This window comes from Chiloscyllium plagiosum, unplaced genomic scaffold (assembly GCF_037043375.1).
Source record: "Chiloscyllium plagiosum isolate Xiang-an unplaced genomic scaffold, Cpla_swu_hap1 HiC_scaffold_3, whole genome shotgun sequence".
NCBI lineage: Eukaryota > Metazoa > Chordata > Chondrichthyes > Orectolobiformes > Hemiscylliidae > Chiloscyllium > Chiloscyllium plagiosum.
In genome coordinates, this window is record NW_028270141.1 from 126,295,765 (window position 1) to 126,439,943 (window position 144,179).

Below are 144,179 nucleotides of genomic sequence, written 5' to 3' on the forward strand. Positions count from 1 at the left end.
TGGTCACAGCATGATACAGATGTGGGGAGAGTGAGATCAGCTAGCCCAGTGGAAATAAGGTTGAACCCAAGAGCTATTCTGCCTAGGAGACCGCAGTATCCTTTAAAAACTGAGTGTTGCAGACTGGCACATTCCATGGTCCAGGACTACGTGTTGAGGGACGCGCTGAAGCTTGGGGCAGCTGCCGCCAAGGCACGGTGGGGAAAGACCACTGTGTAAAGTCTGCCTGCCTAACGAAGAACAGGGGGGCCATGCAGTCATTTGGGCTCTGCTGACGCCTCAGCTAATTATATGGGCATATGATCATAAAAATGTACAGACCTGTATAAAAATGATAAGTTTTGATCTCTGTATGTACATGTTTACATATGTGTGGCATGACCAACTGTACAGACCATCAAATTATTTTATGAATAAAGTATATTTTTGAAATAAAAAAAATCCTTTAAAACCAGAGGCAATAGAGGGAATAGCAGCAACAATACAAGGATTGCTGAAGGCAGGGATACTTAAAGAAACTTGTAGACCCTGCAACACTCCATGTTACCAGTTTTAAAGGCAGGCGGGTCAAAATGGAGACTTGTACATGATTTAAGAGCTATAAATGAGGTAGTGGAGGATTGGCCAGCAGTTGTTCCTAATCGGCACAGACTGCTAACTAATGTGCCCCCACAGGCAGTTTGCTTCTCGGTGGTAGGTTTATGTTCTGCTTTTTTTTAGCATTCCCCTAGCAGAACACTACCGGTATCTGTTTGCTTTTATGTACAAAGGTCAGCAATACACTTAGACAAGAATGCCCCAGGGGTTTAAGCATTCACTGTATGTATTCAACCAGGTGTTAAAATCAGAACTGGAGGGTCTGACTTTAGAAAGTACTCTGATACAGTATGTTGATGATTGTCTGTTCAGATAGTCAGAAACTGTGTGAGCAAGATACCCTTTTCTTCTTTTACAAATAGCAGATTGACTATTTGGGTAGGCTGGTTGCTAAGGGCCTAGATTAGAGTGGTGCTGGAAAAGCACAGCAGGTCAGGCAGCATCCGAGGAGCAGGAAAATTGACATGTTGGGCAAAAGACCTTCATTGGTGCCCAAAACGTTGATTTTCCTGCTCCTCGGATACTGCCTGACCTGCTGTGCTTTTCCAGCACCATTCTAATCTAGACTCTGATCTCTAGCATCTGCGGTCCTCACTTTTGCCTGGTTGCTAAGGGCACGAAGGCAATTGCACCAAGTCAGACTGAAGCAATTGTTAAAATTCCTAGGCCAGAGACAGTAGGGCAAATGATGACATTCTTGGGCATGACAGGATTTAGTGCAGATTAGATTGAGGAGTATGCTGAGATTACGGCATCCTTAAGGAAGGATGAAGGATGTCGGACATTCATGTTTAAGGGGCGCTTTTCAATGGAATGAAGAGGCTATTACAGCTTTCAATACCCTTAAATGAGCCTTGCTGTCAGCCTCAGCATTGGCCTTGCCTGATTACGACAATTTTTTTCACCTTTATGTGTCAAACAGGCGGACAGGCTATACTGTTGCAGTACTAATGCAGGAGGCGAGTGTAGGGAGACGCATGCAGCCAATTGCTTACTATAGCACCCCACTAGATGAAGTAGCTCAGGGCTATCCACCATGCGATCAGGGATTGGTGGCTGCCTATTTTGCATATGAAAAAGCATCCTCAGTAACAATGGGTTACCCCGTCATCCTATACATTTATCATAAGGTGGCAGAGTTATTGGAGAAAGGGAAATTTGTACTGACGCCAGCTAGAATACTAGCATATGGGATGCTGCTGACATTTCCCACCATAACCATACATAAGTGTACGACAAGGAACATAGTGGACTATGTGCCACTTGTGTATGAGGGAGAGCCCCCAAGGGAAGTGACTGCATTTGCCAAACTGAGGGCTGATTTACAGCCCAAGCCACTGCTTGATGCAGATAAGGAGGTTCTATTTGTGGATGGTTCTTGATAGAGGGATTATGATGGGAATCATGATGGGTACTCGGTTGTAAGACAGGACCAGTCCCAATATAGGACAATCAAACTGGAAACTTGCCCACAGTTGTGTTCAGCTCAGTTGGCTGAACTTAAGGCATTGATGGCAGCCTGTGAAATGATGGAGGGTAAAGAAGCTGACATTTATACTTATTCGGCTTATGCACATGGGGTATGCCACCTGCTTGGGGCAGTGTGGAAACAAAGAAGCTTTAAGAAGAGTAATGAGGATCCCATATAACACTGCCAGCAGATTGGAGAGTTGATGACTACAATGATGAAGCCAAAGGCACTAGCTATCATTAAGTGCCAAACACACAGAAAAGGCAGCGATATGGTGATAATGGGTAATCAGGCAGTGGACGCAGCTAAGATGGCTTCGGGTTGTTCTTCATCTGTTATTGCGCCTCAGGTGCGGATAAATCCAGAACCGATGATAGAGGACCTTATTGATATATAGGGGAGGGCTACCCTGGCTGAGCAAACACTATGGAAGCTGAGGGGTGCTGGGCAGAATCAAGAAGGCTTATGGACCACAGAGGAAGGTTTATGGGTAGCACCCACCCCACTGTTGACATTTCTTATTTCAGTGGTGCATGGATTGGATCACTGTGCGCGAGGGGAAGTGCTGAGGAAGATAAAGCGGGATGGTTTCTGGTCACCATATCTGCAGGCTTCAGTGGACTATTTATTGTCACAATGTGAGGTGTGTGCACAGTACAATATTAGGAAGGGGATAACAACCCCTTTAGGACACATACCAGTGCCGGAAGGGCCATTCAAGCATTTAGTAATTGACTATGTGGACATGATAAAAAAGGTGAGAGGGAAAAGGTACATGTGAGTGGGGATTGATAGGTTTAGCCAATGGGTAGAAACTGTCCCTTCCAAAGATGCAGGAGCTGGAACAGTCGTGAAATTTCTGATGAACTAAGTTATCGCAAGGTTTGGTATACCGTCGGAAATCAGTTCAGACAATGGGTGTGCCTTCATTCAGAAAGTAAAGTTGGTGCTGCAGTCTTTCAGAATCTAACAAAGGGTTGGGTGCGTGTATCCAACGAATCTCATCCACATCCCGCACCTCCGCCCTCAGACCCCACCCCTCCACCCGTAACAAGGACAGAACGCCCCTGGTGCTCACCTTCCACCCTACCAACCTTCGCATAAACCAAATCATCCGCCGACATTTCTGCCACCTCCAAACAGACCCCACCACCAGGAATATATTTCCCTCCCCACCCCTTTCCGCCTTCCGCAAAGACCGTTCCCTCCGTGACTACCTGGTCAGGTCCACGCCCCCCTACAACCCACCCTCCCATCCTGGCACTTGCCCCTGCCACCACAGGAACTGTAAAACCTGTGCCCACACCTCCTCCCTCACCTCTATCCAAGGCCCTAAAGGAGCCTTCCACATCCATCAAAGTTTTACTTGCACATCCACTAATATCATTTATTGTATCCGTTGCTCCCGATGCGGTCTCCTCTACATTGGGGAGACTGGACGCTTCCTAGCAGAGCACTTTAGGGAACATCTCCGGGACACCCGCACCAACCAACCACACCGCCCCGTGGCCCAACATTTCAACTCCCCCTCCCACTCTGCCGAGGACATGGAGGTCCTGGGCCTCCTTCACCGCCGCTCCCTAACCACTAGACGCCTGGAGGAAGAACGCCTCATCTTCTGCCTCGGAACACCTCAACCCCAGGGCATCAATGTGGACTTCAGGTTCCTCATTTCCCCTTCCCCTACCTCACCCTAGTTCCAAACTTCCAGCTCAGCACTATTCCCATGACTTGTCCTACCTGCCGATCTCCTTTTCCACCTATCCTCTCCTCCCTGACCTATCACCTTCATCCCCTATCCCACTCACCCATTGTACTCTATACTACTTTCTCCCCACCCCCACCCTTCTCTAGCTTATCTCTCCATGCTTCAGGCTCACTGCCTTTATTCCTGATGAAGGGCTTTTGCCCGAAACGTCAATTTCGAATTTCCTTGGATGCTGCCTGAACTGCTGTGCTCTTCCAGCACCACTAATCCAGAATCTGGTTTCCAGCATCTGCAGTCATTGTTTTTACCTACGTGTATCATCCCCAGTCACAGGGTATAATGGAAAAGATTAATGGGACATTGAAAGCCAAATTAAGCAAGATCTGTGCAAGCACCAACCTTAATTAGGTTGATGAGCTGGCGCTAGCGCTAGCGCTAATGAGTTATCGCATGCAGAATAATTGCATGACCAATCTAACACCACATGAGATGCTTACAGGTTGACCTATGCCAGTGCCTATGAAGGGTCGAGCTTGGAGCAATTAAGCTTAGAATTTAAGCAATATATGCAGCAGCTAACTATGATACATGAGACTATCCACCTGCAGGAAACACAAAGGGATCCGACACCTGTCAACAAGGAAGGACCTATTAAGCCCGGGGATAGGGTGTACGTGCAGGTTTTTCGAAGACCCTGGAATGAGACGAGGAGAGAGGGGCCTTTTGCAGTGACTGAGGCATCACCTACTGCCATCCAAATGGAAGGACGATACATATGGTACCACCTTAATCATTGTACTAAAGCTCTCCTACCAGCACAAACTAATTCTAACACTGAGGTAAGTGGAGCTGAGGCTGAGGAACTTGGACACGGGCAGGGTACACAGGAGGCTAGTACCCCTCAGCAGGGTTCCGAACAAGGTACAGGTGAAGTTCTTGGGGACGCCGATCATCCCAGAAATGATAGTGATGGAGATGTGGAGCATAGCTCTTCTCCTGGCAGGGGGATGGGGAAAAACATGGGGGACACCCCGATACCCCCTTCTCTGATGCCAGGCCTGCATACTCAGATTTGGAGACCATTAACCTGGCAGACCTGGACTGGTAATGCCGGGGTCACGCAGGCTGGGAGACTCTTATCCCAATGATAGGGGTTAGCAAGAATGCTGAATGGATTAATTACATTTATTACAACCAGCAGAGATTTATCAATTATACTGATGATGCCCTTGTGGCCTTGGGAGAACAATTGGATGTTACAACCAAAATGACATGGCAAACAGACAGGCCTTATACTGGATACTAACAGAAAAAGGCAGGGTTTGTGTAACGTCTGGGGAGCATTGCTGTACCTTTATACCTAACAACACTAGCCCTGGGGATCTTTTATTAAAGCAATAGAAAAACTGAAGGATCTAAGACAGGGGCGAAAAGACAATGAGGGATTTGGTCATCAGGCTTTTGATTGGTTGAATGACATATTAGAGTCTTGGGGAGGATGGTTTGTCAAGATTGGTCTTATTATAGATGCGGTTTTACTTGTAGTTGCCTTCGTCTTTTGTTGCGCTTTACCTTTTATTCAGTCTTTTTTAGTTTGCGTCACCACACGGCAACTTATGGTCATTTCAGCTACCCCTGGAAGTGCTTCCTATTCTGACAGAGCCCCAGCGCTTTACTATTATAATCTGACAACCACTACAGTGCAAGGAATATGTCCACATGAGGATATCGATGTTACTTCTGAAGAACGCGCGGGTCCTAGATTGCGAGGGATAATAGACAATAAACAATAGGTGCAGGAGTAGGCCATTTTGCCCTTCGAGCCTGCACCACCATTCAATATGATCATGGCTGATCATCCTTAATCAGTATCCTGTTCCTGTCTTATCTCCATAACCCTTGATTCCACTATCCTTGAGAGCTCTATCCAACTCTTTCTTAAATGAATCCAGAGACTGGGACTCCACTGCCCTCTGGGGCAGAGCATTCCACACAGCCACCACTCTCTGGGTGAAGAAGTTTCTCCTCATCTCTGTCCTAAATGGTCTACCCCATATTTTTAAGCTGTGTCCTCTGGTTCGGCGCTCACCCATCAGCAGAAACATGTTTCCTGCCTCCAGAGTATCCAATCCTTTAATAATCTTATATGTCTCAATCAGATCCCCTCTCAGTCTTATAAACTCAAGGGTATACAAACCCAGTCGCTCCAGTCTTTCAATGTAAGGTAATCCTGCCATTCTAGGAATTGACCTCGTGAACCTACGCTGCACTCCCTCAATAGCCAGAATGTCTTTCCTCAAATTTGGAGACCAGAACTGCACACAGTACTCCAGGTGTGGTCTCACCAGGGCTCTGTACAGCTGCAGAAGAACCTCTTTGCTTCTATACTCAATCCCTCTTGTTATGAAGGCCAGCATGCTATTAGCCTTCTTCACTACCTGCTGTACCTGCATGCTTACCTTCATTGACTGGTGTACAAGAACACCAATATCTCTCTGTACTGCCCCTTTACCTAAACTGATTCCATTTAGGTAGTAATCTGCCTTCCTGTTCTTGCCACCAAAGTAGATAACCATACATTTATCCACATTAAACTGCATCCGCCATGCATCTGACCACTCACCTAACTTGTCCAGGTCACCCTGTAATCTCCCAACATCCTCATAACATTTCACCCTGCCACCCAGCTTAGTATCATCAGCAAATTTGCTAATGTTATTGCTAATACCACCTTCTATATCATTAACATGTAGTGTAAAAAGCTGCGGTCACAGTACTGATCCTTGCGGTACCCCACTGGTCACTGCCTGCCATTCAGAAATGGAGCTGTTTATCACTACTCTTTGTTTCCTATCAGCCAATCAACTTTCAATCCAAGTTAGTACTTTGCCCCCAATACCATGCGTCCTAATTTTGCTCGCTAACCTCCTATGTGGGACTTTGTCAAAAGCTTTCTGTAAGTCCAGGTACACTACATCTACTGGATCTCCCTCGTTCATCTACAGAGTTACATCCTCAAAAAATTCCAGAAGATTAGCCAAGCATGATTTCCCCTTCATAAATCCATGCTGACTCTGACCTATCCTGTTACTACTATCTAGATATGTCGTAATTTCATCCTTTACAATAGACTTCAGCATCTTTCCCACACTGAGGTCAGACTAACTGGTCTATAATTTCCTGTTTTCTCTCTCCCACCTTTCTTAAAAAGTGGTACATTAGCCACCCTCCAATCCGCAGGAACTGATCCCGAATCTATCGAACTTTGGAAAATAATCACCAGGGCATCCACGATTTCTCGAGCCACCTCCTTCAGTACCCTGGGATGTAGACCATTAGGCCCCGGGGACTTATCAACCTTCAGACCTAACAATCTCTCCAACACTAATTCCTGGCAAATATAAATTCCCTTAAGTTCAGGTCCTCCAGCCACTGATACCTCAGGGAGATTGCTTGTGTCTTCCCCAGTGAGCATAGATCTGAGGTAGCAATTCAATTCTTCTGCCATTTCTTTGTTCCCCGTAATATTAGATTAGATTAGATTAGATTACTTACAGTGTGGAAACAGGCCCTTCGGCCCAACAAGTCCACACCGACCCGCCGAAGCGCAACCCACCCATACCCCTACATTTACCCCTTATTACCTAACACTAAGGGCAATTTAGCATGGCCAATTCACCTAACCTGCACATCTTTGGACTGTGGGAGGAAACCGGAGCACCCGGAGGAAACCCACGCAGACACAGGGAGAACGTGCAAACTCCACACAGTCAGTCGCCTGAGTCGGGAATTGAACCCGGGTCTCTGGCGCTGTGAGGCAGCAGTGCTAACCACTGTGCCACCGTGCCGCCCACAATATATTCCCCTGTTTCTGTCTTCAAGGGTCCAATTTTAGTCTTAACCATTTTTTTTCCCTTTCACATACCTAAAAAAACTTTTACTATCCTCCTTTATATTATTGGCCAGTTTACCTTCATACCTCAGTTTTTCTCTGTGTATTTCCTTCTTAGTAATCCTCTGTTGTTCTTTAAAAGCTTCCCAGTCCTCCGTTTTCCCACTTATCTTTGCTATGTTATACTTTTTCTTTTTTAACTTTATATGTTTCTTAACTTCCCTCGTCAGCCACGGCCACCCATGCCTCCTCCTAGAATCTTTCTTCCTTTTTGGAATGAACTGATCCTGCAACTTCTGTAGTATGTTCCTCCTCTTCTTCCCGACATCATTTGTGACGACATGTACCACCACCTCTGGCTCTTCACCTTCGTCCTTGAGGATTTCCTGCACTCTGTCTGTGATGTCTTTAACCCTAGCACCAGGAAGGCAACAGACCATCCTTAAGTCCCGCCTGCTGCCACAAAAACCCCAGTCAGTTCCTCTCACTATGGAGACCCCTATTACCACGGCTCTGTGCGATGTATGACTCTTCCGCTCTGCCTCTGCGCCAACTTTTGATTGACAGACCTGGCCGCCTCACGGACTGGCAGTGTCATCTGTCTCTACTGTTTCCAAAAGATTCAACTTGTTCCTGACAGGTACTTCGCCCGGGGTCTCTTGCACCTGTCTCCTCTCTGCCTTCCTCATCGTCTGCTTGCTTCTGGTACGATTGGTGTAATAACCTCGCTGAAGGTCTTGTCCAGAAAGATCTCGTTCTCTCGGATGAGCCTAAGGTCCTCGAGTTCTTTCATCAGTGCTGCGATATGCTCTGTCAGTAGCTGAATGTGCACACACTTTCCACACATATTCGAGCTAGACACACCAGAGTCGTTGACCTCCCACATCAAGCAGTAGCACACTGAACCATCTTGGCAGTCATGTCTTCACCCTCTTTAACTGTGGCGTAATCACTTCACTCAACCTTCTTGTCAAAGACTCCTGAGCTAAAGCCTCACTCTTCAATCCACAGGAACTTCCTTGGACCCTCTTTTTGGGGCAAGTCTGTGGAATTTTAATTTAGGTTAGAGGAGGCAGGAGGGAGGAAGGCCCTACTTTGTAGGACCTGGGGTCTAGAACACACTCACTCTAATAGCAATCACTTACCTTCCCGACCGGCTTTGTGCTTTTGGGACTTTTTTTCCTGTTCTGGTTATTGGAGGACAGGTTTTTGGTCCAAGGGACCCCAGGAATGGAGGAAGAATCCTTTAAACCTCAGACTAAGAAACGTATTTAGTCCGTGTTGGGCATCAGAGGGTCTGAGCTTATTGTCGTCTTTCTCTAGGTAAGACCAGTAGGTCTCAAAGAGGGGAATATGGAAGACAAAGATCATGAAAGCAAGGGAAGGATTAAAACATGGAGACCACTGCCAATCTGTTGCAGGGGTGTGTGGAATGCAGAATGGGATAAGAATATTGAAATGCTCTTACACCAATTACAGAGTAAGGTTGAGGGTGAAAGGTCACTGTGGCGAGTTGAGATAACATAGTTTGTAAAGTTAGCCTCCCTGCTAAATATCATCATGGCAGGATTGGCTCCATACATCGGTGTGGCATAACATTAAATATCTAATTAGTAGTTAGTAGAGTCAGCTTGAGACAGGAATCTATTATAATAGATGGAATAGCTAAATATCTAATCATGAAAGGTTAGTCTGGAATGGAACACCACTGTAGTAGACTTGATAATAAATATCTAACCATGACATTAGGAAAATATTTAGTAGGGTCTGGAATGAAAAATCATTGTTGCAGAAGCTGACACTAAACATCGAACCGTGCCATTAGAATAATATTAAGTCGAATGTAGGAAAAACTATATAAGCACAACTGAAGAGTTAATGGGACTAACATCACTGGTTTATTGTGTAGCTAGAGTGAGGTACTTTTGATGAGTATAGTTGGACATGCTGATAAGCTAACAGAAACATGATAAAAAAAATTAAAAACCACGCACCCTGAGGTTCGTGGGCATTCGAGAATCTGCTTTCTGAGTGTCACTGTTTTTCGTTTGCAAATAAAAGACCTACTTCTTGAAGAACTCTCTGCATCTCCTGGTGATTCTCTACATTTTCTCCACGACAACTACATTTTAAAAAAAACTCAATCTACTCAACCGAGCTAAGTAACCAAGCCATCCGACAACGGAGGAATTGTCGTATGAGGAAGAGGTTGATGGGTTGGGCTGAAAGGTGGCAGGTGGGTGAGGGAGGGGGAATCAGGGTCTGTTGGGTCTGTAAGGGAGTAAGGGTGAGGTGTTTGGCTATCAAGTAAGGACAAGAAAGCTGAGCTTAGTGTCTGACTGGGAGGGGGTGTCAGGTCTGCCAGGGTCGGCTGAGGATAGGTGTCAGTGGTGGGGAATCTGCCATCTCCATGGAATGGTGGGAGTTGAGGGAATTTCAGGTCCAGCTGAGTCATGGATGTCAGGTTGAGGGAGTTTGTCCACTCTGACACATCATGTTGGGGTGTTGTCAGGTCAGGGGGAGTGGTGGAAGTTGAGTTGGTGGCAACAACTGACTCCCGGTCGGAATTTTGGGGCGAACATCGTTGAATAATTTTACATGAAGAATGTAAAAATTATGTCATCCGGCATTTGATTGTCTGGCATTTGATTAACGGAGCAAAATATTCCCTGCTCGTGTCCTTCAGGTAATTGAGATTCTTCAGTAAATGCTGTTTTGTTGGTTGGAGATAAAATGATAGACTGCCAATAGAGGTCAGTGTTTATAAATAGGATCCCAGGATTTCTGAGAATGGATGTTGGTGAAATTGATCAAATTCCCAATGTGGGGACATGTACATACTCTACTCAGAGAAAGTGCAGATGCTGGAGATCAGAGTCAAAAGTGTGGTGCTGGAGAAGCACAGCAGGTCAGGCAGCATCCGAAGAGCAGGACAGTCGATGTTTCTTGCATAAACTTTTCATCAGGAATGGGGGCCCTCAAGGGGGTCTGAGAAAGAAACAGGAGTGGGTAGAGCTGGAGAGAAGATAGCTAGGAATGCAATTGGAGGATGAAGGTGGAGGGTGATGGTGATAGGTCAGAGTGGAAGATGGAGCGGACAGGTGGAAAGGAAGATGGACAGGTAGGACAGTTCAAGAGGGTGGTGCTAAGTTGGAGGATTGGACCTGGGATAAGATGGGAGGGGAGATGAGGAAACTGGTAAAATTGACACTGATCCCGTGTGGTTGGAGGGTCCCAAGGTGGAAGATGAGGTGTTCTCCCTCCAGTTGTCAGATGGCTTGGATTTGTGATGGAGGAGGCCCAGGACTTTCATGTCCTTGGTGAAGTATTAGGGTGAATTGAAGTGATCGGCCACAGGGAGGTGGGGTTGTTTAGTGTGTGTGTGTCCCAGAGATATTCTCAGAAACGTTCTGCAAGTTGGCGTCCTGTCTCCGCAGTGTAGAGGAGACCACATCGAGAGCAACGGACATAGTAGATGAGGTGTTTGCAGGTGCAGGAAAATCTCTGCCAGATGTGGGGCCTTGGATGGAAGTGAGGAGGGAGGTATGGGCACAGGTTTTACGCCCTTGCAGTGGCAAGGGAAGGTGCCGGGAATGGAGGGTGGGTTGGTGGGGGCCGTGGACCTAACGAGGGAGTTGTGGAGGGAATGGTTTCCTCAGAGTGCTGAAAGGAGTGGGGAGGTGGTGGGATCTGACTGTAGGTGGCAGAAGTGGTGGACGATGATGCATTGCATCCGGAGGTTGGTAGGTTGGAACGTGAAGACAGGGGTAGTTCTGTCCTTGTTGCGATTGGGGAGGTGGGGTTGAATGGTGGAAATGCAGGAAGTGCTGCTCCCAGGAGGACCAATTCCACTCCAGAAAATCCCAGATGACCTCCTACTACAAGGACCGCAATTTCTCCTCCAACGTGGTCAACAATGCCCTTCAACTCATCTCCTCCACTTCCCGCACCTCCGCCCTGGGATTCACTGCCTGCACACTTGGTCAATGTTGTCAGGTTTATATAGTGCAGGCAAGGATGCCTTGAGGCATGGTCCACTGAAGAGACCAAGCAGGCACTACAACAATGAAAGAATGGACAACATGCAACAATCGCCAGATATGGCTGTTCCCTCCCAGTCGGGGGACACTTCAGCGGTCAAGGACACTTAGCCTCATATCTTTGGGTGACCATCCTCCAAGGCGGACTTTGGGATATGCAACAATGCCAAGCAGAGGCTGATAGCCAAGTTTGGTACCCATGAGAATGGCATCAACCGGGACCTTGGGTTCATGTCACACTACAGGTGACATCAGGACTGAAGAAGGGTTACTCCTGAAACGTTGACTTCTCCACCTGCTGCTGCCTGACTGACAACTCTGACGAGTGCTATTGTCACCTTTACAATACTTATTCACAATATGAGGTTAAGAGTTTAAGTGTTTGAGGTTTCTACAATTAAAGCGGTGATGGATTTTGATGATTGCCACTATTTTTGCCCTGTTGTAGGAAGAGGTTTATTTTAACGGAGTGGAATGTTATGAATGAATACACTTGTTAAGAAATAATTTTTCACAAAACCTGCTGTCAATGTGTGGTTCATTGCTTCTGTACAGTGTACAGTGGGTAAATAGGCAGTGGTGCTCCCTAGCATTGGGAACTTGAGGGACTACAGAGTTTGTTTGAGGGACATACATTGACCTGGGCATACGAGAAACTGTAGGGGTTGTTTGTGGTTTGCACGGGAGGTCGGAGGAGATTGGATGGGATGGGGGAATGGGTTTGGGGTAAAGACTGTAGGGTTTTTCTGTTTTTATTGGAACTGGGATGAAAAGGCTGCCTCCAAACTTTTTCCCAGGTTCATGGCCTGGCAGCAGCCCACAGCTGACATTCTGAGTGTCTTCCTTGTCATTTTCTCCCAGCGCAAGGGAGACAACTCTCACTTTCCATTTTCAGATGAAAATCCAGGCCAGCATTTCCAGATTCTCCAGCCAAGACAGACAGTTTCTCAGAATTCACTCTCCCAAGTGTCAACAGCAACTTGGATGTTGCAATGGGATCACCTTCTTTTCTTCTAATATCTGGGTCCTCAGCACTGATGAAACGTCGATTTTGCTGCTCCTCAGATGCTGCCTGAACTGCTGTGCTCTTCCAGCACCACTAATCCAAAATCTGGTTTCCAGCATCTGCAGTCATTGTTTTTATCTCAGCACTTATATCCAGAGCATCCAGAGCATACTTGTCAACATGAAAATGTGACTTTCATTTCTACTTCCTACTTTTTCTTCAGTAACCAATTCTTCATCGTTCCTGAAGAAGAGCTTATGCCCGAAACATCGATTCTCCTGTTCCTTTGATGCTGCCTGACCTGCTGCGCTTTTCCAGCAACAGATTTTTAAGCTCTGTTCTCCAGCATCTGCAGTCCTCACTTTCTCCTAATTCTTCATCCATGCCAATATTTTACCTCCAACTTTCAAATTAGTCCTTTGAGAACAACTTTATCAAAAGACTTTGGAAGTTTAAGTGTTCTAAAGATACTGATTCCCTTTAACCTAACCCACTAATTATAATCTTAAAATCAGCGAAATAGTTTCTCAAGGATCTTTAAACAGTATTGACTTTGAACAGATGATGCGCTCCTAACTTTATTATTCAGCTTTCCTGAATTATCATTTTCAGTTTTCATCCAATAACATAGAACATTACAGCACAGTACAGGCCCTTCAGCCCTTGATGTTGCACCGACCTGTCATACCAATCTGAAGTCCATCTTAACTTACAATATTCCATGTACGTCCATACGCTTGTCCAATGACGACTTAAATGTACTTAAAGTTGGCGAATCTACTACCGTTGCAGGCAAAGCATTCCATACCCTTACTACTCTCTGAGTAAAGAAACTACCTCTGACATCTGTCCTATATCTATGACCCCTCAATTTAAAGCTATGCTCACCCCCCCCACCCCGTGCTCGCCGTCACCATACTTGGAAAAAAGCTCTCCCTGTCCACCCTATCTAACCCTCTGATTATCTTACATGTCTCTATTAAGTCACCTCTCAACCTTCTTCTCTCAAACGAAAACAGCATCAAGTCCCTCAGCCTTTCCTCGTAAAACCTTCCCTCCATACCAGGCAACATCCTCGTAAATCTCCTCTGCACCCTTTCGAAAGCTTCCACATCCTTTTATAATGTGGTGACCAGATCTGTACACAGTACTCCAAGTGCGGCCGCACCAGAGTTTTGTCCAGCTGCAGCATAACGTCATGGTTCCGGAACTCAATCCCTCTATTAATAAAAGCTAAAACACTGTATGCCTTCTAACCTGTAGTTCCTTGGTTTATCTTTTTTTTCTTGAAAACCAATCTTACATTTGCTCATTTCTGTTTTCCTAAAATTTGTGTGACAGTTGACAGTGAAGAAGGTTACCAAAGTTTACAAAGGGATCTTGATCAATTTAGGCCAGTGGGCTGAGGGATGGCAGATGGATTTAAATTTAGACAAAGGTGAGGTATTGCGTTTTAGTAAAGTGAACCAGGGCAGGAGTTATACAGTTATTGGTCGGGCTTTGGGTGATGTTGTTGAACAGAGAAATCTTGGGGTCCAGGTACATAGTTTTTGAAAGTCACAGGTAGACAGGGTGCATCAGAAAGCATTTAGCATGGACACCTTCATTCATTGTTTTGACCATTGACTACAGGAGTTGGGACATCATGTTGATGTGGTACAGGGTGATGGTGAGGCTACTTCTGGAGTAATGTGGACAGTTCTGGTTGTCCTGCGATAGGAAGGATATTATTAAATTGGAAAAGGTTGAGAAAAGATTTACCATGATGTTGCTGGGAGTGGGAAAAGATCTGCCACCCTGCCTACCCATAATAGGCGCACACAGAACACAGGAAAGCATACTTGGCCAAACTATACCAGAAACACCCAGAATGCCTCAGCAATGTCCAAACAGGTTGACAAGTGAAATCAGACAGCACTTGCAGACAAGGGAATACACTTCCCAAAACACACTAACAATACCCAGTCAACACAGCTGTCCCAAAGCCCCGAGGGCAGTCTCATAACACAGCAATACCAAAGCCACACAAAGAACAGGTCAGACGGAGAAGCGCTACCAAGGGCTTCACTCCCAGGACAGGACAATGGAAGCACCTTACTGTTTCAAAAGAGACATTCTCACCTACCTGCAAAGAGAACTGGAATCTCCTGATCCCATTGATGCTGTCAGGATGTTGCATTGTATCGACAATCAGGACATTCCTCCGATAACTGTTTTTCAATTATCACCATTGTAAATGAATTACTCCATTTCCAAATACATTGTATCTCGCCCCATTTTAATTAACCTTATTATACAAGATTCCTATAAAACCTAGCTTCATCCTCAGCTCGAGGAAGAGAATTCTCGGCTACCTGGACAGACTGTCTGTGCTGTTCCAGCTTAGTCAATTTCTATTCCGCGATATCACTGTAGTAATAACCTGTTTGTCGATTTCACTTTGAACTGTGCTTTGTGATCTCTAATTTATTAGGCTAATTTCTCCGACACTGGATCTGGAGGCTTTGAGCTATAAAGTGAGGCAGGATAGGCTTAGAATGTTTTCACTGGTGTGGAAGAGGTTGAGGGGTGACCATGTGGAGTTTTATTAAAATAATGAGGGGCATAGATAATTTGACTTCAAAACTAGGGGATATATTTTTAAAGTGAGAGGAGAAATATTTAAAAGTAACCTGAGGGACAACTTTTTCACACAGAGGGTGGTTCATATGTGGAATAAGCTGCAGGAGGAAGACACATTGAAGACTGAAGCAAAATATTTTTTCACCTATCCCTTGAAGTTTCCTCACTGCAGAAGTTTCATCAATCGGAAATTATAGGGGTAATGTATATTTTAGCTCATCTTTATATTTCTAGAAAAGTTAATTCACTGTCCTTTTTTTCATTTTTCATCAGAATTGTTTCTGGGGTACCCTCAACTCTCAAGTTGTCAGTTACAACTTTAAAAACCCATTCTTTCATTTTAATTCTATCATTAACATCGGTAACAAATCATTGATGAATCTTTTTTTGCTGAATTTTTATTTCTTGAGTCTGTTTTTAACTATCTTTTTAAATGTTTAACAATTTAGTACTTTTTAGTTTATTTAACAAATTTATTTGAGTCAACTCTCCACTCACACCAATGTAATTGTCTTTGATTTCATTCAAGATTCTTGTTTGAAGTTAATATGGAATTCAATTGCATGATGATGTTTGTTCACTAAAGATTGTGAAATTTTGAATTGAACGTGCCTGATTGCTCAATAGATCTGAAACAGTTTTATCTCTCGGTGCTTCCACAATATAATTCCAGGAAGTTATCATATTGTCTTTTATAGACTTACCTCTCTGTCCACATGGTCAATTTATTTTGTCCAATCTCTGTGAAGACAACAGTTGTCCCTCACAATTATTATATATCTTTGTTGCAAGTCCAATTATTATTGGGGTGGTACGGTGACTCAGTGGTTAGCAATACTGCCTTACAGCGCCCAGGACCCAGGTTTGATTCCAGCCTTGGGAGACTGTCTGTGTGGAGTTTGCACGTTCTCTTCCTGACTGCATGGGTTTCCTTTGAGTGCTCTGGTTTCCTCCCACATCCAAAAATGTGCAGGTCAGGTGAATTGGTCATTCTAAATTCCCCTAGGGTTAGGTGCATTAGTCAGAGGGAAATGGGTCTGGGTGGGTTAGTCTTCAGAGGGTTAGTGTGGACCTGTTGGGCCGAAGGGCCTGTTTCCACACTGTAGGGAATCTAGTCTAATCAATTTTGCACCAAACTGTAAGGTTATGATTAAAAGTACATGAGTATACAAAGTAAAGGTATGTAAAGTATTTCCACTAGCATTTGTTCTTCCTAATCTCCATCTATACTGATGGAAATTCTGAACCAGGTTTCTTCCTCATCACTGCTGCTTGTCATCCCTTAATTTCAGGGATGACAAGCCTGCCCCTCCTCCTTTACTATTCTGTTGACCTTTTTGAAACCTTTGAGGAGAAAGTGAGGTCTGCAGATGCTGGAGATCAGAGCTGAAAATGTGTTGCTGGAAAAGCGCAGCAGGTCAGGGAGCATCCAGGGAACAGGAGAATCGACGTTTCGGGCATAATCCCTTCTTTCTGAAGAAGGGCTTATGCCCGAAACGTCGATTCTCCTGTTCCTGGATGCTGCCTGACCTGCTGCGCTTTTCCAGCAACACATTTTCAGCTTTTTGAAACCTTGTAAACCCTAGAATCTTTATTTCCAACATTGGAGACTTTGTGAGAATACCTCTGGATACTAAATCTATTTTCCTTTTCTTTTTTTATGTCATTATTTCATCTAACGTATTACAAATGTTCTGTACATTCAACTAAAGAGTCTTCAATTTATTTACTGATAATCTTTACATTGACCTTACTCTCCGATACACTATTCCCATGAAACTCTCTGTCTCTTCCTATGTCACTTGGCTTACCTTTTCCCGGGTCACCCCTCTGCCCTATTGCCTTGACTTTTGTCCCTGATATTAGAAAACCTTACTTTATCCCATGTAGCTCTGGGCTGGATAAGTTCGCCATGTCCAAAGACAAATCAGAGATCATGATTGGAATGAGAAAGTGAGCTTGGTATATGCACTGATAATCATCTGAGTGAAGATGGAGATTCCACAACAGGTTTATCACTGTTTTTCAGTGCTGTCCCTATCTCCCTTGATATTATTTAGAAATCTATTGCTTAATGTCTTCAACATAATCAATGGCCAAGCTCCCAGGGGTAAGGTTTTCCAAACTTCACTGCCCTCTTAGTGAAGAGATTCTCCTCATCTCAGTCCGAAATGGCTGATTCCCTTATTCTGAGACTGTGTTCTCCAATTCCCGAGACTCCAAGCCAACAGAAACACCCTTTCTACATCTACCTTAGCTGGCCCGTTAAGAGTTTTGAAAGTGTCAATGAGATCATCTCAGTCTTATAAATCTCCTGGTCCTGACCAGGTATATCTAGAACATTGCAAGAGACTGGAGAGGAAATTCAGGGGTCCCGGCTGATATTTTGCATCATCATTAGCAACAGATGAGGTCCCGAAAGGCTGGAAGGTTGCGAATCTTGTGCCCTTTTTCAAAAGGAAAAAGCTGCAAAGAAAAACTTGGGAACTATAGACCAGCAAGCCTAACATCTGTGGTAGGTCAATCACTTGAGAAGACTCTGAGAGATTAGATACATATGCATTTTGAAAGACAGGCATCGTTTGTACATGGGTGATCATGCCTCACAAATTTGTTAGAGTTCTTTGATGAAGTGACTAGAAAGGTTGATGAGAACAGGGCAGTAAATGTATGGATTGTAGTAAGGATTTTGATAAGGTTCCACATGGTAGGCTGCTCTGGAAGGTTATATCGCATGGAATCCTGGGACAGCTGGCAAATTGGAGAAACAATTGGCTTGATGGTAGGAAGCAGAGGGTAATATTGGAAAGATGCTTGTCGGGCTGGAGGCCTGTGACTAGTGGAGTGCCTCAGGAGTCGACGCTGGGCCCATTACTGTTTGTTATCTATATCAATGATTTAAATGAGAATGTACAAGGTATGATTCATAAGTTTGCAGATAACACTAAAATAGGCGGTATGGACAATGAGGAAGGTTATCCGAAATACAGCAAGACCGTGATCAACTGGGAAAGTGGGCCGAGAAATGGCAAATGGAGTTTAATATAGATAAGTAAGAGGCCTTGCATTTTGGAACGTCAAAGGAGTTTCTTTGTGAATGGTAGGGCCTTAAGGAGTGTAGTGGAACAGAGGGACCTTGGAATTCAGGTGCAAAGTCACAGGTAGACAGAACAGTGAACAAGGTGAAAGTGAGGACTGCAGATGCTGGAGATCAGAGACAAGATTAGAGCGGTGCTGGAAAAGCACAGCAGGTCAAGCAGCATTGAAACTTTATTGCTGGAACAGCACAGCAGGTCAGGCAGCATCCAGGGAACAGGAGATTCGACGTTTCGGGCACAGGCCCTTCTTCAGGAAACAGGGCCTGTGCCCGAAACGTCGAATCTCCTGTTCCCTGGATGCTGCCTGACCTGCTGTGCTGTTCCAGCAATAAAGTTTCAACTTTGATCTCCAGCATCTGCAGACCTCACTTTCTCCAGGTCAAGCAGCATCCAAGGAACAGGAAAATTGACGTTCGGGCAAAGGTTCTTCATCAGCAATGATGAGAGCAGTGAAGACTGCTTTTGGCACACTGGCCTTCATCAGTAAGGGTACTGAGTATAGAAGCTGGGAAGTGACATTGCAGTTGTACAAGATGTTGGTGAGGCTGCACTTGGAGTATTGTGTTTTGATCACCTCCCAATAGGAAGGATGTCATTAAACTGGAAAGAGTGCAGAAGAAGGTTACAAGGATGTTGCCAGGACTCAACAAAAATTATAGGCAGAGGTTGGACAAGCTAGGATTTTTTTCTTTAGAGCGTAGGAGACTGAGGGAGGATCTTACAGAAGGATATAAGATCATCAGAGGCATGGATAGGCTGAATGCACTCAGTTTTTTTTCCAAGGGTTAGAGAATCGAGGAGTAGAGGACATTTATTTAAGGTTAGAGGGGAAGAATAAAAGGGAACCTGAGGGGCAAAGTTTTTACACAGAGGGTGGTATGCGTATGAAATGAACTGCCAGCAGAAGCAGTTGAGGTGGGTACATTAACAACATTTAAAAGGCATTTGGACAAATGCATAGGTAGGAAAGGTTTAGAAGGATAATAGCCAAGTGTGGAGAAATGGGGTGAGCATGCCTTTACACTTCCCTCCCCCCCCCCCTCATCCTGACGTGAAGACACCCTCATCACATGACCACCACCCCATCATCCAAGCCAACTAGCCCCAACCCTATGATTAACCTCACCCCAACACCACTTCAGTAACTCTTGATCGCCTAACTGCTAATCCTTAATGTCCTTCAAGCGAGCCACCACCTGCCACTTTACCTGTGTTTGTCACATTTGTACTCGTTCTATAGCTTTTTGCAAAGGCTTTGGGATAACTCTTCACCTTATTGGGATGTTGGTGCTTGTGCTGTAAAGGTGGGCACTGCTTCTACAAAGACTCTCTGTGCTGCTTTCTGATTCTTATACTGGGTGAGTTCTGCAGGATCCTCCATCTGAAGACTGGTTGAAAAATTGGGGTGTTCAGTAACTATAGCCAAATTCTTTGGGGGTTTGGAGCAATATGAGCAATGGTAAGATGTGTGGCTGAATCAGGAGAGAAGTCTGGTAAGATTCTTTTCAATGTTGGGATCATCTCATTGCAGCTTTACAGTTTTCACAAGCAGCGTGACAAATTCTCGCTGGGCAATGGTGAGTCCCAGTCGATGGCGATTATTGTTTGGTTATGTCCTGGTTAACGGTTTAATTCATCTCACTAATATTCCAGTTGTGCTCGTATCAAACTTAGCAAACAAATAGCCATTAGGAAAACCATCCGGAATAGTCCTGGACATCTTTGCTAATTTTGAATCTGCTGGAACCATACTAGGATCTAGGGGCATTTGGAAAATTATAGCTTTTTGCAGCATTGTTCAGAAACTAAATGCTAGCCATAGGGTTCGTAGCATTATTTCATTTTGTCTCCTTAAATTCTTCAATGCTTGTCTCTACAGATCTTAATTTCTTGAAGTATTAACACAAATTAATGGGATTTAATGGCAGTTAGATTTAAAGTTCAAAACAACATGTAAATTGCCTTGAAACTTTTCCAGGTGATCACGAATCAGAGAGAATTGCAGATAAATTTAAAATACCATCCGATAAAATCCATGAGTAGTAAAATACCTGGATTTGTTTTCTACAAATGATCAGGGAAAGATGAACTGACTTTACATTTTGTGTAAGAGCACTTGAACAATTTACAGATTTAAAAATGGGAGCTACCTATTTCTCTGCATCTCTCATGAGTTCAACATCAAAAGCTGTAAAATACCATGTAAATATTACTGAGAAGCCGAGAGATGGGTTGTGGGTGTCTCAGTGCAAAGTCGTCAAGTGAACTCCCTCAAATCCAGAATCATGGTCAATGCCCCTGAAATCTGGACCACGAAAAACTCACTGAAGGAAAGCCAGCACCCAGAGGCAAATCTGAAGCCAAATTCTATTTTTCCGTCTTGACATATAAGGGCCTACATTTCAGAGAAATAGGTAGCTCCCATTTTTAAATCTGTAAATTGTTCAAGTGCTCTTCAGTCCCCCAACAAACAATCTTCATTGTGCATTGCGTTCATGTTGTTTATTTCTTCCTGGGAAATGAAAATTAGTGACAGACTGACATTTATTTGCCATTTTTTCCTTCCCTTTAGACAATGGTGGCAAGTTGTAATATTGAACCACTGCGGTCTGTGATATGAGTATTTGTAGCGAGACAGGAGGGTGACCTCTTCTGGATAAGACCATTTGTTAGACCGCAGCAAGATGATTGGGTACAGTCAGTGGGTGGCATATTATCAGAGAAGTATTGGACAGGGTGCAGAAGTAATTTACAAGAATGGTTTCAGGAATGAGACACTTCACTTATGAGGTTAGATTGAAGAATTTAGGACTGTTTGCTTTGGAGAGAAGAAGGCTGTGAGGAGATGTGATGGATTTTTCAAAATCATGATCGAGCTGGATAGAGTAGGTCGGGTGAAGTTGTTCCTGATGATAAAAGGAACAGAAATAAGAAGGCAGAGATTTAGAGTCAGTGGCAATCACCTGCTGATACATATGATTGTCCACTTTGGACATTCCATGTCACTGGTCAGGTTTGTGTGAGTCCTTGTGAGGCTGATGAGGCTGATCCTAGACACGTATCTCCAACCACTTTGGGCAGATGTTTCTGGGAGGAGGTGGAAGTGGTCCTTGGCCTTGAGATCATTGGCATTCCTTTCTCTGGTACCTTTTCTCTGCTTCCTCTTGCCGACAAGCCTTCTCAAAGAATTGTGTGTTTTCATACAGGAGTCTCCTCCAAGTCAGTTTCTTCTGAACACAGGTCTCCCATGTATTGATGTTTATGTTATATTTCTTGAGGGAAGTGTCAGGGAGTCTTTGAAATGCTGCCTTTGTCTTTCTCTTCTTCACCCAGCTGAAGGAAGGCACTTGGAAAAGATTTGCTTTGACAGTCGGAACACAGACATCCAAAACACGTGGTTAGCCCAGGAGAGGTGGTTATGGATGGTCATGGCCTCGATGTTGCTGATATTAGCTACTTCAAGGATGCTGATGTTAATATGTCTGTCCTCCCAGATAATGTGGACAATCTGTCTCAAACAGTGTTAATCATATTTCTCAAGGATGTTGAGGTGCCATCTATATGTAGTCCAGGTTTCAGAGCTTGGAAAAGGTGTCAGAAGGATGACTGCCTTGTACTTAAGGGTCTTAGTATCACTGATATCAAAATCATCAACGGCTTTCATCCCAAGGTGACAAAGATGATTCTCTCAGATTGGATGTGATATTGAATCTCTGCATTGATATCAGCCTAAAAGTGGTGGTTTCCCAGGTAAGGGAAATGTTCCAAGTTTGGGAGGATTTCTCTATTGATCTTAACAGAGGGATGAGCAGGAACCTGATCTGGGGATGGCCTGGTAAAAGATTTGAATTTTCTTGAAATTGAACTAATTCTTCGGAATGTTTCTGCAAAGACATCCAGCGGGGCATGGAGATTCTCTTCCAAGAAAGCAGATTGTCATCAGCATACTGTGGGTGCCATTTTCTTCTTGGGATTTCAACCAGTTGAGGTTGAAAGGTTTTCTGTCCATCCTGTGGACAATGTCCACAGCAATGGGAAGCTGTGAAGTATTCACTCCATCAACGGCTGATGTGTTCTCTGTCTCTCTAAAGATTTCCGTCCTTACTGCACATGAGTTTGAGTCCATATGTTGTCTTGGTGGCACTAGATACACCTGAGTTTTCTGTTTGTCAACAATGAGTTATAGCTCTTTAGCTTTCTCAGCCTACCACTGATTTTTGGTCTCTCTCTTTCTTCTTTATAACTCCGCCTTTGCTGTTGATGAGTTCCCCTCCGTGTCTTGCTGGTGGTATTGTTTTGCCAGGTATAGAACATAGAACATTACAGCATAGTACAGGCCCTTCAGCCCTCGATGCTGTACCGAGCTGTCATACCAATCTAAAGCCCATCTAACCTACACTATTCCATGTACGTCCACATTCTTGTCCAATGACGACTTAAATGTACTTAACGTTGGCGAATCTGCTACCGTTGCAGGCAAAGCATTCCATACCCTTACTACTCTCTGAGTAAAGAACCTACCTCTGACATCTGTCCTATATCTATCACCCCTCAATTTAAAGCTATGCCCCCCCTTGCTCACCGTCACCATACTTGGAAAAAGGCTCTCCCTGTCCACCCAATCTAACCCTCTGATTATCTTATATGTCTCTATTAAGTCACCTCTTAACCTTCTTCTCTCCAACGAAAACATCAAGTCCCTCAGCCTTTCCTCATAAGGCCTTCCCTCCACACCAGGCAACATCCTAATAAATCTCCTCTGCACCCTTTCCAAAGCTTTTCAATCCTTCTTATAATCCTCCTATCTGGCTCGTTGGTCTCGGGGTATGATTCTCACTTAGGGTCTTCTACTACGCAGACTTGTGAGAGGGCCCGTGTTCAATTCCTGGCTGAGCCCGGATAGTATAGTGGTTAGTATTCCTGCTTGTCATGCGGGAGACTGGGGTTCAATTCCCTGCTGGGAAAAACTGATGTATTTTGAGAAAAAGGATTCTGTGTAAACCAAGATGGAGGATGGGAAAATTTTCTGGCTGGAAGAGCTGCTCCTTTTTTTTTGAGATATTTTAGGTGTTGGAGGCGATTTCCTCGAATTCCAGGAGCAGCAATTACTGTTTTATATGCTGTTGCATTGTTTTGGAACTTTGGAAAAAAAAAGTCAAAACAACAGCAGTTTAAAAGGGAGAAGAGCAGACAAAGGAAGCACATGGTGAGGACAGTACAGGAGAGAGAGAGAGAGAGAGAACCTGCACAGTTACTGCCTTTGCTGTTTGAATTTGTGTATTGCTGGACATCGGAGTGCATCTGGGAAAATTAATAAACAGTGAAATTCACAACTAATCTTGGAGGAACTGTTGGGTGAAGTTCACAGCACAGAATCAGATAAGTTAATTGTTGCTTTAAGTTTGTCCAAGAGAAAGGCTGCAGTAGTGAGTATAGTGGATTCTTTCTTGATGAAATGTTTTTAGAGATAAGTCTCTTGATTAAACTTAAAATATAAGCCATAGCTATTAATTTAACCTGGGGCAGTGTTTGTAGATGAAGAAGACGGTGTTAATTTCCGGGTCTGTAGATTGTGAAGGAGCAAAAATGGCCTTTGCAGTGATATGTACTTCTGGGAAGATGTGGGAGTTTAAAGAGAGTCTAAGGGTTACTGTGGATTATATCTGCCATAAATGCTGTTGGATGTGAATCTTATCAGATCGAGTGGATTGGTTGGAGAGACAGATAGAAGCGATGAGGAATTTGCAACAGCAATAGTATGTGATGGATGGCAGTTATAGGAAGGGGGTTAAGTCTCAGACACAGTCCCATAGATGGGTTAACTCCAGGAAGGGTAAGAGAGGTAGGCACCTAGGACAGGAATCTTTTGTGGATATACCCATTTCAAACAAGTATGCTGTTTTGGAAAATGTAGGGGGTAATTAATTCTCAGGGGAACATAGCACGAACAGCCAAGTTTCTGGTATTGAGACTGGCTCGAATTTTTAAAGTGTGTACAAGACAATTTTCTGATTTAGTATGTGGATGTACCTACTAGAGAAGATGCAAAACTTGACCTACTCTTGGGAAATAAGGCAAGGGAGCTGACTGAGGTGTCCGTCGGGGAGCACTTTGGGGCTAGCAACCATAATTCTATTTGTTTTAAAATAGTGATGGAAAAGGATAGACCAGATTTAAAAGTCGAAGTTCTAAATTGGAGAAAGGCAAGAACTTTTGAAAGCTGATTGGAGGCAGATGTTCGCAGGTAAAGGGACGTCTGGAAAATGGTAAGCCTTCAGAAATAACGAGAATCCAGAGAAAGTGTATTCCAGTCAGGGTGAAGGGGAAGGCTGGTAGGTATAGAGAATGCTGGATGACTAAAGAAATTGAGGGTTTGGTTAAGAAAAAGAAGGAAGCATATGTCAAGTATAGACAGGATAGATCGAGTGAATCCTTAGAAGAGTATAAAGAAAGTAGGAATATACTTAAGAGGGAAATCAGGAGGGCAAAACGGGGACATGAGATAGCTTTGGCAAATAGAATTAAGGAGAATCCAAAGGGTTTTTACAAATATATTAAGGTCAAAAGGGTAACTAGGGAGAGAATAGGGCCCTTCAAAGATCAGCAAGGCGGCCTTTGTGTGGAGCCACAGAAAATGGGGGGGATACTAAATGAATATTTTGCATCAGTATTTACTGTGGAAAAGGATATGGAAGATATAGACTGTAGGGAAATCGATGGTGACATCTTGCAAAATGTCCATATTACAGAGGAGGAAATGCTGGATGTCTTGTAAAAGTTAAAGGTGGATAAATCCCCAGGACCTGATCAGGTGTACCTGAGAACTCTGTGGAAAGCTAGACAAGTGATTGCTGGGCCTCTTGCTGAGATATTTGCATCATCGATAGTCACAGGTGAGGTGCCGGAAGACTGGAGATTGGAAAACGTGGTCCAACTGTTTAAGAAGGGTTGTAAGGACAAGCCAGGGAACTATAGACCGGTGAGCCTGACCTCCGTGGTGGGCAAGTTGTTGGAGGGAATCCTGAGGGACAAGATGTACATTTATTTGGAAATTCAAGGACTGATTAGGGATAATCAACATGGTTTTGTGCATAGGAAATCATGTCTCACAAACTTGGTATGCTTTCCTTTATTGGTCAGAGTATTGAGTACAGGAGTTGGGAGGTCATGTTGCGGCTGTACAGGACATTGGTTAGGCCACTGTTGGAATATTGCGTGCAATTCTGGTCTCCTTCCTAACGGAATGATGTTGTGAAACTTGAAAGGGTTCAGAAAAGATTTACAAAGATGTTGCCAGGGTTGGAGGATCTGAGCTACAGGGAGAGGCTGAACAGGCTGGAGTTGTTTTCCCTGGAGTGTCAGAGGCTGAGGGGTGATCTTATAGAGGTTTACAAAATTATGAAGGGCATGGATAGGATAAATAGACAAAGTTTTTTCCCTGGTGTCGGGGAGTCCTGAACTAGAGGGCATAGGTTTAGGGTGAGAGGGGAATGATATAAAAGAGACCTAAGGGGCAACTTTTTCACGCAAAGGGTGGTACATGTATGGAATGAGCTGCCAGAGATGTAGTGGAGGCTGGTACAATTGCAACATTTAAGAGGCATTTGGATGGGTATATGAATAGGAAGGGTTTGGAGGGATATGGGCCGGCTGCTGGCAGGTGGGACTAGATTGGGTTGGGATATCTGGTCGGCATGGACGGGTTGGACCGAAGGATCTGTTTCCATGTTGTACATCTCTATGACTCTATAACTCTATGACTAATGCGGTAACTAGAAATGTACAGAATACTCCAAGTGCAGCCGCACCAGAGTTTTGTACAGCTGTAGCATAACCTCATGGTTCTGGAACTCGATCCCTCTATTAATAAAAGCTAAAACACTGCAACCCTGTCAACCTGGGTATATGTGGACACCGAGATCACTCTGCTCATCTACACTACCAAGAATCTTACCATTAGCCCAGTACTTTGCATTCTGGTTACTCCGACCAAAGTGAATCACCTCACACTTGTCCTCATTAAACTCCATTTGCCACCTCTCAGCTCTGCAGCTTACCTTTTACATTACATTACATTAGATTACATTACATTACATTACAGTGTGGAAACAGGCCCTTCGGCCCAACAAGTCCACACCGACCCGCCGAAGCGCAACCCACCCATACCCCTACATTTACTCCTGACCTAACACTATGGGCAACTTAGCATGGCCAGTTCACCTGAACTGCACATCTTTGGACTGTGGGATGAAACCGGAGCACCCGGAGGAAACCCACGCAGACACGGGGAGAACGTGCAAACTCCACACAGTCAGTCGCCTGAGGCGGGAATTGAACCCGGGTCTCAGGCGCTGTGAGGCAGCAGTGCTAACCACTGTGCCACCGTGCCGCCCACAATGTCTCTCTGTCTCTCTGTCTATGTCTCTCTGTAACCTACAACATCCTTTGTCACTATCCACAACTCCACCGACCTTCATGTCATCTGAAAATTTACTAACCCACCCTTGTACGCACTCATCCAGGTCATTTATAAAAATGATGAACAGCAATGGACCCAACACCGACCCTTGCGGTACACCACTAGTAACTGGATTCCAGGATGAACATTTCCCATCAACCACCACCCTCTGTCTTCTTTCAGCAAGCCAAACTGCTATATCTCCCACAATCCCATTCCTCCGCATTTTGTACAATAGCCTACTGTGGGGAACCTTATCAAATGCCTTGCTGAAATCCATATACACCACATCAACTGGTTTACTCTCATCTACCTGTTTGGTCACCTTCTCAAAGAACTCAATAAGGTTTTTGTTGTTGAGGGGGTTGTTAGGGCCGACTGCCTGGTGGTAGAAACTGAATAAAGATTCATACACCTTGTGTCTCTCTCCTGCACACACACAACATTGGTGCTGGGGAAAAAATAAGCACTACTGTGGTTAGGCGGTAATGTGGGGGTTGATTTTTAAAAAAAAAGGAAAAAAAAAGGAATGTTGCTTATTTTCCCCACCATCCATGGTGTGGTAATAAGAAAATAAAAATAAAATAAATAAACAGGAGTGTCAGAGGTTCTGTTCACTCTGAGAGCTGCCACTGAGGTGCAAAAAAAAAACAGGTGTGTCATAAACAGGTCCAGGCAGCGGGTTGTGGAGGGGGTCGTTCGGGCCGACTGCCTGTCCCTCTTCCGCGGTTACGTTAGAGCCCGGGTGTCTCTGGAGAAGGAGTACGTGGTGTCCAACACCCTGGAGTTGTTCAGGGGGAGGTGGGCGCCGTAGGGAGTGGAGTGCATTATTTCCCCCTCCAACTCTATTTTGATTTAATCCCTGCCCACCCCTTCACTGTTTGATCACACAGCATTGCCCTTTGCTGTGAAGGGCACTGCTTGTCACGGGCTACTTGGGTGTTTCTTTGCTTCCTGGTGGTGGAAACCGAGTAAAGATTCGTGCACCTTATGTCTTTCACTGTGTCTCACACCTGCACACACACAACATGGGTGCTGGGGAAAAAATAAGCACTACCGCAGTTAGGCGGTAGTGTGGGGGTAAAGAAAACAAAAAGAAAAAAATATATCAGTTGTCCTGTTCATGCTGAGAGTTGGCTGTGAGGAACCTGGATCAGTGTCAAGGACACTCTATATATAAATAAAGATTGACTAAATGACAGGATATCGGCCTCTGTGGAATTCAGTGGCAATGAGAGAAAAGCTTCTCCTTAAGAAATTTGTTTGCCACAGTTATCTTTCTGTCTCCAATGACAGAGCTGCCCTGTGGTCTAGTAAGACTATGACTATCACCTTTACATCACCAACACACTGTTCCATCAAAAAGACAAGTTCAAGACTTTCTGGAAGTATGTACCTGTCAGCAGGGAGGAAGCTGTAGAGCACGGGAGCGGTGTTTTAAGAAGGAAGTGGAATGTCTGATCAAGAGGAAGAAGAAGGCTTATGTTAGGATGAGATGTGAAGGCTCAGTTAGGGCGTTTGAGGATTACAAGGTAGCCAGGAAAGACCTATAGAGAGTTCAGAAGAGCCAGGAGGAGACATGAGAAGTTGTTGGCAGGTAGGATCAGGGTAAACCCTAAGGCTTTCTTTTTTTTTTTCCTTTTTCTTTTTTATTCCCTATTTATATTTTTTTTTCCTTTAACCCCCACACTACCACCTAACTGCGGTAGTGCTTATTATTTTTTTTCCCCAGCACCCATGGTGTGTGTGTGCAGGTGTGAGACACAGTGGAAGACACAAAGTGCACCAATCTTTATTTTTTTTTTTTTTTTTTTTTTTCTTTTTTTTTCTTTTCTTTTTTTTTATTTTTTTTTATTTTTTTTTTTCCTTTTTTTTTTTCTTTTTTTTTCTTTTTTTTTTTTTTCTTCTTTTCTTTTTAAAATTTAACCCCCACACTACCGCCTAACTGCGGTAGTGCTTATTTTATCCCCAGCACCCATGGTGTGTGTGTGCAGGTGTAAGACACTGTGAAAGACACAAAGTGCACGAATCTTTATTCAGTTTCCACCACCAGGAAGATAGGAAAACACCCGGGTGGCCAGTGACCAACACTGCCCTTCACATCAAAGGGCAATGCTGTGTGATCAAAACAGTGAGGGGGAGGGTAGGGACTAAATCAAAATAGAATTGGAGGGAGAAATGATGCACTCCACTCCCTACGGCGCCCACCTCTCCCTGAACAACTCCAGGGTGTTGGTCGACACCGCGTGCTCCTTCTCCAAGGACACCCGGGCTCTAACATAACCGCGGAAGAGGAGCAGGCAGTCGGCTCTAACGACCCCCTCCACGGCCCACTGCCTGGACCTGTTTATGGCCAGTTTGACCAGGCCTAGGAGCAGACCCACGAGGAGGTCTTCAGACCTGCCCTCCCTCCTCCGTACCGGGTGCCTGAAGATCAGGAGCGTAGGACTGAAGTGCAACCAAAAGCAGACCAATATACACGTGGTCCACGGACTCCACAGCGCCACAGAACAAGCAGTTGGGCTGGGAGTCCATGAACCACCGCAATCTGCAGTTGCAGGGGACTGCTGCTTGCAGCACCCTCCACCACAGATCCCCGAGAGAAAGGGGGAGGACTCCTGCGTAGAGAGCCCTCCATTGGGGATCCCCACCTCCCGGTGGCAAATAGGCACACCAAGGCCTGTCCAAATGGTGGATGAGGGAGAAGAGGTGGACGGTGTGCAGCAGCAGCCGATACAGGGCCCGCCTTTTTACATCCTTAAAAAGGGACAAAATTAAAATTCCGGAGGCTGCTCAGGTTGTGGGGCACAGGGTCACATGGAAAGTACTGGACCTTGGGGCCAATGTGAAATTCCGTCCGGGCTGGGGTGAGCGCGGACGGGATCCCACCGCATACCTGAGCATCCTCCAGATGGTGCACTACGTCGGGTCCGAGCACCGTCATTTTAAGGCGCGGATGGCGGTGGCCACGTACAGGACGTCTACCGCTGCCCTGCTCGCTATGTCCTGCGGCAGCGTCCAGCCCAGGCCCCCAGCACGTCCCCGACCCTGGGCACCCTCGCTTCCACACCCTCCCCTCCGACAGCAACTTGAACCTGCGAGTATGGAGGTGCGGATTCCTGAGCAACGGCTCCCTGACGACAGCCACTACTCCTGCCGGAAGGTAGGCGCGACGCAATTCGACCATGTTCAAGACAGTGATCAGGTCCTGGTAAAAGACAGGCAGCGTCTTGAGGGTGACCTAAAAACCGTCACGGTTGACGAATAAGAGCGGTGTGTCGTAGTTGAGGTAACACACCTGGCAGAAAAAATACGTCGTCAGGGCACACCACCTAGGAGGAGGCTCGACGTAAAGGTATCGCTGCAAGGTCTGAAAGCGGAACATTGCAATCTGGGTGTGGACGCACACCAGCGACTGACCGCCCTCCTCAATAGGGAGACTCAGAACCTGCGCGGCGACCCAGTGCATCTTTTTGTCCCAGAAGAAGTCGACCAACGTTCTCTGGATGTCAGCAACAAAGCCAGAAGGAGGGACCAAAGTGACCAGCCGCTACCACAGCATGGCGGCTACCAGCTGGTTTATGACCAGCACTCGACTCCTGTAACTTAGCACTCGGAGCAGTACTGTCCAACGGCCGAGGCGAGCCGAGACTTTGGCCTCTAGCTCCTGCCAGTTGGCCGGCCAGGATTCCTCAGCCGGGCTGTCACTCCTGTTTATTTATTTTAAATTTTTAAAATTTTATTAAACAAATTACAGAACAGTTTACAAAAAACATTTATTGCTGTACACAAGAGACAGCAATTTTACAAGGGAGAGGAGCAGCAAAGCTCGGCCCCCAAACCTACCGTTCAACCATTTTACAGGGAGATGAGGACAAACCTCAAATCCCAGTTCCACATATGACAAGACAGTGACAATGACATTGTACATTAGACAATACTATTACATACAAAAGTGCACACAATACAGACCCAGCAAGCCCCCATCCCTCCCACCTTCTGACCACTAAGGCAGCCCCGCCCCTACCCACCTTCCGGTTCTCAGTCCACCCCATGCTCCTTCCAGTTCTCGTCCGCCTTGACACACCTTTCGACCACCTCTACGATAGCCTGCACTGGTGCCTGCCCAGAGTGACAGCGATCAGGATGGCCTACCCACCTTCCGGCTTCACTAACCACCCTCAGCACCCCACCTCTAGAGCAGCCCATCCCGATTACCCCTTCTCAGGACAACACAGTGCTCAGAACAGCCTACCCACCATCTGGCTGTCGGGGCGACTGGCATCAGGGTGGCCTACCCACCCTCCAGCTTTGGGGTGACAGCTTTCAGGACGACCCATGAGCCTCCCGGCTCACAGTAAGGCCTGGCAGACCCAGGGACACGCAAGACAGTGCGGGTGATAGACCCAGGAAACACCACAATACAGTTAGTTACCCAAAAAAACAACTCCTTTCTGGTACACAGACCAAATCTATACAGTCTTCAAGATATGGAATCCATTTCCAGGAAGAGTGTACTCCAGTATACAATGTGCAATGTCAGAATTAGAGGCCGCTCCAAACTGCAGAGTCCATTGTTAAAAACAGTCCACAACCAAGGGCAGAGTCCACTCCTGGAGGCAGCAAATGCACACCCCATAGCACCCAGATATTCAGTCTCAATGGAGTCCTGGTCCAGCCTTGGAGAGCCAGGCCCACTCACAGGAACACAGTACATAGTACAGTTGCAGTTAACTCACAGGGATTTGGTCCACTCCTGAAGGAAAGGTCTTCACCCAAACTCCAGGATACAGCAACTGCTCACCTCCCAGCACACACACCGGTGTTCAATCTTCAGAGGCCCAGTCCCAGGGCTAGGCGTCCCCACAGGAACAGCTCCTCTGGTAAAATGTATGTCTTCCACAGGGGCTCAGTCCAAACACCAATAAAAAGTGAAGACACATACAAAAAACAAAGAAAACTACAGTCCAAGGGCTAAGCCCTACCATAAAATTAACATTGTCCCTTTCTCAAAAGTAAAAAGGAGAGAAAAGAGTAACACACAGGCTGTAACCAGCCAGTGAAACAACAATCCCCTAATGAGAACTGAGTTACACCTGAAACACATTATGTGTATCAGGAGTTTAACAATCAGTCCTCACGAAAAGGAATGCCAGTTAACAAACTGGCTAAATAATTCAGTCAGTTCAGAAATCATGTTTTTTCCCCCTCCCAAAAAAGAAAGCAGAAACTAACAGTAACATACTGACTATAACACCAGCTAGCTAGCTTGCACAGAGTTAGTCCCCTGACACAAATGGAGTGTTCTTGAGACTTATCCAGCTCTCTCAGAGTAAGCAGAACCTCTGGCATACCTGTTTTTTTTTCTTTTTTTTTCTTTCCCCCACACTACCACCTAAGTGTGGTTGTGCTTATTTTTTCCCCAGCACCCATGGTGTGTGTGTGTGTGTGCGTGCAGGTGTGAGACACAGTGAAAGACACAAAGTGCACGAATCTTTATTCAAATTCCACCACCAGGAAGATAGGAAAACACCCGGGTGGCCAGTGACAAACACTGCCCTTCACATCAAAGGGCAGTGCTGTGTGATCAAAACAGTGAAGGGGAGGGTATGGACTAAATCAAAATAGAGTTGGAGGGAGAAATAATGCACTCCACTCCCTGCGGCGCCACACCTGTTTTTTGTCTCTTCCCCTTCACAAAGCCAGGCTGACACTGCCTGATTATATGATGTCATGCTCATAACATGTTTGTTACCTCCTTTCTAACAGATGCTAATATTTTCCCAATAACACATGTTAATCAAGCTGTTCTACAGTTACCAGTTTTATCTCTCCTTCCCTTTATTAATAAAGGCGTTGTACTGGCAATTTTCTAACTGGGACTTATCCAGATTCTAAGGATTCTTGGAAAATTACAACCAGTGTGTTCCTATCTCTGTGGTTACATCCTTTAATGTTTGAGGGTTATCCCATCAGGTCCAGGTGACTTATTGGTCTTTTGCACCATTATTTTCTCTTGCACTATTTCTTCATTGATGGTTATTGTATGTATTTCCTCTCCTCCTTTTGCCCCTTGATTTGAGGTAATTTTGAAATGCTATTCACTTGTATTACTATGAAGACTGATGCAAAGTATTTGTCCATCTCCTCTGCTATTTCCTGGTTTCCCATTATTTCCCTCTGCCTCCTTCTCCAAGGTGCCTGTGTTGACTTTGGGATCTCCCTTTTTAAATATTTTAAGAAGCACTTGCTGTTCATCTTGATATTACTTGCAAGATTATCCTCAAAGGTTATCTTTTTCTTTAATATTTTTACTTGTATTTTGTTGGATTTTAATCTTACCCAATCCTCTGGCTCAACAGTCATCATTGCCAAATTGTATGTTTTTCTTTTGATTTGATACTGTCCCAACTTATCTGGTTAACCATGGGCAGTTTATCCCATTCCTAGGATCTTTCTTCCTCACATAACAATGCCCATTGTAATTGCAGAATAACCTGCATACTTCTGTCTGTAATTCTCCTCACAATAAACTGTATCACATTCCATTAACTTTCATAGTATTCTTGCTGTATCTGCATTCTAAATCTTTGGCATCCATGCACTAGCACACCTAGTTCTCCCTGGACCTCAGAGCTCTGTAATCTCTCATCATTTAGGCAATATATTCTTTTTTATTTTTCCTACTAAAATAGACAATGTCATATTTTCTCACATCCCAGGCCTTGTTCAGATTTTGCTCACTCACAGAATCAATGGCGGTGGAGTAGGACGCTTCAGCCAGAGCTCGCCATTCCATCCGTCCCAATTATTTTTCTTTCCTTTTTCCTTCTTTTATATTTTTTCTTCCTCTTCTCTCTTCCCCACCTCCCAACTCCCAGCCTCAGAACTTCCAGTCTCCAATATCCCGACCTCAGAACGCATAGCCTCCAACCTCCTGACCTCTGACCTGGCTGCCTCAGAACTCTCGGCCTTGGAACTCCTAGCCTCAGTACAGACCCGATGAAGCGGTCTCTTGGCCCAGGGTGGTGATGTCCCAGCGGTCCAGCATGGTGGTCTTCCGACGGTACTGGCAGTTTCTCAGCCTGGCACAGTCTCAGTGTGGACTTCCGGTCTCGTGGAGATACCAGAGCGATCTCCCGACCTTGTGAGTCCTGAGGTGACGCCAGACACGGTCTGGATCAAGGCCCAGTGCAGACTGGAAGTTAGGTGTCAACACGGACTGGGTCGGAGGACTTTCTCTGTACTTTTTTTTTCTCCATTTTGTAATTTATTCCAAAATCCACAATGTTGATTAGATCACTCTTGATTAGAGTGGTGCTGGAAAAGCAGGATTTTCCTGCTTCTCGGATGCTGCCTGAACTGCTCTGCTTTTCCAGCACCACTCTAATCTAGACTCTGGTTTCCAGCATCTGCAGTCATTGTTTTTACCTCGTTCTTACTTCTCTGTTTTTCCATGAGCTCTATCTGAAATAGCTGAACCTAGGGACCTTTGTATCTAAGATTGTGCCATAAGTGACAACTTGTTCACTTTTCACTCTATTCATTTGAATACATGGGACATGCTCATTCATTCATTCATGTCCTCTTCACAACTTACTTTTTCACTTGCCTTGGTGTCATCAGCAAATCTAATCACCAGACCTTTGGTTCCTCATTTATGCCATTTGTAAAAGTTGTAAAATGTTAATGCCCTGCATTGATGCCTTTGGCACACAAACGTTTACTTTTCACCAACGTGAGAAAGGACCATTTATGCCTAGTCCATTTCCTGTCACTTAGTCAACCTTTCATACATGCTAGCACATGTCCATGCAAGAATATGGATCCACTCTCCCTTCAGCCACATCTGTTATAATCTTTGAATGAAGCTGAACAGGTCCTGGGAAGTCACTGGCTTTTATTTAATAAGTTAAAAATCACACAACACCAGGTTATAGTCCAACAGGTTTAATTGGAAGCACTAGCTTTCGGAGAGCTGCTCCTTCATCAGTACGCAATTGTCAGACACAGAATTTATCGCAAATGTTTACAGTGTGATGTAACTGAAATTATTGAAAAATACCTTGATTGTTAAGTCTCTCATCTGTTAGAATGACCATGTTGGTTTCACTGCTTTCATATGTAAATTTAATGAGGTTCTCTTGTAATGTTTGTTACTTATGTTAATTATTTGAAGTTCCACACTTTCATGGTCACGCTGTTTGTCCTGTGCCCCATCCCAATGATTTGTCTCAACTGGGCAGTCCTGTGGCATCCCCGAAGTCTTCATACTCTCTGTGCCTTTAAATATGTTGGAAAAACAAAACGGTGAATGTGGTTCCCTATTATTTTCGATCTGCTTTTTGTGCCTTTACTGTGAGGTCTCTCGCGTTCCCCCTTTATAATTCTCCAGTCTTTGCTGCCAAAGGATCAGGAGGTTACTTTTACAGGTTAAATAACATGTGTTAGCCTTGATGTATGTATGTTGTGACTTTGTGTCTACTTTACATTAAGAAGCATCTGAGTCATCACTTGGCCTCTCTTCTGAGTAAAATTTACATGATGCTTTTCATCTTTGCTGAATGTTGTCACAAGATCTAAAGTGACTTCATCGACACCTGGATAAACCAAAATTGGGAGATTTTGTGATATCATACTCAAAACGTACCTACAATTCACTGATACTATTGTCTGCACCAGTTACAAGGGACTGCATTTTACCAGAAATCATTCAAGTCTCAAATTGCATAGGTTTCTGTCCTTATGCCCCAAAAGAGTTCTCTCACAATATTTTCCACAACTTGCCCTATTAGTTATGCCTTGCAATACCTTCCCTTTTGTCAGAGGTCGAATTTTATGTCAGGACCTCCGAGAATTTCCAGCACTGGGGTCATGTTGCAGGAAAGAATTATGATCTGGAAGTGCTGGTGTTGGACTGGAGTGTACAAAGTTAAAAATCACACAATACCAGGATGTAGTCCAATAGGTTTAATTGGAAGAACTAGCTTTCAGAGCGCTGCTCCTTCATCAGTTGATTGTGGAGAATAAGATCATGAGACAAAGAAAATATAGCAAAACTTTATAGTATGATGTAACTGAAATTATATATTGAAAAAGACCTGGATTGTTTGTTAAGTTTCCCATCTTTTCGAATGATCATGTTGGTTTCAGTTCTTTCATATGTAAATTGCAAAAGTTTTTTTAAAAGTTACATTCTCAAGTGAACTTTAACAATTGGTGCCATGTCGGCCCAGACAAAGCATTGAAGGTGTGAGCTGCCCTGTGTGATACTGTCTGTGCCACAATGGTCAGACTGATTCTCATCTAAAAAACAGTATACAGAATCTTACATGGATTCATGCAGCTTTTGAGCAAAGTAAAATGTAATTCTTCAAGTACAAATTCACCCCACAAACTTATATGTGTGTGGATGCATGTGTTTGTGTGTGTGTGGGGTAGGTTATGAGTGTCTGTGAGAGTGTGAGTGTAAAGGGGTATAAGTCTGTAAAAGAGTATATGTGAGAGTGTATGTGTGAGCGTATGAGAGAGGGTCTGCATGAGTGTGTGTGTGTGTACGTACGCGCGCGTGCACATGTGAGTATAGTGCAATGGGGTCACCAGTAGTGTGACCTGAACCCAAGGTCCCAGTTAAGGCCACCCTCATAGGTACCGAACTTTGCTATCAGCCTCTGCTCGGTTACGCTGCGTTGTTGCCTGTCCCGAAGTCCGCCTTGGAGGACAGTCACCCGAAGGTCCGAGGTGAATGTCCCAGACCAATGAAATGTTCTCCGACTAAGAGGGAACACTCCTGTCTGTTGATTGTTGTGCGGTGTCCATTCATCCGTTGCCGTAGGCTCTGCTTGGTCTTGCCAATGTACCATGCCTAAGAGCATCCTTACCTGCAGCATATGAGATAGACAATGTTGGCTGAGTCACATGAGTACCTGCCACGGACATGGTGGGAGGTGTCCCCACGTGTAATGGTGGTGTCCGTGTCGACATTCTGACACGTCTTGCAGCGCCTACCGTGACAAGGTTATATGGTGTTGTCCTGAAAGCCGGGCACGAACAATGATGTGTTACAGGTTTGGTGGTTGTTTAAAGGTGAGAAATGGAGGTGTGGGGAAGGTCTTGGCGAGCTGCTCATCCTCATTGATAATGCGTTGCAGGCTGCAAAGAACATGGCGTAGTTTTTCGGTTGCTGGGAAGTACTGGACAACGAAGGGTACCCTGTTAGTTGCAGTTCATGTCTGTCTCCTGAGGAGGACATTGCGGTTTATCGCTGTAGCATGTCGTAACTGGCGGTTGATGAGTTGAGCATCAAACCCTGCTCTTATGAGGGGATCCCAAGTGCTTCCAAGTGCCCGTCACGTTCCTTCTCATTTGAACAGATCCTGTGTATGCGTAGGGCTTGTCAATAGGGGATGGCTGTTTTAATGTTTTTCAGGTCGAAGCTGGAGAAATGTAGCATCGTGAGGTTATCTGTGGGTTTGCAGTAGAGTGAGGTGCTGAGGTGTCCATCTTGATGGAGGTGCATGTGTCCAAGAATGAGACAGATACTAAACAGTAGTCCATGGTGAGTTTGACGGTGGGATGATATCACTGTGTAGTTGTTTCAGTGACTCTTCGCCATGAGTCCAGAGGAAGTGAATGTCGTCAATGTACCTGATGTACAGTATTGGTTCGAGGTCCTGCGTAGAGAAGATGTCTTGTTTGAACCTGTGCATGAAAATGTTGGCATAAATTGTGGTGCAGATTTGGTCCCCATGGCTGTTCCGTGTCTGGATGTAGACTGGTTGTCAAAGGCGAAGACGTTGTGATTGAGGATAAAGTGGATAAATTGTAGGATGGTGCTTGGAGATTGGCAGTTGTTGGTGTTGAGTACTGAGGCTGTTGCCACGATGCCGTCAATGTGGGGGATGCTGGTATGGAGTGCGGAAACGTCCATTGTACGAGGAATGTTCCCAGTTTGACTGGTCCGTGGGTGCTGAGCTTCTGTCAGGAATCTGTGGTGTTGTGACAGAAGCTGGGAGTCCCCTGTAGAATAGGTCTTTTTCAATATATAATATCAGTAATGTCACACTGTAAACTTTTGCTATAAATTCTGTGTCTTCTGATCTTACACTCCACAACTACCTGATTAAGGAGCAGTGATCCGAAAGCTAGTGCTTCCAAATAAACCTGTTGGACTATAACCTGGTGTTGTGTGATTTTTAACGAGGAAGGAATTACACAGTGTAAACACAAGACATTCCTGCTTGACACTTGAGCAAATTATTATGAATGCAAATCCTGTGCATGTCCCCAGATGGACAACTGGAGCTTGGCTTCAGATTTGCTTTTGGAGTCTGGCTTTACTTCAGTGAGCTCTCGGTATTCCAGAATACATGGACATTTACAATGACAAAGGAGTTGTCTGAGATACTGACGTAAATTGACTACAGCACAATAAGAAACACGTGCAGTACTAATTTTCTCTCTTCTCAGTAATGTTTACATGACACTTTATATCTTTTCATGTTGTACTCATGAGAGATGAAGAAAAACATTATCACAAGACCTAAAGTGACTTCATTATTCCTTTACATAATCCAAATGCATGCATTTTATTAATTGAAATTTTTATATGTACCCAAATTGTATCCAAAATTCTCACTGACTCTTTATTCCCTGGAATATTAACACAATGAATATCTTGAAAAATAATTACTACCAAATCCTATTAATTTAAAGTTCAGTTAAATAATAGCAGAGAAAATGTACTGGGGAAATGTAAGTGACTGGAAAGGAACAAATGTTCTAGACCTAGTGGTCTTCATCTTCGGGGTTTAACCAAAACAGCTACTGAGGATGTGGAAGGACATGTTATGATTTTCCAAAATTCCTTAAATTCTACATTGGCCCTCGTGAAGTTGAAGTTTGCAGATTTGACACCACTATTCAAGAAAGGAGGGAGGAAGGAAGCAGATCAATTGGCTTGACATCAGCAATCAAGAAAATAATGGTATCATTTCTAAAAGACATATGAATGCAAAAAGAGAAATCCTGGAGTTATAGAGTCGTACAGCATGGTCCAACCCGTCCATGCCGACCATAATCCCAAATTTAACTGGTCCCACCTCCCCACGCTTGGGCCATATCCTTCCAAACCTTTCCTATTCATGTACTTATGCAAATATCTTTTTAGCATTGCAACTGTACGTGCACCCACCACTTTGTCTGGCAGTTCATTGCACACACGGACCACTTTCTGTGTAAAAACATTGTCCATCATTTCCTTTCTGAATCTTTCTCCTCTCACCTTAAAAATATATCCCCTAGTCTTGAAATCCCCCGTCCGAGGGAAAAGACATGGCCTTTCACCACATCTATGTCCCACATGATTTAAAAACTTCTATAAAGTCATTCCTGAACCTCAGCTTCACCCAATAACTCACACCCTCCATTCCCAACAACATCCTGGTAAAGCTCTTCGGAACCCTCTCCAGCTGGATAATATCGTTCCAATAACAGGGTGATCAGAAGTGGACACAATACTCCAGAGGAGGCTTCACCAATGTCCTATACAACTTCAACATGATGTCCCAACTCCTATACTCAAAGGATCTGAATAGTGAAGGCAAGCATACCTTCATAATCACTCTCTACTTAGAACCATAGAGTCATAGAGATGTACAGCACGGAAACAAACCCTTCAGTCGAACCCGTCCATGCCGACCAGATATCCCAATCTAGTCCCACCTGCCAGCACCCGGCCCATATCCCTCCAAACCCTTCCTATTCATATACCCATCCAAATGCCTCATAAATGTTGCAATTGTACCAGCTTCCACCACTTCCTCTGGCAGCTCATTCCATACACGTACCACTCTCTATGTGAAAAAGTTGCCCCATCGGTTTCTTTTATATCTTTCTCCTCTCACCCTAAACCTATGCCCTCTAGTTCTGGACTCACTGACCTCAGGGAAAAGACTTTGCGTATTTACATTATCCATGCCCCTCATAATTTTGTAAACCTCTATAAGGTCACCCTTCAGTCTCCTACGCTCCAGGGAAAACAGCCCCAGCCTGTTCAGCCTCTCCCGATAGCTCAAATCCTCCAACCCTGGCAACATCTTTGTAGATTTTTGCTGAACCCTTTCAAGTTTCACAACATCTTTCCGATAGGAAGGAGACCAGAACTGCACGCAATATTCCAACAGTGGCCTAACCAATGTCCTGTACAGCCGCAACATGACCTCCCGACTCCTGTACTCAATACTCTGGCCAATAAAAGAAAGCATACCAAACACCTTCTTCACTATCCTATCTATCAGCAACTCCACTTTCAAGGAGCTATGAACCTGCACTCCAAGGTCTCTTTGTTCAGCAACACTCCCTAGGACCATTAAGTGTATAAGTCCTGCTAAGATTTGCTTTCCCAAAATGCAACACCTTGCATTTATTTGAATTAAACTCCATCTGCCACTTCTCACCCCATTGGACAATCTGGTCAAGATCTGTAATCTGAGGTAACCCTCTTCGCTGTCCACTGCACCTCCTTACTAACTATACCTCTTATGCTCACATCCAAATCATTTATGTAAATGAAAAAAAGTAGAGGACCAGCACTGATCCTTATGGCACTCCACTGGTCACAGGCCTCCAGTCTGAAAAACAACCCTCCACCACCACCCACTGTCTTCTCCCTTTGAGCCAGTTCTGTATCCAAATGGCTAGTTCTCCCTGTATTCCATGAGATCTAACCTTGCTAATCAGTCTCCCATGGGGATCCTTGTTGAACGCCTTACTGAAGTCCATATAGATCACATTTACCTCTCTGCCCTCATTAATCCTCTTTGTTACTTCTTCAAAAAACTCAATCAGGTTTGTGAGACATGACTTCCCCACACAAAGCCATGTTGACTATCCCTAATCAGTCCTTGCCTTTCTAATACATGCACATCCTGTCCCTCAGGATTCCCTCCAACAACTTGCCCACCACCGACATCAGGCTCGCTGGTCTATAGTTCCCTGACTTGTCCTTACCACCCTTCTTAAACAGTGGCACCACGTTAGCCAACCTCCAGCCTTCCGGCAGCTCACCTGTGACTATTGATGATACAAATATCTCAGCAAGAGGCCCACCAATCACTTCTCTAGCTTCCCACAGAGTTCTCGGATACGCCTGATCAGGTCCTGGGGATTTATGCACCTTTATCTGTTTCAAGACATCCAGCATTGCTTCCTCTGTAATATGGACATTTTGCAAGGTATCATCATCTATTTCCCTACAGTCTATATTTTCCATATCCTTTTCCACAGTAAATACTGATGCAAAATACTCATTTAATATATCCCCCATTTTCTGCGGCTCCACACAAAGGCCACATTGCTGAGGGGTCCTATTCTCTCCCGAGTTACCCTTTTGTTGTTAATATATTTGTAAAAGCTCTTTGGAGCAAATTCAAGGAATTACATAACTGAAACCTCAAATCTCTGTACTATAACACCACCAAAGGTCCTACTTTTAATTGTAGAAGTCCTGCTAGTGTTTTTTAACCAAAATGTAATAACTTGCATTTATCTAAATTAAACTCCATCTGCACTCCTCAGCCCATTGACCCAATCGATCAAGATCTCTTTGTAATCTTACATAACCTTCTTCACTGTCCATTATGCCACCAATTTTGGTGGCATCCACAAACTTACGAACCATACCTGCTATATTTTCATCGAAACCATTCATATAAATGACAAACAAAAGTGGACCTAGCACCAAACCCTGCGGAGCACCACTGGTTACAAGTTTCCAATCTGAAAAACAACCCTCCATCACCACTTTCTATCTCCTGCCATTGAGCCAATTTTGTAACCAATTGGCAAGTTCACCCTGACTCCCATGTGGTCTCACTTTACTGATTAGTTTACCATGCAAAGCCTTGTCAACTGCTTTACTAAAGTCCTAGTAAACAACAAATTCCGTTCTGCCCTCATCAACCTTAGACAGTCATAGAGTCATAGAACCTTAAAGCATGGAGACAGGCCTTCGGCCCAAACTGGTCCATGCTGACCAGAATATCCATCCATTTCCCTGCACTTGGCCCATATCCTTCTCAACCTTTTCTATCCATGTGTTTGTCCAAAAGACTTTTGAATGTCGCCTCAACCACTTCCGCTGACAGCTCATTCCATATGCGTTCCACCCTCTGTGTAAAAACGTTCCTCGGGTTCCATTTATTCTTTCCCCCCCTAACCTTAAACTGATGTCCTCTCGTCCTCAATTCCACAACCTTGGAAAATAAGACTGAATGCATTCCCCCTATCCATGCCTCTCATGATCTTATACATTTCTGTAAGATCCCTCCTCAGTCTCCTAAGCTCCAAAGAAAAAAGTCCTAGCTTGTCCAGCCTCTTCCTACAACTCAGTCCCTTAAGTCTTGGCAACATTCTTGTAAATTTCTTCTACACTCTTTCCAGTTTAATAATATCCTTCCGATAGCAAGGTGACCAAAACTGAACACAATACTCCAAGTGTGGCCTCACCAACGTCCTGTACAACTGCAATATAACTTCCCAACATCTATACTCAATGCCCAGACTGATTAAGGCCAATGTGACTGATGGACCAATATTCTTGGTTACTCCTTCAAAAAAATTCAATCAAGTCCATGAGACACTATTTCCCTTGTACAAAACCATGCTGATTATCCCTCATCATTCTTTGTCTCTCCATGCACATATAAATCCTATCTTTCACAATCACTCCCAACAATTTACCCCCCACCAAAGTCAGAATCACAGGGCGATAGTTTCTCCTTACATCTCTTTTTAAACAGAAACACAACATTAGGCACTCTCTAGTCATCTAACACCTTACATGTCATTATAAATGATACAAATAGTTCTGAAATTTCCACCCTAACTTCCCACAATATCCTGGGATATACTAGATTGGATCCCAGAGATTTATCCACCTTTATATTTTCTCGGACTTCCAGCACTTCCTCTCATGTAATGTGAACTGATTACAAAACAGCAACATTTATTTCCCTGAATTCTCTAGCCACATTTCTTTCTCCACAGTAAAACCTGATGTGACACATTCATTTAATATCTCGCCCATCTCATGGGGTTCAACACAATTTTTATAATAAATGAGACCATTTAAGACACAGCTGAAGTGAAATCATTTTCCACAGAGGACCATGAGGCTTTGTAACCATCTTCTTCAAAAGCTGATGAAAACAGGGTCTGAGAATATTACTAAGGCTAAGGTAGGTCGATTCTTGGTGAGCAAAGGAGGATAAAATGTTATCAGGGATAGGCAGAAATATGCAGTTGAGTTTACAATAAAATCTACCGGGATCTTACAAAATGACGGAGCATGCTCGAGGAAGTGTCTGCTCCCCATGATTTTGTTGAATTCATACTTAATTTTATAAAAACATACAATGTGCCAAAGTTTAGTGGTAAGCCAACGGTTTGGGAGAGTTTGAAAAATCAACAAGAGAAAACCAAAAAAAAGGAGGAAATATACCTTCGGGATAAACTTGCATCTAATATCAAGACGTACAGCAAGAGCTTCTTAACACATTGTAAAAAGGAAGAGAAAATCCAAAATGAATATAAATGTCTCAGAGAATGAAGCTGAGGAAATGATGATGGGGATCCAAGGATTGGCAGAGGAGCTGAAGAAATCATTTGCATTCAACTTTACCACAGAAGAAAATACTGGCATTCCAGAAATATTAAACAGTCAAGGGGAAATGGTTGAAGGAGAATTGGAAATAAATAGAACTACTATGATAAGAGAAAAAGAGCTAATATATTTCAATGACTTGGATGGGAAATGTTCAAGTACGACAGCCAAGTAAATGGATGACATTAAAACAGCTGGGAAGTCAAGTGGTGAAGCTAATCCGAAGGGTCCGCACAGGGATACAGAAAGTCGAATCGAATGTGTAAAATTCTTGTTCGAAGCAATCTTATGTGGAAATGTCTGATTTTGTTTTGTCTTTGCCAACAAGAATAAAGGAGTTGAATATTATTTGAATGGAGAAAAACTGCAGAAAACTACAAAATAGAGGATTGAAGAGTCCTGAACCATGAATCACAAAAACGAAGCATCCAAGCTCAGTAGTTAACAGGGAAGAGAAACATAATGTTAGTCTTTCTGTCAAAGGGAATGGGGTTTAAAAGTGGCGATCATTAGACTGTCACGATTGTAATGATGTCAGCCAGGTGGACCTCATAGAATATGATTTCCCTCATTAGACCAGATTAACAGCCCCAGTCAGGGAATCCTGGCTGACAGATATAAACACGAGTGTCAGGCATCCTGTTCACTCTGAGAACTGGCTCTGAGGGAGCTGAATTAATGTATGGACTCTCCACACATAAATAAAGGGTGACTTAGAGACAGGATACTGGCATCTATGAAGTTATTTTAGTGGTGAGAATAGAAAAGCACTCCTGAAGATATTCATTAACAATAGTTATCTAGTTTTGAGAAGATTTGTAGCTCAGGTTGAGGTTCTGGGTGTAAGTTTGCTCGCTGAGTTGGAAGGTTCGCTTTCTGACATTGTGTCACCATAGTAGGTAACATCTTCAATGAGTGTCCGAATGAAGCATTTGTGTTATGGCCCACTTTCTATTTGTGTGTTTAGGTTTCCTTGTGTTGGTGTTGTCATTTCCGGTGGTGATGTCATTTCCTGTTTTTTTCTCAGGGGATGTTAAATGAGATCCAAGTGTTTGTTGATAGAGTTCCAGTTGGAATGCCATGTATCTCGGAGTTCTCCTGCGTGTCTCTGTTTGGCTTGTCCTCGGATGGATGTGTTGTCCCAGTCGAAGTGGTATCCTTCCTCATCTGTATGTAAGAATACCAGTGAGAGTAGGTCATGTCTTTTTGTGCCTAGTTGATGTTCATGCACCTGGTGGCTAGTTTTCTGCCTGTTTGTCCATTGTAGTGTTTGTTACAGTTCTTGCAAGGTATTTTGAAAATGACATTAGCTTTGCTTATTATCTGTATAGGGTCTTTCAAATTCATGAGCTGTTGTTTTACTGTGTTGATGGATATGTGGAGTCCCATGATGCCAAGAGGACTGAGTAGTTTGGTAGTCATTTCCGAGATGTCTTTGATCTCGGGGGAGTGGCTCGGGATTCTGGACATGTTTTATCTGCTTGTTTGAGTTTGTTGCTGAGAAACAGCCGATGAACAAAATCCGCCAATTTGATGTTGCAAAATCTCCCAATTTTGGTTTATCCAGGTGCAGATGAAGGCACTTTAGATCTTGTGACAACATTCAGCAAAGATGAAAAGCATCATGTAAATTTTACTCAGAAGAGAGGCCAAGTGATGACTCAGATGCTTCTTAATGTAAAGTAGACACAAAGTCACAATATACATACATCAAGGCTAACACATGTTATTTAACCTGTAAAAGTAACCTGCTGATCCTTTGGCAGCAAAGACTGGAGAATTATAAAAGGGGGAACGCGAGAGACCTCACAGTAAAGGCACAAAAAGCAGATCGAAAATAATAGGGAACCACATTCACTGTTTTGTTTTTCCAACATATTTAAAGGCACAGAGAGTATGAAGACTTTGGGGATGTCACAGGACTGCCCAGTTGAGACAAATCATTAGGATGGGGCACAGAACAAGCAGGGTAACCATGAAAGTGTGGAACTTCAAATAGTGAACATAAGTAACAAACATTATGTGAGAATCTTAGTAAACAAAAAACAATGACTTCCCAGGACCTGTTCAGCTTCATTCAAAGATTATAACAGATGTGGCTGAAGGGATAGTGGAACCGTATTCTTGCATGGACACGTACTAGCATGTATGAAAGGTTGACTAAGTGACAGGAAATGGACTAGGCATAAATGGCCCATTTTAATTTGGTGAAAAGTAAAGGTTTGTGTGCCAAAGACATCAATGCAGGGGCTTTAACATTTTACAACTTTTACAAATGGCATAAATGAGGAACCAAAGGTTTGGTAATTAGATTTGCTGATGACACCAAGGCAAGTGGAAAAGTAAGTTGTGAAGAGGACATGAATGAATGAATGAGCATGTCCCATGTACTCAAATGAATACAGTGAAAAGTGAACAAGTTGCCATTTATGGCACAATCTTAGGTACAAAGGTCCCTCGGTTCAGCTATTTCAGATAGAGCTCATGGAAAAACAGAGAAGTAAGAACATCCAACATTGGGATTTTGGAATAAATTACAAAATGGAGAAAAACATGTCCAGAGAAACAGTCTTCCGACCCAGTCTGTGGTGACACCTAACCTCCAGTCTGCACTGGGCCTTGATCCAGACCGTGCCTGGCGTCACCTCAGGGCTCACAAGATTGGGAGATCGCTCTGGTATCACCGCGAGACTGGAAGTTCACATCGAGACTGTGTCAGGTTGAAAAAGTGCCATGGACAGCAAGTGCTTCTTTAAATATTTAAAAAGGGAGATGTCAAAGTCAACACAGGCACCTTGGAGAAGGAGGCTGAGGGAAATAATGGGAAACCAGGAAATAGCAGAGGAGAAGAACAAATACTTTGCATCAGTCTTCATAGTAATACAAGTGAATAGCATTTCAAAATTACCTCAAATCAAGGGGCAAAAGGAGGAGAGGAAATACATACAATAACCATCACTGAAGAAATAGTGCAAGAGAAAATAATGGTGCGAAAGACCAATAAGTCACCTGGACCTAATGTGATGAACCCTTGAACATTAAAGGAAGTAACTCCAGAGATAGGAACACACTGGTTGTAATTTTCCAAGAATCCTTAGATTCTGAAGAAGTCCCAGACAGTTAGAAAATTGCCAGTACAACGCTTTTATTTATAAAGGGAAGGAGAGATAAAACTGGTAACTGTAGAAGAGATTGTTTCACATCTGTTATTGGGAAAATATTAGAATGGATGTAACAAACATGTTATGAGCATGACATCATATAATCAGGCAGTGTCAGCCTGGCTTTGTGAAGGGGAAGAGACAAAAAAACTGCAGATGCTGGAATAGACAGGCAGGAGGCTGGAAGAACACAGCAGGCCAGGCAGCATCAGGAGGTGGAGAGGTTGACGTTTCGGGTGTAACCCTTCTTCAGGACCATTTGATACAGCCAACAAAGAGGCAGGCAGAGCTGGAGCCCGTCCGGGTGCCCATGGCCACTCGCTTGATTTGGAGGAAATGGGACGAGTTGAAGGAAAAGTTGTTGAGGGTGAGGACCAGTTCAGCCAGGCGGAGGAGGGTATTGGTGGAGTGGGATTGAATGGGTCTGTTCGAGAGGAAGGAGCGGAGGGTCGAGAGACCATCTTTGTGGGGTACGGACATGTATAAGGACTGCACACCCATCATGAAGATAAAGCTCTGGGGGCTGGGGAACTGGAAGTTGCTGAAGAGTAGGAAGTGCCTGAACTAAGGGACAGAGGATGGAGTCAAGGTAGGACGAGATGAGTTCAGTGGGGCAGGAAAATGCTGAGACGATGGGTCAGCCGGGGTAGTTGGGTTTGTGGATCTTGTGGAGCAGGTAGAACCGGGAAGTGTGGGTCTGGGGGACTATGAGTTTGGAGGCAGTGGAGAGGTGATCACCACAGACAATGAGGTCACAGACAGTGTGTTTGATTTTGGCATGATGGGTCGTGGGCAACGGGGAGATAGGAAGTGGTGTCGGAGAGTCGGCGTTTGGTCTCTGTGCCATAGAGGTCCTTTCTCCAGAGGACTACCTTTGTCAGCAGGTTTGATGGTGAACCAGGGGTTGGTGAGAGGCGAATGGAGTGCTGCACATTCGGAGGGGGTGAGGTTGGAGTAGGTGAGGCGAGTGGAGAAATTGAGGCAGTCCTGAAGAAGGGTTACACCCAAAATGTCGACTTCTCCACCTCCTGATGCTGCCTGGCCTGCTGTATTTTTCCAGCCTCCTGCCTGTCTATTTTGTGAAGGGGAAACCATTTTAAAAATTTAATTAGAGTTCGTTGAGAAGGTAACAAACAGATGAGATAAAAGTGAAGCTGTGAATATAACGTATCTGGTGTTACAGAAAATGTCTGATCAATGAACACACATTAGGCTCCCTGATAAGAAAGGAGTCTGTTGTGTTGGAGGAGAGTATATGAACATTCAAAGTTTGCGAGAAGATTTGTAGCTCGGGTGCTCGTTGTTGTGGTTCTGTTCGCCGAGCTGGGAATTTGTGTTGCAGACGTTTCGTCCCCTGTCTAGGTGACATCCTCAGTGCTTAAGAGCCTCCTGTGAAGCACTTCTGTGATCTTTCCTCCGGCATTTGTCGTGGTTTGAATTTGCCGCTTCCGGTTGTCAGTTCCAGCTAGCCACACCAACTAGCCACGAAACAACACGACCAGCTATCCTTAGTAGCCACACACGCAGATGACAAGCAACATGAATTCGACTGGGACAACACTACTATTATAGGACAAGCCAAACAGAGAACAGCCAGGGAATTCCTAGAGGCATGGCACTCATCCACAGATTCAATCAATAAGCACATCGACCTGGACCCAATATACCGACCACTGCAACGGAAAGCTGGAACTGACAACCGGAAGCGGCAGATTCAAACCACTACAAATGCCGGAGGAAAGATCACAGAAGCACTTCACAGGAGGCTCCCAAGCACTGAGGATATCACATAGACAGGGGACAAAACGTCTGCAACACAAATTCCCAGCTCGGCGAACAGAACCACAACAGTATACAAACATGGATAGAGTTATATGTCACCAATTGAAGACAGAGAGAAGGGATAATGGGAACATTTTCAGGATGGCAACCTGTCACTAATTGACTGCCACGGGGGTAATCAGTGTTCCGGCCACAATTATTGACAATGTGCATCAATGACTTGGATGAGGAGAATGAATATACTGTCGCCAAGTTTGCGGATCACAGAAAAACAGGTGGGGAAGCAAGTGGTGAGGTAACACAACCAGTCTGCAGAGGGATATAGATAGGTTAAGCGAATGGGCAAAGCCTGGCAGATAAAATATAATTTAATAAAACATTGAGACTATGCACTTTAACAGGAAGAATCGAGGATCTGAATATTATTTAAATGGAGAAGGACAGCAGGATGCAACAGAACAGAGGGATTAAGTATTCATCATCTGCGAATCAGAAAATGCTCGCATCTAAGTTCAACAGGTAATAGGGGAGGCAAAAGGAAATTTGACACCGACATTTTTTATAGACCCATCAACTCCCACAGCTACCTGGATTACACCTCTTCCCACCCTACCTCCTGCAAAAATGCCATCCCGTATTCCCAATTCCTCCACCGTATCTGCTCCCAGGAGGACCAGTTCCACCACAGAACACACCAGATGGCCTCCTTCTTTTGAGACCACAATTTCCCTTCCCACGTGGTTAAAGATGCCCTTCAATGCATCTCGTCCACATCCCACACCTTCGCCTTCAGACCCCACCCCTCCAACCGTAACAAGCACAGAACGCCCCTGGTGCTCACCTTCCACCCTCCCAACCTCCGCATAAACCAAATCATCTGCCGACATTTCCGCCACCTCCAAACGGACCCCACCACCAGGGATATATTTCCCTCCCCACCCCTTTCTGCCTTCCGCAAAGACCGTTCCCTCCGTGACTACCTGGTCAGGTCCACGCCCCCCCTACAACCCACCCTCCCATCCTGGCACTTTCCCCTGCCACCGCAGGAATTGCAAAACCTGCGCCCACACCTCCTCCCTCACCTCCATCCAAGGCCCTAAAGGAGCCTTCCACATCCATCAAAGTTTTACCTGCATATCCACCAATATCATTTATTGTATCTGTTGCTCCCGATGCGGTCTCCTTTACATTGGGGAGACTGGATGCCTCCCCGCAGAGCGCTTTAGGGAACATTTCTGGGACACCAATCAACCACACCGCCATGTGGGCCAACATTTCAACTCCCCCTCCCACTCTGCCGAGGACATGGAGGTCCTGGGCCTCCTTCACTGCCGCTCCCTCACCACCCGACGCCTGGAGGAAGAACACCTCATCTTCCAACTCGGAAGACTTCAACCCCAGGGCATCAATGTGGACTTCACTAGTTTCCTCATTTCCCCTTCCCCCACCTCAGTTCCAAACCTCTAGCTCAGCACCGTCCCCATGACCTGTCCTACCGGCCTATCTTCTTTTCCACCTATCCACTCCACCCTCCTCTCTGACCTATCATCTTCATCCCATCCACATCCATCATTATATTTTTTGTTACCTTCCCCCACCCTCCTCTCTGACCTATCACCTCCATCCCCTCCCCCATTCACCTATTATACTCTATGCTACTTTCTCCCCAACCCCACCCTCCTCTCATTTATCTCTCCACCCGTCAGGCACTCTGCCTGTATTCCTGATGAAGGGCTTTTCCCTGAAACGTCGGATTTTCCTGCTCCTTGGATGCTGCCTGAGCTGCTGTGCTTTTCCAGCGCCTCCCTACTCCAGAATCTGGTTTCCAGCATCTGCAGTCATTGTTTTTACATAGTCTGAGAAGCAAGCCTCTGCCACCAATCTCTGTCTCCTGCCATTAAGCCAATTATGTATCCAATTGGCAAGTTCACCCTGAATCACTTGGGATCTTTTTTATTAATTAGTCTACCATGTGAAACCTTGTTGAAGGCTTTGCTGAAGTCTAAGAAAACAATGTCTACTGCTCTGGATACTTCGTCAAGAAACTCAATCAAGTTTGTGAGATGTGATTCCCCTTACACAAAACCATGCTGATTAACCCTAATGATTCCTTGCCTCTCGAAATGCATATAAATCCTATGTATGAGAATGACCTCCAGCAACTTACCCGCCACTGAAGTCAGACTCACAGCTCTACAGCTGCCAGGCCTCTCTTTACATCTCTTTAAACAAAGGCACCACACAAGCCACTCTCCAGTCATCTGGCACTTCACCTGGACTTATAGATTAAACAAATATTTCTGAAAAGGGTCCAGAATTTCCTCCCTAACTTCCCACAACATCTTGGGATACACTCAAATGAATACCAGTGATTTATCCACCTTCGTATTTTCTAGGACCTCCAGCACAGCCTCTCATGTAATGTGAACTGTTTTCAAACCTCAATATTTATTTCCCTGAATCCTCTCGCCTCATTTCTTCTCCACAGTAAAAGGTGACCTGACATTGTCATTTAATATCTCTCCCATCTCATGAGGTTCAACACAAAGATGACCTCTTTGATGTTTCTTAAATAAGCCCATTTTAGACACAGCTGAAGTGGAATTATTTTCCACTGAGGGTCATGAGGCATTGTAAACGTCTTTGTCAAAAGTTGATGAAAGCAGTGACTTAGAAAATCATTAACGCCGAGGTAGATTGATTCTTGGAGAGCAAGGAAGGATAAGATGTTATCAGGGATAGGCTGAAATGTGCAGTTGAGGTTACAATGAAATCTGCCGAGATCTTACTAAATAATGGAGCACGCCCGAGGGGCTAAGAATCCTAGAGGATAAAGTACTTATTGGATGGCCTTGCAGTTCGGATTGGGTGAGGTCAAACCATGAAGCATGCATCAGGGAGTGACTATTCCCCAAGTTTCCGTTTCATTAATAATTAATTATTTTCAAAAATTATAATATCGCAAAGATTAATGGTAAGCCAGAAGATTGTGATAATTTTAAAAACCAACAAGAGGAAATGGAAAAAAAATAAAGAGGGAGGAAAATAAACACTGAGCCCCTCAGATGCTGCCTGCCCTGCTGTGCTTTTCCAGCACCACACTCCCGACTCAGAGGGTAAGTTGCATGTCATATCATGATGGACTGCAAAAGCTTCTTTAAGTGCATAAGAAATGGCCAGACAGTCCAAAGTGAATATAAATCCCTGAGAGGATGTGGCTGAGGAAACAATAATCGGCAACAAAGAATTGGCCAAGGTGGTTGGATAAACCATTTGCTTGATTCTTTACCATATAAAGCAATCATGGCATTGCAAATATGAAATCATTAAGGCAAAATGGGAGAGGGTGAATTGGAAATAAATACAACTATTACGAGAGAAAAAGAGCTGGTATATTTCATTGACTTTGATGAGGAAGGTGAAAGTGTTATAGCCAAGTAATTGGATGACACAAAGATGGATGGGAAGGCAAGTGGTGAGGCTGACCCAAAGTGTCTGCAGGGGGTTATAGACGAAGCAAGTGGGTAAAACACTTGGTCAGTGGAATCTGATGTGGAAAAATCTGACTTTATGCTCTTTGGCAAAAAGAATACACAAGTTGAATATTAGTTAAATGGAGAAAGACTGCAGAAAGGATGTGGCCAGGGTTGGAGGATCTGAGCTACAGGGAGAGGCTGAACAGGCTGGGCCTTTTTCCCTGGAGCGTCAGAGGCTGAGGGGTGACCTTATAGAGGTTATTAAAATCGTTAGGGGTGTGGATAGGATAAATAGATAGTCTTTTCCCTGGGTGGGGGAGTCCAGAACCAGAGGGCATAGGTTTAGGGTGAGAGGGGAAAGATATAAAAGAGACCTAAGGGGCAGCTTTTTCATGCAGAGGGTGGTACGTGTATGGAATGAGCTGCCAGAGGAAGTGGTGGATGCTGGTACAATTGCAACATTTAAGAGGCATTTGGGTGGGTATATGAATAGGAAGGGTTGGGAGGGATATGGGCCGGGTGCTGGCAGGTGGGACTAGATTGCGTTGGGATATCTGGTCGGCATGGACGGGTCGGATCGAAGGGTCTGTTTTCATGCTGTACATCTCCATGACTATTTCAAAAGTTGCCTTCTCATGAAAATAATGAGAATGATAACAATAAAGTTTGAATGATCATAGATATATTGTGTTGGTTCAAGTTCTGATGAATATTTTCAAACTAGCTTATTGAATATGGATTTGGAAGTTGAAGAATTTTTTAAAATGCTGGCAATTCTACTAAAGACAACATGAGGAAAACGTCCTTATTCAATGAATAATTAGAATTAGAATTTCTCCACTGATAGATAAAAAATACAGATCCAACGCAAAGTTCAGAAGCAAATTAGGTAAGTTATTGAAAGAGAAAAACATTGTGGGGTTAAGAGAATGAGCAGGGAAATAGAACTGTCAAGGCTGGATGTCCTCACTCTGTGTTGCACTGTTTCATTATTCTCATGAGGCTTGTTAAGAAATATGATGTGCATACCTGCAATGAAAGCATTTGTAAAATGTAAAAATGTAAATAATATATTTTTATAAATTGAAAAAGACCTAGTTCAAAGGCTTATCAATACTAAAGACATATAGAGTACAGGAGTTGGGAGGTCATGTTGTGGCTATATAGGACTTTGGTTAGGCCACTGTTGGAATATTGCACGCAATTCTGGTCTCCTTCCTATCAGAAAGATGTTGTGAAAGTTGAAAGGAATCAGGAAGGATTTACAAGGATGTTACCAGGTTTGGAGGATTTAAGCTATAGGGAGAGGCTGAATAGGCTGAGGCTGTTTTCCCGGGAGTGTTGGAGGCTGAGGGGTGACCTTATAGAGGTTTATAAAATCATGAAGGACATGGATAGGATAAATAGACAAAGTCTTTCCCCTGGGGTCGGGGAATCCAGAACTACAGGGTTTAGCTCTAGGGTGAGAGGGGAAAGATATAAAAGAGACCTAAGGGGCAACTTTTTCACGCAGAGGGTGGTACGTGTATGGAATGAGCTGCCAGAGGAAGTGGTGGAGGCTAGTACAATTGCGACATTTAAGAGGCATTTGGATGGGTACATGAATAGGAAGGGTTTGGAGGGATATGGGTTGGGTGCTGGCAGGTGGGAGTAGATTGGGTTGGGATATCTGGTCGGCATGGACAGGTTAGACCGAAAAGGCTGTTTCCATGCTGTATATCTCTATGACTCTATTTCAAAACTACTAAAGAAAGGGATTTAAGAGTCCTGAATCATGAAACACAAAAAATTGGCATCCAAGCTCTGTGGGCACGAGGGAAGAGAATTATCCTTGTGACCAAAAGTAATGGAATATAAAAGTAGGGAGCATTAGAATGTTATGATTGTAAAGCTATCAGCCAGGTGGACTTAATTGAATATGAGCTCTCTCTAATTAGGGCTGTTAGCATGGTCCAATCTGGGAGTCCTGGCTGACAGACATAAACGGGTATGCCAGAGGTTCTGCTCACTCTGAGAGAGCTGGATGAGTCTCAAGAACACTCCATTTGTGTCAGGGGACTAACTCTGTGCTAGCTAGCAAGCTGGTGTTATAGTCAGTATGTTACTGTTAGTTTCTGCTTCTCTTTTTTTGGAGGGGGAAACCTGATTCCTAAACTGGCTGAATTATTTAGCCAGTTTGTTAACTGGCATTCCTTTTAGTGAGGACTGATTGTTAAACTCCTGATGCACATAATGTGTTCTCATTAGGGGATTCACTGACTGGTTACAGCCTGTGTGTTACTCTTTTCTCTTTTACTTTTTGAGAAAAGGACAATGTTAATTTTGTGGTAGGGCTTAGCCCTTGGACTCTAGGTTCCTTAGTTTTTTTTGTATGTGTCTTCACTTTTTATTGGTGTTTGGACTGAACCCTTGTGAAAGACATACATTTTACCAGAGGAGCTGTTCCTGTGGGGAGGCCTAGCCCTGGGACTGGGCCTCTGAAGATTGAACATGTGTGTGTGCTGGGAGGTGAGCACTTGCTGTATCCTGGAGTTTGGGTGAAGACCTTTCCTTTAGGAGTGGACCAAACCCCTGTGAGTTAACTGCACCTGTACAATGTACTATGTTCCTGTGAGTGGGCCTGGTTTTCCAAGGCTGGGCCAGGACTCGTGGAGACTGAACACCTGTGTGCTGTGGGGTGTGCATTTGCTGCCTTCAGGAGTGGACTCTGCCCTTGGTTGTGGACTCTGTTTTTTAGCAATGGACTCTGCAGTTTGGAGTGGACTCTATTTCTGACAATGCACATTGTATACTGGAGTGGAGTCTTCCTGGAAATGGATTCTATATCTTGAAGAGTGTGTATAGATTTGGATTGTGCACCAGTAAGGACTGTTTTTTAGTAATTATCTGTCTTGCGTGTCCCTGGGTTTGGCAGGCCTTACTGTGAGCTGGGAGGCTCATGGGTCATCTTGAAAGCTGTCACCCCGAGAGCTGGAGGGTGGGTAGGTCATCCTGAAGGTTGGTAGGCTGTCCTGAAAGCCAGAGGTTGGGTAGGCCACCCTGATGCCAGTCGCCCCGAGAGCCAGATGGTGGGGAGGCCGTTCTGAGCACTGTCGTCCCGAGAAGGGGTAATCGGGACAGGCTGCCCTAGAGGTGGTCGAAAGGTGTGTCAGAGCAGCTGAGCCACCAAAAGGTGCGTAGGGGCGGGCTGAGATCCGGAAGGCTTGTGGGCTACCCTGCACGCTGTCGTCCCAGGGAAGGGGACGGGCTGTCCTAGAGGTGGCCAGAAGGTGTGCCAGGATAGCCCACTGGCCGGATGGTGCATCGGGGTGGGTGAGAGCCCAGTGGTACGTAGGGGCAGACAGAGAGTCGGAAGGCGGGTACCCGTCCTCAGTGCTGTCACCCCGGGCAGGTAGCGGCAGGCTGCCCCAGAGATGGTGGTTAGTGAAGGTGGTTAGTGAGGGTGGTTAGTGAAGCCGGAAGGTGGGTAGGCCGTCCTGACCGCTGTCACCCCGGGCGGGTACTGGGGCGGGCTGTCCTAGAGGTGGTCGAATGGTGTGTCAGGGCGGACCGAGAACTGGAAGAGGCATGGAATGGACCGAGAGCCAGAAGGTACGTAGGGGCGGGCTGCCTTTAGAGTGGTCGGAAGGTGGGAGGGGCGGGGGCGTGCTGGGTCTGTATTGTATGCACTGTTTATGTAACGGGATTAGCTTTTAATATACAAATGTCATTGTTGCTGTCTTGTCATATGAGAAACTGGGATTTGAGGTTTGTCCATCACATCTCCTCACAGCCGCCTTCTCTCCAAAACAAACCATCCTAACCTCTTTAATCTAGCCTCATAAGTGAAGTGTCTCATTCCTGGAACCATTTTTGTAAATCACTTCTGCACCCTGTTCAGCACTTCTCTGATAATGTGCCGCTCACCAACTAGAACATAGAACATGGAAAATGCTTCCGCACTGCAAATTTGATCACTTTGCTGGGATCACTTCCCAATACCAAGTCCAGGAATTATCATTTTCCCTCTTGAGTGCCTCAACTGAATCAGACGTTGCATTCCAGATCCTAACTATTTGCCATGTGGAAACATTTTTTCTCATATTCCATTTACTTTCTTTGCAAACACTTTCAAATCTGTGCCTCTCATTCGGAATCCTTTCATGAGTGGGAACTACAACCCTACTGTGTCCAGACCCCTCAGGATTCTTGTGGAAGCCATTTTCTTGATCGTGGCTTCCCTGCCGGTTAAGGAACCATTTTGCTGAAGTGTCCCTCATCCCGTAGAGCATTCGTCCTTGGCATGTAGCTGTGAGAGGCTTTCTCGCCTTCGCTTCATTCCTCCCTCACCAGGAGGTAATACTAAAGTGTAGCTTCTCTGTACAAAGTATCACAGTTTGCCTGCTCAGTGTTTCCCTACTGTGATGTATTGCTAGAGCATGTAGCTTAGTTGCTCAAGCGTGCTGAGCCCCATCAATTGGTTTATGATATATTGCCAACATGTGTTGTTCCTCTGAATAAGGACACCTGTCCAACATTTGTTCTGCATTTCTGTAAACAGCACGTTGGGTAATGACTTTCAATCCTGTCCACTTGCGGAATGAGTAGCATCAATTGGGGTTGACCCCGAGAGCTGACCCCTGCTTCAGTATCTCCTCGAACCATCCTGACACCTTGTAATTAAAGGTTAGCCTGTGTCTCAGCCCTGTATAACCTTGTACCTTTCTGCCATACTTCGGAGTTCTACCGAGCCACTGTCAGGACAATCTTCTCCACATGATGCACCGTGTCATAAACTAGTCAATGCTCAAGGTCTGCCGCCAGAGATTTTTCTTCAGCAATTCTAAAACCTCCTGTCAAATCATACAGAAATACGAAATAGGAACAAAAGTCGATCGTTTGGCCCCTTGATCCTCCTCTAGTAAGATCATGGCTAAACTATCTGTATTTCAAATTCCATATTCTCATCATTCCTGATAATCTTTCATTCCTTTGACTAAATGTATAAATATTCAATGACCCGCACCTCCACCTTCTCAGGCAGTGAGTTCCAAAGTCATACAACCCTCTGACAGGAAAATATTCCAATCGGGTGACCCAATTTTACAGTAATGACGTCCTACTTCTGGACTGAACCACAAAAAGAAACATGTTTTCCATGTTCACCTTGTCAAGACCCTTCAGGAGTCTTGTACACTTAATCCAATTACCCCTCACTCTTCTAAACTCTAGTGGAGACAAGCCTATCCCGTCCAGTGTATCCCACATGACTCAGCTTTTAATCTAGTAATCTTTCTGTAAACCACCTCCAGTACATTGACAATCTTCCTTAAATAAGGAAATAGAAACTGCACCCAGTATTTGACATGTAGGCACATGAATGCTCAGTGCATCCTTACTTTCATGTTCAATTCCTCTTGTAATAAATTGTGTCAGAAACAACTGTACACAAGCATCTTGCTGGGGTCTAACAAATGGGCTTATTCAGAAGAGGTCACTCTCCTGTCTCGCTACAAATACTCATATCACAGACCGCAGTGGCTCAACATTACAACTTGCCACCATTGTCTAAACAAAAGGAAGGAATAGGTAATAAATGTCAGTCTGTCACGAATGATCATGTCCCAGGAGGAAATAAACAACATGAAGACAATGCGCAATGATCCAGTCAGTTATGATTCTGCTGAAGATTGTTCGTTGGGAGACTGAACAGCACGTGAACAATTTACAGATTTAAAAAGGGGAACCAAATATTTCTCTGAAATGCAGGCACTTAAATGTCAAGAAGGAAAAATAGAATTTGGCTTCAGATTTGCCTCTGGATGCTGGCTTTACTTCAGTGAACTTTTTGTGGTCCAGATTTCAGGGACATTGACCATGATCCTGGATTTGAGGGAGCTACAGAGTTGAGTTGTGTACTTTGCGGTCAGACACCCACAACCCAGCTCTCGGCCTCTCAGTAATATTTACATAGTATTTTACATCTTTTGATGTTGAACTCATGAGAGATGCAGAAAAACAGTCACAAAATGCAAAGTCAGTTCATCTGACCGATTTGTATAAAACATGTCCATGTATTTTACTACTTGAAGATTTTATCAAATGATATTTAAAATTTACCTGCAATTCTTTCTGATTGGTTATCACCTGGAAAATTTTCAAAGCAATTTACATCTTGTTTTCAACTTTAAATCTAACTGCCACTAAATCCCAATAACTTGTTTTAATACTTTAAAAAATTAAGATCTGTAGAGACAAGCATTGAAGAATTTAAGGAGACAAAATGAAACAATGCTACAAACCCTATGGCTAGTGTTGCAAAGTGCTGTAATTTTCCAATTGCCCCTAGATCTTGGTATGGTACCAGCAGGTTCAAAATTAGCAAAGATGTCCTGATGGCTATTTGTTTGTCAAGTTTGGTAAGAGCACAGCTGGAATATTAGTGAGATGTGTTAAACCGTCAACCAGGACATTACCAAACAATAATCGCCATCAATTGGGACTCACCATTGCCCAGTGAGAATTTGCCACGCTGCTTGTGAAATGTGTAAATGGTGAAATGAGATGATCAAAACATTGAAGTAAATCTCACCAGACTTCTCTCCCGATTCAGCCACACATCTTACCATTGCCCACATTGCTCCAACCCCCCAAAGAATCCGGCTATAGTTACTGAACACTCCAATAATTCAACCAGTCTTCAGATGGAGGATCCTGCAGAACTCACCCAGTATAAGACTCCCCACAGAAAGCAGCACTGAGAATCTTTGTAGAAGCAGTACCCACCTTTTACAGCACAAGCACCAACATCGCAATAAGGTGAAGAGTTATCCCAAAGCCTTTGTGAAAACCTAGAGAGAGAGGAAAAATGTAACAAACATGGGTAAAGTGGCAGGTGGTGGAGGTGTCAGTGTGGCAGATGGGTAAGGGAGTAGAGTGGCAGGTGGGGGAGTGAGCAGGGTGGTAGATAGGTCTGGGGGTAGAGTGGCAGACGGGTGGCTTAAAGGATAGTAAAGATTAGCAGATGAGGAGTTACTGGAATGGTGTGAGGGTGAGGTTGATCTTAGGTTTGGGACTAGTTGGTTTGGGTGATGGTGTCGTGGTCGTGTGATGAGGGTGTCTTCACATCAGGATAGGTCGGTGGGGGATAAAGGCAGTTGCATAAGGTCACGGAGGGCCGAGGTGGGAGAGAGGTTAGGTCAGACCATTGGTGGTGGGGTCAGTGATTAGATTTGGTTGCATGAGCCGGTGAGGGAGGTGAATCATAGAGTCATAGAGTTCGAACAATCCAGAGACAGGCCTTTTGGTCCAAATTGGTTGATGCCATACAAAATGTCTAACCACGCTAATCCCATTTCCCTACACTTGGCCCATATATTTCCAAATTTTTCCTCTCCATGTATTTGTCCAAATGCCTTTTAAATATTGTTATTGTACCCACAGCAACCATTTCTGCTGGCAGCTCATGCCATATGCATACCACCCTCTGTGTAAAAAGGTTGCCCCTCAGGTTCCTTTTTATTCTTTCCCCTCTAACCTTAAACTGATGCCCTCGAGTGCTCGATTCCCCAACCCTTGGGACAAAAAACTGAGTGCATTCACCTTATCCATGCCTCCGATGATCTTATACCCTTCTGTGAGATCCTCCCTCAGTCTCCTATGTTCGAAATAAAAAAGTCCTAGCTTGTCCAACCTCTGCCTATAACTTTTGTTGTGTCCTGGTAACATTCTTGGATATTTCTTCTGCACTCTTTCCCGTTTAATAACATCCTTCCTATTGCAAGGTGACCAAAACTGAACACAGTGCTCCAAGTGTGGCCTCACCAACATCCTGTACAACTGCAACATCATTTCCCAATTTCTATACTCAGTGCCCTGACTAATTAAGGCCAACGAGGTAAAAACAATGACTGCAGATGCTGGAAACCAGATTCTGGATCAGTGGTGCTGGAAGAGCACAGCAATTCAGGCAGCATCCGAGGACAGGCAAAATCGACGTTTCGGGCAAAAGCCCTTCATCAGGAATAAAGGCAGAGAGCCTGAAGCATGGAGAGATAAGCTAGAGGAGAGTGGGGGTGGGAGAGAGTGGCATAGAGTACAATAGGTCAGTGGGGAAGGAGATGAAGGTGATAGGTCAGGGAGGAGAGGGTGGAGTGGATAGGTGGAAAAGGAGCTGGGCAGGTCGGACAAGTCCGGACAGGTCAGGGGATCGAGTTTCTGGAGGTTAGAAGCTAGGATGAGGTGGGGGAAGGGGAAATGAGGAAACTGTTAAAATCCACATTGATGCCCTGGGGTTGAAGTGTTCCGAGGCGGAAGATGAGGCGTTCTTCCTCCAGGCGTCTGGTGGTGAGGGAGCGGCGGTGGAGGAGGCCCAGCACCTCCATATCCTCGGCAGAGTGGGAGGGGGAGTTGAAATGTTGAGCCACTGGGCGATGTGGTTGATTGGTGCGGGTGTCTCGGAGATGTTCCCTAAAGCGCTCTGCTAGGAGGCGTCCAGTCTCCCCAATGTAGAGGAGACCGCATCGGGAGCAACGGATACAATAGATGATATTAGTGGATGTGCAGGTAAAACTTTGATGGATGTGGAAAGCTCCTTTGGGGCCTTGGATGGAGGTGAGGGAGGAGGTGTGGGCGCAGGTTTTACAGTTCCTGCGTTTTTTCCTCTCCAGACGTTCCCAACAGTACCCCTCCACTGACACTCTCATTCGTTTGGCCGAACTGGTCCTCACCCTTAACAATTTCTCCTTTGAATCCTCCCACTTCCTCCAGACCAAAGGGGTAGCCATGGGCACACGTATGGGCCCCAGCTATGCCTGTCTCTTTGTTGGCTACGTAGAGCAGTTGATCTTCCGTAATTACACCGGCACCACTCCCCACCTCTTCCTCCGCTACATTGATGACTGCATTGGTGCTACCTCGTGCTCCCGCGAGGAGGTTGAGCAATTCATCAACTTCACCAACACATTCCACCCTGACCTTAAATTTACCTGGACCATCTCTGACACCTCCCTCCCCTTCCTGGACCTCTCCATCTCCATCAGTGACGACCGACTTGACACTGACATCTTCTACAAACCCACCGACTCCCACAGCTACCTGGATTACACCTCTTCCCACCCTACCTCTTGCAAAAATGCCATCCCGTATTCCCAATTCCTCCGCCTCCGCCGTATCTGCTCCCAGGAGGAGCGGTTCCACCATAGAACACACCAGATGGCCTCCTTCTTTAGAGACCGCAATTTCCCTTCCCACGTGGTTAAAGATGCCCTCCAACGCATCTCATCCACATCCCGCACCTCCGCCCTCAGACCCAACCCCTCCAACCGCAACAAGGACAGAACGCCCCTGGTGCTCACCTTCCACCCTACCAACCTTCGCATAAACCAAATCATCCGCCGACATTTCCGCCACCTCCAAACAGACCCCACCACCAGGGATATATTTCCCTCCCCACCCCTCTCCGCCTTCCGCAAAGACCGTTCCCTCCGTGACTACCTGGTCAGGTCCACGCCCCCCTACGACCCACCCTCCCATCCTGGCACTTTCCCCTGCCACCGCAGGAACTGTAAAACCTGCGCCCACACCTCCTCCCTCACCTCCATCCAAGGCCCCAAAGGAGCTTTCCACATCCATCAAAGTTTTACCTGCACATCCACTAATATCATCTATTGTATCCGTTGCTCCCGATGCGGTCTCCTCTACATTGGGGAGACTGGACGCCTCCTAGCAGAGCGCTTTAGGGAACATCTCCGAGACACCCGCACCAATCAACCACATCGCCCAGTGGCTCAACATTTCAACTCCCCCTCCCACTCTGCCGAGGATATGGAGGTGCTGGGCCTCCTCCACCGCCGCTCCCTCACCACCAGACGCCTGGAGGAAGAACGCCTCATCTTCCGCCTCGGAACACTTCAACCCCAGGGCATCAATGTGGATTTTAACAGTTTCCTCATTTCCCCTTCCCCCACCTCATCCTAGCTTCTAACCTCCAGAAACTCGATCCCCTGACCTGTCCGGACTTGTCCGACCTGCCCAGCTCCTTTTCCACCTATCCACTCCACCCTCTCCTCCCTGACCTATCACCTTCATCTCCTTCCCCACTGACCTATTGTACTCTATGCCACTCTCTCCCACCCCCACCATAATTAAGGCCAGTGTGCCAAAAGCCTTCTTCACTCCCCCATCTACTTGGGGTGTAGGTCTCCACGTTCAGGGAACTGTGCACCAGAACTCCAAGGTCTCTCTGTTCCACTACACTCCTTAAGGCCCTACCATTCACCAAGAAACTCCTGCTTTGATTTGTCGTTCCAAAATGCAAGACCTCACGCTTGTTATATTAAACTCCATTTGCTATTTCTCGGCCCACTTCCCCAGCTGATCAAAGTCCTGCTGCATTTTCTGAAAGCCTTCCTCTCTGTCCATAATACCACCTACTTCAATGTTATCTGCAAACTTACTAATCATGCCTTGCCCATTCTCATCCAAATCATCGCTCTCAATAACAAACAGTAATGGGCCCAACACCGACCCCTGAGGGACTCCACCAGTCACAGGCCTCCTGCATAACAAGCATCCTTCCACTCTTACCCTCTGCTTCCTACCATCAAGCCAATTGAGTATCCAATTTGCCAGCTCTCTCTGGATTCCATGCGATCTAACCTTCTAGAGCAGCCTACCATGTGGAACCGTATCAAAGGCCTTATTGAAGTCCATGTGGACTACATTTACCACTCTGTCCTTGTCAACTCTCCTGGTCACTTCATCAAAGAACTCTAACAAGAACTGAAACATGATCTCCCATGCACAAAGCCATGCTGACTACACTTAATCAAACTCTGTCTTTCCAAAAGCATGTATAACTTCTCTCTTAGAATTTTTTCAAGTAACTTACCTCCCACAGAGGTTAGGCTTACTGGTCAATAGTTTCCATGTTTTTCTTTGCTGTCTTTTTTGAATAAGGGCACACCATTTGCTACCTTCCAGCCTTCCCGAACCTCACCCGTGGCTAACAATGATGTAAAAATATCAGCCGGGGTCCCTGCAATTTCTTCTCTCCTCTGTGGTAGCGTTCTTGGGTATATCTGGCCAGGACCAGAGATTTATCCACCTTCATATATTCTAATACATCCAGCAATCCTCGACTCTGATATGGATTGTCTTCAAGGTATCACATTAACTTCCCCAAGTTCTCACGTCACCATGTCTTTCTCCACAGTAAACACTGAGGAGAAATATTCATTGAGGACCTCGCCTATCTCCTGCAGTTCTACACATATGTGAGTGGTTGGTTCAGTCTGGGGAAAGTCAGATCAGGATGGGGTGTAGTCACATGGTGGGTTGTTCATTGGATCAGAAGGGCTAGTCTGGTGATGACAGGGTTAATCACCTGGTCAATGGTATAATTGGGTGATGCTGGACAACCAGATCCACACAGAATGGTTGAATAGTGGGTTGTAGTACTGTTGTGTAGCCAGGGAATTTGGTGACATCGAAGGTGGGGGCACTGTGGGAATCAAGTGGGTGAACTGTATAGTTAACCTGGAATTAGAAATGTTTTTATTATCCATGAATTATTTCTTGGGCAAACTCAGTGAGTCGGCACAGTGGTTAGCACTGCAGCCTCACAGAGTCAGGGATGCGGGTTTGATTCCTGCCTCGGGCGACTGTCTGTGTGGAGTTTGCACATTCACACCGTGTCTGCGTGGGTTTCCTCTAGGTGCTCTGGTTTCCTCTCACAATCCAAAGGCGTGCAGGTTCAGTAAATTGGCCATGCTCAATTGCCCATAGTGTTAGGTGCATTTGTCAGGAGTAAATATAGTCAAGGTTAGAGTGGTGCTGGAAAAGCACAACAGGTCAGGCAGCATCTGAGGAACAGGAAAATCAATGTTTCAGATAAAAGCCCTTCATCTGGAATCATTCCTGAAGGGCTTTTGCCCAAAACGTTGATTTTCCTGCTCCTCAGATGCTGCCTGACCTGTTGTGCTTTTCCAGCACCACTCTAATCTTGACTCTGATCTCCAGCATCTACAGTCCTCTCTTTTGCTGAGGGGTAAATATAGAGTGGGGGAATGGATTTGGGTGAGTTAATCTTCTGAGGGTCAATGTGGACTTGTGGAGCTGAAGGGCCTGTTTTCATACTGTAGGAATCTAATCAGATCTCTCCAATTCTCCACATCGAATTCAGGGTGAGAGACCCACCCGAAGACTTTAGGACACAAGATTGGATCAGGATTTCTGAGGGACACTGATTCATATCTTTTGGTGTATCCAGCCTCTGACTATCCACAGAAAGGACGAACTGGACCCATGATCCATCACAAGGTTGTAATAAAATAATATTTCCATATTTAGTCAGCTGTAGTGTTTCTGTATCTGTTTCCTTATCATGTGACATTCATGCCTGCAGCCAAGCCATATTCAAAACCATCACCCCAAAACAGTATAAAGCGATCCATAGTCTCTACTCAAACATCAGATCGACCTGAAGGTGCTGAGAGTCAGTCAGTGCGTTCAAGACCGATTTGAGCAGACACCAAGATGCTGAGACTCTTCTTAACTGTGTCTGTCCTCTTCGGGTATCTGGTTGCTGCGCAGGACGACGTACAAGAAGTGGACAATTTCTGTGAAGAATTGGACTGTCCTGAACCACAGGCTGCCATCTTGGAGAATGTAAGTACGATTCAAAGTTTATTGCATTCTGTCATTTTTGTACCAGTATAAATTATTTAATGACTGTTTTCAGATCGAAAGCCTGTAACCAATCGCCCACAACCACTCTACCCCTCAACTCTGAAAATTGACTGCACTGATATTCATCCTTAGGACAACAGATTGGGCACATAATCTCCAGAGTTTTCAAGACTGCGAGGTCTACTCATTGACATTTTAAAAACACTTAAATGACCAGCTAAGGTAGATGTAGAAAGGGTGTTTCTGTTGGCTTGGAGTCTCGGGAATTGGAGAACACAGTCTCAGAATAAGGGATCCAGCCATTTCGGACTGAGATGAGAATCGCTTGACGAAGAGGGCAGTGAAGTTTGGAAACCTTTACCCCTGGGAGCTTGGCCATTGATTATGTTTAAGACATCAATCAATAGATTTCTAAATAATATCAAGGGAGATAGGGATAGCATTGGAAAGCAGCGATGAGCCTGTTGTGGAATCTCCAGCTTCACTCAGATGATCATCAATCTTTAGACTATTTAGTTGTCGATGATCAACTGGTGAGAATATTCAAGGCTGGGGTAGATAAATCTTTGGGCTCAAAACACATCAGGAGGTATCATAACAAGGTGAGAAACTGGAAGATCAAGTGTAGTCAAAGATCAGCCAAAATCTTACTGCCTTGTTCCTGTTTCTAATATCAGACATTCTTTTGAAATTGGTTATTTTTTGTCTAAATTTCTCAACCAGAAACGAGGACCAAATTCAAGGCCATTGACATTTTCTTGATCTTGTGTACATCTGCAGTAACTGAGTGTGGAAGATTTTCAATAACATTCCATACATTTTATACCAAAGACCCAAGGGAGAAAATGGCCCATTGTGCAAAAAATGACCAAGATGAAAGAGTTGCATGGAAAACAAAATGAATTAAGAAGTGTTGAGACCAAGATCCCAACAACATCTCCCAATTCCCTTTAAAACTCAAAGCTTAAATGACACCTTAATGCTCCATCCAGACACCTGGGACAGTCCTCTGAACAAAGTTCTTTTTCAGAGACACTTTACACTCATAGAGATGTACAGCACGGAAACAGACCCTTTGGTCAAACTCATCCATGTCAACCAGTTATCCTAAACTAATCTAGTCCCATTTGCCAGTCCTTGGCCCATATCCCTCTAAACTTGTAGGTGGCTCAGTGGCTAGCATGGCTGCCTCACAGCACCAGGGACCCGGGTTCAATTCCAGCCTCGAGCGACTGTCTGTGTGGAGTTTGCACATTCTCCCTGTGTCTGTGTGGGTTTCCTCTGGGTGCTCTGGTTTCCTCCCACAATCCAAAGATGTGCAAGTCAGGTGAATTGGCCAAGCTGAATTGCCCATCGGGTTAGGTGCATTAGATAGAGTAGGGGAATGGGTCCGGGTGGGTTAGTCTTTGGAGGATCGGTGTGGACTTGTTGGGCCGAAGGGCCTATTTCCATACTGTAGAGATTCTAATTCTAAACCTTCCCTATTTCCATTCCCATCCAGATGCCTTTTAAAAGCTATAATTGTGCCGGCCTCCTCCATTCCTGTGGCAGCTCATTTTATACACCTACCACCTTCTGTGTGGAAAGGTTGCCCGTTAGGTCCCTTTACATCTTTCTCCTCTCACACTAAACCTATGCCCTCTATTTCTGGACTCCCCTACCCCAGGGAAAAGAGTTTGTCTACTTATCATATCCATGCCCCTCATGATTTTACAAACATCTATAAGGTCACCCCTAAGCCTCTGGTGCTCCAGGGACAACAGCCCCAGCAGAGTCAGCCTCTCCCTTTTGCTCAAATCCTCCACCCCTGGCAACATCTTTGTAAATCTTTTTGGAACGCGTTCAAATTTCACAACATTCTTCCGTTAGGAAAGAGACCAGAATTGCACGCAATATTCCAAATGTGTCTGAGCCAATGTCCTCTATAGCCTCAACATGACCTCCCAACTCCTATACTCAATGTTCTGACCAATAAACGAAAGCATAGCAAACTCCTTTTTCACTATTCTATCTACCCGCGACTTTACTTTCAAGGAGCTATGAACCTACACTCCAAGGTTTTTTTTCAGCAACACTCACTAGGACCGTACTATTAAGTATATAAATCCTGCTGTGATTTGTTTAATCAAAAGGTAGTGCCTCACATTTATCTAAATTAACTCCATCTGCCATGCCTCAGCCCATTGGCTCATTTGGTCAGGATCATGTTGTACTCCAAGGTAACTTCACTGCCCACTACACCTCCAATTTTGTTGTCATCTGCAAACTTACCAAGTACACCTACTTGTTCACATCCAAATCATTTATGTAAGTGACAAAAAGTAGAGGACCCAGCACCGATCCTTGTGGCACTCCACTGGTCACAGGCCTCCAGTCTGAAAGGCAACCCTCCACCACCACCCTCTGTCTTCTACCTTTGAGCCAGTTCTGTATCCAAATGGCTAGTTCTCCCTGAATTCCGTGAGATCTAACCTTGCTAACCAGTCTTCCATGAGGAACCTTGTCAAATGCCTTACTGAAGTTCATATAGATCATGGCCACCACTCTGCCCTCATCAATCTTGTTACTTCTTCAAAAAACTCAATCAAGTTCGTGAGACACGATTTCCCACACATCATATTTTAATAAATGTTATTTTCTTGTTTTAGGGTTATGAAGAAGCAGAATTTAAGCCTGTCCCCTGGGTTGAAACAGAAATAGACGGAATGGATATCAGTAATGCGGTGGAGGCCGGCCTCAAAAGATTTTTTGAATATTCACAGTTCCACAATGATGCAGGTAATTTTCCTGTTCCTTCACTGTAACACTGGAATTGAAAACAACCCTTTCATATTTGACCTGGCTTATTTGAAACTTTCTGTCTGTAGATACACACTGACCAAAGGATTCCAGCTTGCTGATCTTAGTGGTCGTTCCAGGATTCTGTCCATTGTGCCCTCCATTACTAACCTATTGGAATCTGTGGAAGCTGTCCATATATGGGTACAGTGGGAAACCAAGCACACTTTCTCATTCCAATCATGATCTCTGATTTGTCTTTGGACATGGCGACCTTATCCAGCCCAGAGCTAGGTGGGGTAAAGTAAGGTTTTCTAATCTCAGGGACAAAAGTCAAGGCAATAGGGCAGAGGGGTGACCTGGAAAAAGGTAAGCCAAGTGACATAGGAAGAGACAGAGAGTTTCGTGGGAATAGTGTATCGGTGAGTAAGGTCAATGGAAAGATTATCAGTAAATAAATTGAATGTACAAAGCATTTGTAATACTTCAAGTAAACTGGTTACATAAATAGATAAAAGGAAAATAGATCCAGTACCCAGAGATATTCTTACAAAGTCACCAATGTTTGGAAATAAATATTCCAGGATAGAAACATTTCAAGAAGACCAACAGAATAGAAAAGGTTCTGAAAAATGGAACTGTGAGGTCTAATTTTCCAAATCTCTCCAGACGCGAAAATACAGTAATGGAGTTATTGCCATATAGCACAGAAACATTCCCTTTAGTCCAACTCATCCATGCTGATCGTGTTTCCCAAAGTAAACTAGTTCCAGTTGCCCGTGTTTGGACCATATTCCTTGAAATCTTTCCTATTCATCAACTTGCCCAAATGTCTTTTAAATGTTGTAACTGTACCTGCATCTACCACTGCCTCTGGCAGTTTATTCCACATAAGAAACATCATTGACCCTCAGGTTCCTTTTAAATGTTTCTCCTCTCACATTATAACTGATGCCCTCTATTTTTGAACTCACACACCCCAGAGTTATTTGTTATTTGTCTTATCTATGCCCCTCATGATCTTGTAAGACTCTATAAAGTTACCACACAACCCCTGCCACACCAGTGAAAAAGGTCCCAGCCTATCCTGCCTCTCCTGATAACTCAAAGCCTCCAGACCCAGTAACATCCTGGCAAACCTTTTCTCAACCTTCTCCAATGTAATAGTATCTCTCCTTGTGCAGTGCAACAAAGACTGTATACATTATTCCAAAACTGACTTCACCAGTATCCTGTACAGTCACAACATGACGTCCCAATTCCTTTCCTCAATGATCTAGGTAATGAAAGCAAGAGGTTTTTGAGGGTAAAAGGGAATCAGTACCAATAGAATGCTTAAAGTTCTAAAATGTTTTGATAAGGTTGTTCATAAAATACTAATTTGACAGTAAGTATTGGAGGTAAAATATCGGCAAGAAAGAGTATTGGTTAATGAAGGAAAAAAGGAAGTAGAAATGAAAGTAGCATTTTCATGATGGCAAGCATAATTAATGGATGCTCTGGATATAAGTGCTGAGGCCCCAGATGTTAGAAGAAGGTGATCCCATTACAAGATCCAAGTTGCTGATGACACTTGAGAGGGTGAATTCTGAGAAACTGTCTGTCTTGGCTGGAGAATCTGGAGATGCAGGCCTGGATTTTTATCTGAAAATGGACAGTGAGAGTTGTCTCCCCTGCGCTTGGAGGAAATGACAAGGAAGACACTCAGAAGTCAGCTGTGGGCTGCTGCCAGGCCATGAACCTGGGAAAAAGTTTGGAGGCAGCCTTTTCATCCCAGTTCCAATAAAAACAGAAAAACCCTACAGTCTTTGTCCCAAACCCATTCCGTCATCCCCACACCAACCTTCCATCCTTCCACAAACAAACCTTACAGTTTCTTGTATGCCCAGGTCAATGTATGCCCCTCAAACTCCATAGACCCTCAAGTCCCCAATGCTAGGGAGCACCACTGCCTATTTACCCACGGTACACTGTACAGAAGCAATGAACCGCATATTGACAGCAGGATTTATGAAAATTTTTTTAGAAGTTTATTCTTTCATAACTTTCCACTACGTTAAAATAAATCTCTTTTTATGGCGGGATATAAATGTTGGCAATCATCAAAACCCATTGCAGCTTTAACTGCAGAAACCACAAACACTTAAACTCTTAAGCTCGATTAAATAAATATTGTGAAGGTGACAATACTACTCACAGTCACAGCTGTCAATCAGGTGGAGAAGTCAATGTTTCAGGTATAACCCTTCTTCAGTCCTGATGCTGTCTGGCTTGCTGTGCTCTTTCAGCCTCCTGCTTGTTCATCTTGGATTCCTGCATTTGCTGTTTTTTTTGTCTCTAACTAGAGCTGTCAATCAAGCAGGGCTACAGGTATTTCAAGAGAATGATAGATGTGTAGGGTGTTAACCAGTCCATCATGCCTCCCCCATTTGTAACTTTTAAATCACGACAGGCAATGCCCCTAATTATCACCTTGTCAAACACTGCAACTGTGTTCCCTTTTGTCTGCAGAAACAATTGTTCCTCTCGAGGCCCCTTGGGGAATCATTGGATACATAAAAGATGGCAAAATACAAGATAACTTCAAAGTGTTTGTTATATTAACTCCTCAAGTCACAAGTGCACCTCAGCCAAAAGATCCATTGGTTCAAATCGGAGCAAAAATTCATGATTGGTTCTATATCAGGTGAGTATGATGTGTAACAAAATGACTTAAAATGCTTTTTTTGTGTCTCCTGAAGCAAAGGGTTGATATTGTGACAGTGTCTCTACTGGTAGTCCATGTTCAGTGAACATTTTAAGTAATTCTTCTACAACCCTTCTCGTTGTGATATTGTGTAATGGGACTGCCTCAGGAAATCTAGTCAATATATCCATTATTGTTAATAAGTACTTATTCTCACTTTTTGTTTGAGGTAGGTGACTTACATAATCAATCAAGACTCTTGTGAAAGATTCCTCATATGCTGGAATAGGTATTAAAGGTACAGGTTTTATTACTGCCTGCGGTTTCCTATTAGCTGACATGTATGACATGCCTGGCAAAATTCAACTCCATCTTTGTGTAGTCCAGGCCAGTAAAAATCTTTGTATTTTAGCCTGTGTTTTCCTCATTCCGATATGACCTCCAAGTGCTAGCTCATGTGCCACTCCAACACCTCCTAAATTCTACTGGCAAAACAATCTGATGAACATCTGCCCATTTCTCATCTGCTTGAATGTGTGATCGTCTCCATTTCCTCATTAAGGCATCATTTTTCAGGTAATATTGCACAGGGATACATTCACTCTCCTTCCATGTATATGCCTTTTGATACAACTGCTTTAAATTCTCACCTTTCTGCTGTAACTCAATAAGCTTCGCAGATCGAAAGATACTTGCATTTTTAACAATTGGCTCCTGCTCTGTCCCACTTATCTGATCAAAAACAGTCTTGGATAATGCCTCCTTATCTGTGCCTTTTGATCTCTCCTGCTTCAGCTTGTGACTCTGTGATCTCATTAAGACACAATCTGGGAAGATTCCTGGATAAACATCCTGCATTGCTTCAGTTGCCTGCACCTCCACTGGCTTTTCAACTAGAGTAGAGCTGATATCGATGTATCAGCTCTATCATTTGCAATGATAAGTTGTATTCCTGGAGCTGAGAGTTTGACCTGTACTCCTACCACAAATTCTCCACTCTTCTCCAGACACTCAAGCCTCACTTTACATAGCTGAACACTTTTTGTCTCACCATCATTAGGCATCTGGATGGGTATATTAATAGGAAGGGTTCAGAGGGATATGGGCCAACTCCTGACAAATGGGATCAGATTAAGTTAGGATATCTGGTTGGCATGGACAAGTTGGACCAAAGGCTGTTTTCATGCTGTCCATCTCTATGACTGTGTAGTTTTCTTGATTTATATCATCTGTTTGCAAAAGCTAAACTTTTGCCATCAGTTTTTTTTGCCTGGATTATTTGAGAAGTTTAATTTTCTCACTGTGTTGATCTCTATGAGTATTGTACCAAAGTCTTTTACATTAAGTGCGTCACTTCTTTTACCCACGTGACTCAAAATCTGGTCAGACTGTGATTAATGGGCTGCTCACATCAGGTGCAGATGCTGATTAACACAAACCTTTTACTGAGTCGACACACGTCACAAAACCTTCACTTCCTACTTCGGAGAACATGGCAATACCTCCCCATTCAACTGAGCCCGTTTATCTGAAGGTGGGCTTCTCTTCTTTCTGTCATTCTCACAAATATCTCACTTGGTGGTGTTTGGAAGAATACTTTCACTCTCTTTGATCAGAGCCCCACCCAAACTACATCATTTCCCTGTGATATCTGATGTTCTATTCTATTACAGTTATTTCAAGTGGGAGCTGAATAGCCTGCTGTTGTTCTTCTTTTCAATGGCCTTATGCTCCAAAGTAAACTTACATTTACTTCACTCTGTTGCAGGGCTTTTGATGAAAAAGATGGCAGTAATCTTAGCAGCCAAGCATACGGAGATCGTGTGCTTCAATTGAAGAAGGACTTGGAAGCTGACAGCAAATCCTTTGAGAGCAGTTTCTTTTACATCGGTTGGTTTAACAAACGTGGGCTAATGGAAGTTGCCTTTCAAAAGAAAAGTTAAAACTTTTCTAAACATTTCAGACATCAAACAGTGAGCTGTGCTTAATACTATTCTATGTTTCTAAGCTTTTTTGATCTCCCATCTGGTACACATTGGATTTCACTCTGTGCATGGGCCAGTATTTGCAGTATCGAACAGTTCCCCCAATCTCCTCTCCTCAGAGCCCTATGGTCCTCTTCATAAACACTGCCCTTCACCAGCAGTGAGAAAGTTTTGTCTCCAACTCACAGTGCCTCATTTTGGCATGAGCTTACTTCAGCTCTGTTCACTTCAACAGTCAGGTTTTTTTTGCCTTTTCTGATTCTGTTGGACATTCAGTTTTCAAATGTTTTTGGTCAATTACTTTCTGAAGCTCCTCTTGCATGTATTCAATTCAAAGTGTCAACACATAATCCTGGGTAGGTAGTTCTTTAGTTCTTCGCTCTCGCTAGGAACTGCAGTCCTGTCATTTCCCAGTTAAAAGAAATTGCAGAGAGCACAAAGGGAAGGAAGTGATGGTAAATATTTATAAAACAATGGCTTGGCTTCAAATGGAGGACTGGATTCATTTCTGATACCTGGATCTTAGGGAGAGGGGAAAGACTTTCGTGACTCCTCTGGTGATTTGATCTTAAAGTCTCACACACACATCGGATTAATCCCAATTGTTCACAGGTAGTAGACTCTGCGCTAACAGGGATTCATCTATTTACTAATTTCCCTTTTCTATAAAGTTGCTTTAAATAAATTGGGTACAAACTGAGGTCAAGAAGTTTCTGGTGATAGGATAAGTTCCAAAATGTTCTCTCTTCACACAGCAATGGATTATATTTGCTTACTCCAGTCATGCTCATCAGAATGTTTAAAGTTGATAACAGAACAGTGTATTGTTGCAGAGCACAAAGTACTGAAGTAATTACGTGTGAAATCATGACACTTTTCAGATGTGAGATTGGAGTTGGGTTCTCTACCTCTCTATTAGTTTCAGATCGAAATATTTACTTACAAGGGAATGCTTAAATTGTAACGATGCAGAGGATTTTTTAGCCCAGCTTGCAAATTTCAATCTATGTGTGCCTTCTGTACAGTGAAATTACAATTGGACAAATATGACTGGATCAACCATAGATGGTGCCCAGTCAGAGGGCAACATATTCACTGGAGGCACCTGCCAATGGGGCATTGAATCTGTTTGAGACTCCAATATGAAGCACTTTAAAATTGGTCCAAATCATTATCCAGAGACTGGAGATGAAATACAATTCTGACTTCCTCAAAAGTATCTTCGCATATTGAGCACAGACAAACTGAATCTGTGATTCTGAAAAGGTTTTATTCCTGTTTAAAATGACACATTCACAGGTTTCTTTTATGGAGTAAATAAGCCTTTATTTTCTCGCCTTTGCTTATCTGATATTTTTCTAACTGCTGGGAATGTATACTCACTGTGAAATAAAGGGTGATGCATGACAACACTTTGTTTGTGGGTGTGGACGTTGACTATAAGGCTGGCCACAGTGTTAATTTGGGGAAGGCCCATGCATACATACTCACAAGGTAGGAGTAGTGCAGGCCAATCAGATCCTTGAGTCGGATCCATCAGTTAATCAAATCATGCAGCGGATGGATCGTCACCATCTGGTGGAAGATCCAGTTACTGTCTTTGCTGTATAACAAAACAGTGAAGTAATAAGGAAAACAAGGCAATAAGGAAAACAAAACAATACCAACTTTGCCACACCATAGATGCCCAATCCCTCAATACCTCCAGTCCCCACCAGGATGGTTTGACAGCTCTTGGCTTTGTCCTAGACTAGAGGCCTGCACACTCCCTATCCACCACCACACTCCTCTGCCTGGCTGAATCTGTTCTCTCACTGAACAATTTCTCCTTTAATTCACCTCACTTCGGCCAAGTCAAAGGAGTGGCGATGGACACCTGCATGAGCCCCAGTTCTGCCTGTCTCTTTATGGAGTATGTGGAACAATCCTTGTTCCAGTCCTACACAGATACCCTCCCACAATTCTTTACTTCGACAACTGTTTGGGCGCTGCCTTTTGCTCCCATCCGGACCTTGAAGAAAATTGTGTATTTTGTCTCCAACTTCCACCCTTCTATAACTTTCACACTGTCCATTTCCATCACTTCCATTCCTTACCTTGACCTCTCCATCCCCATTTTGGTGAATAAACTGTCCACTGCCATCCACTGCAAAGCCACTGACTCCCATAGCTACCTTCACTGCAATTCGCCACACCCCACCTCCTGCAAGAACTCCCATCATCCCTCTCCCAGTTCCTTCACCGATATCGTATCTGTTGGATGATGCCACCTTCCAAAGCAGCGCTGCTGACATGGCTTCCTTCTTCCATAACTATGGTTTCCTGCCACTGTGGTTGACAGGGCCCTCAGCCACATCTGACCATGACCTGTGGTTCTGCCCTTTCCCCTCCCATCGCTCATAACAGTGTGATCTCGTCTCCCTTGCCCTCACTTTTCATCTCACCAGCCACACTGCATTCAAAGGGCCATTCTACAACATTTCAGACAATACCAGCAGAAAGGCACCACCAAACACATCTTCCCCTCACTCCCACTGTCTGCATTTCACAGGGATCATTCCCTCCAGGACATCCTAGCCCATTCCTCAATCACCAACACCCCTCTCCTTTCCAGGGAACCTTCCCAGGTAACTGTAGAAGGTGCAATACCTGCCCCTTCCCCTCCTCCCTGCTCACCATCCAAGGGCCTAAATACTCTTTCCAGCTGAAGCGGCATTTCAGTACTCCAGAAAAGGCCTCACCAAGTCTCATACAACTTCAAAATGACTTCCCAATTCCGAGACTCAAAGGTCTGAGCAATGAAGGCAAGTGTGCCAAACACCTTCTTAACCATCCTATCCATAAATCATGCAAAGTTCAAAGAATATGCACCTGAACCCTTAGGTCTCTGTTCTACAAAGTTACCTTAGGCCCGACTTTTAATTGTTTCAGTCCTGCCCTTGTTTGTTTTACTAAAAGTGTAATACATCGCATTAAACCAAACTAAACTGCAACTGCTACTCTTCAGCCCATTGACCCAATTGATCAAGATCTGTGACAATAATACATCAAAGTCGAGCAGTGTGGTGCTGGAAAAGCACAGCAGGTCAGGCAGCATCCAAGGAGCAGGAGAATTGACGTTTCAGACATAAGCTCTTCATCAGGAATGAGGGAGGTGAGGTCATGGTTGAGGGGGCAGTAGGAGGACGTGTCCATGAGTTGGCACTTGGCTTCAGCGATGTGCCAAACTACCACTGCGCCCCCACCTTGTCTGCTGGTTTGATGGTGAGGTTGGGATTGGAGCGGAGGAAGTGGAGGGCTGCGTGTTGCGAGTGTGAGAGGTTGGAATGGGTGAGGGAGGTGGACAGTTTGCGGCAGTCAATGTCCTGGCAGCAGTTGGAAATGCAGAGTTCAAGGGCGGGTAACAGACCAGCATGGGGTGTCCAGGTGGATGGGGTCCTCGGAGGGTGGGCAGGAGTCTTGGTGGAAAAACTGAGCCCGGAGGCGGAGGAAGAAATCTTTGATGTCACATCGCGTGTCAAACCCATTGATCCGGGAGTGTGGGGGAATGAAGTTGAGGCCTTTGCTGAGGCCTGAATGTTCATCCTCAGGGAGGGGGAAATTGGGGGAATGGTAAATACATGGCAGGGCTGGGAGCTACAACCTGGTGTAGGGCTGGAGCTGGGAGTGGGGGGCGGAGACATTAACTGGAGTGGGTGTGGTTATGGGATCGTGGGTGACATCATCAACAGAAGTGACCCTCATCCTTGGGGTCAGGGGGAAGTGATGCCCTTAGTGTCATCCACGGGGACAGAAATGATGTAATGTATGACATAGGCAATGTCATTGTTGGTGTTCTGGTGAGTGACATCGGTGGGGGCAGAAGTGGCTGCTGTGGAGGCAACTACGAGGCAGAAGTGACGTGCCAGGTGGGCCGTGCATTGGTTTCGGAGGCAGTGGATCTTGCAACGGTCGAATAAAGCTCCTCCCGGGGTGGCTCGAATTCACAGCCCCAGCATTGCTTGCGACACTATACTAACATATAAGTTCCCTGCACTCACCTATTGTGCCAGCAGAACCTTCATCAAGCTCATTGCTAATGAAGCGCTTATGCCTGAAACCTCGACTCTCCTGCTCCTCGGATGCTGCCTGACCCGCTGTGCTTTTCCAGCGCCCACACTCTCCGACTCTGATCTCCAGCATCTGCAGTCCTCACTTTCTCCAATTATAAATCAAACCAAGCTCACCAAGTCAGCTAAAAACCTAAAAACTGAGGATGCTGGAAATCAAGAACAAAACCAAACATTGCTGGAAAACCTCTGGCAGCATCTGTTGGGAGAAAGTAGAGTTAACATTTTGGGACCAGCGACTATTCTTCAGAACTGACGGCAGCCTGGAAAAGGTTGGTATTCATGTTAAAGAAAGGATGGCAATTCCATTGGAGAGTAGTGTGGGGATGTGGGAAGGTGTTGGGAGTGGAGGAGGAGTAGACCAAAGTGTCTCAAAGTGAACAGTGCCAGTGGAACGCTGACAAGGGAAGGGAAGGGAAGGGAAGGGAGGGGAGGGAGGGGAGGGGAGGGGAGGGGAGGGGAGGGGAGGGGAGGGGAGGGGAGGGGAGGGGGGGGCCACATGTACGGCGGTGGCATCCCGCTGAGGGAGAGAAAATGGCGGCTAATGATTCTATGGATATGGATCCTGGTTGGATTGTGGTGAGGACAAGAGGGACCCTATCACTGTTGTGGGAGGGAAGAGAGAGTTTGAGGGCCAAAATGTGGCAGGTTGGTCGGACACGGCTGAGGGCTCTGTCAACCGTGATGGTGGAGAATCGTCGGTTGAGGAAGATGGTGCAGGTTCTGAGCACCCATTTGTCAAAATTGACATCATCAGAACAGATACGACAGAGATGGAGGAACTGGGAGAATGAAATTGAGTCTTTACAGGAAGCAAGGTGTGAGGATGGTTAGTCATGGTAACAGTGGGAATTGGTGGGTTTGTGGTGGATATTGGTGGCCAAAACTGGAAACAGAGATATCGAGGAGGGGAAGGGGGGAGTCAGGAATAGACCAGGGAAGGTGAGAGCAGGGTAAAAGTTGAAATTGCAACAAATAAACTTTTCCAATTCAAACTGAGAGAGGGAAGCAGCGCTGATGATGTCATCAATGAACACGAGAAAGAGTTGTGTGTGGGTGTCAGAGCAGGACTGAAACAAAGAATTTCCCATGTACACCACAAAGAGACAGACCGAACTAAGGCTAATGTGGGTGCTCACGGACCCCCTGTTTGACCTGAATAAAGTGAGACGAGTTAAAGGGATGAGTTGTTCAGGGTGAGAACAGGCTTGGCCAGGCAGAGGAGGTTAGTGGTGGATGGGGATGATTCAGGCCATTTTCTCAGGAGGTGGAGAGCCTTGAGACCATCCTGATCGGGGATGGACGTGTAAAGGGATCACAGGTCCACGTTGAAGACGAGGTGGCTGGTGCCCACAAACTGGAAATTCTGAAACTGATGCAAGGCATCAGAAGATTCGGGGATGTAATTGGGAAGGGACCGGACAAGGTGGGAAGAAATCAGATCGAGGTTGGAAGAGATGTGTCAGAGGAGCAGGAGCAGGCAGTAACAATAGGTCTGCCTGGATGGTTGTGTTTGTAGATTTTGGGAAGGAGGAAGAAGCAGGGTCGAGGGATGATGAGCTTGGAGACACAGGGTGGAGATCACCAGGTGAAATGAGATCAGTGACCGTGATGGACACAATGGCCTGGCATTCAATGGTTAGATCATGGTCCTGGAAGAGGTAGGAGGAGGCATCTGAGAGTTGGCGCTCAGTCTCTGAGATGCAGAGATCAGTACGCCAGGCAACAACAGTACCACCCTTGTTGGCAGGCTTGATCAGAAAGTCAGGGTTAGAACTGGGAACTACAGAGGGCAGTCATTTCAGAGGGAGATAAGTTGAAATGGGAAGGGACACAGAGAAATTGAGGTCACCAATGTCACATTGACAGTTCTCAATGAACAGGGCTGGCACAGTGACTCAGGGGTGAGCTGCGTTCCAGTGCCAGGGACCTGGGTTCAATTCCACTCTTGTGTTCCTTAATGCCTGAAAGGAAAAGAAAAGGTTTCTTGTTAGAATGTCCGGTGAGCCGGAGGAGGAAGAGGAAAATGGGGGCTGTACAACTCTGAGCCAGCTTGAGGCACTGCTGATGGAGACAGAGTTCAGAGGGTGCAAAAGATGACGCTTTACCGCAGTTTCAGAATTTCCAGCTTGCAGGCATCAGCCGCCTCCTCCTCAAACAAAAACAGAAATTGCTGGGAAAACTCAGCAGGTCTGGCAGCATCTGTGGAGAGAAAGCAGAATTAATGTTTCAGAGCTAGTGACCTTTCTTCAGAACTGATTGATGCTGGGAGGAGGTTGGAATACGTGCTGATGATGTCGTGGGAGGTGGGAGGAGGAGTAAATGAGAGGTGGAGATGGAGCCCAGAGAGAGAGAGAGCACAACAGTTGGACAGACACAGGAATGGGTAAAGGTCTGCCTGGCACAATGAATAGCAACCAATGGGAATTATTAAAACTAGAAATATCACAATCGATGCACATCAGACACAATCACCCCAGCCCTATACTCACACTGCAACATCCTCTGGCAAGTTCGCAAATGTGCAGTTTAGGTGGATAACAGCCATGTTATATAGCCCATGGTCTCCAGAGATGTGTGGGTTAGGTGAATTAGCCATGGGATATGTAGGATTACTGGGACAGGGCGTTGGGAGCAGGCGGGTCTGGTTGGGATGCTGTTTGAATGGCCAGTATGGATTCGATGGGCCAAATGGCCTGCTTCCACACTCGGGATTCTGTGGCTATACGATTCTATGAACTGGATAACAAGGGCACCGATGTCAGACTCTTACTTATTGAGTTAAATATTGATTTAAATTAAGATAGGGTCTCCCTTGTCCTACCTGGACTACACCTCCTCCCATCCTGCCCCCTGTAAAAACGCCATCCCATTCTCCCAATTCCTTCGCCTCCGCCGCATCTGCTCCCAGGAGGACCAGTTCAAAATACGTACAACACAGATGGCCTCCTTCTTCAAGGACCGCAATTTCCCCCCCGACGTGGTCGACGGTGCCCTCCACCGCATCTCCTCCACTTCCCGCTCCTCCTCCCTTGAGCCCCGCCCCTCCAACCGCCACCAGGACAGAACCCCACTGGTCCTCACCTACCACCCCACCAATCTCCATGTACAGCGCATCATCCGCCGTCATTTCCGCTACCTCCAAACAGACCCCAGCACCAAGGATATATTTCCCTCCCCTCCCCTATCAGCATTCTGTAGAGACCACTCCCTCCGCGACTCCCTTGTCAGATCCACACCCCCCACCGACCCAACCTCCACTCCTGGCACCTTCCCTTGCAACCGCAGGAGGTGCAACACTTGCTTCTCCCCTCACTTCTCTCCAAGGCCCCAAAGGAAACTTCCATATCCGCCACAGATTCACCTGCACCTCCACCCACATCATCTACTGCATCTGCTGCAGCCGGTGTGGCCTCCTCTATATTGGGGAGACAGGCCGCCTACTTGCGGAGCGATTCAGAGAGCACCTCTGGGCCACCCGGACGAACCAACCCAACCACCCTGTAGCACAGCATTTCAACTCCCCCTCCCACTCCACCGAGGATATGCAGGTCATTGGACTCATCCACCGCCAAACCACAACAACGCGACGGTCGGAGGAGGAGCGTCTTATCTTCCGACTGGGAACCCTCCAACCACAGGGGATGAACTTGGACTTCACCAGTTTCTTCATCCCCCCTCCCCCCACCTTGTCTCAGCCGAATCCCTCCAGCCCGGCACCGCCTTCCTGACCTGCAGTCTTCTTCTTGACCTCTCCGCCTCCATCCTACTCTGACCTATCACCCTCACCTTGACCTCTTTCCACCTATCACATTTCCAAAGCCCTTCCTCCAAGTCCCTCCTCCCTACCTTTTATCTTCTCCTGCTGAACACTCTCTGCTCATTCCTGAAGAAGGGCCTGTGCCCGAAACGTCGAATCTCCTGTTCCCTGGATGCTGCCTGACCTGCTGTGCTGTTCCAGCAATAAAGTTTCTCCCTTGTCCTCACCTACCATTCCATTGGCATTGTCAACTCCCAGAGAAAATCCCTCATCTAGTTCACTAATGGTGAAGGAAACTGCCATCCTGACCTGGTCTGGAATATATGTGCCTCCAGATTCACATCAATGTAGGTGACACTTACCTGCTCTCTGGGCAATGAGAGATGGGTGACACGGTGGGTGGCACGGTGGCACAGTGGTTAGCACTGCTGCCTCACAGCGCCAGAGACCCGGGTTCAATTCCCGCCTCAGGCGACTGACTGTGTGGAGTTTGCACATTCTCCCCGTGTCTGCGTGGGTTTCCTCCGGGTGCTCCGGTTTCCTCCCACAGTCCAAAGATGTGCAGGTCAGGTGAATTGGCCATGCTAAATTGCCTGTAGTGTTAGGTAAGGGGTAAATGTAGGGGTATTGGTAGGTTGCGCTTCGGCGGGTCAGTGTGGACTTGTTGGGCTGAAGGGCCTGTTTCCACACTGTAAGTAATCTAAAAAAAAATATTGGCCTAGCCAGTAACACCACACCCTGTGAAGGAAATTAAAAATAAATTTATATACTTCCACCAGAATACCTTTCATCAGAACATACTTCTGTTGCACAAAGAATATCAAGAGCTCTACATATACATGACAACTTGGAAGGATTTTATTGTAAACAGCAAAAGAAAGACTCAATTCTTTTTATCAGCAATATCCTGCGCAGACACTCAACCTCAGTGAGGTACCATCCTCACCCTCATTCTATCATTTTGAATCTGATGAGGTACTCATGAGGATACCTTTTTTTTTTCTTTTAGTCTATTTCCATGCACTCATCAGAAGGGATTCACCGTGACTCTCTCAGAGACACTCAGACCTGTTTGTGCACTGACATTCCTCTGACTTTGAATACTTTGAGCCTGTTAAAATAGACTTCCCTCCCCCACCAAAAATCTAAGCAACAGTGTTGCTGGCATGGGTCTTTTCGACTGAACTGAACCCCATTGTGGCCTCAGTTTACTTTAGAAATGCTCATAAAAACTCAACACCACCTGACTAAACTAACCCATATAGAATAGGCCAAAAGGCAGCCAGCAGATAATAGTGGTCATAAGGTGTTTCTCACTCTGGGAGCAAGTACACAGTGCAGTGTCCCTACCCCTGAGCCATGTTCAAGTCTCACTTGCTCCAGAGGTATGTAATACTTTCTCTGAACAGGTTGAATTAGAAAATATATGCAGTGCTATTGCCGAGAGATCACAGTGACCCAATTGCACTTTTATGAAATGTTACAGTATACAGTAAAAGGCAGGACTCTTCAGAACATTAACGTACAGCGGGACCTTCAAGTAGAAATGCACAGCCCCCTGGAAGTGGCAATGCCAATGGATAAGGTGGTAAAGAAGGCGTATTACGTGCCTTCATCTTATCCGGCATTGGGCAAAAAGTTAGCAAGTCACGTTGCTAATGTGTTAATTGGGCCACATTTGGAGCATTGTGTGCAGTTCTGATCGCCAAACTATAGGAAGGATTGTGGAGACATTGTAGACGGTGTGAAAGGGGTTCAACAGGATGTTACCTGGATTGGAGTTTCTAAGTTAGAGGGAGTGGTTGGGGAAATGTGGACTGTTTTCGCCAAAGCATCAGAGACTGATAGAAATACAGATAATGATGTGAGTCATAGATAGAGTGGATAAACAGATCCTTCTTCCCAGAGTGAAAATCTCAAATACTAGAGGGCACATGTTTAAGGTGAGAGGGGAAAAGGAGATGTGTGAGGCGATGCCTGGAATGTGCTGCCAAGGGAGGTGGTAGAAGCAGATATGAGAGCGCGATGATAACACTAGGATGCAGGCCATCATATCCAGGCAAACTCATCAGTTTGTCAAATACTTTGCCCCATGTGGTAGATTGTCACAAGTTCTTTCCTCCCATTAGCTCCTTCCGTATCTGTTGTCCTATACTGTTACAGTGTCCTCTACTGTGAAGAGCAATGTGATGTAAATGATATGCAATTTCCACTGACCCATCCCAGTTCCCCAGTTGTGTCCTCCAAGGCTCCCACACTCAGGAGAAATATTTTCTCACCAACGGTCAAACCGAACTCTGATACTAAAATTGTCGAAGAGACAGTGGTAATGTCACTGGATGCCATCCAGAACCCCAGGCTTATGCTGAAGGGACATCAGTATCAGTCACACCACAGCACATGGTGCCATTTGAATTCAGTAAAATCTGGAATAAAAAGCTGTTCCAATGCAACCAACAGGTCACTGTAGATTATTGTAAGAACATATCCAGTTCACAAATGTCCTTGAGGGAAGGAAATCTGTCACCCTTACCGACATGCGACTCCAGACCCACAGCAATGTCGCTGATTTTTAATCTCCCTCTGGGCAATGAAGGGTGGGCAGTAAATGCTGGACCAGCAACGCCTCTTCCCCAGAACAAAAAAAATCCCTCCAAATATTCCAGTATCTGCACCCTCACAAGGACCCACACACCTTTCCCAAAGTGTGGGTGATTATCACTTCACACAATACTTAACCTGTGACATCACCAGTGGTTTACAAAGCTTCAGCATGGCGACCCCCATTTGTACTCAATACCCCTAGTATTGAAGCTCAAAGTCCCTCATGCTTTCTTAATAGGTGCTGCCTCCTTCAGCGATCAATCTACCTCAGATCTCCCTGTTCCTGCATGGTCTTCAGAACTGTCCCATTCAGTCTACGATGATTCCCAACATCCCTTTTCCCAGAGTGCCTCACCTCACACTTCCCTGTCCTAAATTCCATCTGCCACATGTCTGCCCATTCTGTGAGGTTATTGATGACATTCCCGTAGCTGGGATTGCACTGAATGGTGGAGGGTTCTCAATGGCCTGAGTGACTGTCACCTGTTCATATTGTCCTGTTAGTCTACTCAGATCCAGATTGGCTTTGTCACGAGGAATGAGAATTAATGTTTGCATTCATAGTCTTGTTAAAGAACGTTTCATAATATATTTGATGAGTAACAATATAATGAACAAGTGCTTGCATTCTAGATTAGATTAGATTACATTACATTACATTACATTACAGTGTGGAAACAGGCCCTTCGGCCCAACAAGTCCACACCGACCCACCGAAGCGTAACCCACCCATACCCCTACATTTACCCCTTACCTAACACTACGGGCAATTTAGCACAGCCAATTCACCTGACCTGCACATCTTTGGACTGTGGGAGGAAACCGGAGCACCCAGAGGAAACTGGAGCACCGAGAGGAAACTGGAGCATCCAGAGGAAACCAGAGCACCCAGAGGAAACCGGAGCACCCAGAGGAAACCGGAGCACCCAGAGGAAACCATGAAGGACTTGAAACAGGAAAACAAACAGTTTGAACAGAGATTTAAAATCTTGGCTTTTATCAAATGCTTTTTAGAAAGATGTGGAATAATTCTTTTTCTGGCAATGTTCTGTTACATTTCCCACATTTCTGAATAGTGAGATGTGCTTAATCAAAACCCATTTCCTCTGCCCCACATTGTACTAACCTGGGGTTCTGTGGATAATTCTGGTCTCTGTACTGAGAGAATAACATACCCTTATCCTTACCTTACACTGGGGTCATTGAAACTGAGTGGCAGGAAAGGCAACCAGGACTCCCAGAAACTGCAGTCAGGCAAGGAAACCTCATGCAGGAGGCCCTGAACTGTGCAATACTGTCTGTTGTTTCGGGTTAGAATGTAGAATCTGAGTGAGAAGAGAATAAAGAATTGCTTTTTTTGTGTTTTTATTGTATCACGACCTCCATGTTCAAAGATGGCGGCAGAGAGGGCTTCCGAGTGCAGGGCTTGTACTCTCCATCAGTGTTCCTTTTCGAGTTTTTTTTCTCTTTTCCCTCTTCCTTCCTTCATGTTTTTTTCTCTTTTATTTTATTTTGCTGACCTCTTGGTGAGGAGCTCAGTCGTGGTGATGGCATCGTCGGTGATGAGTAGGCCCAAGCGGCACAGACTCGTGGCAGCGTCATTGGGGGTGAGTTCCAGTTTCTGGCAACTTCTGTCGGGGTGGTCCTCGCGCTGGCTCAACACCAAACTCAACTTATGCTCCTTTGGCGGCTCAGAATGAGGAAGGAGTTTCCAGTGGATCCAGTCATTCCCCGTGGCTGCTCCCTGTGGGGTGGGGGGAGTCCTTTGACTCGGCTGCTTTGGCAGTGGCTGAAGTTGAGGTGGGTCCGGGTTTGCAATTCCAATGGCCTGGGTTTTCATTCAGCCTTGTGCAGCGACAGCATGGTTGGCCTGGTCCGGCCTGGGGCTCCTTCTGACGGCTGTTCCTATCGGTGTTGGCCTGGGTCTCCTTGTGGCTGCTTCACTCAGTTTGTGACTCTGTGTGACATTTTCTTTGACATCGTGGTGGGTCTGGACCGGGATTCCGAGGAACGGGATTCCTCAAACCCAGACCCATGAAATGGATAAAGTGGACTATGACTTAAATTTGCTTTTCTGTAAATTTCTTTGTTATATTATGTTGGGAGGACTGCTTTTCTGAGCTTTATATCTGCTTATTGTTCTCATATTTTTATCCCTTAGACTTTGTACACAAGCATCTGTACCAAGGTACCTATGTACCTCAGATGGCACCATAAGTGGTGACCTGTAAATCTTTCACTGTTCTCAAGTGAGTATGTGACAATGAAACTAATTCAAAACTAATTCATTTACAGTGAACGTTATGACTGGTCATTAGACAGTTTATGTTCATGTGCCCACATTGAGAATTTGACTAATTCCACTAACATCCGATCTCAGAAATCCTGGGATCCTATTTATAAACACTGCCCTCCACTGTCAGTCAATCATTTTATCTCCAACCAACAAAACAGCATTTACAGTGGAATCTCAATTATCCGAAGGGCACGGGTAGGGAGTATTTCACTCCGTTAATCAAAGGCCAAACAATCGAATGCTGGATAATCAAGGTTCCTCTGAATTCTTCATGTAAAATTATTCAGCTATGTCAGCCCCAAAATTCCGATCGGGAGTCAGTCGTTGTCACCAACACAATTTCCCCCACTGCCCCAGACCTGACAACACCTCCTGACATGACATTGTCAGACCGGACAAACCCCCTCAACCTGACACCCACGACTCAGCTGGACCTGAAATTCCCCACCGCTGACATCTATCTCCAGCCGACCCTGGCTGACCTGATACCCCCTCCCCCTCAGACACTAAGCTCAGATTTTGTGTCCTTACCTGATGGATAACCACCTCACCTTACTCCCCCTCCCTCACCTACCTGCCACCTTCAGCCCAAACCATCAACCTCTTCCTCATAAGACAAATCCTCCACAGTTGGGGGAAACTCGGTGAAATATTTCTGAGCGGCTAGTCTATCCTTCCTTAGATAAAGGAAGCAAAACTGTTCACAGGCTTCTCATGTGGAGTAAAGACGCCTTTCTAACTGCTGGGAATATATTCTCACTGTGAAATAAAGAGGGTTATGCATCATAACACTTGGTCTCCTATTCAATTCTTACTCTGAGGGAGGTCCAGGACACTGATCACATTATGAGGTTAATATGCCATAAAAAACTTCCACCTTTCAGTGAAATAGCTATGTTGAAATAATGAAGAGTGTAACAACCCATGAGATCAAAGAGACAGAGAGCAAAACCTGCCAGTCCCAGAGGTGGGGACATCATGGGAGGGAAGGGTCACACTGTTCCAGAGTTCTGGGCCATGAAGCCCCATGCTCAATTCCTACCCTGCCACAATCAGAAACCCTCAAATGCTCAACCGAGAGCCATCGTTATCTCATCTTCGTGTGGAATGAGGAAGTTCAGTCTCCTGACTGATAAAGCAGCGGACCTTGCCCTTGTTTCTGATTCCCCAACCCCACCACTATCTCGCGCCCCCCCCCCCACCATAGGATCCTGCAGAATACTTGAATGTCGAACAATTCAGGGTCTCCCTCTGACCCTGTAGACTCAAACTGTACCCTGTTTATTTCCGTTGCTGTGCTTGTATTTCTGGGTTTATGGTTGTTATAGCTGGGTCCTGTTTGATGATATTTTACTTCAGCAGGTTCAGGCTGCTCCAGGTAGGTCTTCCTGCTGCTGCTCCCCATAATACTCGGAAACTCAGGGGCTGAGTCTGACTGTCTTTTCAGCAAGTAACTGGGATACACAACAGAAAGAGGAGATTCCAGCTGGAGAGTAATTCAAGAAGAGATGCAACACTCAGAATGAACTCCGTGATGGTGAGGTGACAGCTCATATCCCCCTGACAGTGAAACCAGACAAAGTTCGCTCTGTTGGGAATCGTATGTTTAATACGTTGTTTTAGTTTAGTCATGTTCAAATAAGCGAAATGTATTCATCAGTCAGTTAGATATGACAGTGTTCTGGTTAATTACAGTCAATGTAGCACATTTACTCCATGACTACCTGGTCAGGTCCACGCCCCCCTACAACCCACCCTCCCATCCTGGCACTTTCCCCTGCCACTGCAGGAACTGTAAAACCTGCGCCCACCCCTCCTCCCTCACCTCCATCCAAGACCCTAAAGGAGCCTTCCACACCCATCAAAGTTTTACCTGCACATCCACTAATATCATTTATTGTATCTGTTGCTCCCGATGCGGTCTCCTCTACATTGGGGAGACTGGATGCCTCCTAGCAGAGCGCTTTAGGGAACATCTCCGGGACACCCGCACCAGTCAACCACACTGCCCTGTGGCCCAACATTTCAACTCCCCATCCCACTCTGCCGAGGACCTGGAGGTCCTGGGCCTCCTTCACCACCGCCCCCTCACCACAAGACACCTGGAGGAAGAACGCCTCATCTTCCACCTCGGAACACTTCAACCCCAGGGCATCAATGTGGACTTCAACAGTTTCCTCATTTCCCCTTCCCCAACCTCACCCCAGCTCCAAACTTCCAGCTCAGCACTGTCCCCATGACTTCTCCTACCTGCCTATCTCCTTTTCCACCTATCCACTCCACCCTCTCTCCCCCCCCCGACCTATCATCTTCATCCCCTCCCCCACTCACCTATTGTACTCTATGCTACTTTCTCCCCACCCCCACCCTCCTCTCACTTATCTCTCCACCCTTCAGGCTCTCTGCCTGTATTCCTGATGAAGGGCTTTTGCCCGAAACGTCGATTTTATTGCTCCTCGGATGCTGCCTGAACTGCTGTGCTCTTCCAGCACCACTAATCCAGAATGTGACGGACTCAGCCCATTCACTAAGTTGTGAGAAAGGTGTATTGTTGGACCTGGTCCTTGGAAATGAGCCAATTGGATGAAGTGGCAGTGAGAGACAGGAGACAATGATTATTGTGGCACCAGGTCCAGGATGATGGTGGAGAATGACATGCAACAATCCAGGGTGAGAAAAACGAATTGACAGAGAGCTGACTTCAATGGGGCAAGAGCAGAGCTGGTCAGATTGACTGGGACAAGAGGTTGGTGGGAAAACCAGGAACTGAACCTTCCAAGAGGAGATGGTTTGGCTCCAACCAAGGTATGTTCCCTCAAATGGGAAAGGGTAGGACAAATAAATCCAGAGTCCCTTGTTATGGACTAGCCCAGACCATAACTTTGCAATGGTCTGTGGAAGTGAACAGATAAGTGTGCAGTGAACATTACCCAGAGTAAGTTAGCTCAGTTGACTACTAGATTTTAAAACAAACAAAGGTTTATTCACAAAGTTACACAATGAAACACAAAGAACAGAATAAGGAACCCCTACAGAACTCAGTCTGTCCAAATTAGACTTAATTATGCTGTTCCACATATACACAACAGTCCCAATAAGCAAACTCCCCTTAAACCCAGTATACATGGAACACATGTATACAGGTTGAAGTTGAAGTACAGAGAGAGAGAGTGTTTCCGCACAGCTCACTGTTGAACTCCTCACAGTTCAAGACTGAAGTAAACTATTCAGCTCAGCTGGAGAGCTGACCACTCCCCTTTCTTCAGACAGGTCACTTCTAAGACATGACCATTTTGGCCTGAAGTCTCATCTGTTTACCTATAAACAAATGACCTCTCAAAATCCTTTTTGTCTCTGTTCCAAACCAGATTGATCGGAGCCCGGCCTGGTTTGTTACTCCTCCGAAAAAAATCAAGGACAGAGTCTCCTTGAGCCAGGCTTTTAGGGAAAAAAAGAGGCTAGCTTTGTGACACCCTCGATCAGAAAGGAGGTAGAAATTGATAATGTAAAGAGATAAAAAAGTGTGCTTATGACAAGATGCAAAATAGACAGGCAGTAGGCTGGAAGAACACAGCAACCCAGGCAGCATCGGGAGGTGAAGTCAACATGTTGGGTGTAACCCTTCAGGACTGGGGGTGGATGTGGGGGGAGCTGCAGATAAAGGGAGTGGTGGGGGCAGGGTGGTAAAATGGGGATACATGAAAACAGGAAGAGAGTATGATCTGGCTGGTCAATGTGAGGAATTAATCCGGTAGGTAGCAGGGGGCAGTGGAAGGGATGGGGAAGGCCTGGGAAGGGAGTTGGGGAATGGCAAGTAGGGTTATTTGAAATTGGAGAACTCAGTGTTGAGTCCTCTGGGCTGTAGGTTGCACAGGCGGAAGATGAGGTGTTGTTCCTCCAATTTGTGGTGTGGTTCATTGTGACAATGGAGGAGGCCAAGGATGGTCATGTCGGAAAGGGAGTGGTTAGGGCGAAGTGAAATAGGAGGTTACTGGGAAGTCCAGCCAGCCCCTGCAGGCCCAGCTGCGATGCTCGGTGAGTGTACCCTCAGTTTACATTCGGTCTCCCCGATATGGAGAAGACCACACCGGGAGCACCAGATGTAGTAAACTAGGCTGGAGGAGAGGCAGGTGAACCTCTGTCTCACCTGGAAGGACTGTTTGGGGCCTTGGATGGACGTGAGGGGGATGGTGTACCGACAGTTTTGCATCTTTTCCGGTTGGAGGGGAAGGTATTAGGGGTGTGGGTGGGGGTGGGGGAGGGAGTTGTTGGGGAAAGTGGCGTAAAACAAGAATCTGCTCTCCCAGTCTTTCCAGTACAATGGCACACTCTGGTGTTGCACTGCTTCAGATAAAAATAACCACAGCTTGTATCTCAAGACCTTGACCTTATTAACATTGCACCCTTTTGTCAAAGGGAACAGTCCTTGCGGAAGGCAGAGAGGACCGGGGAGGGGAAGATGTTCTTGGTGATGGGGTCTAGTTGAAGCTGGCAGAAGTGTTTCAGGATGATGCGTGGATGCAGGGATTGGGTAGGTGATTTAGAGCAGTGTCGTGGGGAATGGGGGTGGTGTGGTGGAGGGCTGTCTGGTTGACAGAGGGAGGAAAGGCACCTGGTTTGGAATAGGATGACATCTGTAGGAATACTGAAAGTTCAGAGGGGATGGGAAAAAGCAACTAACTGAAGAGGAATTATAAGAAAAGACCAGCGACTAACATGAAGGGGAATCCCAAAGTAATCTGTAGACATATAAATAATAACTGAGTGATTCAAGGAGGAGCAGGACTGATTAGGGACCAACAAGGGGATTTACACGGAAGCATCTGTCTTTACAAACGAGGAGGATGCTGCCCAGGCCCTGGTGACAGAGGAGGGAACACGCTCATGAAAGGGTTCAATGTTAATAAGGTCATGGTCTTGAGATACAAGCTGTGGTTAATGTCTGGTTCTTGTGATTGGATTTTTTATCTGAAGCAGTACAACCACCAGGGGGTGCCGTTGTACTGGAAAGACTGGGAGAGCAGATTGAACCATCGAGAAGTGCTGCATTAAAGTGAGATTGACAGGGACAGAGTTTGCTTTACAGAAACAGTGAGAATCCTGTGGTTACATCAGGAGTTATTTTTAATTCACTCCCAGGATGTGGGTGTGGCTGTCTGGGAGAGTATTTATTGCACATTCCTTGTTGCTGTTGAGAAGATGAACTTCCTTCTTCAATGATTTGGAGATGCCGGTGTTGGACTGGGTCGTATAAAGCTAAAAATCACACAACACCAGGTTATAGTCCAACAGCTTTAATTGGAAGCACACTAGCTTTTGAAGCAACACTCCGATGATGAAGGAGAGTCGCTCCGAAAGCTAGTGTGCTTTCAATTAAAGCTGTTGGACTATAACCTGGTGTTGTGTGATTTTTAGCTTTCTGCTTGAAATGTTTGTAACCTAAAATGGCTGGTCAGGGCAGTTTCTGATGCATGCTGGGAAGAGGAATGGAGTTGAAAAGTATGGTGCTGGAAAAGCGCAGCAGGCCAGGCAGCATCTGAGGAGCAGGAGAATCAGCGTTTCGGGCATAAGCCCTTCTTCAGGATTCAAGGAGGGCTTATGCCCGAAACGTTGATTCTCCTGCTCCTCGGATGCTGCCTGGCCGGCTGCGCTTTTCTAGCACCACACTTTTCAACTCTGGTCTCCAGCATCTGCAGTCCTCACTTTCTCCTGGGAAGGAGAATGGTCAAGTGAAGCAAACTCAAAACAACTGAAAGAAATCTGAACTGGTTCCGTTGTAAACAGTTCACAATAACAGAACTCTGTAAAGAGATCAGCCATTCAAGGCAGTCAACTGGTTTGAAGGCAATGGACGTGATAAACAGTTTATCCTGCTTCACACAGAACTCATATCTTTTGAAAACACAGCATTAAACTGCTCAAAGACAGTCAGATCAGTGTCAAAAATACTAGCGAGCCCCATGGATGACTTCACAGCTGGAGGGGACACTATTACAGTCACAGAGCTGTACAGTATGGAAATAGACCCTTTTGTCCAACTCTTCCATGCCAACCAGATATTCTAAACTAATCTCGTCCCATTTGCCAACGTTTGGCCCATTTCCCTTGCCACAAAACTGGTTCCTTTTAACTAAAAGCTATTCCTTTTCCAAGGTTTCTCCTTGTTTTTTAAAGAGGGGCCGTAAACGCTCCCGGTGCTGATTAGACTGGTTTGATACAGAGATTAAACGGTATTGCAAGGCCTTTTTGTTTATATACAAACAGATGAGACTTCAGGCCAAAGTGGTAATGTTTCAGAAATGACCTGTATAATGGAAGGAGAGTGGTCTGCTCTCTAACTGAGCAGAGTCAAGAGTGTGGTGCTGGAAAAGCACAGCAGGGCCTCAGGCCAGCATCTGAGGAGCAGGAAAATCGATGTTTTGGGCAAACGCTCTTAATCAGGAATGGGCTTCCTCGAGCTGAGCAGTCGAGATCAGTCCAGAACTAGTTGGGAGTTCAGCAGGGGACTGTGTGAACAGGCTCTCTCTCTTTTTCTGCCCTCCTAACTTCAACCTGTAAGCATCTGTTCCATTTTTTTAACTGTGTTTTAAAGGGGTTTGTTTATTGGGACTGTTGTGTATATTGGGAGCCGCATAATTAAGTCTAATTTGGATAGACTGCGTTCTGTAGGGGTTCTTTATTCTGTTCTTTGTGAATCTTGTGAATAAATTTTTGTCTGTTTTAAAACTTGGTAGTCAACCTAGCTACCTCACTCTGGGTAACTTTCACTGTACGCCAACCAAAACAAATTGCAAAGTTATGGTCTGGGCTGCCTGCTTTAGAATGTTTTGAGTGGTCTGGTGCAGTCGATAACGGATTAGGGGCTCTTTGTGGGATTTTAAACAGCGAGTGTAGTGTCTTTATTCCTGATGTTGGTTTGGTTGGGGAGACACAACTTGGAATAGTAATGGCTCTTTCAGTCGCCAACCATTTTCTGAATGTGGATGTGGGGACTTTGGAAGTTTTGCAAAAGGTGAATAAGACTAAGCTGCAGGAATTTGCAGACAAGCTGGAATTGGAACTGCCTGCTTCTGTGAGGAAAGGAGAGAGAATTACAGCAGTAGCTCAGAATTGAAACTTGCTGGAGAAATTATCAGAATCTACAGAGATGGCCAGAATTCAATTGCAAATGAAGCAGATTGAGCGAGAGGCAAGAGATAAGGAAAGGGCAGCAGGAATGGGACAGTTTGAGTTACGATTAAAAGCAGAAGAGAGGGAAAAAGAGAGAGCAGAGACAGAAGAGAGAGCTTTTAAACTTCAAAAACTGATACTTAAAAAGGGAAGTCAGCTTAAAAGGCTGGAGATAAAGGCTGAGGGTAGGCTCAGTGAGGAAGAGAGTGAGGAGGAGCAAGCCCCTGGTGGTCAGAGGCCTAGTGAGAAAATGTTTAAGTATGTTCAAGCATTGCCTAAATTTGATGAGAAGGATGTGGAAGCCTTTTTCATCTCATTTGAAAAAGTGGCTAAACAAATGCAGTGGCCAGTGGCAATGTGGGTTTTGTTGATCCAAATGAAACATGTAAGTAGAGCATGTGAGGTATTCACATCACGATCAGAGGAGGGATCTGGGGAGTATGAGGAGGTGAAAAAAGCCATTTTAAGTGCATCTGAGCTTGTATCTGAAGCCTATAGACAACGTTTCAGGAATGTAAGGAGGGACCCTGGTCAAACCTATATTGAATTTGAAAGGATCAAACTGAGTAATTTTAGTCGATGGATAAGTCCTTTAAATATCTAGCAAACCTACGGATGCCCTTAGAGAGGTAATTATTTTGGAGGAATTCAAAAATTCATTACCTGAAGTAGTGCGAACTCATGAGAAAGAGCAGAGAGTTAAAATGGTAAGGTTAGCAGCTGAAGTGGCTGATGATTATGAGCTGCTTCAGTTGCCACTCAGGTGGATAGAGCTTGTAAGAAGGCCTATGGTGTATTAGCGTTCATTAGCAGAGGGATTGAATTCAAGAGTCGTGAGGTGATGTTGCAGCTGTACAGGACATTGGTAAGGCCACATTTGGAGAACTGTGTGCAGTTCTGGTCGCCTCACTTTAGGAAAGATGTGGAAGCTTTGGAGAGGGTGCAGAGGAGATTTACCAGGATGTTGCCTGGAATGGAGAATAGGTCGTACGAGGATAGGTTGAGAATGCTAGGCCGTTTCTCATTGGAATGGAGAAGGATGAGGGGTGACTTGATAGAGGTTTATAAGATGATCAGAGGAATAGATAGAGTAGACAGTCAGAAACTTTTTCCCCGGGTACAACAGAGTGTTACAAGGGGACATAAATTTAAGGTGAAGGGTGGAAGGTATAGGGGAGATGTCAGGGGTAGGTTCTTTACCCAGAGAGTGGTGGGGACATGGAATGCACTGCCTGTGGGAGTGGCAGAGTCAGAATCATTGGTGTCCTTTAGGCGGCAATTGGATAGGTACATGGATGGGTGCTTAAGCTCGGACAAATGTTCAGCACAACATCGTGGGCCGAAGGGCCTGTTCTGTGCTGTATTGTTCTATGTTCTATGTTCTATGTTCATAAAACTCAGTTTGGCCAGGGAGGAGATTGCTGAGCCTTTGGCTTTGATCTTTATGTCATAATTATCGACAGGAGTAGTGCCAGAGATTGGAGGATAGCAGATATTGTTCCCTTGTTTAAGAAGGGGAGTCGGAACAACCCTGGTAATTATAGGCCAGTGAGCCTTACTTCAGTTGTGGGTAATATGTTGGAAAAGAGATAGGATTAATAATCATTTGGAAAAGAATAATTTGATTAGGGAAAGTCAACACAGTTTAGTGAAGGGTAGATCGTGCCTCACTAACTCTATTGAGTTCTTCGAGAAGGTGAGAAAACAGACAGGTGAAGGTAAGGCAGTTGATGTGGTGTATATGGACTTCAGTGAGCCATTTGATAAGGTTCCAAATGGTAAACTAATGTACAAAATATAGAGTTTTGGGGTTGAAGGTGATTTAGCGGTTTGGATCAGAAATTGACGAGCTGAAAGAAAACAGAGGGTGGTGGTTGATGGGAAATGATCATTCCGGAGCTCAGTTACCAGTGGTATGGCGTAAGGATCTGTTTTGGGGCCACTGCTGTTTGTCACTTTTATAAATTATTTGGAGGTGGGTGTAGAAGGATGGGTTAGTAAATTTGCAGACAACACGAAGTTAGGCAGAGTTATGGATTGTGCCGAAGGATGTTGTGAGTTACAGAGGGACATGGATAAGGTGCAGAGTTGGGCTGAGAAGTGGCAAATAGAGTTTAATGCAGAAAAGTGTGAGGTAGTTCACTTTGGAAGAAGTAACAGGAATACAGTGCTGGGCTTATGGTAAAATTCTTGGCAGTGCAGATGAACAGAGATATCTCGGTGTCCGGGTGCATAAATCCCTGGAAGTTGCCATCCAGGTTGATAGGGTTGTTAAGAAGGCATATGGTGTGTGGCCATTTATTTGGAAGGTGGTTTGAGTTTCAGAGCCACGAGGTCATGCTTCACCTGGTAAGGTGGCACCTGGAGTATTGCGTGTTGTCTGGTCATCGCATTATAGGAAGGATATGGAAGCTTTGGAAAGGGTTCAGAGGAGATTTATTAAGATGTTGCCTGGTATGGAAGGAAGGTCTTATGAGGAAAGGCTGAGGGAATTGAGGCAGTTTTCATTGGAGGGTTGAGAGGTGACTCAATCGAGACGTATAAGATAATCAGAGGGTTAGATAGGGTGGACAGTGAGAGCCTTTTTCCTTGGATGGTGAAGCCTAACAGGAGGGGACATAGCTTTAATTTGAGGGGTGATAGATTTAGGACAGATATTTGGGGTATTTAAATGGGCATTGGACATCCATAGGTATAGATTGGATGGGCATCAGATTATTTTCACAGGTCGGTGCAACATCAAGGACTGAAGGGCCTGTACTGCGCTGTCATGTCCTGTGATCTATGTTCATCGCACAGACCAACCATTGCACAAGAACTACGGACTTTGAGTCGAGTGATCAAAGGTGGGTCGCCTGTCGCATCTCGTGCTGGGTCAGCCATTTCCAGTTATGGGTAATATTTCTCCATTTTGTATGAACTGCTTCAGTGATGAGTCAGGGACTTGTATCAGCTACACCGAGAGGCAGCATTCAGAGTACTCCAGTGAAGTGTGTTTAATGGGGATTGAAAGTGAACTAAATCAATTTAACTTAAACAAATCTGAACGGTGAGTAGATTAGAGGGCAACGTGCAGGTGGGGGTGATTCCATGTATCTGTTATTCTTGTCCTTCGAGGCGGAAATGTTTCAGTGTTTGGAAAATTCTGTCTGGGGAGCTTTGGCGAGATTCTGAAGCACATCTTGGGGAATATTCCATCACAGTCCTGACTTGTGCCTTGGAGAGGCTTTGGGAAGTCAGGAGGTGAGTTTCTCACCTGATTACTTCATCTTCCAATTCTAAATCACTTCTTACTATTCTATCCCACACCAACAATGCTATCCCATCATATTCCCCCTCACCCCTTGCTTGAGGACTGCTGATCCTCAGGTATAACTCTACACCAGCAGCCACCTCTGTCTAATGGGAGAGAACAGCCTCTTGGACGATGGTGACTTTCACTGTAACTACAATACCATGGGAAGTAGGAACAGGAGTGGGCCATTCAGCCCATCAAGCCTGCTCTCCATTCCAAAGGATCAGGGATTTGCAAATGATGCCACAATTGTTGGGAAAGTAGGTTGTGATGAAGAAATTAGAAATACATCAATCTTTGAGCCACACATGTAACTGACTTTAAATCCCCAGTGTCAGTTTGCCCATTGGCACTGGTACATGGTGGACCAAATGCCCTACAGTAATGCAGGATAATTCTCTGAAATGGGAGAATTATTACTTTTGATCTTCAATACATCGACAGATTCATTTCACTGAAATGTGGACGATTTTATCTCATATTAAACTTGTGATGTGATCAGTGACCCGGATTTCCCTCAGAGTAAGAATTGAACAGGAGACTGAGTGTTGTGATGCATCACCCTCTTTATTTCACAGTGAGAATACATTCCCAGGAGTTAGAAAAACACAGACAAACACTGACTCGAAGACAATGGCTTCTTCACTCCACACGAGAAGCCTGTGAATGAACAGCCTGATAACAGGAATCATATTGGAATAGATCATTTCTTCAATCACACATTCAGTCAGTCTATATGTGAATGGGAGCTCCCAGTGTGGGTGGGAGCAGACCTGAAGCTGAATTTTATTCTAACGTCAGACTCTGGACTCTGATTTCACTTTGGGATTCTTTCTCCGTTTCAGGGACCAGTTTGAAGCTGCTTCATTCCTGATTCCCAAAATCTTCCACTTGTTGTTCCTCACCTGGATCCAGCTGTTTTCTGAACCTGCACTGACCTGAGTAAAACTGAACTGGATTGAAAACCAACCTTTCTCCTCATTCCCAGCACAATGACTGACCATCAGGAATGGCAGGAAAAGGGAATATTCTACTGGCCACACAGAAGGCAGAATTTTCACCCTGGCCTGGTGTTCCTGATGGCAGTAACCACAGTGTCCCCCACTTCCACTCTCTTCATTCTTGATGGTTTCAGTTCAAATGTAAATTCCTCCAGTGAGACTGGGAACACATTCCTCACGAATATAAAATTCTCCGTGTGTCTGGATGTTTCTGGTTCCAATTGCAAGACCCACACCCTCCTCCAGGCTCCACTCCACATCCCTCTTCCTCCTCTCACTGACCCCTCCTGGTCCTGAGCCTCAATGAAAGCTCCCACTCTCCTGCCTCCTCCCCTTGTGCTGCAGAGTTCAACAAGAGTGACCTCTGACCTCAGACACCAAAGCACAAAGCTGACTGATTCTCATGTGTCACTAACTTTCAGATGAAGGTGGGATATCATTCCAAAAGGGTCACAACAATGAGTATTGATGGAATACAAATCCATTCCATGTAGGGATACTCCACAGGGCAGTTCCAACACTAACCAACCTCAACCAGGCTCTTTAATCCCTCCCACTGTCAATGAGCTCTGACCACATCAACGTGAAACATTCTGACCCAGCATGACTGAGATTAAACAGAAGTATAATCCATCACCAGAACCTTCCTGTCTCAGGATGTGCACAATTCATTCTTTTCAAACAAGATTAGAGAAAAGAACATTTAATCCCTGCTTCCCAGTGAAGGACCCAGCTCCCCATCTACAATTGAATTTAACCCTCTGTACGTGCTGGAAGAAGTCTTTGAACTGATGTCACCAATGCCCAACAGAGATGGTTGGTCAGAAATGAATCTGAAACACTGAGCAATAATTTAGTTTTGAAGAGAAATCCTCACTATAAAGGATATTAAAAGGAACACAGGCATCCAGGACAGCTCTGTCCGGGACAGTCAGAGCGACCAGAGCTGGAACCTGATGTCTGGTTAATGTGTAGTTGAGGGAGTGGACAGGAACTGGGCAGATGGGATAGAATTTGGAAAAATGTGATGGGAACCAAATGTGGAAAAAATATCCCAAGGGAATGTTTAGTATTGGTGAGTGACTAGAAAATGGTGGCATCAGAGTGACCTGGATGTCCTTCGACATCAAACACAGAGCGTTAATGGACAGGTTCAGCAAGCTACTGGAGAAACAAACAGTATCTTATCCTTTATTACAAAGGGAGTGAAGAGTACAAAAATCTCACTTCAGTTGTAGCAGTGGATGACATCAGTAGTTTTACTCTCCGTACCCAAGAGTGAATTACAGTGAGTAAAATGACATCATTGGACAGATTACCCAATCGAGGGACAGTGTGGGAAAGTGGATTGGAAGGAGAAGATCAGCAATGATCTCATTAAATGGTGGACCTTCTTTTTTATGACCCAGGGGAAAGACAAGACGGTACAGCCCTCAGGACAGCTGAAAACCATCGTGTGAAGATGAGAGTGGAGGGAAGTGTGGAGGGAGGATGATGGGCAGGAAGGGGAGGAGCTGCAGTTGGTGGGAGGGTGGGAAGGAGGATGGACAGAGTGGCAGGTGGGTGAGGGGTTTCAATGGAATGTGTGTGAGGGCGTAGCATGGAGGTGGGTGAGGAAGGTAGAAGACCAGGGAGGTGGGAGAGAATGGGGCTCGGGGTGGAGAGGTATATTGTCAGGTACATGAATGGAAGCTTGGGGTGTGTAAGGGCTGGGATGGAGTGAAGGACCATTTCAGTTCTGCTGGCACTACATTGGAGAGGAATGTGACTGATGGATCTGCTGGGGTTGTGAGGTGGATGAGGTGAAGGGGCGGTGTCAGGTCCAGAAGGTTGAGGGATGGAATTCGGTGCTACCAGGTCGGGACGGAGGGTCAGTACCACCTGGGTCGCTTTGGGTTGGGTTTCAGGTTAGTGAGGCAGGGGCTGTGTGGGTGTTGGGTGGTGATGGGGGAATGCAAATTGCTGTCAGTTCCAAACCCATTGGCAGGAGCAGGGAGTGTCTGTTCAGGGGCTAGTGGGGTTGGGCCGAGTAGGGTGTGAAGGCTGGTGAAGTGGAGGGGCTGTTGTTTTGCTGGTAATGGGGTGGGCGGAAGGTGTCCCATTCCAATGTGGCTGTGGTCGGGGCGAAGGGGAGTCATGTGTCAGTGATGAGGGATCTGTAGAATCCTGGGGTTGGTGAGAAGGTGATGGAGGTTTGGGACCAGCTGGGTCATGAGTGTCAGGTGGAGGGGGTTTGTTCAGTCTGACATGGTCATGTCGGGGGTGTTGTCGGGTCAGGGGGAATGGGGGAAGTGTGTCGGTGACAATGACTGAACCTGATCAGAATTCCGGGGCCAATGCAGTGTAACTTGGATAATTCCATTGATTGGAATCATTAGATTAAACAACCAGTGGGAACAGTGAATGTAAATGGGGAACTAAATACTCCCTGTTGATGCTATTGTATCTGAATAATTTTGATTGAAGAATAAGTGCTTGTAAAATTACTGACTGCCAGTAAAGGGCAGTGTTTATAAACAGGATACAGGGATTTTGGAGATAGGATATTGGGAATTTGACCAATTCCACCAATGTGGGCACATGTCCGTAATATGTCTAAGGAACAGTCACTGCATTCACTGGAAGTTATGGAAAAGGGTATATCTTTCTCAAGGTACGGGGTCCAGAGATATGCACAATAGTCTAGGTTAATGCAATGTGTAGTTTCGGGAAGACAAAACAGTTTCAGAATTAAGCAGATCTCACTGTTCAAAATGTATAAAGGTAACAGAACCTTCTAGAAAAGTTTCAATCCAATTCTTTTTCCAAAGCTATTTGTGTTAGTCCATGTTTCTTATACCAAACGATAAGAAATTTCCCATCAAGTATTCTTTTGTCTTCTTCTAAGTCTTTCAGGAAATCAAGGACCAGTTCTTCATATTGTTTCCCATCAGTTACATTGGGAATAGTCCTGCAACAGAATTAAGAATATAGACATTTAATTCTCATTCCTCGTGACAAAACCTGTCTGAATCAGAGTAGGTTACAGGCCAACAGCAACAGGAGTCAGGCTTTCAGCCCATTGGAAACCCTCCATCTTTCTGCTCCATCATGATTACAGGAACAGAATCGAAAAGCAATCAGAATGGACAGTCCCGTGCCCAATAAGGGGATACAGGTTTAGTGAGGTATTCCATAAAAAACAGAGAAATGTCCTGCAAAAGTTCCCACTGGTACGGTAAATGTTTGGATAAAATGGATGTGGGTTCATCCATCCCAGAGTCGGATGGATTTATTTTCAGGAAAAGAGAAGTGGTTGAGGAGCTGAATGAATAAGTTGTGTCTGTTTTCACTGAAGTGGTGGATCCAGTGACTGTGATGCCATTGAATGTCAGTGGGTGATGTTTACCTTCTCTCTTGTTGGAGATGGTCAGTGCCTGACAGTTATGTGGTGCAAACCAAATTGGTGCAGTTATGGACAGTGAGGAAGGTTGTTAACGGATCCAGCAACAAATGGAGATCACTTGGAAAGATGGGCAATGAAATGGCATGTGGAGTTTAATCCAGGCAATTGTGAGATAATGCACGTCAGAAGGTAATGCAAGAGTTCAAAATTATATCATAAATGTCAAGAATTGATCTGCAGAGGGATCTTGTGTCAAGTATATTAAATAATGAGATGTATGGAGAGGGTAGACAGTCAGAGTCTTTATCCCAGGGTGGAAATCTCAAACACTAGTGGGCACAGGTTTATGGTGAGAGGAGAATGTGCAAGGGGAGATTTTATACACAATGTGGTCAGTGCCTGGAATGTGCTACCCAGGGCGCTGGAAGATGTAGATATGGGAGTAAAGTTTAAGAGACATTTAAGGGAACAGAGGGATATAGACCTTGTGCAGGTAGTTAGGAATGGTGTAGAGTTGCATCATGGTCAGCACAGATATGTTGGGCTGAAGGGCCTGTTTCTGTGCTGCACTCTTGTATGTTCTATGTTCTCCATTCTAAATGTCACCTACCACCTGTCAGCCCAATCCCAGATATTGTCCAGGTCTTGCTGAATCTCTGGAGACAGAAGCAGAGTCAGTGATTCATGTTCAGTGTGACTCTTCTTCAGAGATTTATTTGGGCTGGTGTTCCTTAACACCCGAAAGGGACAGAAAAGATTTCTCAGGAGGGATCAATTGAGATGAAGAATGAAATGAAATTGGTAACAGAGACAGCTTCGAGACGGCTTCAGTCAGTCCCATTGAAGAGGGAGGTGGTTAGTGAGCATGTGCAGGTATGACTCCAACCAGTGGAAATTCTTCCCAGTTCCCATTGATTCCAGTTTTGCTGGAACTCCTTAATATCACATTTGTTCAGACACAGCCTGGATGACAAGGGCGGTCTCTCTCACCTCAGCCCCGGAAATACGCTCCTTTGGAAATGTCTCCTCCCACCATCAACACACAATGTTAACAACGTGTACCATCTACAAGATACACTGCAGTATCTCACTGAACCCTGTCCACCATCGACAAGGTACAGGTCAGGAGTGGGATAGACTACACACCACTTGCCTGTACAGGGAAGGCTGGAAAATCACTCAGATTGTATTTCAACCAATCAGCTTGCTTCTTTGGCATCAACGTCTAAATCTGTGCTCTCTACTGTCTAGAAGGACTAAGGGCAGGAATTACATGAGAACACCACCTCCTGCAAGATCCCCTCCAAACCACACACAACCCTGACTTGAAAATATATCACCGTTCCTTCAGTGTCACTGGATCAAATACCTGGAACTCCCTTTCTGACAGCATTGTGGATGCCCAAGTCCCCAAAGAATGGCAGCAGTTCGTGAACTCAGCTCACTGTCACCATCTCCAGGGCTGTTTAATTTGGATAAGTGCAAAGTATTGCATTTTGCTTAAACAAGCAAGAGCAAGACTTATGCAATTAAAAGTAGGATCTTTCATGATTTTGGAGAACAGGGAGACCCAATGGTTCAGATACATAATTCTTTGAAGTTTGCATCAAATGTAGACAGAGTGGTTAAGAAGGCATTGAGCCTTCTTGCTCAGATGTTTGAGTATCAGAGTTGGGACACTGTGTTAAGGTTGTACAGGAGATTGGTGAGGCCTCTTCTGGAGTAATGTGTCCAGTTCTGGTCACTCTGTTATAGGATGGGCATTATTAAAGCTGGAGAGAGGTTTCAGAAGAGATTTCTGAGGATGTTTCTGGGAATGAAGGGTTTTAGTCATCCAGCATTCCCTATACCTACCAGTCTTTCCTTTCACCCAATCAGGAATATACATAAAGAAACATTAATCACAATATTGCAACATCAAAACTCACCTCACAAAGAACCGACCCGAAAAGAACGATCTTTGTTTAATTGTTTGATCTGTAGGTGTGGGCGGACTGTTAACTTCAGGAACGATGGTCACACCTACATTGAATCTCTGTGGAAATGTTCCATTTATCAAGTATCCAGTGAGTACCCAAGGTGCAGAGATAGGAACTATTGTTTCTGTAGAAAGGGAAAAACTCTGTTATAACATTTTACTCGGTGATCATTTGTGGTGTCACTGACAGTGAGTCAGAGGTTACAGGTGAGGGGTCAGGCTGACATTGCTGAAGTGGGGCAGACACTGATGTGACAGATTGAATTATAGCCTCACAGAGTGACACAGCGCTGGGGGAGGGGTCTCCTGTGCTGGCTGTTTGGTTGATGTAACCAGCTCATTACACGGACCTACTCTCTTTCCAAACATCCACATCTTTTCTCTCATTCTTTAGATGTTCATCTTCGAATGCTGTGATTGAAGCTGCTTCCTGCACTATTCCAGGCAGTGAATTCCACATCATACAGGAACACACGTGGACACAAACATACAAACGGAGAGCAGGAGAAGGCCATTCAACCCCTCACACCTGAACCACTGATCCCATAGTAATTCTTTCTCTTTTGTAAATTTGACAATTTTTAATTAGTTTTCTTCCTTGCGATCCTAATTGTTAATTGAGAAGCTTCAGGCACAATCTCCTAAATATTGAGCACTGTGTCTTTGACTGTGTTGTACTCTGCAGTTCTACTCCGCTTGTCCCTCTGACAATCTGACTCACTCAGTCAGAGCTGTACCTGCCAAAACACACTGTCCTGTTCAGGTCCAGACCTCTCGAAGCCACATCCTCTGTTCAACAACCTTTTCAGATCTGACACAAGACCTTTTGACTCCAATGTCAGTAAATGTAAGGATTCTGTGCAGATTCTTGGTTTAGGGAAATCCCTGATTGGAACCAGAATCATCCTCCAAGCTCCTCCCTCCTTCTTTCTTCATTTTCCCACTGAAGTTTTTCTTTCACTCCTCCAGTTCTTAGAGTTCCTGGCTCTTTAGAATTCAAGTTATCTTTCTTTCAGATTCCTTGGTTTCACCTTGCCTCCATTTTAAGTTTTCTTACCTTTTCCTCCCATTCTATTTCAACTTTCTCTGAACTCTCTTTCCCTTATTTCTGTTCTTCTCCAAACTGAAGGCTTGTCATTTCTATCTCTAGCTGTGTTACTTTCACCTGTGACATCATACTTTCATTTTCCTTTCTTCAACTGGGGAGACGTCATGGTCTCATGGTATTATTGCTCATGTATTAATCCAGAGAGCTCGGTAATGTCCTGGGGACGCCGGTTCAGGTCCTGTCAGGGTACATTACATTACATTACAATGTGGAAACAGGCCCTTCGGCCCAACAAGTCCTCACCGACCCGCCGAAGCGCAACCCACCCATACCCCTACATTTACCCCTTAACTAACACCACGGGCAATTTAGCATGGCCAATTCACCTTACCTGCACATCTTTGGACTGTGGGAGGAAACCGGAGCACCCGGAGGAAACCCACGCAGACACGGGGAGAACGTGCAAACTTCACACAGTCAGTCGCCTGAGGCGGGAATTGAACCCAGGTCTCTGGCGCTGTGAGGCAACAGTGCTAACCACTGTGCCACCGTGCCACCCACGGTAGAATTTGAGTTCAAAGGTGAACAAAAATCTGGAATTAAGTATCCACTGATCACCATGTCACCATTATTGGGGATAAAATACCATTCTGGTTCAGTAATGTAACACTCCTTTGGAAACAAAAACTTGCCTGCACTGGTCTATATGTGACACCAAACCTGCAGAAAAAGGGTTGACTTTTAACAGCCGTCTAGACAGGGAGGGATGGGTAATAAAGGCTGGTGTAGCCAGCAATGCCAACACCCCAGGAATGAATGAAGCACATTCTCATTGTTGGATCATTATTGAACAATCTCATCTGCATGAGATCCTACTTTGCATTATACCTTCCATTTATCTGATAATTCTCCAGTTTTAATTTTGATCAAATAACCCACTGTTATTACTTTAACTCCCACAAAGCTGTCAGCAACATTAAAATGAGCAACAAACATCACCACAATGCTGCTGTTTTAGGTACCGAACCACCGCCAAGTTGTGACTTCAAAAAGAAAGACATAGATCTTTCTTAAATGCAGTAATTTAACAAAATTCTGCCACAAATCAAAATATGATGATCCCAGCTGATGGTATTACAGCCCAAATCAGATCCCAGATGGGCCTGTGGCTGGATCGATCATATTGTGAATTGTTCTTAGTTCAGAGAGAGACCAGTCACAAAAACCACAAGCTCTCAAACTTGCAGATTGCTTTGAACAGTGAAGCAGGCAATGTTTATAAGGAGTGAAAATAAAACAGATTGAAGTGGATTATTTTCATAGAGCGTACATTTAAACATTTCAAAACACACCCCAAACCTATTTCTATTCCAAAAGCACCTTTGACAACAGTCACACGAGCGACAATTCCATTCTCTATCTTCCCCTACAGAGCTTCAGCAAACTTTAGTTTCTCTTTCTGTCTTGAGCAACTGTTTTACACATCTGCCATCAGTGAAGAACACTACAGAAAATCCCCAAATAGAAGCTAAATCATAAACCAAAAACCAATCCCATTTTTTCCCAAATGACAGGGGTTTTGGCCCATCAACAAAATCCATCCTTGATCTTCTAAACGAGACCACAATACACATCTGTTTCCCCTGTTCACACATAAAAGTTTCCCAATGTGACCAAAAACCCATTTGAGCAGAAATTGAATTTGATGCTGAAAGGGGAGAATGTGCTGATCTATGAGGAGAAGGTGGAGAAGTGGCCTTTTGTGAATGGCTCTTCAGAGAGCTGGCACAGGCATGATGGGCTGAATGGCCTCTTACAATACAGTAAACAGGTTTTCCCTCTGCTCGATTTCCCCAGCGTGAAATAGATCACATTGTGAGAGGCAGAACAAAGAAATTCTGTTTTAAACTTTGGTTTACAACAGCTGTTCCAAGAAAGAATTACACCTTCCCTAAATGGCGAAATAATCGATTTGCAGTGTTTACAATGCTGAGAATACTTTTGTCATCTTTAGAAGGAGAGTCCAGAGACCACAAGGAGACAAGACAAATACTGTACCAACAGGACAGCAGTATAGTTTTGGACAATGTCCAAGCCATCAGAGCTGGAAAGAGGACTTCAGCTGTTTTAATTGTCTTATAACATTCAACATTGTGGGTCTTTGGGAGAGATGGAGGGAATCACAGATGGTGAATGTGCGGTGTGTCACCTTCCACAAGGACTCCAACATTGGGCTTCATGCCTGGCAGGAAGCCTTTATTTGTGTGAGGACAATTCAGCGATCATGGCTGAAGTCAGACAGTGAGATTGAAATCCCACTCCCACCACAAGAGGGAAACCTTCCCAGATTCTGGGACCATAAAGCCAAGTATCAAAAGAGGGTAACACTTTGACTAAATAGCAGCATGTGACCAAGGGATCCCCAGGGATTGACAATTGTGGAATCTTTTGTCAATGTGTTTGTCAATGTAGAAAGTATTAAGCAAGAAGTGTGAAAGAGTGAACAGTCACTATATTCTGTTGTTACTTTGATGGGATATCTGATATACCTTCAGCATTGCCAAAACGTGAATACTTGAACAGTTTGTCCAGACCAAGCTCCACTACTTGCTCCAAATCCATTCCATGAACCTCTGTCTCAACATATTGTAAGTTTATGTATGTCACCTTATCATAATTCTGAAATGAGAGTAAAAAATGTCACTGTATGGTATAAACTGTACTCCCACCAAAGTGCATCAATGCTGAGAGAACTGTCCCAAGTGTCCAGGTATGGAAGAGCCTTCATGTTCTGGAGGGACTGAGTCTGAAACAGAGTTTGGAGTTTTTAATGGGATTCCTGACAGCAGCACCTCCTGATTCATCCCCTTTCTCTCTCACTCGCTCATCTTTCGTGTTGTCCTGTTTGACTTGCCTTGCTCCTTCCCTTTGGGTTCTCAATAACAACATTGAGATAATGTTATTGAAATTCTTCTACATTGAGCCAATGTTAATGCCCACATGTCCCGGTGTTGTGCATCTCTCTGTCTGTTTTAACACATTATTTAAACAGAGAAATTCTTTGAGGTATGAGGAATGATCACCAAATGGGATTTATCACAAGGCTATTAATCCAGAGACCCAGATCATGTTCTGGGGACCTGGACTGAACCCCACCAGGGCAGATGATAGAATTTGAATTCATTGAAACAAATATGTGGAATTAAGGGGCTTTCCAGGGTTGGGGTTGAGGGGATTCCACTCACAACCAGACTTGGCCTCTTCCACATTGAACACAGCCTGTGAACAGCTGCCTTTCAGAAACAGGGTTAGATTGAGTGAAGACAGGAGCAGTAGGAGAGCTCCCTGACTCTACAGTCCTTGTGTGGACCCCCACCATCCCCCTCTCTGTGAGCACACTGACCCCTCCCTTCACCTGCTGCTGGAGATGGAAGCCCTGATATTCTTCTTACTGCACAAGCTGGCAGTGGGAGCCAGGCAGGCGATGGCAGCTCATGTAGAAAGTGTTAATGAGGCCCGAGGAGTAATTTCAGTCCAGTCTCATGGTTCAGGGTTGGGATGTGCACTGTCGGTGCACTGCAGGTTATGGACTAAAAACAACATGGAATAATTTCCACTGGTACAAACACAACAGAACAGAGGAAACTCTCAGCTGTACTGACCGTGTCCTGGATGACTTGATCTGGCCTGACACAGTCAACACCCTTACAGAGGTCGATCACCTCCTGCTCTGGGTCCTGTGCAGCAATTTGATGCCCAAAGAGGACAGACACAGTGAAGAAGATTCTCAGCATCTTGGTGTTCTCTCAGATCCCTGGTGAACGCACTGACTGACTCTCAGCACCTTCAGGTGGATCTGCAGTTTGAGCACAGAGTTACACTCGTTATATACTCTTTGATGAAGATGGTTTTGAATACAGCTTATCCTTAGGTAGGAACGTCATGATGGAGAAACATTCCAGCTGATTTTTTATGGAAATTTCTCTTCGCTCTGACATTACAATGGATTCACAAATAATTAACTGTCTGTGTGCTGGCTCCTGGGAACACTGTTTTTGTAATTGCTACTCACTCACATGGTCAGGGTTGTCACTCTTCCCGGTTTGGGAATGCACTGGATTGGAAGATTGATCTCCCAGTCACTGGTGATGAGGAGAAAACAATTTCACCTTTGGGGTTCAGTTTTTACATCTTCATTTCCTGGGTTTCCTGCAGCTTTCCCTGCAGTCAGTTTGAACACGGGGGCTATTCTGCTCCCTGACCATGGACAGACCACTGTTTACTCACAGTAGTAGGGTAAGGCCGGTGGGGTGTTCACTGCCCTATGATTGCAGCATCTCATAAAGATCCTGTTTGTGTCTTTCCCTCCTTCCCTGAGATATACTGAGACTGGCTGAATGATTTCCCCCCCAACTTCAAAACCACTCCCACTGATATCCAGCTCCTGACACAGCCTGTCACTGGGGTACACTTCCCCTGACACTGCTTATCACTGCATTAGTGTTCACATGGCATTGACTCTGATGGGGTCACTCTTTCTCTGACTCTGTCTCTCACTGAATCAGTTTCCTGGCACTGACTCGCACTGGATCACCATTTCCCTGACACTGACTCACACTGGATCATCACTTCCCTGGCATGGAATGTCACTGGATCACTGTCGTCCTGGCACTGACTGTGATTGGACCAATGCTTCCCAGGCACTGACCGTCACTGGGTCACCACTGCCTTGACATTTACTCTCCACTGTTTCCTGATTCTGGCAATTGGTCTAATTATGATCTTAATTCATATGTTTGTACAACACTGTTTACAAGTAATCAAGGGCTACAGGGAAAAAGCAAGAGGATGGTGTTGAGAAACTTATCAGCCATGATGGAATAGCAGAGTAGACTCAATGGGCTGAATGGCCAAATTCTGCTCCAATGCATTATGGACTTACAATTTAATTCCTTGGAAGAAGAGGTAGAATGTGTTGTATCTGTACTGGCTGATGGCCCGAAAGATAGTTGGAAAAGCAAATGAGGTGGAAGTCAGAGCCACGTAAATGCAGCTGTAAAATTCAGTGATGGAGAAACAGAATTTGCTCAATTTCTTCCAATATCTCACTTTTCAAATATCAATAAAACCAGCTGCTTTCAGCAACCTGAGGTTATGCAGTAAAGCCCTCTGTATTCCTGAACAGCTCCCGAGATGATTAGAACACTGCTCACAGACTAGATCACTGAACTGCTTCTTAAACATCATGTAATTTCACCATTGAGTGCATAAAATAGCACTGTTTATCAATGCATTCATCAATTTATTCCAGAAGAGGTTTACCAGGATGTTCCCAGGAATGGAGGATTCGGGTTATAATGAAATGCTAGACAGGCTGAGAATGTTTTCACTGGGGTGTCGGAGGGTGAGAGATGACCTTATAGAAGTTTATACAATCATGAGGGGTATAGACAAGGTGAATGGCAGGTGCCTGTTCCTTCGGGTGAGTGATTTCAAGACAAGAGGGTATATGTTTAGGATGAGAGGAGAAAGATTTAATAACGACACGAGATGTAAGTTTTTTACACAGAGTGGTTCATGTGTGGAATGAGCTTCCAAAGGAAGTGGTGGATGCAGCTACAGTTACAACATTTAAAAGACGTTGCGATAACCACATGAATAAGTATTCTTTGGAGGGATATGGGCCAAGCGCAGTCAGGTGGGATGAGTTTAGTTTGGGATTATGGTCAATATGAACTGAACATAGAACATAGATCAATACAGCACAGAACAGGCCCTTCGGCCCACGATGTTGTGCCAAACATTTGTCCTCTCTTTAGCACCTATCCATGTACCTATCCAATTGCCGCCTAAAGGACACCAATGATTCTGACCATGCCCCTCCCACAGGCAGCGCATTCCATGCCCCTATCACTCTCTGGGTAAAGAACCTACCCCTGACATTCCCCCCCATACCTTCCACCCTTCACCTTAAATTTATGTCCCCTTGTAACACTCTGTTGTACCCGGGGAAAAAGTCTCTGACTGTCTACTCTATCTATTCCCCTGATCATCTTATAAACCTCTATCAAGTCACCCCTCATCCTTCGCCATTCCAATGAGAAAAAGTCTAGCACTCTCTACCTATCTTCGTACGACCTATTCTCCATTCCAGGCAACATCCTGGTAAATCTTCTCTGCACCCACTCCAAAGCTTCCACATCTTTCCTAAAGTGAGGCGACCAAAACTGCACACAGTACTCCAAATGTGGCCTTACCAAGGTTCTGTACAGCTGTAACATCACCTCACGACTCTTGAATGCAATCCCTCTGCTCATGAACGCTAATACACCATAGGCATTCTTACAAGCTCCATCCACCTGAGTGGCAACATTCAAAGTGCTATGAACATAGACCCCAAGATTCCTCTGCTCCTCCACCTTACTAAGGACCCTACCACTAACCCTGTATTCCGCATTCTTATTTGTCCTTCCAAAATGGACACCCTCACACTTGACAGGGTTGAACTCCATCTGCCACTCCTCCGCCCAGCTCTGCATCATATCTAAGTCCCTTTGCAGCCGACAACAACCCTCCTCACTATCCACAACTCCACCAATCTTCGTATCGTCTGCAAATTTACAGACCCACCCTTCGACCCCCTCATCCAAGTCATTAATAAAAATTACAAACAGCAGAGGACCCAGAACTGATCCCTGCGGAACTCCACATGTAACTGGGCTCCAGGCTGAATATTTACCATCTACCATCACTCTCTGACTTCGTCCGGTTAGCCAGTTCTCTATCCAACTGGCCAAATTTCCCACTATCCCATGCCTCCTGATTTTCCGCATAAGCCTACCATGGGGAACCTTATCAAATGCCTTACTAAAATCCATGTACACTACATCCACTGCTCTACCCTCATCCACATGCTTGGTCACCTCCTTAAAGAATTCAATAAGACTTGTATGTCAAGACCTACCCCTCACAAATCTGTGCTGGCTGTCCCTAATCAAGCAGTGTCTTTCCAGATACTCATAAATCCTATCCCTCAGTACCCTTTCCATTACTTTGCCTACCACCAAAGTAAGACTAACTGGCCTGTAATTCCCGGGGTTATCCCTATTCCCTTTTTTGAACAGGGGCACCACATTCGCCACTTTCCAGTCCCCTGGTGCCACCCCCGTTGACAGTGAAGACGAAAAGATCATTGCCAACGGCTCTGCAATTTCCTCTCTTGCTTCCCACATAATCCTAGGATTGACCAAAGGGTCCCACATATTCCTAGGTTTAACCAAAGGGTCTGTTTCCATGCTGCATGACTTGGTGACTCTCATCCCAGTTTCAGAAACAACTCTCCAGGTTTGGTGATGTGAAACAGTTTTCTTCAAGATCAGACACCCAAGAGATTGGAGTCAGTTTCAGGTTCTCCCATTCACAAACACTTTGTCTCAGAAGATAACACATGTCTTGGCTGGTCAAGGCCAAGTCTCTAACAGGCAAATCCCAATGGGATGTCTGTAAATTTCCATTAATACACATTTAGAGATATGGAAGATGTCTGGGGGAATTGAAAGGAAGCTGCCAGCAGAAAGAGTTAACTCACTGTGGGTCTGAGACAGGGGGGTGGGGCCAACTCACTGAGTGATGTTGTTGTAATTATACTTTGTTCAGGAAAACTGCTGCAATCTGCTGTTCATTAACTTTTTCAAAAACTGAGTTCAGTTTGATATTTGCCAAACGATAGTTTATCGAGATTGTGAGAACAACCTGAGGGTGTAAAGCACAAAATCTTGTTTTTAATTAGAATCAAAAACACACAGTTTACTCTATTCCCAAAGATTTGAAATTCATTATTAATCCAATATTGAATGTTTGATGTTGTGTATGAATAACAGCCTAATTTTCGGTGAGCCCTCTTTAACTATGGGGTGAGTTCCCACCTCCGTGCAGTGTAGTGAGGTACACAGCTGTGATTCAGTATACGGGGTGTCCCTGTCTACTGCCCATTTTTCAGCTGTTTCTACCTTATCCTCATCGACACCTGCTGCAGCCACTGACTCACCGTTTCTTCTTGTTTTAATATTAACTCATCTACACAACTGTAAATATAAAGTGGTGATGATCACTTCCCCTTTCTGATCTTTATCATTCTTCGGAACCATCCATGAACAATTTCCCCTGGGGTGGGGATGGCCCGATGGGTTGAACCCATCTCTCAGCATTCCCTTCATCAATTTTGACTGTTGTTCTGCTGTAAACCCGGTGATGGAGCCCTCTGACATTCAATCAAAGTTTACAGCCTTTCCCTCATTCCCCTCCCTGACTGCATTTTTCAATCTCCTCCAACGAAATGTTTTTCCTCCCTCCAGATGTGATTATAACCACTGACACAGGCAGTGAGACTGTGACTCCTCTTGTGAGATCTGTCAACTCAAACCTGATGTATTTTCACATTTTGGTTGGTGAATCCCAGATAAATGTCAGGATTTAATGTTTTGAAAGTTCTTTCCTGAATAAAGATGGCAGAATAGGATATTCAACCCTTGAGACTGCCCCTCCATTCCCACCCTCTGGTCTGCCCATTTCACTTTGCAGACACACAGTATTTCCTGTTGCCTCTCGGTGTGCAGGAGATTCTGATAAGGTGGGTTTTTATTGCTCATTCCTTCTTGCCCGAAGATGGTGCTGAGCCCTGTTCTTGAGCTGCTACAGTCCATGCCTTTTACCTAGTAATGAGTGTTTCTAAGAGCCTGCAGACTCCTCGACCAGTGTACACAATATTTGTAAACCAAGCTCCTTAGCGTGTATCAGGTAAGGACAACACAGCATGAGACTGCAGTCAGTCAGCCAAGTCCCAACTTTATTGGAGACAACAAAGGGAAAAACTACACTCGACAATTTTACCAACTCTATTTCTAATGATTCGATTCTTTTGAATATTAAAACACTTCCCAGACCTTTTGCTGCTCTGTTGAATTGTTCCGTCTGTACCTCTCTTCATGAGTTGATTCTGTCTCTGGTCGGAGGGTGAGCTGCTCTGCTCACTGCTGTATCCTGACCTGCCTGTAGATCGGCTGGAGAGTGAGGTCTGGTCAAGTTCTGCCAGGCCCGGGCTCTTATACACTCCTGGCTACATTCTGGAACCTTCCAAGGACTTGGCTAATCAGGGGAATCAAACTAATTGGTTTTATCACCTTGAAAAGCTGCTAATGGTTCTTGATGGCTTGCTAACAGTGACCCGTTCGATGTGTCTGCCTTGGGCCTGGAAGTCTGGTTTCATCCCAGAATCCACACCTGGTCTTGTGCCTGACTGAGGCATGTCCCATGCATCTTGTGATGTTTGTTTAACACACTTTGTAATGTGCTCTGGTGCCTCTCCAGTTTTCAATTTATCCTGAGGTAAAGATTCCATCTGTGCATTCTCTCCATGCCTCTCATAATTTTGAAAATTTCTATCAGGTAGCCCCTCAGCCTCTGACGTTAGTTGAAAATAGAACCTAGAAGAATACAGCACAGGAACGGGCACTTCGGCCCAGGATGTTGTGGTGAAAATGAAGCCAATTTAAACCAGTCCCTTCTGCCTGCCCCTTGTCCATATCCCTCCATCCATTACATATCCATGTGCTTATCTAAAAGTCTCTTACACACCCCGATTGTATCTGCCTCCTCCACCATCCTTGGCAGTGCATTCCAGACCCCTACCACTCTCTGTGTAAAATACTTACACCTCACATCTCCTTTGAACTTTGCCCCTTTCACCTTAAATGCATCCTCCCTAACTTTAGATATTTCATCTCTGGGTAAAACCTTATCTATGCATCTCACAATTTTATAAACCTTTATCAAAAATCCCTTCATCCTCTCCCGCCCCTAGAGAAAACAACCCTAATTTTTCTTCACTCTTCTTATAGCTCATACCCTCTAATCCAGGCAACATCCTGGTAAAACACTTCTGCAACCTCTGCAAAGCCTCCACATCCTTCCTGTAAAGTGGCGACCAGAACTGAACGCAATACCCTCAATGTGGCCAGACCAGAGTCTTATAAAGCTGCATCATGAAATCCTGACTCTTGTACTTAATTCCTCAACCAATAAAGGCAAGCATACCATACACCTTCTTTACCATCCTATCGACTGGTGTGGCCACTTCAAGGAAGTTATCAAATTGAAACCCAAAATCCCCTTGGACAGCAATACTGTTCAGGGTCCTGCTATTAACTGTATACACTTTCTTAACATGTGAATTCCCAAATGCAGCACCTCACACTTACCCAGATGAAACTCCATCTATCATTTCTCCACCCATATCTGCACTGATCTATATCCTGCTGAATCCTTTGACAACCTTCTACACTATCCACAACTCCACAGATCCTTGTATCATCTGCAGACTTACTAAACCACACATCTACATTTTCATCCAAGTCGTTTTTTATAAATATCACAACCAGCAGAGATCCCAGTACAGATCCCTGTGGAACATCATTAAGTCACGGAACTCCAGCTTGAAAACACCCTTCTACCACTACCCTCTGCCTTCTATGGGCAAGGCAATACTGAATCCAGGTGGCCAAGTCACTGAGGATCCCATCCTACTGAGATCTTAATCTTCTGGATGAGCCTACCATGAGGAACATTACTAAAGGCCTTACTGAAATCCATGCAGCCAACATCCGCTGCTCTACCCTCATCAGTCACCATTGTCACCTTCTTAAAAAATGCAATCACTTTAGTCAGGCATGATCCGTGCTTCACAAAGCCATGCTGACCGTCCCTAATTCGGCCTGGCTTTTCCAAATGTGTGTAAATCCTATCCTATTCCCTATCCCATTAATGTGAGACACACCCGTCTATAGTTTCCCGGATTATCCCTATTTCCCTTCTTGAACAGAGGAACAACATTAGCTACTCGCCAGTCCTCCAGGACCTCTCTGGTGGCTAATGAGGACACAAACATCTTGGTCAAGACCCAAACAATCTCTTCCCCTGCCTCTCTCAATAACCTGGGGTGGATAGCATCATGCCCTGGGGACTTATCCACCTTTATGCTCTTTAAGAGACCCAACACCACTTCTTTCCTGATCTCAAAATACCGCAGCATGTTAGCATGCTCCACCCAAATCTCACTATCCTCCATATCCTTCTCCTGGGGGAATACTGATACAAAGTACTCATTTAGGATCTCACCCACATCCTCAGTCTCCAAGCACAAGTTCCCTCCTTCCTTGAGTGGTCCAACCTTCTCCCTAGTTAGCCTCTTGTTTGTAATGTATGTATAGAATGCCTTCGGATTCACTTTAACCCGACTTGCCAACGTCATTTCATGTCCTCTTCTTGCTGTCCTCATTCCCTGCTTGAGTTCTTTCCTGCTTTTTTGACATTCCTCACAGGCCCTGTCCGATTTTAGCTTCCTCAACCTTACATATGCTTCTTTTTCTCTTTTGCCTAAATTCATAACCTCCATTGTTATTCAAGGGTCCCTGACCTTGCCATCCTTGTCCTTCCTCCTTACTGGAACATGCAGGTCCTGAACTCTCGTCAGCAGGTCTTTAAACAATTCCCACATGTCAAATGTGGACCTGCCTGATAACAGCTCCTTCCAATTAATACTTTCTCACTCCTGCCTATTACTGATATAATTTGCCCATCTCCAATTTATCAGCTTGCCACAAGGTCCTGACTAATCCTTACTCATTGCTATCTTAAAACTGAAGGAGTTGTGATCACTGTTTCCAAGCTGCTCTCCCATTGAAAGGTCAGTCACTTGGCCAGGGTCATTTGCCCGTACAAGGTCCAGTATGTCCCCGCCACCTCTAATTGGACTATCCACAAACTATTTCAAGAAGCCTTCTCTGATACACTTAACAAATTCTGCCCGATCTAAACCTTTTGCTGCAAGGGAGTCCCTGTTGATATTGGGGAAGTTAAAGTCACCCAATGTGAAAACACTTTTTATTGCATATTTCCATAATCTGCCTACATATTTGTTTCTCGGTGTCTCGGTGGCTGTTAGGGGGCCTACAGTATAATCCTATCAGCGTGATTACACCCATCTTTTGTTTGAGCTTTACCCATATTTCCCTCGTAGATAAGCCTCCAGTATGTCCTCTCTGAGTACGGATGTAATGCAACTCCTCCACCTCTTTTACCTTCCTGTCCATCTCGTCTAAAACAATGAAACCCTGGAATGTTAAGCAGCCAGTCCTGTCCCTCTCTCAATCAACTCTGTAATAGCTGCAACATCACAGTTCCATGTAGGTCCAGGCTCTAAGCTCATCTGCCTTACCTTTAATACATCTTGCATTGAAATAAACACACTTCAGCCCATTAGTACCATCGTGTATATTTACCTGTCTCTGCCTTTCTTTTCTTTATGATTTACTGGTCCTAACATGTATCTTCCCCTTAATCCTTCCACTTGGTGACCTGCTGCTCTGGTTTCCATCCTCCTGCCACCCTAGTTTAACCTAACCGAGTAGCACCAGCAAACCTTCCTATGAGGATATCAGTTCCCCTCCAGTTTAGGTGCAAACTGTCCCTCTTGTACAGGTCACCCCTTCTCCAGAAGAGATTCCATTGATCCAAGAACCTGAAACCCTGCCACCTGCACCAGCTCCTTAGCCACACATTCATCTCTCCGACCTTTCTATTCCTTGCCTCACTAGCACGTGGCATTGGTAATAACCCAGAGGTTACTATCCTTGAGGGTGGTAAATAAACCAAGTTTGTCCAATCTCTCCTCATAGCTAATACCCTCCAAACCAAGTGACATCCTGGTAAACCATTTCTGTTCATTGTCCAAAGTCTTCACATCCTTCTCGTTTTGTGGTGACCAGAACTAAATTCAATATTCCAAATGTAGCCAAACTAAAATTCAATACAACTGCAACATAAATTGTCATGTTTTATACTCTATGTCCCGCTCGATGAAGGCAGAGACCACCTTAACTATTTGTGCTGCCACTTTCAGGGAACTGTGGGCCTGTGTACCTTGACCCTCTGTATGTCAACGCTTCCAAATGTTCTGCCATTTACTGGATACTTCCTTCCGACATGACAATGTCAATAATGCATCACCTCACATTTAGAGTCATTGAGTCATAGAGATGTACAGCATGGAAACAGACCCTTCGATCCAACCTATCGATTCTGACCAGATCTCCCAACCCAATCTAATCCCACCTGCCAGCACCCGGCCCATATCCCTCCAAACCCTTCCTATTCATATAGCCATCCAAATGCCTCTTAAATGTTACAATTGTACCAGCCTCCACCACATCCTCTGGCAGCTCGTTCCATACACGTACACCCTCTGCGTGAAAAAGTTGCCCCTTAGGTCACATTTATATCTTTCCCCTCTCACGCTAAACCTATGCCCTCTAGTTATTTCTGCACCCATGTCACCACTGTATCTATATACCGCTGCATCCTCTGGCAATCCCACTTACTATCCACAACTCCCCCGATCTTTGTGTCATCCACAAACTTACAAATCAGACCACATTTTATAAGATGCCATCAGGTAATAGCCTGGAAATTATATGGAAATCAAGTTTGAACAAATGTGTGAAGGAGGGCTTCAGATACCTGGATCATTGGGATACCTTGTGGGGAAGGTGGGACCTGTACAAGGAGGACGGGTTTCACCTGAACTGGAGGGGTACCAATATCCTGGGTGGGAGGTTTACAAGAGCTCTTCCAGAGGGTTTAGACTAGCTTGGCAGAGGGATGGAAACCAGAGCTACTGATCAGAGAATGGGGTAGCTAGTGAACAAGTGCATACAGTATGCAGAGAGTGTGTGAGGAAAGATAGACAGTTGATAGGACAAAGTTGCAGTCAGGGTGATGGGTTGAAGTTTGTCTATTTTAACTTAAGAAGTGTCAGGAATTATGGTGATGAACTTAGAGCATGGATCAGTGCCTGGAACTACGATGTTGTGGCCATTACAGAGACTTGGATATCACAGGGATAGGAATGGTTATTGGATGTTCCAGGGTTGAGATGTTTCAAACGGAATAGGGAGGGAGGTAAAAGAGGTGGGGGAGTGGTATTACTAATCAGGGGTAGTATCACAGCTGCAGAAAGGGAGGTCATTGAGGAAGGTTTGTCTACTGAGTTAGTATGGATGGAAACAGTAAAAGGGAACATCAAGAGATTCTTCATCTTCAAAGGTGTTCAGGAGGCAAGAGAGAGGCAGGGAAAACTGTCCCAGCTCCAGAACCTGCTCCTGCTGCAGACGATGGGGGTCGATGTCACGGAGGACCTCAAGGAGGTGAAGGGTCAGCAAACCTCGCTCTTTGCCTCGGAGGCCTCCAAGATAATCTTCCGGACCAGGGTCCGCTCAGTTTCTTCTTCCAGAAGGTGCACAAAAAGAGCTCTGTGCTCAGCAGCCTGAAGGAAGAAGATGGCTCGATAACGTCATCTCAGGGGGACGAGACTGTCACACACCTCCTTCTGGAATGTGCCTACGCAGAGGAAGTCTGGAGAGGAATGCAGTGGTGTTTGTCAAGGTTCGTGGGCTCCGTGCTCTACGGTCTGTTCCCCGGGATGCACACCGAGACAACCATCAACTGTGCCTGGAGGATCATCAACTCGGTGAAAGACGCTCTCTGGGCGGTCCGAAACCTGTTGATCTTCCAGCTGAAGGAGTTGACCCCGACTGAGTGTTGCAGACTGGCATATTCCAAGGTCCAGGACTATGTATTGAGGGACACGCTGAAGTTTGCAGCAGCTGCTGCCAAGGCGCGGTGGGGAAAGACCACCGTGTAACATCTGCCTGCCTAAGAAGAACAGGGGGCCCACGCAGTCATTTGGCATCTGCTGATGCCTCAGCTAAATATATGGACATATAATTGATAAACGTACAGACCTGTATATACAAATGATAAATTCTGATCTCTGTATGTAAATATTTACGTATGTATGGCATGACCAACTGTACAGACCATCAAATTATTTTATTTCTAAAGTATATTTTTGAAACATAAAAAACAAGAGTTAGTATGGATGGAAATCAGAAACAGGAAGGGAGCAGTCACTTTATTGGGAGTTTTCTCCAGACCTCACAATAGCAACAGAGACATGAAGCAGCAGATTGGGTGACAGATTTTGGAAAGGTGCAGAAGTAACAGGGTTGTTGCCATGGGTGACTTCCCTCATATTTATTGAAACCTCCTTAATGCAAATAGTTTGGTTGGAGCAGATTTTGTCAGCTGTGTCCTGGAAGAATGCCTAATTCAATATGTAGATCGGCTGAATGCGAGGAGGCCATATTGGGTTTCATGCTTGGCAACGAACTAAGTCAGGAGTCAGATCTCTTAGTGGGAGATGTGATCACAATTCCCTGACCTTTACTAGAGTCATCGAGAAGGATAGGAGCAGACGGTATGGGAATGTATTTAATTGGGGAGGGGGTATTACAATGCTGTTAGGCAGGAACTATGAAAAATACATTGGGAACAGCTGTTCTCAGGAAAATGCAGGACAGAATGTGGAGGTTGTCTGGGGAGCACTTGTTGCATGTACTGGATAGGTTTGTCCCACTGAAGCAAGGAAGGGATGGTAGGGTGAGGGAACCTTAGATGACAAGAGATGTGGAACATCTAGTCAAGAGGAAGAAGGAAACTTACTTAAGGTTGAAGAAGCAAGAATCAGAGAGGGCCCTAGAATATAACAAGGTAGCCAGGAAGGAACTGAGGAATGGACTTAGGAGAGCTAGAAGGAGACATGAAAAAGCCTTGGTGGGTAGGATTAAAGAAAACCCCAAGATGTTCAACACTTATGTGAGGAACAAGAGGATGGCCAGAGTGAGGGTAGGGCTGATCAGGGATAGCGGAGGGAACTTGTGCCTGGAGTTGGAGGAGGTAGGGGAGGCCCTCAAGGAATACTTTGCTTCAGTATTCACCTGTGAGAGGGATTTTGTCGTTTGTGAGGACAGCATGAAATTGGCTGATATGCTCAAACAGATTGATGTTGAGAAGGAGGATGTGCTGGAAATTTTGAAAAACATGAGGATAGATAAGTCCCCTGGGCCCCAGACAAGATATATGCAAGGTTGCTACGGGAAACGAGGGAAGAGATTGCTGCAACTTTGGTGATGATCTTTGCGTCCTCACAGTCCACTGGAGTACTACCAGATGATTGGAGGGTGGCAAAAGTTGTTCCCTTGTGCAAGAAAGGGAATAAGGATAACCCTGGGAATTACAGGGCAGTCAGTCTTGTGTCAGTGGTGGGCAAATTATTGGAGAGGATTCTGAGAGACAGGATTTTTGATTATTTGGAAACGCTTAATTTGATGAGAGATAGTCAGCATGGGTTTGTGAGGGGCAGATTATGCCACATAAGCCTTATTGAATTATTTGAGGATGTAGGGAATGCTGGATGGCTAGAAAAATTGAGGGTTTGGTAAAGAACAAGGGGAAAGCATGTCAGGTATACACAGGATGGATGGAGTGGATTCTTAGAAGAGAATAAAGGCAATAGGAATATACTTAAGAGGGAAATCAGGAGGGCAAAAAGGGGACATGAGATAGCTTTGGCAAATAGACTTAAAGAGAATCCAAAGGGATTTTACACATACGTTAAGGACAAAAGGGTGACTAGGGAGAGAATAGGGCCCCTCAAAGGTCAGCAAGGTGGCCTTTGTGTGGAGCCACAGGAGATGGAGGGGTGAGATACTAAACGAGTAATTTGCAACAGTATTTACTGTGGAGAAGGACATGGAAGATATAGAATGTAGGGAAATAGATGGTGACATCTTGAAAAACATTAATATTTCAGAGGAGCAAGTGCTGGACATCTTGAAACGCGAAAAGGTGGATAAATCCTCAGGACCTGATCAGGTGTACCCTAGAACACTGTGGGAAGCTGAGAAGTGATTGCTGGGTCCCTTACTGAGATATTTGTATCATCGATAGTCACAGGTGAGGTGCTGGAAAACTGGAGGTTGGCTAACGTGGTGCCACTATATTAGAAAGGTGATAAGGACAGTCCAGGGAACTATGGACTGGTGAGCCTGATGTCGGTTGTGGGCATGTTATTGGAGGGAATCCTGAGGGATAGGATATACATCTATTTGGAAAGGCAAGGACTGATTAGGAATAGTGAACATGGCTCTGTGGGTGGGAAATCATGTCTCACAAACTTCATTGAGTTTTTGAAGAATTAACAAAGAGGATTGATGAGGGCAGAGTGGTGGACTTGATCTATATAGACTTCAGTAAGGCATTCGACAAGGTTGCCCATGGAAGACTGGTGAGCAAGGTTAGATCTCATGCAATACAGTGGGAACTAGGTATTCGGATAAAGAACTGGCTTGTAGGTAGAAGACAGAGGGTGGTGATGGAGGGTTGTTTTTCAGACTGGGGCCTGTGACCATTGGAGTGCCACAAGGATCATTGCTGGGTCCACACTTTTTGTCATTTATATAAATGATTTGGATGTGAGCATAAGAGGTATAGTTAGTAAGTTTGCAGATGACACCAAAATTGGAGGTGTAGTGGAAAGCGAAGAAGGTTACCTCAGATTACAACAGGATTTTGATCAGATGAACCAATGGGCTGAGGAGTGGCAGATGGAGTTTAATTTAGATAAATATGAGGTGCTGCATTTTGGGAAAGCAAATCTTAGCTGGAATTATACCTTTAACGATAAGGTCTTCGGGAGTGTTGCTGAACAAAGAGACCTTAGAGTGCAGGTTCATAGCTCCTTGAAAGTAGATTCACAGGTAGATAGGATAATGAAGAAGGCGTTAGGTATGCTTTCCTTTATTGGTCAGAGTATTGAGTACAGGTGTTTGGAGGTCATGTTACGATTGTACAGGCTGTTGGTTAGGTCACATTTGGAATATTGCGTGCAATTCTGGTCTCTTTCCTCTCAGAAATATGTTGCAAAACTTGAACGGGTTCAGAAAAGATTTACAAGGATGTTGCCAGGGTTGGAGGATTTGAGGTATAGGGAGAGGTTGAATAGGGTGAGGCTATTTTCCCTGGAGCATTGGAGGCTGAGGGGTGACATTAATGAGGTTTATAAAATCATGAGGGTTGTGGATTGGATAAATAGACAAAGTCTTTTCCCTGGGGCGGGGGAGTCCAGAACTGGAGAGCATCGGTTTAGGTTGAGAGGGCAAAGATATAAAAGAGACCTGAGGGGCAACATTTTCACACAATGGGTGGTGCATGTATGGAATGAGCTGCCAGAGGAAGTGGTGGAGGCAAGTACAATTGCAACATTTAGAAGGCATCTGGATGGGTATATGAATAGGAAGGGTTCAGAGGGATATGCGCCCGCTGCTGGCAAATGGGACTAGATCTGGTTGGCATGGACGAGTTGGACTGAAGGGTCTAGTTCTGTGCTGTACACCTCGCTGACTCTGTGTGACAAAACACGTTGATGAGGACAGAGCAGTGAATCATAGAATCCCTACAGTGCGGAAACAGGCCCTTCAGCTCAACAAGTCCACACTGACCCCTTGAAGACTAACCCATCCATACCCATTCCCATACCTATTACGCTATATTTTCCTCTGACTAATGCATCTAACCTATACATCCCTGAATGGGCTATGGGTAATTTCCCATGGCCAAATCATAAAACCTGTACATCGCTGTATTGTGCGAGGAAACCACAGAACCTGGAGGAAACCCACGCAAACAAGGAGAGATTGTTCAAACTCCACACAGACAGTTGCTTGAGGCTGGAATCAAGCCCCAGTCCCTGGCACTGTGAAGCAACAGTGCTAATCACTTGAGCCGCCCCGTGGATGTGTATATAAGGATTTTAGCAAGGCTTTTGATAAGGTTCTGCATGGTAGGTTCGTTCAGAAAGAAAGGATTCATAGGATTCAGGGAGGTTTGGCTGCCTGGATACAGAATTGGCTGGCCCATAGAAGGCAGAGGGTGGTAATAGATGGAAGTATTCAGTCTGGAACTCGGTGACCAGTGTGTTACACAGAGTTCTGTTCTGGGGCCTCTGCTCTTTGTGATTCTTATAAATGTCTTGGTTGAGGAAATGGAAGGGAGAGTTAGTGCATTTGTCGATGTCACAAAAGTTGGTAGATCTATGGATAGTGTGGAGGGCTGTTGTTGGTTGCAACAGAACATTGACAGGATGTAGATTTGGGCTGAGAAGTGGCAAATGGAGTTTAACCTGGAGAAGTGTGAAATTCATTTTGTAAGGTGAAATTTGAATGCAGATTACAGGGATAAAGGCAGGAATCTTGGTAGTGTGGAGAAACAGAGGGATTTTTGGGGTCATGTCCATATATCCCTCAAAGTTGCCAAGCAAGTTGATAGGATTGTTAAGAAGGCGTATGGTATGTTGACTTTCATTAACAGGGAGATTGAGTTGAAGAGCCGCAGGGTTATATTGTAGCTCTGTAATGCCCTGGTGAGACCACACTTGGAATATTATGTTCAGTTCTGGTTGCATCATCATAGGAAGGATGTGGAAGCTTTAGAGAGGGTGCAGAGGAGATTTACTAGGATGCTGCCTGGAGTCAAGGGCATGTCTTTTCAAAAATGGATCAGGGAACTTGGCCATTTCACATTGAAATGAAGAAGGATGAGAGGTAATTTGATACAAGATGATGCGAGTCAGAGGTAGAATGAATAGCCAGAGACTTTTTTCCAGGGCAGAAATGGCTATCACAAGGGGGCATAATTTTAAGGTGAGAAGAGGAAGGTTTTGGGGAGATGTCAGAGGTAGGTTCTTTACACAGAGAGTGCTGGGTGTGTGGAATACACTGCCAGCAGTGGGAGGAGAGTCAGATACATTACGGACATTTAGTGAGTATTGGATCGGCACTTGGATGACAGCAAAATGAGGGGTATGTACATTAGTGTGATCTCAGAGTAGGATAAAAGGTTGGCACAACATCAAGGGCTGAAGGATCTGTAGTGTGCTACACTGTTCTATATTCTATTGGGCTTGGTGTATTAAGTCAGGAAACCCAATGAATATTGTTTCCTGATGAATTAAATATGAACTTTTATCCATATTACTAATTATGATCAAACTTTAATGTGATTTCTTAAAGTAGGAATTCTCCCTCTGTGTGAAACATGCTTCACATTTTCCCACAGGACTCAGAAATAAACATGATCAGCAAACTGATTGTCATCCTTCCATCTGTGAGAGATGGTGGGAAAGCAGCCTCAGTATTTGCTGAGATTATCTGCTGCCCTCTGAATGTCTGAACAATTGATTCTGGAAAGAATCATCATCAAACACACCCTGACAAGCTGTCTCTCTCTGACACGAGTGATAATGAACTGGCCCAAAACAGGGCAGCAAACAGTGAGCTCCTGACCAGACTGAATTTGAATGAAATGTGCCCCAAGGACTGAAGGCAGAAAACTTCATGACAGAAATCAGCTGCCTCTTGATCAGCTCCTGTTCCTACAATTATCATCCTGAGGACGACAGACAGAATGAAGCAAAAACTCAAAATATCGATGTTCCCTCAGATCGGTGAATTCACGGTTCAGTTCTCAGCATCTTCAGGTGGATCTGCAGTTTGAGCAGAGAGCTCAGATATTTTCATACTGTTTTTGGAATAAATTACTCAAACATGAAACACAGGAGGCAAAAAGCAGCAATTTGCTTCTGGAAGTTTCCTTCATTCCAACTTTGAGATGGATTTTGAAATGATTAACTCACTGAGTGCTGGCTCCAGGGAAGTCTGAAGGTCCCCAGCAGCATTTGCTTTCAGCTCCCACAGTGTCAGGCTGAGAGTTTCCCTGGTAATACAGAAAGTACAGCGTTGTCAGAGTAGTTTGTCAGAGTAGATGAGATAAATCAACTTCACTCAACGACCTTCCCTTGGCTCTCAATGCTCCCATTAAGGAAGTCACACTCCAGGGTATTTAAATGGCTGGTAATCTACAGTCTGTGCTGGGTTAGACAATCTCACCCAGGTGGCAGGAAGGTCACAACAGGAAGTTTAACCTCCTGGTGTCAGGAAGGTGACTAGCATCGTCCCAGTTGAGGGGAATAGCCAGTGAGCTCTGCTGAATTATGTCTCTGTGTGGGTGCTGAGTGAGGACAGTGATGTTTAAACAGCACATCACTTCCAGTGGGGTCAGAAACATCTCAGAGGTGAGAAACCACACGAGTTACCGGGAGAGACACCCTGATGTCTCGGTAAAATACAGGGCCAGCTCCTTCCTGCAGTGACGAGTGTTACAGTCTGGTATGGCAGGAGCACTTGCTCTGTCAATGTCTTTCTGAATTCTGCTTCCTCAATGGTGAACACAGAATTAAATAATCCCCTCAGGGGGGCTGTTCTCTGCTGACTGGGGTCTTCAGGTTCTTTCTTTAATCCTCAGATAATGAAGCAGTTCATGCACACACACAGCAATTCAGAGCGGGACAACATTGATGCCCAGATGGCAAGTGAAATCCATGCGGTGAAAGTGCCAGGCATTTGCCATGTCTGATCATATTAACATTATTGGGTCCAAGTTTCAAACTCCTGGTCATGCTCATTGACCAGAAAGTGAACTGGACCACCCACATCAATACCGTTTCTATCCGGCCAGATTCGAGACTGCACTGACTCACCCTCTGCACAAACAAACCTCAATAAACATCACAATTCTGGTGTGTAATGGAATATTCCCAATCTCCTGGGTGTGTGTTCCCACTCCAGAAACTAGACACAACAGACCTCAATATATCAATCCCCTTGACCAGAATCCCATCCATTATCTTCAGACTCCATTTTCTCCTCTGTTGGTCTGCTGCATGTCAGTCTGTTCTTGCTACAGGATGGACTGCAGTGAGGTACTGCAGCTTCTTCAGCTGCTCATTCTCATTCCATAACGTTCACACTCAAAGGACAAATACAGCAGGTTGATGGGAACACCATCACCTCCAAGTCCCCCTCTGAGACATTACTCTCCATTGTGTCACCATCACTGGCTTCATAGCCTGGAACTGCCACCTTAACAATGCTGGCGTACAGACCCCAGATAGAATCATGGAGATGTACAGCATGGAAACTGTCCCTTCGGTCCACCTTGCCTATGCAGTCCAGATATCCCAAACTAGTCTAGTCCCACCTGCTAGCACCCATCCGCAGTCCTCCAAACCCTTCCTATTCAGGTACCCTTCCATGCCCTTCGTGATTTTATAAACGTTTATAAAGCCACCTCTCAGCCTCCGACACTCCAGAGAAAAACAGCCCCAGCCTGTTCAACCTCTCCCTATCCCTCAAGAGCCTCCAACCCTGGCAATATCCTTGTAAATCTTTTCTGAACCCTTTCAAGTTTTGCAACATCTTTCCGATAGAAAGGAGACCAAAATTGCACCCAATATTCCAAAAGTGGCCTAACCAACATCCTGTACAGCTACAACATGACCTCCAAACACCTGTACTCAATACTCTAACCAATAAAGGAAAGCATACCGTATGCCTTCTTCACTATCCTATCTACCTGCGAATCTACTTTCAAGGAGCTATGAACCTGCACTCCAAGGTCTCTTTGTTCAGCAACACTCCCTAAGACCTTACTGTTAAGAGTATAATTCCAGCCAAGATTTGCTTTCCCAAAATGCAGCACCTCGCATTTAACTAAATTAAACTCTATCTGCCACTCCTCAGCGCATTAGCCCATCTGGTCAAGATCCCATTGTAATCTGAGGTAACCTTCTTCGCTGTCCGCTACGCCTCCAATTTTGGTGTCATCTGCAAACTTATTAACTATATCACTTATGCTCCAAATCATTTATATAAATGATGAAAAATAGTGGACCCATCACCGATCCTTGTGGCACTCCACTGGTCACAGGCTTCCAGTCTGAAAAACAACTCTCCACCACCACCCTCTGTCTTCTACCTATGTGCCAGTTCTGTATCCAAATGGTTAGTTCTTCCTGTATTCCATGAGATCTAACCTTGCTCACCAATCTCCCATGGGGAACCTTATCAAATGCCTTACTGAAGTCCATATAGATCACGTCTACAGCTCTGCCCTCATCAATCCTCTTTGTTACTTCTTCAAAACACTCAATAAAGTTTGTGAGGCATGATTTCCCACACGCAGTGCCATGTTGACTATCCCTAATCAGAGCTGAAAATGTGTTGCTGGAACAGCGCAGCAGGTCAGGCAGCATCCAGGGAACAGGAGAATCGACGTTTCGGGCATAAGCCCTTCTTCAGGAATGAGGAAAGTGTGTCCAGCAGGCTAAGATAAAAGGTAGGGAGGAGGGACTTGGGGGAGGGGCGTTGGAAATACGATAGGTGGAAAGAGGTCAAGGTGAGGGTGATAGGTCAGACTGGGGTGGGAGCGGAGAGGTCAGGAAGAAGATTGCAGGTTAGGAAGGCGGTGCTGAGTTCGAGGGATTTGACTGAGACAAGGTGGGGGGAGGGGAAATGAGGAAACTGGTGAAATCCGAGTTCATCCCTTGTGGTTGGAGGGTTCCTAGACGGAAGATGAGGCGCTCTTCCTCCAACCGTCGTGTTGTTGTGGTCTGGCGATGGAGGAGTCCAAAGACCTGCATATCCTTGGTGGACTGGGAGGGGGAGTTGAAGTGTTGAGCCACAGGGTGGTTGGGTTGGTTGGTCCGGGTGTCCCAGAGGTGTTCTCTGAAACGCTCCGCAAGTAGGCGGCCTATCCCTAATCAGTCCTTACCATTCCAAATACATGTACATCCTGTCCCTCAGAATTCCATCCAACAACTTTCCCACCACCAACGTCAGGCTCACGGGTCTATAGTTCCCTGGCTTGTCCTTTCCACCTTCCTTAAATAGTGGCACCAAATTAGCCAACCTCCAGTCTTCCAGCACCTCACCTGTGACTATCGATGACACAAATATCTCAGTAAGCCGCCCAGCAAATCACTTCCCTAGCTTCCCACAAAGTTCAAGGGTACACCTGATCAAGTCCCGGGCTTTATCCAGTTTTATTCATTTCAAGACATCCAGCACTTCCTCCTCTGTAATATGGACATTTTTCAAGATGTCACCATCTATTTCCCCACATTCTATATCTTGCAGGTCCTTCTCCACAATAAACACTGATGCAAAATACTCATTTAGTATCTCCCCCATCTCATGCAGCTCCACACAAAGGCCACCTTGCTGATCTTTGAGGGGCCCTATTCGCTCTCCAGTTACCCTTTTATCCTTAATGTATTTGTAAAGACCCTTTGGATTCTCTTTAACCCTATTTTCCAAAGCTATCTCATGTCCCTTTTTTGCCCTCCTGATTTCCCTATTAAGTATACTCCTACTTCCTTTATACTCTTCTAATGATTCTCTCAATCTCTGCTGTCGCTACCTGACATATGCTTCTTTCTTTTTCTTAACCGAAACCTCAATTTTTCCAGTCGTCCAGCATTCCCTTCGTCTACCAGCCTTTCCTCTCACCCTTATAGGAATACACTGTTTCTGGATTCTCGTTATCTCATTTCTGAAGGCTTCCCATTTTCCAGCCGTCCCTTTACGTGTGAACATCTGCCCCCAATCAGCTTTCGAAAGTTCTAGCCTGATACCATCAAAAGTAGTCTTCCTCCAATTTAGAACTTCAACTATGAGACCTGGTCTCTCCTTTTCCATCACGATTTTAAAACTAATGGAATTATGGTCATTGGCCCCAAAGTATTCCCCCACTGACAACTCAGTCACCTGCCCTGCCCTTATTTCCCAAGAGTAGGTCAAGCTCTGCACCTTCTGTAGTTGGTACGTTCACACACTGACTCAGAACATTTTCTTGGACACTCTTAACAAAGTCCTCTCCATCTAAACCCTTAACACTATGGCAGTCCCAGACTATGTTTGGAAAGTTAAAATCCTCTTCCATAACCACCTTATTATTCTTACAGATAATTGAAATCCCCTTACAAATTTGTTTCTCAATTTCCCGCTGACTATTATGGGTTTATAATACAATCCCAGCAAGGTAACCATCCCTTTCTTATTTCTCAGTTCCACCCAAGGAACTTCCCTGAATGTATTTCCAGGAATATCCTCCCTCAGCACAGCTGTAATGCTATCTCTTATCAAAACCTTCACTCCCCCTCCTCTCTTGCCTCCCTTTCTATCCTTCCTATAGTGTTTGTATTCTGGAACATTAAGCTGCCAGTCCTGTCCATCCCTGAGCCATGTTTCTGCAATTGTTATGATATCCCAGTCCCATGTTGCTAACCATGCCCTGAGTTCATCTGCCTTCCCTGTTAGGCCTCTTGCATTGAAATAAATGCAGTTTAATTTATCAGTCCTACCTTGTTCTCTGCTTTGTCCCTGCCTGCCCTGACTGTTTGACTTGCTTCTTTTCTCCACTGTACCAGTCTCAGATTGATCTCTTCCCTCGCTATCTCCCTGAGCCCCACCCCCCCTTCCCCCTTTACTGGTTTAAATCTTCCTGAGGAGCTCTAGCAAATCTCCCTGCCAGTATATTAGTCCCCTTCCAATTCAGGCACAATCCATCCTTGTTGTACAAGTCACTTCTGCCCCAGAAGAGATTCTAATGATCAAAAACAGTGAATTATTTTCTCCTACACCAGCTCCTCAGCCATGCATTCACCTGCTCTATCCTCCTATTCATACCCTCATTAGCTCATAGTACCGAGAGTATTCCCGATAGTATTACCCTCGAGGATCAATATGAACATAAGCCAGTACCAGTGAAAAATATTGCCGACTTCATTAGAAACAAAATTACAACAACCTTTAATACTAAACACACAATCTCAAATCCTATTTGACTCCTAAGGTTACAATAAGTCCTGAGTTTCTTGGAGATTTACACAATTGCTCTCCCTCTCTGGGTGTGTGAAGCTGCTTTCATCCTCTCTCTCTCTCTGGATGGCCAGTTGGTCTTTGCCTCTTGCCATGTTGGTCTCCTCAGGAGGCCTCCAGAAGATTCCAAGAGCAACGTCTGCAGGTGAAGCCTGCTTTTATATCTTTTAGATGGTTTTCTGGAACTTTCTATTGTTCTGGCCAATCAGGGAGATACGCTTGGTAGTTGGAAACAGAGTCAATCATTTGGATGGATTGCTGATGTTAGTTTATTTTTGTGTAGAAAGACCCGGCACTGTACCTTGCTGTCCAGGCCCTCCTTTGTTCAGTAAATAAGTTGTTGGGAGTATGTCTGTTTTGCATAAATGTTGCCTTTTACATTAGCAAATGTCATTCGCACCCGACTTCTGTGTTTGCTCTGTGTCTGGTGTGTGGACTTTGTGATTTGAGAACTTTATTTTGCCAATGTACCCAGCATCCCGTGCTGTTTGACCAAGTTAGCAACCTATCTACATTTTAGTAGCCAGGAGGGTGCTGAAGCCATAAACAAACGCATAGATCTGGATGTCATCTATCAACCCCTCAGAAAACAAACAGGAAATTACATCACCACAAACCTCAGGAACCCCATCCAGGAGAAAGATATAAATAGAAAGCAGGAGACAACAGCTTCGCATCACTTGGAGGTCGCCACTGATGATGTTACCTAGACAGTGACGAGTGAAACGTCTGGATATCAAACCTACAGCTCAGCGAGCAAACCTACACCCTACACCCTACACCCGTACACAATGTATTAATCTGGAGTACTGTGCATATTTCTGATCTCTTTAAGAGAAAGGTATACACTTATAGAACCTTCCAGTAATACAATGACTGTTCATGAGGCAAGTTATGTAAATTTACCCATATTTGACCAATTCCATCAAAGTCCCATTTTAGGAATTCTGGGATCCTGTTTATAAATGCTGCCCTCTACTGGCAGTCAATAATTTTAGCTCCAACCAAGAATACTGAACAGCATTTATTCTCAGTTGAAAATTATTCAGCTGAATTAACGTCAGCAGGAAGCATTTCATTCCCATTTACACTCACTGTTCCCACTGGTTCATTAGTTCAATGATTCTAATCAATGGCTTTATCCAAGTTTCTCACTTCATTGGCCTTGGAATTCTGATCAGGAGTCAGTCATTGTCACTGACACACTTCCCCCGCTCCCCCTGACCTGACACCAACCCCGTAATGACCATGTCAGACCGGACAGGCCTCCTCAACCTGACACCCATGAATTGGATTGACCCAAAACTCCCTCACTTTCCCACCAACCCCAGGATCCTACAGATCCCTCATCACTGACCCACTACTCCCCTTCTCCCCAAACATAACCCCATTGGAACTGTCACCTCCCCCACCCCATTACCAGCAAAACAACAACCTCTCCCTTTCATTAGACTTGATACCCCATTTGACCCAAACGTGGCCCCTACTCCTGTCAACGGGATTGGAACTACAACCACCCGCATCACCCATCGCCACCCAACACCCACCCAGCCCCTCCCTCACTGACCTGAAACCCCACCCAAAGTGACCCAGGTGGTACTGACCCCACCTTCCAGACCTGGTAGCCCCACACCCCATCCCTAAAGCCTCTGGAGCTGACACTGCCCCTTCAACACAGAGAATCATAGAGTCATACAGCATAGAAACAGACCCTTCGTTCCAACTATAATCCCAAACTAACCAGTCCCACCTGCCGGCTCCTGACCCATATCCCTCCCAACCTTTCCTATTCATGTACTTATCCAAATGTCTTTTAGACACTGTAATTGTACCCGCATCCACCACTTCCTCTGGAAGTTCATTCTACATACACAAACCACCCTCTATGTAAAAAAGGTTTTGAAACTCTCTCTTCTAACTTTAAAAATGTGTCCCCTCATCATGATATTCTCCATCCAAGGGAAAAGACAACTATCATTGGCTCTAGTTATTCCTCTCATTATTTTCTAAACTTCTTTCAGATCACTGCTCAACCTTCTACATTTCAGTAAAAAAAGTCCCAGTTTATCTCATTTTCTTTATAACTCAAACCGTCCAGACCCAGCAACATCCTGGTCAATCTCTTCTGAGTCCTCTCCAGCTTGATAATACCCTTCCTATAACAGGGCAACCAGAACTGCTCACAGTTTCCCAGAAGAGGTCTCACCAATGTCCTGCACAACCTCAACATGAGGTTCCCAACTCCTATACTCAAAGGACTGAGCAATGAAGGCAAGCTTTGCTAAACGTCTTTTTAACCACCCTCTCTATATGTGATGCAAACTTCAAAGAATTATGTTCCTGCAGCTGTAGTCCCTCTGCTCTACAACACTACCTAAGGCCCTTCCAATTGAATTGAATAAGCCCTACCCTTGTTTGTTGGACCAAAATACAATGCCTCACATTTATCCAAATTGAACTCCATCTGCTATTTTTCAGCACATTGGCCCATCTGATCAAGATCTCTTTGTGATCTTAGAAAATCTTCTTCACTGTCTGCTATGTCACCAATTTTGTCCGCAAACCTACAAACCACGCCTTCTACATTCTCATCCAACTCATTTATATCAATGACAAACAAAAGAGGACCCATAAACAATCCTGTGGCAACACCGCTGGTCCAGTCTGAAAAGCATTACCCACACACCATGCCAACTATCTTTCATCAACTTGTCCCTCTCTAAATGTCCATAAATCCTATCTTTGATAATCACTTCCAACAATTTACCCACAACCACAGTCAGACTCACAGGTCTATCATTACCCAGTTTCTCTTTACACCCTTTGTTAACCCAAGGTACAACATCAGCCACTCTCCAGTCATCAGGCACCTCGCCCATTGTTACAGATGTTGCAAATATTTCTGCAAGGGGTCTTGTAATTTCCTCTCTTACTCTCCACAACAGTCCGAGATTCATTAGATCAGTCCCCAGAGATTTATCCACCTTTATGTTCTCTGAGACCTCCCAAACGTCCTCTTCGAACATGGAACATAGAACGTTACAGCGCAGTACAGGCCCTTCGGCCCTCAATGTTGCACCAACCTGTGAAATTAATCTGATGTCCATCTAACCTACACCATTCCATTATTATCCATCTGTATGTCCAATGCCCATCTAAATGCCCTTAACGTCGACGAGTCTCCTACTGATGTAGGCAGGAAGTTCCACACCCTACCACTCTCTGAGTGAAGAATCTACCCCGATAGCTGTTCTGAATCTATCACTCCTCAATTTAAAGCTATGTCCCCTCGTGTTAGCCTTCACCATCAAAAGAAACAAACTCTCACTCTTCATGGTGGTAAAAACAATGACTGCAGATGCTGGAAACCAGATTCTGGATTAGTCGTGCTGGAACACGACAGTTCAGGCAGCATCCAATGAGCTTCGAAATCGACGTTTTGGGCAAAAGCCCTTCATCAGGAATAAAGGCAGAGAGCCTGAAGCGTGGAGAGATAAGCTAGGGGAGGGTGGGGGTGGGGAGAAAGTAGCAGAGTACAATGGGTGAGTGGGGTAGGGGATGAAGGTGATAGGTCAGGGAGGAGAGGGTGGAGTGATAGGTGGAAAAGGAGATAGACAGGTAGGACAAGTCATGGGGACAGTGCTGAGCTGGAAGTTTGGAACTAGGGTGAGGTGGGGGAAGGGGAAATGAGGAAACTGTTGAAGTCCACATTGATTCCCTGGGGTTGAAGTCTTCCGAGGCGGAAGATGAGGCGTTCTTCCTCCAGGTGTCTGGTGGTGAGGGAGCGGCGGTGAAGGAGGCCCAGGACCTCCATGTCCTCGGCAGAGTGGGAGGGGGAGTTGAAATGTTGGGGCACAGGGCAGTGTGGTTGATTGGTGCGGGTGTCCCGGAGATGTTCCCTAAAACGCTCTGCTAGGAGGTGCCCAGACTCCCCATTGTAGAGGAGACCACATCGGGAGCAACGGATACAATAAATGATATTGGTGGATGTGCAAGTAAAACTTTGATGGGTGTGGAAGGCTCCTTTAGAGCCTTGGATAGAGGTGAGGGAGGAAGTGTGGGCGCAGGTTTTACAGTTCCTGCGGTGGCAGGGGAAAGTGCCAGGATGGGAGGGTGGATTGTATGGGGGCATGGACCTGACCAGGTGGTCACGGAGGGAATGGTCTTTGCGGGAGGTGGAAAGGTGTGGAGATGGAAATATATCCCTGGTGGTGGGGTCTGTTTGGAGGTGGCGGAAATGTCGGCAGATGATTTGGTTTATGAGAAGGTTGGTAGGGTGGAAGGTGAGCACCAGGGGCATTCTGTCCTTGTTACAGTTGGAGGGGTGGGGTCTGAGGGCAGAGGTGTGGGATGTGGACGAGATGCGTTGGAGGGCATCTTTAACCACGTGGGAAGGGAAATTGCGGTCTCTAAAGAAGGAGGCCATCTGGTGTGTTCTCTTGTGGAACTGATCCTCCTGGGAGCAGATGCGGGCGGAGGTGGAGGAATTGGGAATACGGGATGGCATTTTTGCAAGAGATAGGGTGGGAAGAGGCGTAATCCAGGTAGCTGTGGGAGTCGGTGGGTTTGTAAAAAACGTCAGTGTCAAGTTGGTCGTCATTAATGGAGGTGAAGAGGTCCAGGAAGGGGAGGGAGGTGTCAGAGATGGTCCAGGTAAATTTAAGGTCAGAGTGGAATGTGTTGGTGAAGTTGATGAATTGCTCAACCTCCTTGCGGGAGCATGAGGTGGCGCCAATGCAGTCATCAATGTAGCGGAGGAAGAGGTGAGGAGTGGTGCCGGTGTAATGACGGAAGATCCACTGCTCTACGTAGCCAACAAAGAGACAGGCATACCTGGGGCCCAAACGTGTGCCCATGGCTACCCCTTTGGTCTGGAGGAAGTGGGATGATTCAAAGGAGAAATTGTTAAGGGTGAGGATCAGTTCTGCCAAACGAATGAGAGTGTCAGTGGAAGGGTACTGTTGGGGACATCTGGAGAGGACAAAATGGAGGGCTTGGAGGCCCTGGTCATGGCGGATGGAGGTGTAGAGGGATTGGATATCCATGGTGAAGATGAGGCGTTGGGGGCCGGGGAAACGGAAGTCTTGGAGGAGGTGGAGGGCGTGGGTGGTGCCTCGAATGAATGTGGGGAGTTCCTGGACTAGGGGGGAATAGGACAGTGTCGAGGTAGGTAGAGATGAGTTCAGTGGGGCAGGAGCATGCTGAAACAATGGGTCGGCCAGGGTGGTCAGGCTTGTGGATCTTGGGAAGGAGGTAGAACCGGGCAGTGCGGGGTTCCCGGACTATAAGGTTGGAAGCTGTGGGTGGGAGATCTCCTGAGGTGATGAGGTTCTGTATGGTCTGGGAGATGATGGTTTGGTGATGGGGGGTGGGGTCATGGTCAAGGGGGCAGTAGGAAGAGGTGTCCTCGAGTTGGCGTTTGGCTTCAGCAGTGTAGAGGTCAGTGCGCCGGCTACCACTGCGCCCTCTTTATCCCCTGGCTTGATGGTGAGGTTGGGATTGGAGCAGAGGGATTGGAGGGCTGCGCGTTGTGAGGGTGAGAGGTTGGAGTCGGGGAGGGGGGGAGGGTAGACAGGTTGAGGCGGTTAATATCCCAGCGGCAGTTGGAAATGAAGAGGTTGAGGGCAGGTAATAGGCCAGCGCAGGGTGTCCAGGTGGATGCAGTGTGTTGGAGGTGAGCGAAGGGGTCCTCGGAAGGTGGGCGGGGGTCCTGATTGTGAAAGTAAGCTCGGAGGCGGAGGCGACGGAAGAATTGTTCGACGTCACGGCGTTTATTAAATTCATTGATGCGTGGACGGAGGGGGATGAAGGTGAGTCCTTTGCTGAGGACTGATCGTTCGTCCTCAGTGAGGGGGAGGTCTGGGGGGATGGTGAAAACTTGGCAGGGCTGGGAGCCGGGATCTGGTGTGGGTGTAGAGCTGGGAGTGGGGGCGAAACCTGTAACTGGAGTGGGTGTGATGGTGGGGGGAATGGGGGTGGAGTCATGAGCAGGGGTAGTGTTTCCCTCGGGGTTCTGGGGGGTGGGGATAGTGACAGAGGGGTCTGTGGGGGTCATGTCAGCAGAATGCAGGTGAGGGGCGCTGGTGGGGGCGGCAGTGATGGTGACCATGGCAGTAGGGGTGGCGGAAGTCACTGAGCATGTGGCATCAGCGATGATGTGAAGGGCGGAAGTGATGTCACGTGTGATGCATGAGGAATTGTGAGGGGTGGAAGTGGTTATGGGAGTGGCCATGATGGGGGCGGAAGTGACATCATCAATCAGCGTGGGGGTGGTTGCTGCATCAGCCACATGGCTAATGGTGTCTGAGTAAATTCTGAGGCCAGGGGAATCTTCTGGAATATTTGAGGAGCGCTGGTTATGGAGATGAGTAGATAAAAGTTTGTTGTACTTACAGTTTTTGATGTTTGAGATGGAGTCATCCTATCTAACCCTCTGATTATCTTATATGTCTTGATTAAGTCACTTTCAACCTTCTTCTCTCCAAGGAAAACAACCTCAGTTTCCTCAGACTTTCCTCGTAAGATCTTCCATCCATGCCAGACAACATCCCAGTAAATCTCCTCTGAACCCTTTCCAAAGCTTTCACATCTTTCCTATAATGCAGTGACCAGAACTACCCGCAATACTCCAGGTGTTGCCTTACCTGGCCAGTGTCTTGTACAGCTGAAGCATAACCGACAGGTTTAGGCAGTACATTTGGATCGGCTCAGGCTTGGAGGGCTGAAGGGCCTGTTCCTGGGCTGTAAACTTTCTTTGTTCTTTGTTCTTTGTTCAAGAAAGTTTTCTGAATCAGTACGTGAATGTACCCACTTAGAGAAGGAGCAAAACATGACCTACTCTTGGGAAATAAGGCAGGGCAGGTGACTGAGGTGTCAGTAGGGGAGAATTTTGATTTGATTTGACTGATTTATTATCACATGTACCTAAGTTCAGTGAAACGCTTTGTTTACGAGCCATACAGACAGATCATAGTAAGCAAGGACATACAGATCATAGCGTTAAAAATATACTTGGATAGAAACATACAGGTTACATGGCACAGGGCGTACACCAGGCAAGATTAACATTAGCAAGCTCAGCATGATTTGAAGGTAGAGAGTCCATTCATCCGTCTAATAACAGCAGTGCAGATGCTGTTCCTGATCCGGTTGGTGCCTGTGTTTAAGCTTCTGTATCTTCTGCCTGATGGAAGAGGTTGGAGGAGAGCATTGCTGGGGTGTGATGGGTGTTTGATGATGTTGGAAGCCTTTCCGTGGCAACAAGCCGTGTAAATGGATGGAAGATTGGCTTCTGTTTTTGGGCCAGTGACCATAATCTTATCAATTTTAATACACTAATAGAAAAGAATAAAGTGGATCTAAAAGAATTGGAGGAAGGCCAATTTTGATGACATTGAGCAAGTACTTTTAAAAGTTGATTGGAAGCGGATGTTTGCAGGTAAAGTGGCTGGAAAATAGAAATCCTTCAAAGATGAGAAAACAAGGGTCCAGAGACAGTATGTTCCTGTTCGGGTGAAGGGCAAGGCTGGTATGTGCAGGGAATGCTGGATAACTAGAGAAATTGAGGCTCTGGTCAAGAAAAGAAGGATGCATATATCAGGTAAAGGCAGCAGGGATTGAGTGAATCCCTAAGGGAGTAAAAAGGCAGTAGAACTATACACAAGGGGTCAATCGGGAGGGCAAAAAGAGGGTTTGAGATCACAAATAGGGTTAAGGAGAATCCAAAGGGATTCTACAAACACACTTAATGGTAAGGTACTGGGGAGTGTTGCAGAACAAAGAGACCTTGGAGTGTAGGTTCATAATTCCTTGAAAATGAAGTCACAGGTAGATAGGATAGTGAAGAAGGTGTTTTCTTGGTCAGTGCATTGAGAACAGGAGTTGGGAAATCATGTTGTGGCTGTACAGGACATTGGTTCGGCCACTATTGGAATATTGCATGCAATTCTGGTCTCCTTGCGACAGGAAGGATGGTGTGAAACTTGAACAGGTTCAGAAAAGATTTACAAGGATGTTGCCAGGGTTTGAGGGTTTGAGCTATAAGGAGAGGCTGACTAGGCTGGGGCTGTTTTCCCTAGAGCATCAGAGGCTGAGGGGTGACCTTATAGAGGTTTATAAAATCATGAAGGGCATAGATGGGTGAATAGCCATGGTCTTTTACTGGAGTAGGGGAGTCAAAAACAGAGGGCATAGATTTAAGGTGAGAGGAGGAAGATTTAAAAGGGCCCCAAGGGGCACCTTTTTCACACAGAGTGGTGCATGTGTGGAATGAGCTGCCAAAGGATGTGGTGGAGGCTGGTACAATTACATCATTTGAAAGGCATCTGGATGGGTATATGAATAGGAAGAGTTTAGAGTGTCTGGATGTAGGTTTACTCGTTGAGCTGGAAGGTTTATTTCCAGACTGTTCGTCACCCCACTAGGTAAACCCTTTAGTGGGCCTCTGGGTGAAGCACTGCTGATACTTCCTGCTTTCTATTTACATGCTTGAGTTTCTTTTTGTTGGTGATGTCATTTCCTGTGGTGATGTCATTTCCTGTTGGGGGTTTTTTTTTCAGGATTTGGTAGATGGAGTCTAACTTGATGTGTTTGTTGATAGAGTTCCGGTTGGAATGCCATGCTTCTAGGAATTCTCGTGTGTGTCTCTGTTTGGCTTATCCTCGGATGCATGTGTTGTCCCAGTTGAAGTGGTGTCCTTCCTTATCTGTGTGTAAGTATAATAGTGAGAGAGGGTCATGTTGTTTTGTGACTAGTTGATGTTCATGTATCCTGGTGACTAGTTTTCTGCCTGTTTGTCCAATGTCGTGTTTGTAACAGTTCTTGCACGATATTTTTAAAATGACATTAGTTTTGCTTGTTGTCAAACAAACAATCAAGACTCTTGTGAAAGGTTCCTCAAATGTTGGATTGGTATTAAAGGTGCAGGTTATATTACTGTCTGTGGTTTTCTAATAAGCTGACATGTGTGACATATCTGGCAAAATTCAACTACATCCTTGTGTAGTCCAGGCCAGAAAAATACCTTAGCCCATGTTTTCCTCACCCTGAAATGGCCTCCAAGTGGTAGCTCATGTGTCACTCGCAGCAATTCCTTCCTATACCCTGTTTGATGAATTTGATGAATGTCTGCCCATTTCTCATCTGCTTGAATGTGTGATCATCTGCATTTCCTCATTAAGACATCATTTGTTAAGTAATAACACACAGTGATACATTCACTCTCCTCTGTAAATGCCTTTTGACATAACTGTTTTAAGTTCTTATCTTTCTGCTGTAACTCGATCAGCCTAGCAGGGCTAAAGTTACTTGCATGTTTACCTATTTACTCCTGCTCTATCCCATTCATCTGATCAGAAAAAGTTTCAGGTAAAGCAATGTCAGCTTCCTTAGCTGTGCCTTTTGATCGCTCCTGTTTCCAAAACATGTGCCTCCGTGACCTCGTTAAGACACAATCTGGGAAATGTTCCAAATAAGACTCCTGCAGGGCTTCAGTTGCTTGAGTCTCCACTGGTTTTTCAATGAGAGTATGCAGCACACCTACCGGTGAATCAGTTATGTCAGTTGCAAGAACAAATTGTATTCCTGGAGCTGAGAGTTTGCCCAGTACTCCTACCACAAATTCTCCACTCTTCTCTGGACTCTCTAGCCTCACTTTACATAACTGAGCACTTTTTCTCTCAGCATGAATTCCTGTAACCAGTACCTTTCCTGACAATAGTCTCTCAGGAGTACATATCTCCTCATCCTTCAGCATTACAGACTGAAAGCATCCTGTGTCCCTTAATATTGTAACCTCCTGACCGAGTTCTCCTGTCCTATGTGAATAAACTTTGCCCTTGCATGTATGTTTTTTAAGCAGATCTGGCACTTCCTCCTTAATCAACCTCTGATCATCTTGTCCACTCTGAGGCAGTTGTCTAACATCCCTTGTGCTTTTTGTTACTAGTCCAACAAAACTCCCAGGCTTGTCTGGTTTTCCTACATCTGGCTTTCTCCTCGCCCACCAACTCTGTGATTTTGTGTGGCCCACTTTATTACAATGAAAACACCAGAGCTTTTATACTTCTTTGTCCCCCTCAAGGGTTTCTTTTTTACCCTGTGGTAGGCTATCCTTTAACCTTCACGGAGATCTACCTTTCCCTTTCCACGTGTGTATTTCTTTTTGTCCCAGTTTCTATCCGTCATGGACTGAAATTGATTCTGGAAGCCAAACTGAGTTTTATGAAGCAGCTCATAATCATCAGCCACTTCAGCTGCTAACCTTACCATTTTAACTCTCTGCTCTTCCACATGAGTTTGCACGACTTCAAAATAATTACCTCTCTCAGGGCACCACAGGTTTGCTTGATTTTTAAAGCTCTTATCCATCTATTAAAATTACTCAGTTTGATCCTTTCAAACTCAATATAGGTTTGACCAGGGTCCCTCCTTACATTCCTGAAACGTTGTCTATCGGCTTCTGGTACAAGCTCAGATGCACTTAAAATGGCTTTTTTCACCTCCTCATACCCCAGATCCCTCCTCTGATCGTGATGTGAATACCTCACATGCTCTAGTTACATGTTTCATTTGGATCAACAAAACCCACATTGCCACTGGCCACTGCATTTGTTTAGCCACTTTTTCAATTGTGATTAAAAAAAAGGCTTTCACATCCTTCTCATCAAATTTAGGCAATGCTTGAACATTCTTAAACGTTTTCTCACTAGGCCTCTGACCACCAGGGGCTTGCTCCTCCTCACTCTCTTCCTCACTGAGCCTACCCTCAGCCTTTATCTCCAGCCTTTTAAGCTGAATTCCCTTTTTAAGTGGTAAAAACAATGACTGCAGATGCTGGAAACCAGATTCTGGATTAGTGCTGCTGGAAGAGCACAGCAGTTCAGGCAGCACCCAAGGAGTAGTGAAATCGACGTTTCAGGCAAAAGCCCTTCAGATTTTGAAGTTCAAAAGCTCTCTCCTTTTCTGTCTCTGCTCTACCTTTTCCCCTCTCTTCTGCTGGTCTTTCTTTTTCCCTCTCTTCTGCTGCTCTCTCTTTTTCTCTCTGTTCTGCTGCTGTCTCTTCTTCCCTCTCTTCTGCTTTTAATCGTAAGTCAAACTGTCCCATTCCTGCTGCCTTTTCCTTATCTCTCGCCTCTCACTCAAGCTGCTTCATTTGCAATTGAATTCTGGCCATCTCTATAGATTCTGATGGTTTCTCCAGCAAGTTTAAACACTGAGCTACTGCTGTAATTCTCTCTCCTTTCCTCACAGAAGCAGGCAGTTCCAATTCCAGCTTGTCTGCAAATTCCTGCAGCTTTGTCTTATTCATCTTTTGCAAACCTTCCAAAGTCACCACATCCACATCCAGAAAACCTTTGGTGACTGAACGAGCCATTACTATCCCAAGCTGTGTCTCCCCAACCAAACCACCACCAGGAATAAAGACACTAGCGCCTACCACTCACTGTTTAAAATCCCACAAAGAGCCCCTAATCTGTTATGGACTACATCAGACCACTCAAAACATTCTCAAGTAGGCAGCCCAGACCATAACTTTGCAATTTTTTTTGGTCGGTGTACAGTGAAAGTTACCCAGAGTGAGGCAGTTAGGTTGACTACCAGGTTTTAAATCAGACAAAAATTTATTCACAAGATTCACAAAGAACAGAATAAAGAACCCCTACAGAACGCAGTCTATCCAAATTAGACTTAATTATGCAGCTCCCAATATACACAACAGTCCCAATAAACAACCCCCCTTAAAACACAGTTAAAAAAATGGAACAGATGCTTACAGGTTGAAGTTAGAAGGGCAGAAAAAGAGAGAGCCTGTTCACACAGTCCCCTGATGAGGTCCCAACTAGTTCTGGACTGATCTCAACTGCTCAGCTGAAGGAAGCTCATTCCTGATAAAGGGATTTTGCCCGAAACATCAATTTTCCTGCTGCTCAGATACTGCCTGAGAACTTGCTGTACATGTCCAGCACCACAATCTTGACTCTGCTCAGTTAGAGAGCTGACCACTCCCCTTCCATTATACAGGTCACTTCTGAAACATGACCACTTTGGCCTGAAGTCTCACCTGTTTGTATATAAACAAAAAGACCTCTCTATACCGTTTAATCTCTGTACCAAACCAGTCTAATCAGCACCGGGAGTGTTTACGGCCCCTCTTTAAAAAACTAAGGGACACAGTATCCTTGAGAAAAGGAACAGCTTTTAGAAAAAAGGAACCAGCTTTGTGACAAGGGAAATGGGCCAAATGTTGGCAAATGGGACGAGATTAGTTTAGGATATGTGGTTGGCATGGAAGAGTTGGACGGAAGGGTCTATTTCCATACTGGACAGCTCTGTGACTGTAATAGTGTCCCCTCCAGCTGTGAAGTCATCCATGGGGCTCACTAGTATTTTTGTCATTGATCTGACTGTCTTTGAGCAACTTAATGCTGTGTTTTCGCAAGAAATGAGTTCTGTGTGAAGCAGGATAAACTGTTTAGCACACCCATTGCCTTCAAACCTGTTGACTGCCTTGAATGGCTGATCTTTTTACAGAGTTCTGTTGTTGTGAACTGATCAGATTTCTTTCAGTGGTTTTGAGTTAGCTTCACTTGGCCATTCGCTTTCCCAGCATGCATCAGAAACTTCCCTGACCAGCCATTTTAGGTTACAAACACTTTAAGAAAGAAGTTCAACTTCTCAACAGCAACAAGGAATGAATATTCTCCCAGCCAGCCACACCCACATCCTGGGAGTGAATTAAAAATAACTCCTGATGTATCCACAGGATTCTCACAGTTTGTGTAAAGCAAACTCTGTCCCTGTCAATCTCACTTTAATACAGCACTTCTTGATGGTTTAATCTGCTCTGCCAGTCTTTCCAGTACAACGGCACCCCCTGGCGTTTGTACTGCTTCAGATAAAAATTCTAATCACAAGAACCAGACATTAACCACAGCTTGTATCTCAAGACCATGACCTTATTAACATTGAAACCTTTTGTGACTGTGTTCCCTCCTCTGTCACCAGGGCTTGGGCAGCATCCTCCTCGTTTGTAAAGATAGATGCAAAGTGTTTATTTCACACCTCAGCCACACCCTCCTGCTTCTGTGTAAATCCCCTTGTCAGTCCCTAATCAGTCCTGCTCCTCTGTTAATCACTCAGTTATTATTTATATGTCGACAGAAGACTTTGGGATTCCCCTTCATGTTAATTGCTGGTCTTTTCTCATAATTCCTCTTTGCTTCAGTTTTCCCTCCCACTGAACCTTCAATATTCATATAGGTTCGCAATTGTATTTTCTGCCTTGCACCTTGTCAATGTGCAGTCCTTATACACATCCATTCCCCACAAGAACGGCCTGAGGCCCTCTGCTTCTTCCTCTCCCACAGACCAATCCAGTCTCCCTCCACCAACACCCTCCTCCGCCTCACTGAACCAGTCCTCACCCTCAACAACTTTTCTGTCAACTCTCCCATTTCCTCTAAACCCCAGGGGGTGACCATGAGCACCCCAGATGGGCCCCAGCTATGCCTGCCTCTTTGTTGGCAATGTCAAACAGTCCCTCTTCAGTACGTACTCGGGCACTGTGCACCAACTCTTTCGCTGATACATCGATGACTGAATTGGTGCAGCATCCTGCTCCCAGGATGAACAGGAGCAGTTCATCGACTTCACCCACAACTTCCACCCCACCCTCAAATTCACTTGGTCCATCTCGGACACCTCCCTCTCCTTTCTTGACCCAACCATTTCCATCTCCGGTGACAGTCTCCAGACAGACGTTTACTACAAACTCACACACACCCATAACTACCTGGACTACACCTCCTCCCACCCAGTATCCTGCAAGAACTCCATCCCATTCTCCCAATTCCTCCGCCTCCACTGCATTTGCTCAGACGAGGGGACATTCCGCTCGCGAGCATCCCAGATGTCCACCTCTTCCAAACCCGGTGCCTTTCCTCCTGACATCCAGACAGCCCACCACCACACCACCCCCATTCCCCACTTCACTGCTCTAAACCACCCCCTCAACACAATAAAGACAGAGGCCCCCTTGTCTTCACCTAACACCCCATCAGTCTCTGCATCCAATGCATAATCCTTAAATATTTCTGCCTTAAATATTTCTGCCAATATTTCTGCCAATATTTCTGCCAATATTTCGGCGGCACAGTGGTTAGCACTGTTGCCTCACAGCGCCAGAGACCCAAGTTCAATTCCCGCCTCGGGGGACTGTCTGTGTGGAGTTTGCACATTCTCCCCGTGTCTGTGTGGGTTTCCTCCGGGTGCTCCGGTTTCCTTCCACAGTCCAAAGATGTGCAGGTCAGGTGAATTAGCCATGCTAAATTGACCATCGTGTTCGGTGAAGGGGTAAATGTAGGGGAATGGGTCTGGATGGATTGTGCTTCGGCAGGTCGGTGTGGACTTGTTGGGCCGAAGGGCCTGTTTCTACACTGTAAGTAATCTAATCATTTGTGTGAATTTCCTCCCATTAACCCAGTTTCCTCCCACAGTCCAAAGGTGAATAGTTTAAATTGCCCAGAGTGCCCAGGGATGTGCAGGTGAGGTGGGTGAGCCATGTTAAATGGAGGGTTACAGGGATAGGTAGGGGGTGTGTCTGGGTGGGATACTGTTCAGGGGGTTGTTGTGGTCTCAGTGGGCTAAAAGGCCTGCTTCCACACTGTAGGGATTCTCTGGTACTTCTGATAGACAACTTGTCACAGTATCCTCTCACCTGTTTCATTTATTACCTCCACCTTTATGGATTCTACATCTTCTGATTCCAGATCATTTCTAACTATCCTTACTATTCTATCCCACACCAACAATGCTACCCCATCATATTCCCCCTCACCCCTTGCCTGAGGCCTGCTGACCCTCAGGTATAACTCTACACCAGCAGCCACCTCTGTCTAATGGGAGAGAACAGCCTCTGGGACGATGGTGACTTTCCCTGTAACTACAATACCATGGGAAATAGGAACAGGAGTGGGTCATTCAGCCCCTCGAGCCTGCTCTCCCATTCCAAAGGATCAGGGATTTGTCGATGACATGACAATTGATGGGAAAGTAGGTTGTAATAAAAAAAAATTAGAATTTTAAAAATGAATGGTTAAATTTGGCAGATTAGACTTTAACTTGGATTAGTGAGAGGTTACTCACCGTGGTTGGATGAATAGAAAGGCAAGTCATCGACTAAATGGGAAGAAAGATCAGTGAGCTTCATTGCAGAGGGATCTGGGTGTCCTAATGCATGGATTATAGGAACTAGTGTGTAATACAGGAAAAGGAATTTTGGCATTAATGGAATGTTGTGAAACTGAAAGCCATTCCACATACATTAATCATTGAACCATACATGTAACTCCATGATTTTATATCCCCAATCTCACCTTGCCCATGGCTCATGCACACAGTGGGCTAAATGCCCTCCATTAGTTTGGGATCATTTTCTGAAATAGAATTATTACTTTTAATCTTCAATACGTTGACACATGTATTTCACTGAAATGTGGAAGGCTGTATATAATGTTAAAATTGCGATGTGAGCAGTGACCCGGAATTCCCTCAGAGTGAGAATTGAACAGGAGACTGAGTGTTGTGATGCATCACCCTCTTTATTTCACAGTGAGAATACATTCCCAGCAGTTAGAAAAACACAGACAAACACTGACTCGAAGACAATGGCTTCTTCACTCCACACGAGAAGCCTGTGAATGAACGGCCTGTTAA

At 45.1% G+C, this 144,179-nt stretch overlaps 2 protein-coding genes across 2 annotated transcripts in view; one reads left to right on the plus strand and one right to left on the minus strand.

The window, feature by feature from the left end:
- The first annotated feature begins 15,419 nt into the window (after nt 1-15,419).
- LOC148151322 (heme-binding protein 2-like) lies at nt 15,420-73,504 on the plus strand. The gene is made up of 6 exons (XM_087976342.1): nt 15,420-15,535; nt 64,138-64,274; nt 64,360-64,622; nt 67,292-67,421; nt 69,933-70,107; nt 71,876-73,504. The coding sequence occupies exons 3-6, from the start codon at nt 64,491-64,493 to the stop codon at nt 72,048-72,050; spliced, it is 612 nt and encodes a 203-aa protein (XP_087832468.1). The 5' UTR covers nt 15,420-15,535; nt 64,138-64,274; nt 64,360-64,490; the 3' UTR covers nt 72,051-73,504.
- A 70,541-nt stretch (nt 73,505-144,045) lies between these two features.
- The window catches only part of LOC148151323 (uncharacterized), a 19,919-nt gene continuing 19,785 nt past the window's right edge, over nt 144,046-144,179 (minus strand). Inside the window, exon 4 of the mRNA XM_087983291.1 lies at nt 144,046-144,179. This exon is cut by the window's right edge and continues 2,903 nt beyond it. The gene's annotated coding sequence lies outside the window, so the exon portion shown is untranslated.

What these genes read in the sequence shown, in the direction of transcription:
- LOC148151322 (XM_087976342.1), top strand. Translation starts at nt 64,491, where the DNA reads ATGCTGAGACTCTTCTTAACTGTGTCTGTCCTCTTCGGGTATCTGGTT. An exon ending in AGGCTGCCATCTTGGAGAAT is followed by an intron (nt 64,623 to 67,291) that starts GTAAGTACGATT and finishes TTCTTGTTTTAG; the next exon opens with GGTTATGAAGAAGCAGAATT. An exon ending in CATGATTGGTTCTATATCAG is followed by an intron (nt 70,108 to 71,875) that starts GTGAGTATGATG and finishes ACTCTGTTGCAG; the next exon opens with GGCTTTTGATGAAAAAGATG.